Consider the following 144,179-nt stretch of genomic DNA (forward strand, 5'->3'; position numbering starts at 1 on the left):
TATAAATTAATAGAGTTAATAATTACTAATACTGTATTCGGGTAAAATCTTATTTATAATAATTACTGACGATAGTGATATGAATGACAAGTTACTACAAGTTAGTTACAGACAATAACAAAACATTTACTTTTTGTATACGTTATTTATTACTTGAATTAAATTATATCAATTAAATAATTGTTTTCGGTTTTTAAATAATATTCTTTTGCAAAATGTTTAGTAAAAAGTTTTTTCTGGAAGACATTTAATAAGTCTGTACAAACCTTATTAGTCTTCTAGTGTAAGCGTCATGTTTTACCAACATTGACATCCAATTTTCATTACATTGATCATGTTATAATCTATTAAAATATAAAAATCCGCAAAAGCGAGATTGGCTGTCTAAATATCGATGTTTATTTTAATTTAAGAAATAAGTTATATTATAATTATGTTAAATTATTGTTTTATCATTTATAAGATGTTAGTTTGTTTCAAACTTTAACATCCGCAATAAATTGCAAAGATAGGTGATTCCAAAATGGTGGACGTTTGTTGTGCTTTCGAGTGATCTATTATATTTTCTTTTACGTGAGTACGTTTGTATTTCAACAATAAACTATATTTGATTATTTTGAAATGTATATAAATTGCATTTAGTTCTCTGTTTAAATTGTCTCACATAGTAAACCGTTACTTTGGCTATTTACAAAGAAATTTGTTAGGTATTCAAAATGTAATATACTTAAAAATGTTTAAAATGATAAACATTATTAATTTGTGCAAGTTAGAATAATAAATATGAAGTAATGTTATCGTCCTTTGTATTTCTGACTATACGTTATAAGAATAAAAAAAAACATCTTTAAGCGCGGGATTGTGGCTAGATCTAGCATCTACGTTTACCGTCATTTGTAATTAACTGTAGCCAAATATATGGTATATTTGTATTTGCATATAGACAAAACCCTGAAGCATACATTTAATACTTAACAGTGCCATTACAGTACTTTACTTTTTTTTATAGAAAATGTTAGTAAATTCCTGGTAAAATATAACCTAAAAATAGTAGCCGGTGCTATCAGTTTGTTGTGATGCAGTATGTAAATAATTCCTTTTTATTTCAGATATATGTAGAACTCTAATGTTACTTATTCCAATAAGATTGGAAAAATGGATGAAAAAGACGTTTCGGACAATAGTACGACGTCGGAATGCCATACAAAAACAGACGTGGACTGCGTTCATGAAAGTGATATAGAAAAGGCAGAACAAACGGACACTTGCGAGGATGTAAATAAAACTAGTGAAAATGTTGATAATAAAGTAGAAGACCAGGAAAGTGAATTAAAAAGTGTAAATGATGTAGATAATTTGACTGTACTTCCAAACCATATAGATATCAGTGAAACTAAAAGTGCTATTGAGGATGAGGAATCCAGTAAAGAAAATTTAGCAGGCTTAGATAATGAAACGAATGACAGTGCTGCAATGCAAGGTAAACTGTGATATAGCTTATATATACATTTTTATACTTGATAAATATGAACCTGGGTGAAAGTAAAGTTTGTGACATGATTTTATTTTTTACAAAGTTATGGTAATCTTTTTGAATATTACTTGAGGGGTTTTTAACTAAAAAAAATAAGGACTCTTTTCTGAGGTAAAAATTTGCTGATAAGTGTATAAAATTAATTTTCAATCAGAAGTTTGCAATGGAGCTCTAGAAGGAAGATGGCATGAGTGCAATGATGGCACCCAAAGAGGTTGCTGTTGATGCATACCCATATGCTGCTTTACTTCAGAAATTAATGTTGATTTCCTTACATCTAGACTGTGCTATTTTGGGGGCAATAACACCAAAAAAGGGAATATGGTTTTTGGCCACTGTTTATTTTGTAAGTAGAATAATTGTTATTTAAATAACTGATTATCATAAATTACAAAAACATTACTATTTAAATTCTTAAATCTATTTGGTATTATTACCCCTGGATAACATGGTCTTACAAGTTTTAATGATCAAATATTAAATCAATGATATATTTATAATTGTGTCATTTTACACATTTGTTTATTATTTTATTATTAGACTATTAAGCACAAGTACTACAATTATTAATCAATAATAAAGACCATAAAATTATTGGAATTAAAGTTCAGAACATATGGCTGCTGGAGTTGTAATGTTTTGGAGTGCGGACTAAGGAAGCACAGCCTAAAATGTAAGCCCATAAGGACAGAGATATTTGTTAAAGCTGTTGGGAAAGGCTGGATGCAAGCCACTTTGATGATGAATTTAAGATCACAAATGTCAATTTAAATTCATCATCACATAACCCAACTTTAAGTTTTATAAGTATTCTAATCAAAATAATACCTATTTAATTAACCCTTGTATTCGGAATGCATGGCATGAAGTTTTATTCCAGCAATTCGGAATGCCAGCAGGCCAGCAGCCAGGCATGAAGTTATATTTCAGCAATTTGAAATGCAACTGTTTTTTATGAGTTGATAAGTGAAATTGTTGCTGAAACAAATTCTTAAATAGCAAATGTTATTCAATGTAGAAGAAAAATATCAAAATTTTCTATTTGGAGACATTGGAGAAATGTTATGGAATGTGAAATGAAAGCTTTCTTTGGTATTATAATGAACATGTGATTTATAGAAATGCCTAGCTTGCCTACCCTAGATATTAGGACAATTTTTTTTTCTCAAAAATTCCTACATGATCAATTTATGCAAATATTTTCGTCATTACATTTAGAAACACTTCCAAGTCAGTCACACAGATGAGGACTAGAAGAATAAGCAGCTATTTAGAGTTTCTCAATTAACTATTCACTATTTATTTTTAAAATAAAAAGTTATCCAACATTTTTCATGATAAAATGTATATTATCGAGTTTAGTCATTATTATTAGAAGGAATAACCAGCGAATTCTTTGATTTCAGATTATAAAGTAGAATCCGACACAGAATTAGTAAAAGGATTAAACCAATTAGAAGAAACTGTAGCTGATAAAGATGAACATGTAGATGAAGATGTCTCAGTAACAATAGCAGAAAGTACATCACAAGAAGACAATAAGGAAGTTATTGATAGTATAGACAATGAAGAAGGTGATGAAAAAAGGGATGAAGTAGGAAAACCGGAATTTGAAACTGCACCTAATGTTTCAATTGATGAGCCTCAAGAAGATCATACACAGGTACTGTAAGTTGATCTCTATACTAAAATAAAAATGGAATATGAAGGTGATGTCACATTAAGAGTGATATTTGGATATTTAGATGTACATATTTACTTACAGTTAATTTTTAGTTAAGAAATTATGGAGTTTGATTATGTATGGTGATTTGTTATGCCTTCATAAGCTTTAATGGTTGAGTGTATACTTCATTTGCTATCTAAAATTATATAGGCAATAAAGGTTTGAAACAAAACTCACTTTTTATTAAGTTAATCTACTCTAAGTACAATATACATAAATTTCTTACAAGTATGCATTAACCAATTATATTAATGAATGTCAATAAATACAAATATATAACACTACTTACAATTATAACAGAAAAATTAGCTGAAAAAGAAAATTCAATGTTAGCTATGTAATATCAGTAGTATTAATAATCTTAGATATTACAAAAATGTTTGAGTACACTGTGATTTTAATACAATTTCAAATAATCTTCTTATATTCAACTGACAGCATACAACATACAAACAACTAAGAACTGACTTTGTGCCATTTCATTGTACTTATACCCACCATCAAACAAACTAAAACAACTAACTTTTTTATCTACTGTAAATAACTACTTTTCAACAACCATATGTTATGTGTTTACTCTGCAAAAGACAGTTAACTATGTTTTTACTAAAAACCATAGTTATACTGTCTATATCAGCTGTTTTTGTACTGTTAAAAGTAATTTTCCTGTCACTTCTGACTCCTGACTTACTGTCCTCTATTTCAAAAGAAACAATAAATTACACTGATCACTTTACATAGGTTTATTGGAAATATAAAGAAAGCTTTAAAGCTTCTGATAAATGTGCTATATATTCACCCCTTTAAAGTTTTTATGTCTATAACCAATAACCTGGTATAAGTACACAACACAAATTATTTTTGTAGTCTCTACCAATACACAAGCAGGTGCAGTATCTTTCTCCATTCCAATGGCATCCTGGGATTCCTGAGATCTTTCTATAAAAAGTCCTTATGAACTTTTGTCATCTTAAATTTTCATGAACTGTAATCACAAGTTTTTCAACTAAGTCTTTCACTTTCTGGTATAAAAAAAGTGTAATAAAAATTGAATATAATTTTATTTGTGAATACTATTCCAGTTCCACTTTTGTGAAAGTTTAAAAAAAGTTTCTTTTATCATTATTTTTATGCACTAACATAATGTTATTACTAAAATCGTGTGGTGTAGCAGCCTTGTAAACTTTCTAACAAATCCCTGATCAACTGTGTATATTAACATTCATTTATAAATTCAAATCTAGACCAAAATATTACTTCAGCAGAAAATTTCCTTTAACAAATGCTTTACATTATTAATATTAGCTCTGAGGGCTTTTTTTGTATTTGGGTAAGGGAATAATACTTTACAAAAAACTTTAATAGGTCAACAAAATGTGCATGAGAAATTTTAATACATTTTTAATTTTAATAGCTTTCATTGCAGTAAGGAAAGATGTTTGCATAAACAATGCAAATTTTACATTTTAATTTGGCCAGAAAGAATTCATAATGTTTATTTGCTATTAAAGAAAAAAAAAAACTCAAACTTTTCCAGGCACTAGACCCATTTGATGCTCTTTTGAGAGAACGAAGCGATTCTACAACTGAAACCAATGAGACAGCTACTCAAGCAACTGTAAATGTAGTTGATGAAGAGGATGAGCATGATGCTGATGAGCCCGCTGATGATCTGGTGCGGGATGATGATGATGAACATCCAGCAGGTACTACTACATTCTCTTTTACAAGTAGCTCTGCCTGGTGTGCCTGCTCTGCCTTCACTACTGACAATCCTTATATTCATTTTGAAAAGTTTGTAGTGCTCTATGTACCTTATTTCTACCGATTTTTGGCGCTGTGTATGGCTTTGACTATTGTGGTAGAGCGGGGTTCGGACATGATCACACCAAAGCATGGGACTGTGGCCTCCTGGTTGTTCCTTTTCGAGTTCATCAGTCTTCATTTTTCTGGCTATATGACCACTAAGTCAAACATAATTGTAATAAAATTATAACATTAAAATGTATGAAACTTGTGTCTGCTGCAATTATGTACTATGTTCTGGTTAACAAACCACTGAAACTAGTGAGGCTCTTGTTATTTATTCTCTTGAGTCATGAATAATTACAAACTTAAAAGCATTTGGATGTGTTTAATTATATTAATGCATAATTCAATTTCATAAAATAATTAGTCTTTTCTTTTCTAATGTTGGTTATTCCTTGAAGATGTTTCTATTAAAATGTAAGAAAGAGCATATTCTCTTAACTTATAAGAACCTTATTCCATCTTAAACCTTTACAAGATGAAAATCTTTTGCAAAATAGTTAATTAAGCTTTTTTATGCCCCTTTATTATTTATCAATAATTACAATATAAAAATTTCCGTTTAATTCTGCTTATGCTGCCACACATGTTATTATTATTAATTAAACAAACAAAAATATGTTTATCTTTTTTAAACTGATCAAGATAAAATATTTCTTTATAAGAATAGTAATTTATTTATAGCAAATTGCCCATTTGCCTAGAGGGGATAGCATCAAATTCGGGAACTTTTGATTTAAATATTTAAAGCATTTACAACATTTGTAGCTAATTTGATAATTTTTCGTTCATAAGATGCTTCATTAGAAGATAATGCAGTTGTGGAACTAGGGGAAGAACCTGGCGCTGATGAGGAGGTGTGCCTTCTCCCGGACACTGAACGGGAGATCTCTGATGCTGACAAAGCGGAAGCAGAGAAAGCCTTGGCTGAAAAAAGAAAGCTAGCAGAAGGTTTTGAGGATTTTTACATACATTTTTCTTTATGCAGTAATTTGATGTTTATACTTTTAAATTGTATATTAAAATATATATTAGTATTAAAAAAAGAAAACTTTGTTATAAAATTGTATACCATACCTACAAATGATTGAGACAGTTTATAGAGCTTAATTGTGGGTTAACTAAGTTTATTTTTATTCTCAACATTATGTTAAAAGAGATCTCGATTTTTTTTATATTTACAATTTTTATGTACATACAGTAGGTAAATGACGTGTTGATGCCCAGGCTATGATAAGAACATATAATCTTTCAGACCAAATTTGTGTTAAAACTGACCAGTTCTCATAATTGATGTAAAAAAACTATCTGTATATTTAAAATATAACACTATTTGCTTGGATTTTGATTAAAATACATCAAGTTTTAATCTAAAGTAACAAGGCATTTGATTTGACACGTCGATTATATAAATCTCTATTACACACTTAACCGCCCAACTTAATAAACACTCCCTCAATGCCCCTAGTGGATGGCATTTCGTAAAATCCATTCTTAGCTAATCTCTTCTCTGAGAAAAGTTTATTCCAACCGAATTCTAGTCTTTGACTCTTATCAGCGTTTAGTAATTTTTCGCTTAGAATTTATGGAGGCGGCTTCAATGAGTAATTAATCATCTTATATGTTACCCAAGAGGCTGTGCCCATGTGTAGTGGAATGTGTACAAGTGCATACAAAGCAGGTGCATAGCTGCTCTCGTCCAGGATTTCTTTCATAGAAACTTCTTTCCATAATAATCCAATAGTTATAAGTAATTATGTATCAAAATATTCAGCCTCTAAGATAAATGATGAAAAAGCGTGCAATTTTTTTTATAAAAAAGAGATAAAAGTGGTCTAATATTTTCACAAATATATGTATTACAAAGGTTTTTAATGTTCCAGTACAGAAACATATTCTCAAGAAAGCATTAGCACTATGTCTAAAACTTTTACTATTAATTTTCAGTATCTGCATCAACAATAGAACTTCAAGACCAGCCCAAGGAAGAAAGTAAACCTTCTGAGGAGGAAGACAGGCGAGATAGTACCGAAGACCCCACACATAGTGAGGGAGAAGAACATATAGCTGAAGGCGACACAGAAGATGCTTCGCAAGAAAATGGCGGTGAGCATATTTCAATATAACATTTACTTATCTAAAAAATTATTACTGTCATGACGTTTTAATTAATAGTAAATAAATCAAAGTAAAGCGAAATTTTATAAAGAATTATCAACTCCTTGTCCGAAAAATTAGGCTTATTAGATATATACAAATTTTTCTTAAAAGGCTAATTTAGTCATCCTTACTTTAAAGAAATCAAAAACTTAATTATAGCTATATATATGTACACATATATAAATTATATATATATATACATATATAGTTTATTTTTATATATATACTATAACCAAACTGTTCAATAGGCCTGCACATCATCACTATTATATCAAGTCAACCGATTAACACCCTCAGCAGGGCATATAGGCCCCTCCTAAAGATCGCCACAATGTCCCATTCAGCAACTTCCAGCGACTGATGTGTTACTTAAAAGTTGTTAAAAGTAAATTTTTCTATATTTTGACAAAACCCTGATAAGAATTTTTAAGTTAATTAATTATCTATTTCACACACAATATCTAAATTGTCTCTATTAACATTGGACTAAAATACATAATTGTCAATTTATATTATTAACAGAAAACCTTTGTCCTGTAGTAATTATGGTTGTGTTTAGTAATCATGGTTAAGAATTAACATAGTTCATATAGACAAACTATTTGACATTAATCAATTCAGTATTTTTTAACCTTTCATGTGCCATGGCCTTAGCTTTTTTAGAATTATTACGCCTCCTGTGTAACATATTTATTTTTTATATTAGAGCGAAATGGTTAAACTTGTGTTGAATCCACCTAAGAATTGCCCCCCTGTAGGGTGTAGGTCCCATATTGGAAAAACAGTAATTTAATAGCTCTGTATAATTTTTTTCAACTATGTTGAACATTTTCCTTTTAAAGTTCATTGTTTATCATAGAAAATAATAAAACTGCAATAAACTTCATGTAGTATAATTTTTTTTTATAAAATGTTAAATGATTAATTGCTTCTTTACAGACAAAGAAAACGAACATGATGAGTCAGGAGGAACTGAAGAGAGTTTTGTTTGTAACACAATACAAGAAATCAGTCCCTGCACTGCAACCTGTGCTCAGTGTAAGACAGAAACTTCTTGTTCTTACCGTTTTAATGTTAAAGAAGGCGGCGAGAATTACATTTGCGGCGAAACTTGTGTCAAGAATTACCAATCAGAACATCCAAATCAATACACAGTAGCTCACAAGAAATATCTTATAGAGGAAATTGTACCGCGGATATTTATATGTTCAGAGTGTGAAGAAAAAAAGATCTGCTATTTTTACTACAATTTTGATGGAGAACATACTACTTACTGTTCATTAGAGTGCTTACATAGCATGATGGCTGACGAAAGAGATAAATATGTTTTTAAAAGAAGAAGGATAATAATGGTTGAAGAGATAACAAGGAAAACTGCTGAATGTATGGTGTGTAATGTAACAAAAAAATGTCAGTACAATATGTTTAGGTATGGAAAGTTACACTCAATATGTGACCACAATTGTATAAAAACACTAAACGATTCCGAAAATGGAAGGTATTCGGTAAGGAGGCGACAGACGCCCAGGAGGCAGGCACAGACTAACACAACGCAAACTAACCCTCCATTGCTAAAACTAAAAGTTATAAGTAATGCCACAGACAAGTATTTAGATGAAGCTTATAAAATACAAGCAAAAACTCCACAAATGATCCAGGCTGCGAGAGAGGAAAGAGATCGCACATTTATTCGATCATGTTCACAGTGCCACTTGCTATTAAATTCTGAAGAGAAGATGTTGACCTGGGAAACAATGGACTTTTGTAACGAATATTGTTTGGGAAGGTATCAGAACAAAATTGGCGCCCAGTGCGCTAATTGCTCCATTAATGTGCAGCATACTAGTTTAGGGAAGTACTGTGTAAGATTTGGCTATGACATTCGACAATTTTGTAATTCAGGTTGTTTAGAAGAGTTTAAGAAAGGTTTAAAAATATGTTGTTATTGTCAAAGAGATATCTCAACTGGCCATCAAGGATTCTTAGCACCTGTGGGTGACAAAGGACAGTTTAAGGACTTCTGTTCGCAAGTTTGTGTTGAAAAATTTGACCAGATGAGTAAAAATCCAATTCCTCAACCGATTTGGGCCAAATGTGCTGTATGTTCTTTACAAAAGCCCACAACAATAGAAGTGGCAGTCAGTGATAATGTTTCACAAAGGTTGTGTTCAGATCCTTGTTTTGCCGCTTTCAAGTTTGTAAATAATATTTTTCCAGGTTAGTATCATTTATTTGTAAAATGTAGTAAATAAAATATTTATTTAAAACAATATATTAAAATCAAAAATATTTATTTTAAAACCTTTGAAATTAATATGTAGTATTGTTTTACAGATCAATGTCGTTGGTGTAAAAAATACTTTGAAAGAAAACTAACAAAATGCTTTACAATATATGAAAATTCAAATCCTTTATGTTTTTGCACCAAATCATGTATGAATGTATACATCAGTAATTCCCGGCACATAGTGCCGTGTAACTGGTGTAAAGTGAAAAAGTACAATTTCGACATGATCAGACGCTCCCAAAGTAACGGCCAAGTGGTTTTGATGTGCTCACTCAATTGTTTGAATCTATATCAAGTGTCTGTTAATGCTGTTTCATCTAGAAGGTAGGCAATAGTGATTAAATTTATTTTAGAAAATATTCATTGTCTTCAGAGATTAGAGCTTCCTTGGTTTCGGTTGGAGTTGATGCTGTTAGCCCAGGGGCCTTTACAGTGTCCTCAGAACCGAGTATACGATGTAGTAAAAAGCTTGTAGATTGGGATGGTAGCGTATTCGCGGTAATGGACCGGGCGGCCGCCCATGCAAGATCGGGTGTTGTGATATAGAGAGTAGTGTTTTGTTCTATTGTGAATGACACAATGTTTTGTGAGGAGTGTCGCAGGTGCTAGATAGAGGAGCTTTAAAGAGACTATAAATTTAGATTTTCTAGTTGAGTCCATTAAGTGTAGTTTGTTGCACTCATAACAGGAGGTATCTGTTTCATACATTCACAATTCAGTTTTTCCTTTACTGCTTTCCATAAAATCATTTTTGAGTAGGTATAACATACATATTAGACATCAACTTTGTCTTATACTTGTCAGGAGGATCTACTGAGATCATCAACTACTGTACCCATATATTCCTTGGTTCAGCTATTTAACTATAGCATCAGCAAACTGAAGGTGAGTTATATATTTGCCATTTATGTTGATGTTGAGGTCACTCCATCCTCCAGGTCCATGGATTTGAAAATATCTTCCAATATGGCGGTTAAAAATTTTGAAAAGACAAAATCTACCTAACTGACACTTCTCTGCAAATGGCTTGGTTACTCTGATCTTGAAGCCATACTAACATGATGGTTTATTTAAACAAGCACTTCAACATTTGAAGGTACCAATATGGCACCTTTGGAAAGACTGCAGCACAACTCAAGTCTCCACTGAATCGAAGGCTGCGTTATAGTCCACAAACGCCAAACATGACCTTTATACTCTTCAGTCTTCTGTATGCCGCAGCGTCCGTGTATGCTCTCTAATATAATATTTTCCGAAACTGGTGCGTTCGGATGGCTGGGAGTCATTAAACCTACGTGCAAGTCGCTTTTTATCACCTTTTTTGAAGAATTGCACCACGACACTCCTATGCTACGCCTGTGACGTGTTGCCTTCGTGAAGAACAATATGAAGACATTGAAAGTCGTTTCAAGACTGGTCGTCCATCTGTCTCCAGAAGCTTACCAATAGTTCCATCCTTCCTTGGCGCCTTGTTGTTCTTGATCTTTTTGAAGGTCATACTAATCCGAACAGGCATTTGTCTCGAAGATCATCGGTACATTGTCAAGTGTAGTGAATGTAGCTTGTGGGTTTAAGCCAGATTGGTAAGAGAAGAGGTTCACGTGTCCAAGAGTATAACTGCTCTTAGAACTTCTCGACCTGTCCTGTTCAATCGCCCTGTCGCCCCTTAGCGCGAACATATTTTATGAACATCCTATTGATAATTTGCTACAAAACTACAATAATTATTTTAAGTTTATTATTTATCTAAAAACTTCTCATTATTTCAGAACGAAATGTGACATGTGCAAACGTACATCACTGGCCCAGTATCACTTAACAATGTCTGATGCAACTGTGAGGAACTTCTGTACCTACCAATGTGTCATGTCTTTTCAGGTATTCACTTACACATACAATATTTCTTTCTATACCATAATAGCTTATCAGTAATATCTCTATGAGAAGCTGTATATTGTTAGAACGGAATGGTTGTTAACTTTTATTAAACTGGTCGCCCTGTTATAGGTAGATGTAGTTTTGTTTTACCTCAGTAATAATACAAACATGGTCTCACAAGCAGTTCTGCTCCTCTTTTTTGGTATGGACCACTTGTAATAGTGCAGTTGTATGTAGTTTTCTAATGTAATATACTTGTTAGCGCTCATTACTTTTGAAAATGAAATAGATCTCAGTCGCTGAATTGGAATGTAGTAATAGTAGAAGCTGGATACTGTCTACTTAACCTGTAGCCGAAGAGGCCCATCTATAGATCCTAGGTTTATATACTTAACTAAAAATAAACAAAATCAAACAAATGTCTAACTTGAAATATTCTTGTGATTGTTATTTTATATATCATTATAATAAAATAGTTGTATATGGAATAATGAAACTTACTCATTATTTATGTTAGTGAACCATATGTTTTGCAGGGTCAATATTCGAAACACGCTCCTATAATGTCAGGAGACTCTGTGGAACAAACAAAAGCAGTGCCAACTGGTGCACCTAGACGAACTTATACAACAGCTGCTAAGAATAATGGTAAGATTTATTGTTGCTACCCAGAAAGCATTGATTTGCATGTGGGTTGTTTACAAATTATACCAATACAAATAAGTCTTGTTGTAACGTTTTGCAAACTGAATTACAGACTTAATAAATATTTTTTCAGCAACATCAAAATCACAACAAAGGGGTTCTTCTGGTCTTCCAGTTATATCAAATGTAAAATCATTAGCACCCGCTCCTTCAACACCATCAGTAACACGTGGGAAATCAAAACGCATTGCGGCGCAAACCGCCGCTTCCGAACCTGAGCCCCCTCAAGCTCCTAAAACTCCGCCTCCTCCGCCAAAACCTGTTACACCACCACCGCCACCACCACCGAAAGTTTACAACCACGTAATCGTAAAAACCTTACCCCCTCATGAAGTTGCAAACAAAGCTACAATGTCCAAACCAATGATGGTATCAAAAGGTGTGTCCTGTCGTCCTCACCCTTGTACAAAAGAATGTCAAACAGATCCTAGTTTAGAAAGAAGAGTTTTAATACCAGTCCCAGTTCCAATTTATGTTCCTGTACCGTGTGCGATGTGGTCACTTCCATTTCCGGTACCCGTACCAATTCCGATTCCTATTCCAACTCCAGTGTTTATTCCCACCACGAGAAATTCGGCCAAGGGCATCATGAAGGAAATTAACAAAATCCACGACAAAATGCCAACCGATCCCTTTGAAGCAGAGTTACTTATGATGGCGGAGATGGTGGCCGGCGATAAGAAAAAAGATCAAAGCGATTCTGACACAGAGGACGAAAACGGTATTTTTTTTTATTCTTATTAAGTTTATTTCATTGGTTATATTACATTTCCTAGTGGATTTTATTTTCATTTATTGTAGATCACCTACAAAGTTTATAATATTACATGCAAATACAAATCACAAAAAATACACAACAGTTACTACTTCAGTGACAGGCGACCACGACATGCCATTGAGGCCGGAAAGGTTTCAAGTGGCGACCACGCGCAAGTAGGGTAGACAATAATCGTCGACAGTCAAGGTCGCGGAAAGTCGCTTAATGTGGGCAACGCAAAACCAGTCTTCGTGGCAATTTTTGAGAGCGGTCTTTTTCTTAAGTTAAGGGGACAAATATTGTAAAACAGGTTTGAACGTAATAAGTGTTTTATAATTAACTTATTATCTTAACAGAGGAAAGCTTCAGTCCAGTTGCTGGAATAGATGGAAACAATGCGTTTGGCGAAGACATGCTCCAGATGGCGTTGAAAATGGCGACGGAGTATGAAGATCAACCAGTTGATCTGGAATCAGCCATGACTGCTAATACTATCACGCCGAGTTCACATCCGGGTATGCCAGGTAAGGTGATGAAATTTAAGTAAATAAGATGATAATAGGGTATTGGTTTAAGTATTGCTAAGGTCGGACGCTGGACACAGGCCACTTTCAAACCAGTCCTTTTGGAAATCAATGTTTAGCGGTGGACGATTTGCGACTGAAAAGGATAATGATTATGATTGTGTAATAACCAAGTTTAGTTTTATTGTATTCTACTTGTTTAAGACTTGTTCACGATCACAGAACGCCAGTAAGAACCCCTATTTGAATTCTATGACATCATCACTGCTTATAAATGTTTAAATAAAACATTGTCTGGAACCTACTGTAACATTGATTTAAAGAATTGGAAGAATAAAGCGCTTATTTGCCGATAATTTTTTTTATTCGAATAGTTATGAAACAGCCTTTGTATAAGCTACTGCTTGTTTCTTGGCCGGCTCTTCTCTACAAATCAGCATTCTAAGCCAGTGGCAGCTTACTACTCATAATGTTAAAATAATGGACGATTTAAAAGGTCACGTAAATGTCTACTTGATAAAGATGTTTTGAATATTTTTTGAATATTAATTCTGTTTAAAAGGTTTGGAGGGTGAGGGTATGCACGCGCACCAAATGATGGTTTTGGAACAGCAGCGCGCGGTGGCAGCGCTGCGGGCGGCGGCGCCGAGAAAGCGTGCGCCCGCACCCGCTCCCGATGCCGCGCCGCCCCGCCCAGCGCGCTCTAAGCGGCGCCGTGCCGAGCCCGCGCCACCACCGCCCGAGCCGCCGCGCGAGCCGCAGGAGAAGCCCGACGCCAACATGTGCCTCAAGGTACTCTCACATTCCAGCACATAGTATCTCATCACTATGCCACTTCAATAAATTAGTCCTACCGCTAGCCACGGGTGCCGCATAGTGCGATAAACAACAAAACTAAACCGTAGCGTAATCGTTATAAAACTGATTTTTTTTTCATAACTAATATTCTCCTTAATTTAACAAATCATCAAAAATAGATTTCTTAGCATTTTATATGACTTAATCTCTAAGACTAGTCTGAGAGAATCTGTGACTGCTGTCTGTTTCTGTGTTCAGCTGCATAGTTGACTCCATGTACTTAACTTTTTAGTGTAGTTAGAATTTTGTCTATGCAGCATAAGATACTTCTCTCTTGTAGTAATTTTCCCTTGATCTTCTTAGTAACAGGTAGCTACTTTACCATAGCTAAACCTGGATGCAAAAGAAGATTGTTCAGAGAATGATTATATCTGTAAGTCTTTCCACAGCAACCATCAAAAAGGAATCAAGCATTACATAAAATTACAGTTAACAATTAATACCATACTTAATGAAATTGCAGTACACGTTTGGTGTGAACGCGTGGAAGCAGTGGGTAATGACAAAGAATGCGGAGATAGAGAAGAGCTCTGTGCGCCGGAAGCCGTTCAAATCGGAGATCCTCCAGCTGACGGCCGACGAACTCAACTACTCCCTTTGCCTCTTTGTCAAGGAGGTGCGGAAGCCCAACGGCAGCGAGTATGCACCGGATACTATTTACTATTTGGTGTTAGGTTAGTTCAACGTCATTTTATTTCCGAATATTTATTTAGATCCTTAGTTCCCAAAACAGTCTAAGTGGGCTCCCAGGGTGAGATTCAACGTAGACATGATAAATAGAAAATGTGGATTCACAACTTGTAAGTTTCCAATATTGAAGAATGTTGGCTTTACTTCAATAGACAGAGAATAGTTATAAAAGTACAGACAGATAAAATCATCTTTTTGTTTGACCGGTTTTACTCTTTTGTCATCCATCCAAGGTACAATAAATTTTCACTTTTTTTCTAAAAAATATTAATTCTTGTTTGGAATTTAGTCTCCACACAAATATTCCATAGTCAGATCTAATGTTCACATTTTGTCTAAATTTGGGCATATGATAGAAATGTAGTAGCCTCAGTCATGGCCAATAAGTCTGAGAACCTCCAATTTTCGAATTTGAAAAGAAATCGTTCAGGTTTATTTTAATATACATTCATTTTTTACAGGAATCCAACAATATCTCTTCGAAAATGGCAGGATAGACAATATATTCACGGATCCATATTACGAGAAATTTACAGATTGCTTGGATGAAGTTGCGAGAAAGTTCTCAGTTTTGTATAATGACTCACGTGAGTATTTATTTGAGCAGTTATAAAACTTATCATTATTTATACTTTGCAAGATATATATAAGATTAAATCTTAGAATACTCTGGACATAATGGCTGTAGGCAGCAACTACCGCCTTTAACAAAATATTTAATTATACCTATTTTACGTGTTTTCCTATTTGAGATACTTTTTTGGTTGAGGTTTATGTCCAGCAGTGGGCATTCTATAGCTGAAATTAATAAATGGTAATAATGATGATATATTTTCCACAGAATATATAGTAACAAGAGTGGAAGAAGAACATTTATGGGAAAGCAAGCAATTAGGTGCACATTCTCCTCACGTCCTTTTATCTACACTAATGTTTTTCAACACGAAACATTTTAATTTAGTGGTAAGTAGTAAGTCTTGTTTAAGTAATGGTTGGTATTAATTAAGATCTGTATTTAGAGCCAAAATATATATGTTGATTTAATAACTTAAGATGGGATATTTAGTTGAAAATTTCCCAAAAAGAAAATTTTGGCATAGACATTATAGGGGCTATTTTAATTAGCCATTAATAGATAATTTAACAAAAGTAATAATTCTCTGTGTCTATTGCTGCACAGCAGGTCTTGTTTGATGGCACACTCGCACAAGCCTGTATAGTTAGCCGTCTCTCATTAGTTCTCATCCCTGGATAATATTTAATTATTTAATTAATTGAAAGTATTTTAACTTTATGTAAATGTGTATCTGACTATTCAATCTCTGATTATTTTATTAGATACATTAATCCCACATACATAGGTATTCTAATCTGTTGTTGTATTACAAAAAGAATGAACTAACTATTGTAGACTGTTGAAGAACATATGCAGCTGTCTTTTTCGCACATAATGAAACATTGGAAACGAAATCCGAACCAGCCAGGTCAGGCCAAGATGCCTGGCTCGAGGAATGTGTTACTGCGCTTCTACCCGCCGCAATCGGCACTAGGTGTGTTGCTTGTACTTTATATTTTTCTAATTTAACAATATTTACTATTCATGACAAATAAGGAGACGATAATGCAGCAGAGTGTCACATTTACACCTTCAAGAAATATTCATTTCTTCATTCATGTCACCCACTGCAAGACATAAACCACCTTGAAAGACGATCACAATAATCGGTCTTTTGTTGTCGGCCCACCAACACCACGTTTACCGGCTCGTGGTTGGTTGAGAATTTTTGGACCCATATGGCCGTTTGACTGCCACTTCAAACAAGTAATTTTTTCAGCTACATTGGTGACTTTGTCGTGGTCGTAGATCTCCGAGCATAGCTCACTTCATTGCTATATGGATGGCCTTAAGCCCTCTTATAAGGCCCATTGTCAGCGACATGAAGCATACTAGGATATATTCTCTACTTAAAATATAACCATTCTCGTATTTAATTGGTCTTATTTTGGTATTATTTTTGACTCAAAGCTTAAAAAAAATAGCTCTGTATAGTTTTTGAAACCAAACATACATATTTGCTACCCAAATTTAAAATGCAATTCGTCGTACTTACAGAAGCAAATTCAAGAAAGAAAAAAGTTTATGAACAGCAAGAAAATGAAGAAAATCCACTACGCTGTCCGGTTAAATTATATGAATTCTACATTTCAAAATGGTAAGACACATACTCCTGTTTAAAAGTAAATACCGAAATTATATATTACCTTTTTAATGTTATCAATGCAAAACCGACCAGAACAAATAAGGCATAATTAATTGCAAGTTCTTTTAAATGCGACGGTTATTTGTTCTTAAGTTATGGTTTTTTATTTTTGGAAATTAAATTTCTTCTATAAACAAATTTAACATAAAAGTTTATATATTTGGGTAAAGAATATAATTTAAGGAATTACTTTTGTAATTATATAGATTTACATGTTACGAAAAACCAATATTATTCTACTTTATTGCAATTATTTTGTACTAATGATTTTAAGTAAATTGACTAGAGTGGTAATCTCGTAATATATAGAAGATAGTTTTTGTATTTTAAAAAAAATTAATCAGTGGTCTTAGTTACTGGACTTATGACTACAAGTTTCACATTCGTTTCTCAGCATTTTGCATACATTGCATAATATTGCCACTATGTACAATAGGTACTGTTTGAAACACTATGTAAAATAGTTGTGATATTCATAAATCAGCATTGGACCAGTAATGTGTACCCTCTCCTTTGGAGAAAAGTTTTTTTCATATATTCACTCTTTATACTTGCAAAGGACTTAATGCCTTAAAGGAATTCTTTACCGTTCATTCTATAGTGGTATAGAAATATGTAGGTGTGTAAATGTGATAGAAAAATAATATGTAAAATAGTTTAAATAGGTACTTAACCAGAAGAATTTCATTGCGCAATATACAGCAATGTATACGATTCTATACCAAACTACCAAGTGATACAAAAATTAATGTGTTAGTAAATTTACGAAATTTATAAGCACAAACTCTGCAATAAGGCATGTCATCTATTTCACAACATGTTAACAAAAAAGATGTCTAGAAATGAACTGTTCTAATCTTAATTAAATATATATTTTTTGGTTTATACAGTAATCAAAAATAATTACAAAACTCACTGAGTTTACCACTTCATGAACTAACGTAATCTTAATTTTAAGCTGACTATTATAGATGTTTATAATCACGTTATACAATAAAGCCATTTTGCTTTGTCATTGAAATGTCTATGAAATCCACCAGTCCAGAATCGGTGCGCACCCGTAACGACGTGTTCTACTTGCAACCGGAGAGGTCGTGCGTGCCCGACTCTCCTGTCTGGTACTCCACACAGCCACTTAGTCGAGCCGCATTGGCCAAAATGCTGCACCGCGTCAAAATGGTTAAGGAGATTAACATTGCACTCCTCACCAGCTAAGGTAAAAAATATAAAGAATATTTTGTTCTCTATAAACTTCTATACTAGTTGAACAGAATATTAATATATATATATATATATATATATATATATATATATATATATATACATAACAAAACATTAAAAAAGAAGGCTTCATACCACGTTTGTGAGCAACTGCACTATATTACACACCTGTAGTGTCTAAATTATCTTGTAGTAAACCTTTGGCAGTTAATGCAATAAAAACTAATTTTAAATATTTGCGTGCTTCTTTAAATCTTTAAAATTTTGTAAATAGTAATATTGGACTCTTGCAACTCAAAAGATTGCCGACCTCTGTACTAAACTATATAATTAGCAAAAGGTATTGTATGTCCAAATTGTTGGCAAAGCATTAATAGTGTTCAAATAAGAACGCTCTGTATTACTGGCCACTACAGTCATAAATACTTTTTTGTGTTGATTTACTATACTTCCTTCGATTTAAAATTTGAACATCGATTTGAATTCGGATTATAACAGATAGTCCTGCCTTCAAGTGTAGGCCGATCTCGATCGTAATCTCTATATATGTATATGTGATGGTTATAGGTGTAAAACTTTAAATAGGATGAATATATAGCTTACTTACTAGCAATTAATCTATATACTCTCCTCCAAAAATGAATGGTTTCAGATATAATAAATAAACCAATGATAATATAGAAAGAGTGTTTTAAAATTTCAAATACTACATATTAAATATTTATTATTGTTTACCATCTGTATAATGTCTTGTCAAAGCATATTAACGAATTATAAATTTAAAAATCAAGTGAAAGCTTTTGTTTAATCATCATCATAATCATCATGTAAACGAATAGACATCCACTGCACGGTATACGCCTCCTCCAAACATCGCCACGAAATTAGGTACACAAAATTATTAATGTTTTGTTTTAAATTTTGTTCATTTTTCAGATTTCACCATAAAGTCCTTTGCTGACTTAGAATACACGTCGGCTGTAACCAAGATCCTAACAAGTCTTCAGTCGCACCACTTTTTTTATAGAAACCTGCGGTTTCTAACTTGAAGGCGTCTTATATAATAGCATTGTATATTTTTTTACTTGTATATCGGTCTGTGAGAAGGACTTTCAATTGTTACTTTATTACATGTAGATAATAACAATTGTTTAATTTTTGTGCCGTTGCTATAAAAATAGTTGTAAGCGCTCTGTGGGACTGTTTTTGTATGTACAGATAATAAATATAATGGTTATAACTATCAATTTTATATCACATGTCGAATTTCTTATTTATGATTTTTGTAAGGAATGGTGAGGCAATGGAATTAGACCGTATTTAACTTAAAGGTATCATGTGATTATGTGAGAAACACTACTTTGTATATACTAATGCCAAGTAACATGAAACTCAGTACTTCTTGGCTTTAAAAATGTTTTTTCTAACAAGCGATGGAAATTATTATATGTGAAAGTAATATTACATTTACGTAATACAATATTGCATATTAGTGGCTAAGTAACTGAATTCCAGGTGACTGTTTTGCGATAAAACGCACTTTTGTTTTCATATTTTTTTATTATAAATTAGATGTACTATTGTATTATTCTCACAAATAGAAAGTTTTATTAATATAGCTTAGTTAAAGAGTCAGAATCGTATTATATTTTAAGTATAACGGCATCAGTTGTAAGGTATAGGTAAGGATACTGCTGTATAAAAAACCGATTCCCATAACATTGATTTTTATTTTTCCTTCTTACATCTTCTTTTCGACCGATGGACGCTCACTGCAACGTTAAGGCCTCATTGGTCAAAGACCTTCGTTTTTAGACAATGCGGTATTTCTAATAACTTCTACAAACCCTGTATTTCTAATAATTATCACAAAACTAATACTGTTTATCTCCTCTAGTTGGTTTTAAATATCTTGCGGACTGACAGTTCATACAGTCTAATAAAACTCAAATTTTTCATGCAATTATCAAGTTTTGTTTTGGCCTTATTTTAGAAAATAACGGACAATTCGACTACTATGTGACTTGTGAATGGAACTGATAGAAAATCACTCTCAGACTGATTAAAAATATGCCGGCATTTGATTTAACACTGGAAATTTAATATTTGTTAGCACAATCTGTTGTGAATATCATCATCGCTTCAATCCATAGTCTACACTCCAGAAAAAGTAATATAGTATTAGGTATTATACTTTAGTTTTATATTTGTCTCTTTGATGGTATGAAATATTTCTGTAAAATCTTGTCAATGTTATGTAATATCTAGAAGTACAATTATTTGCTTTGATGGAAGAAAATCTCTTACAACGGCGATTGACGGTTATATATTACGCTGTTTTAAAAGTAACTAATGTTGATAAGTTATTGCCTCTAATAGACACTTGTCTTAAATGTCTATTAACAGACACTGCTAATATATGCTTTGTTAATTTTTTTTTCTGTTAAATTTTTGGTATCTCTTTATGATAAGCTTTTGTAACACAAATAGTCTACTGGTTTCTTGCTTTAGACGCTGGATTTGACATTGATGATCATATAGTAAAGTAACTATTGTTGATGTATGGGCGTAGCCACTAGTGAGTGGCTACGCTCAGACATCAGTAATAGTAGTTGACTAACTGGTCGATTAGTCGTCAACAAATCAATATGCATTTTATATTTTCATTTCTTTCAATTCACAAGTTTCATTGCTTCTAAGGGTGAACATAGATGATTTAGTTATAGCAAATATATATTCTAGTTAATGTCCCAGTGGTATAAAAAATCGAATGTTTATAAATTTCGAAAATTCTCTTTTAATAACTCTCCTCAACAGGCTAATACAATAAAAGGCATAAAACTAGCCTTTTATTACGTGTTGAAGAAAAAATACACGATTATCATTTTTGAATTTTCCTTAGAAAGTGTGTTCTATAAGTTGATCATACCACAGTTCGAAACTATTTGAAGCTATTAAACACCTCAAATCGGAGTATTAAAATAGTAATTAAATTAATAAGAATGTATGCGGAGGACAGTGTGTCTCAATGTCATCTTTTTAAATAATTGATGGTACGCACCAAGTCAATTAGAATAAGTATAAATGAAAAAATAGTGGAAAAGTAAAATAAGTAAAGTAGACAGTAGCTGGGAAAATTGAAAGATTCTATGATAGGATTAGACTAAAAATATAAATAGGAAATATATTACTGCTTACATAGAAAATAAAATTGGGGACATAGTAATTTAGATATAAATATATATACCGACATTTATATATAAGCTCTACTGATTAACTCATGAAACCATATACAAATGGTCCAAGCCATTTGGCGGCACAAATAGTGGAATGGCGGAAAAAATATCGGAATGCTAAACACGTATTGAGTCACCTTCCAAGCCGAGGATCTCTTTCTGGGACATTTCACCTGGTCAGCCATCACCCAATCCAGTGAAATATTTATGTCACAGATCGAGAGATCCTATAAGTTTAGTTTCTAAATAAAAGGTTTAAGCTAAACCCCCTTGGCACTCTCCAGCCTGTAGAAAATGTTAATTTCACTGATGCAAAACGTAATCAATCACGAACAAAAAATATCAGATGAATGTAGTATCAAGAACACATAGTCGCTTGAAAATTGATAAAGAATATTTGAATTAAATGTTACATTCTCTAATATTTATAGTAATAAGTTAAAGTTTTGCAACGAAAGTTATTGGTACTGGCTCAAGGATAACAATTTTAATCCTTACCCAATTATAACTTAAGCTCAACATATGTAATATGTACAAACTTGTACAACTTTTAGCTTTTATATTTGAAACAAAGTTTGGTACTAATCATATTTAAAAAAAAAACGGTCTACTTGATTCATTTAAATTGGTCAAATAAAATGAATAATAAAAAGTCGTTCATTAATACTTGGCGGACATATTTTATAACACATAAGTTGGAAATAAATTTTACAATTTAGCACAGAACGATGGCACTTTCTTATCTATTTTTGATAGCACACATTCTTTTGTAGCGATAAAAGCGAGTTAAGAAAATTGCCTATAATCAGAAACTTAAACCAACTTGAATCGTGCTGCCTTGTGAAAAAATCAGTTCTAAGAAGTGGCCGCTGTAAATCTTTGTAACGGAAATATAGTTCGTTTTCATTTGATATATCGGATTAATAACAACAATAAAATGTTATAAATTTAGATCTTTAATTCATAAGACAATTCATTACAATTTATATATTAACTCTACTTTGAACAACTATTTAATCGTGCTTATTTACACATAATTGTAAATATATGAACATACTAAATATGATACTTTTATATTTTATTTCATTATATCTCATATTTTCCACATAAAATGTTTCAATGCAGAATAATAATATAATAATAATTAACGTACAGACACACAAAACACAGTCATAGCGGAATGTATAATCAAACATCCAAAGAATTTCAATCTTGAGTCGATTCATCACAAATAGTTGGTACTCAAAAAAGCGGGCCGTAAATATTTCTGTATGTCCGTTAAGATATACATGAACAATAAACTTTTCGATAGCAATAAATAAATAAAACTTCTAGTTAAAATATATATTTTTTAATTTGGAAAGATATTTAATAAGTAATTTTTTAAATCAAAATATCTTCGCTACTTTGGTACAACTTGTCAGCGCTTATCGCTGAACTCTCAACTTGGTATAAGAACCGGTGCTGCCCTCGGATATAAACGTAATAAAAATAGACAAATGGTAATGTCATTGTAAATTGGTTCTCTTCTCTCACAACTCACAATACATTTTTACAGCCTAACCGAAATGAAATAGAATCAGTAACAAGTCATTTTAATATAAATATTTTTTTCTAGAACGTACTCTTAAATATTGATTTACTTGTATAAAATAATAATTTAATTATTATAAAATCAATAATTTATTTATAGTCGATCGACTATGTACAAAAATGTTTACAAAATCACAGTTCTGATCGCCATTGCTATGAACTGTATCGATGCATCAGTGGTGCAACAGTGTGATCAAAAGCGTATACACGTTTAGTTTCTATTTGTGAAACTAATCTTAGTATTTATTTGTAAAAAGAACGTATTTTTCTTTCAATTTTGGCGGGAGAACTGGCATGTTGCTTCATAAGCGTTGAATGGTGTTCTGTCAGCTGTCGTCCCCTGGCCTCGACGCCGTTTGGAGCTTCATCGCTTGTGAGCAATAAAATTACTAGTGCAACAGTGAATTTTACGGTGCGTTTGATGATCAATGTGGACATTGGATCATGTGTCGTGGGTAGGCGCGTCAGATATGGATAACAGACGGGCGTCTCCTAGTTACGAGGCAGGTTTTGACGCGTGTGATCCCCTCGGATCTGTTTTAGAGTGGTCAGGCCGGGGGCCGGCCCGCGTGCTGAGGCGTCGCTGTCGGAGCGAGGGAATAGACAGGTCGCCATATGAGGATGTGACACGCGACGTTCACCGGTCAGCGGACTATCATAATCGTTATCAACGCACCGTACCAAACAAGAGCCATTTCACGCTTAACGCAGCACAAGAGGCGCGTTACGATCGCTTCCACTACGAGTGTTCTTTTGCAGCCGCCGAAAACGGCGACTACGCTATGTCGCATGAGCAGAGGCACCATGGGTAAGCGACATAAGTTATAAGTTACTATTATAACCTAGAATTTTAAATGTCAAACTACTATCAATTCATTAATAACAATGTGGTTGCATGGTGATGTCACATTGTTTTGGTTCCATTTTAGGACATCTATTCATCTAACATCAAATGCATTTAGTGTTAACTTTATTGTATTGTCAAAGATGATGACCATTATTTATATTTGTATAATTTTTGTTTTTGTAGTTATCAGGCATCAAGATCCAAATTATCCCGATCAAGTCCTACTAGACCACTCCAAATGAGTCCTAAACTAAATTCAAAAATAGATGACAGTCGTTTACCAAAAGTTGAAGAGTTGTTAGAAAGAGTTGACCATGAAATGATGGAAGTCTCTGTAGTGAAGCAACCGTTGAAGCCAATACTTAATAATCCTTTATTAAAATCACCACCACAAGGTATACTTAAAAAACCTAAAGGAAGACCATATCAAGATCAAAGGTGCAATATAGAGGGACGACGACGGCAGAGGGCTTCTAGCGAATCAGATAATTTACATTGTAGCTTTCACATAGGTTCACCCATACCTGGTTATGAAAGGTGAGAATTCATTAACAACTCTTAAGTGTTATTTGTATGTTATTTAATTTTCAAAACTACTTTCGTAGTTTCCTCAAGTATAAACCTGCTCATTAATATTAAACAATAAACTTTCTAAATATTGAATTATCTAAGAAAATACCTCAATACTATCTCCACCACAAAACTCTTCAAGATCTGGACATGTATTGTAGTTGAGTTTTGTATGATAAACAAATTGTTTATCTTACTATTATAGCATAAACATACATTATTACATCTGTAGAGTGCTCCAGATTTGTGTATTGCTTTGTATTTGTTAAAGCTGGTAAAAATAACTTGATTAACAGCACCTATGATCTAATATCTTAAGGTGATAAATGTAGATGTGTTTTTGTCTCCATACAAATAGTTTAGTCCATATAGTGTAGTCCATATACCTTATATGGACAGGCTATATCATGTCTGAATGACAAAAAGTTCTCAAAACACATCTGCTTATACTTCCCTTTTTGAGTAATAATGTATATGTTTTTAATAAATAATCTTAAATGATTTTTAATGAACAGGAAAAAAATTTGCTTCCAAATTATGAAAATGTCAGAATTAAAATGACATGTACAGGATTTCAGTTTCCTTAATTTTATAATTCCACACTCTAATTCTTCTACAAATATGATTCTCAATTTTTTTTATTGTTTGCATGGATGAATATCAGAAATTTAAAAAGTTTATTGTTTATAAATTATTCATATTTTTATTAAATAGAAATTATAATTGTGCCATATTTTAGATTAAAATCTTTATTATTTAGAAGTTCTTTTTATCAGTGAGTTTGTTAATTTCTCTAGTTTAACAATTTAACAACTATCTGAATAATTAGCATTTATTTTATAACTTTAAAACCTTAAAAATTGTTTCAAGGCAAAACGTTGAGAAATTAATATCTTAAACCCAACCATTGACTTTCAACATAATTTTCATAAATACATTTGTACTGTTACTGTTAATTATTGTCTTCTACATTAGTTGCTTTGAAATTGGCTCATCATGTATACTATAATATTTAAACAAAGCATTTAAAGAAAAACCTTTGACTTGTTTCATTTTACTTTCAGCCATCTGAACTACCTTTCAAGCAATATGAAGCGTGCAAAGGATAATTCGGGAACAGGGTATTCATATGGTACTGCGGTTGCTGTTTTATCTGGACCAAAAAGTCCAACATCCTATCAGCGTAGTCTTCGTTGCTCCTGCAAAGATCCATTAAAACCAAAAGATGACATGTATGGCATGCACATTCTTAGAACTACAGCAATCAATAGTGATACTGTTGATCATCCCAGGGTTGAAATGGTAAGTGGAGTTTTTTACTTATCTTGTATTAAATATTAATTCTGAGTGCAGTTGGAGCCTAAAGGGATAATGTTCTGTATAAGAAGCTTATGGCTTCATTCTCCCTTGGTGCATTGTGTAATACCTAAAGAATAAGTGCTGACTTATAACAGAAAACACTTCTGAAATATATTTTAGGGATGGGGTGAGTAGGTTGAATTATTCTACTTGCTTTTAAATGGGTAGAGACTGCAAAAACAATCCTTTTTGTCAACTTATAAGTAAATGATTATTCCACTGTCTTAATCTAAATAAAAAAATAGATAAATATGTATCTGGACATCATAATCCTTGTCAGCAATAGTACAGAATACAGAAGAAACCTGTGGGTCATATTGTAAACATGTAAGGTGTAGTTTTGGATATTATTTAAATAATTACTATATTAGAAACAAAATGTTATCCATCAAAAAATATGTTAAGTATAAAATTTCAATTATAGTAGATAATTGTTAAGTAAAATAATACCTATTAGGTCAGTTTGATTTTCAAATTTATCTATGAATATCATACAATCATTACTAGTTGGATGATGTCTATGCATTAGTTTCAGTTAAATACTTTGGGAAATTTATAGCTACACTTACTGCTCTTACAGATTTTTTACTGATATAATTTAGCTCATCAGAGTCTAAATAAAATATGTTTCTGGCGGATATAATTTTACTTATTATCGTTATGATTATGATTAATTATTAGGAACATTCACATTTGTGTTTGACATCTATGAATGCTTATTATAAATTTAAATTTTATTATAAATTAAATTTACTTTGAGGTGTGTATGGGAAGTGTTGTTTTGAACTATTTATCTTACAAATTTTGGATTTTTTTCACAATCTTCCTTGTGACTTAACAAGAATAAAAGAAAAAAAATTTTGAATTAGTCGGACTATCCTCCAGCAAATCTTTAAGGACAAACATAGATTACTTACCATTAAGAAAGTCGGAGGGAACCTATAGTTCCTGTTATTTTTTTTTTAATAATCTCTAATTTTTGGTTGAAGTTTTATTCATGTTTTGACATGCCAACCCCATTGTGACCACCAAATATATTGGCCTATTGTTGAATATTGTAATATTCAAAAATCATTATGGAGGCAAAACGCCAATCTGCAAAATTGTTTAGCCCCTTTAGACTAAGGATTTCATTACATTCTTTTTAAAATAAAAAAAATGGTTGCCATTGGTATTCTCAATGATATTAAAATTGATCAAGTCAAGCACTCTTTTGTAGTGTTTTGCGTTCCCATTAGCAAAAGAAGTTTTTATTTTACAATAATCAGAACATAAACATTTAAATTAATACACAGGATGACAGCTAACTTACAGGCATATACATCATGTCTTTAGAAACTAAGTTACTCCGAGACGATAGGTCGATAGGTTTTTGGGTGGCTGGCGACCGCAAGCCGGTTCCCACTAGGTGTTAAACCAATAACATAGTTAAAGTCACCGGAGGTCGCTGGATGTGTGGGTAGCGCAAGCTTGATCATCGTGGCGATCTTTGGGGGAGGCTTATGTCTAGTAGTGGGCTCTTATCGGCTGTTATGTTAATGATCGACGCAATGATATTAAAATTGTTATTAAAATTAATTTGGCAACATACAATCTCATAGCTTAAAATTCCCAAAATTTTACATAGTGATTTTTTTAATGACTGATTGATGGAGGTGTGTCCTTCTCCTCTTTTATATTAGAACAGTAATACTTACATACTTTTTGATAGGAGATTTGCAGATTTTTGATCAGTCGGTTGAGCATTGGAAGTTTTCTTAGTTTGATAATTGCTACTGATCGCGCCGGGCTTTGGGTTCCTTGAATTAATACGTCAGCCCAAAATGAGGTCTCTGAGGAGCCTTTGCGCTTAATAATTCCAAAGTGTCCGCTTAAGCTATGACTCGAACCAAAGCCCTTATGCGTTCCCCCTAGCTTAGTTATCATAGAAAGATCACAGCTAAGCTCCTTCTACACTTTGCCACCTCAAACACGTTGTGAATACCCAAGAGCAAACAGTATTGGTGATCAAACAAACAAGTTAAAGGAACTGATATCTAGAAGGCGTTTATCATAGGAGACGAAGCATCAGCACTTCTATCTACAGCTTTTTATTGCGTTGATACTTAAATTTCTGGACCATTATTAGTACCATTCATGTCCTAAGGAGTAGTACTTAGTGACGTAAGTAAAGAGATGAGATCTTTAAACAAACAAAGGTAACGGTTCTAGCCCAGTGGATTGGCAAAAATAAAAAGCAGTAGGCAGGCCATGTAGCGCGTAGAGCAGATGGCCGCTAGAACCTTAAGGTTCTGTAGTGAAGATCTTGAATGAGCAAGTGCAGCTTAAGACGTCCGCTTACAAAGTCGACACACGGATAAAGCTATACGAGGAGGTCTATGTGGCGGCTTATGGCTGAGATGATGATGAAGTGACGTAATATTATGATTGGTTCTGCTCATCGTCTAATAATAAAAAAGGTAGCCTTCACTATGAAAGTACTAACTACAGCTATAGTTAATATTATAGAAACAATTCATAAAGGGTTATTTAATCAATAAATATGAACAGAATGTTACAACTGTAAAAGTGCACTAGCGCTTATGCAATTACATTATCATAGTGTGTTGAATAGTTTGGTACATGAATTGTGTTAGCAGTCTATATTAGATCTTATCTAAATTGTACGAAAAACTAATTTAGCGTAAGTGATGTCGCGATTCGCGTCGGGATCTATTTCACCGTTCAAACGTATTCGCGCAAAGCAAATTGTTTGCATAATCGTGTGGGTGTTCAGCCGCATCTCGCGGAAGGTTTTTAAAACTATTTTCGATCTTTTGTATGGGGCGCCGCGCCGACAGGTGTATACTCGTTGTATCTGAGGAAAGTCAACTATTATTCCGGTTGTGCGGTTGTGTTAACATTACTCGTGTTTGATTATTTCACTGATGAAATCTTTTAAAAAGTTCTTACGGAAATTCTGTCACTGTGTAAGTGTTAACGAGTATTATTTTTATCATTCACTTTAGAGTGAAATATGACTGAAATTATCCTCCAAAATTAAAGGTGATTTGTCAATTCATTCCCGCGTCAACAGATGTCTCTTTTTACTAGTTACATCTCGTTAAATCTTGTATTATTGTCTGTTAAATTCGGTTGCACTGGGATGAGGATACACCGAGTGGAAATCTACGGTGGTATTCTTTTAAAAAAAAATTTTTTGTATGTTGGGTTTTACAAAAGTCGTTTTCACAGTATGGCTTTACGAAAATAAATTGTAATTTTCTTTATATGTAGCTTTACGATAAATCGTTACATTAATAAAATAATATAAATAACTTTACTATATTTTATTTTTTTCTATTATTTTGTTTTTTTTTTAGTCTACTTTGAGCTCATTTGCATCATCTATGTGCATAAGAAAATTAAGAAAAAAAAATAGCGATATACATATTAGCTCTAGAAATAAACACTTAACTAGGTTCATTAAAATTAGTGACTATTTTGGGCAACCATGTATGGTATTATAGCATACTCCCGCGTAGGGTCGCTGAATTATCAAGAAGTTTACTAAACAAACATTTGTAATTAAATCCAAAGGATGGGTTAAATAGTAATAAAGTTTGGAATTAATTGTACTACTAATAAAAAGTACTGTTAAAGTGATCACAAAAAAACCTCTCTGTGTTTGTTGTGATCTCTCAGATCGTGTGCGTTTGAAATCCTCGTAATCTTAAGCTGAAAGATGTCATAATTGAGGAGCTCGATATGATATCAGTTTTTATTTGGTGAGGCTGTTGTGGCATTCTCTTTATGGCGTATAAAAGTAGTCACATTAAATTATCATAAATTAATATGAGTGTATAGATAAATAAATAAATGTCTTAAAAAAAATTTCCCTCTTTTCTGCCACCATTTGGAATCAAAGATGGCATGTAAAGGGATATTGGTGTAAAACTTTTAAAGGAGTGAAAAATAGCTCATTTCACAGCAAAACATCTTGTATAAAGTGATCGTTCTGAAATATGTTAGATAATTTTTTTTAGAGTGGAATGCGACAGGCTTGTAACTTCTGGCAGTAATATATCTCCGGAAAGAGATGGTAACCAATAATTAATTTTAATATCTACATTCTAAAAAAAACACTTCTAATGTTATCATTATTGATTTTTGGAAAGTTGCACATATTATTGAAAGGAAATGAGCTATACCTTCACCTCTGTAATACTTTTGCACCTATCAACCTGTTTATTATACGTACAAAATGTAGATTCTGACAGGAAGAGAATCCATAATATAGGATCGTAATTGCAATCCTTGAAGTTTATCGCCTACCACTGTACAAAAGCTGTCAATTTATTATTTAACACGTTCCGTGCCACAATTTTTGAAGATTTTCCATTCAGGCCGCCTGGGGCGTATACGATCCACACTTTAAAGATTAGAAAATGTCCTTTAAGACATGCTTTACACTCTTTCAATAATGTAAATTTTAAAATGCGTTATATACGCACTTACGTGAAGTTGTCTTTATTCAATACTACAATTATTTTTTTTAAGAATCTTTTGATTTTTAATGAGAATTGCGAATGGCCTGAACAGAAAGTGCAACGGGGGTCGTATACGCCGCACATGGCATGTAATATGTTAAATTCATGTGACAATAACGAAATAGAACCTTCTCGTTTTATCTATAATCGTGTTTAACAAAGATATACTTATGCTTGGTTTGTTTGCAATCGTTTATAATACTCCCTATATAAAATAAAAATGTCGGCTCATTATCTTTGTAAGTTTGTTTATAATTATGTAACATTCGCTTTACGGATGCGGTTCGCCGGACAGCTGTTTCTTACAATGCCGAATATATTTAAAATTTATTTGAACATAGTACATTGTGAATATAAGGAACACGATATAAATCTAACCTCTATGATACCTTGTGTAGTATTTATGTGCTTGCTTCCTCAAATTTAAGTACGTTAAACATCGATGGTTTCTTTCTTCAGTTTTATTGAAATCGTTTTGGTAATTTTAAATCTATATATGTATATACAGGTGTGTCATAAATCAACGTACAACCGAAAACCGGTAGAGACGACACGGGCAACCGCGAAAAAATAATTAAAATATGGCGTGTTAAATAAATAAATCAATTTATAAGTAGGAAAAATTGATTTTAATAATTTTCAAGTATACTAGCCTATTGTACAGGGTTTGGTAGCTCTATATAATTAATTAGGATTATATAGGGTTGTAACTCGGTAATCGCACCCGCAACTTACGATCACAAGTATCAGTCCTGTACCGCTGGGCTAACACTGATGCATTGTAGATATGTATGTGTAATATATGTATATATTATATATACCTATTTATATGTAATTATCTCTGAACCACTTTAAGTTGACTGGCAGAGAAAGCCAAAAAATATTAGTTCGTCATTACGCAAATTGTTTTATATATATATACACACACACATATATATATATATATACACATATATATATATATATATGTTTATTTTAGAATGACTGATGTTTTTTTTTTAAAACTTGATTACAAATTTTCATTCACACGTGAATAACCTTTCTGAACACGAGAGACAATTCCCATTGCAATCTTCTGACATGAAAGTAAAAAAAAAAAACACTTTTAAACAATGCACTCTAAGATAATGCTACGTCAGCCTTTTTTAAAACACGTCATAGATTTCTTTCAATTAATTTTCTTTGCACTATAATAAAACATGTTTTACTTATACAGGGTGATAGTTGTAAAGTATTGATTGCTCATTTCTCAGCAAAAAGTTTTAAAGCCTTATTCTAACGTCTATTTCAAATTAACCGATAATTTTATTACTCTGAATATTTTAAATTAATTAATTTTTTATTCAAAAATACGACAGGTCAATTGCTTTTGCAGTACCAAGTTTACAGAGATAGATAGTTAACAATAAATAATATGTTCTTACCCCAATTTTGAAATCGATTTTCCGTATTATACTGTCATTACGTTGGTATTTCTGAAATAATTGATTTTTGAAAGCAAATGATCTATGTATTTATTTCTTTTGCCTTTAACACTTCTAACCAAACATCTTGTGTTAATGTGTATGCTAATGGAAGATTTAGTTTCCGTAATCGAATATTGAATGGTTTGCTTTACAAAGAATTTAAAAGTAGACTTGACGCGTTATGAACTATGCTGTACACAATATTGTAAAAATAACTTCTAAAGCCATTATTAAATATTGATTCATTTTATAGTATTAAAAATAGCTTGATAATTTTTAAGTATGGGCGTACGCGCTCGTTGTATGCGGACCTTAATACGTAACATTGCTTCATTAAATCAGGCGTGGCATAAAGCCAAACACGCGAAATGTCAATACGATGCATTAATACCGGCACTACAGCGCGGTTTCGTCTGTATCACTGAACGGAGAACACTTCTTCTTTTTTTTTTAAATTCTTATGTGTAAAAGGTGAAGTTGTACGATAAAAATTTTCTAAATTTAAAAAGTGGGTTACTGATTTATTTTCATTAATCCAAAATTTGTGCTGGTGAATTTTCATATTTTTAATCTGGATTTTACGAAATGATTCTATATTCTTTACTGTAAGTAATTTTTTTTATTGACAACATATCATAATTTCGTTTTTTTTTTTAATTATAGTGATTGTTTAATTTATTATTTTATATATCACATGAAAATTTAAAGTTATTTAAATATTTAATATTATTTTTAGAAAATAGAAAGACTAGATATTTTTTAAATAATTGTCCGGAGTTTGTTTTACGTGTAAAATTTATTTGATTTCAATAATTACTGCGTGTTTGGTAGAATATTAAAGCTATGGAAAACTGAAAAAACTTTTTCGTTCTTTAAATATAAAGTTTAAATGGTCTGTCTGTACTTTTTCATAGGATTATGAAGGTAAATAAATTTACAATGTTGTTTTTAACATAGGTCTATTCAAATTATTAATTTATAACCTGTACAAGCCGACTTGAAGGCGACATATTCAGATCTGAATACGTCGCTTTCAAGTCGTCATTTATGGGTACAATGAGATGGAACATAAAATATATAAATATAGGTCAGTAAATATTATCTGTGATGTTTTCAGAATTAGTTTTTTAATCGATTTTATTTTAAAAATTTTTGATAGTTCATTTTCGAAGTTTTAAAATCACTACAATGCCAAATTTTACAGCCGCTGTAAAGAACACTTCTCTGTCTTCTCATAGATTTGTTACTGTGAAAAAATACTCGGTGATCACGTGCAATATTAAATGTGAACAAGAAAATGACACACTAAACTGACACCGATTGTACTGTGAATAATCGATTCCGCGTTTATTTATTTTTTGTTCGTGAAACCCATCCGCAATTAGTGGTGCGTCGCGCCGGTAAACTTTCCGAATTCCTCACACTTACGCTCTATTCTTGTCTGTCCTAATTTCGGACGGTTGTTTTGTTAGGAGTGTCTTATGTGTTTTCTATTACAAATGTCTTTTAAACATTTATCGTTATTTACCATGTTTATTTAAACATGTCTCGTACCATTCAATTTGATCATTATCATCATAATAGGTAATAGACGTTGACTGCAAGACGTAGGCTTCACCCAAAAATTGTCAAGTAGACCGATAATCCTTGTGACCTTGTGACCTATCCTGGCCATCGTATAGACATAGACCTCTTCATAGATTTGCAATAGGACCTGTTGTAAGCGGTCTGCGGCCTGCGTCCAGCTTCTTTCTATTCGAAGGTCGTCTGTTCGTCCATCTTGTAGATGGATGTCCCACGTTGTGCTTGGAAATCCATGGCTACAACGCCAAAACCTTTGGGCCTCAGCAGACTTAATATCTTTTTAATTTGATTTATTTTTACATCAATTAATATTAGAATATCTGTATATTTATCCATCGAATGAAATTTGCACAAATTTAAGAATAGTCAATGAAACTCCAATGTCGGTCATTGTATAATTCGTATTGTCTAGATGTCGTCCGGACATGTGATTGTTAAACAGTAAATACTGTAAGGGGAGTAATCAGTTTTCTGCTTGTTATGTAACCTGAACTTAACTCTAAATGCGTTCATCATTAATGTAGCGGTACTAATATTAAGTTAGAATGCTGGGTCATTGGTAATAGGTGAAAAATTTAAAAGATGTATAAGTCACTTGTCAACGAAAAGCTTTAAAGTTTCTTAACCTTTGATATAAGTTACATTTATTTATTTTCTAATGCGACAGATCAGTAACTCTTTACAGTACAGCCTCTAAGGACTGATAGTAAACTATAATTAATTTCAAAATGTTCTAGTCCGTATTTTTAAAATAATTGTGTTATAAATTATTTCTGATACTATTGATTTTTTGAAAGGGGAGTACCTTACATAATTTGACAGTGAATGAACTATACATTCCCCCCTATAACGCTTTAAAACATATTACCAATCAACCTGTATATGTTTTTAAAAGAATATATGTGTTTTATAATATGACTAAGAATGCCTTATGACTAAGAATGATTACATATTTTATTCATGTTTTTAACGCTCTGTAGTCAGTTTTGATGAAAAAAGAGTATTGAAACATTGCGTCTTTGACAGTTCGCTATGAACTATGGCGGACAGTATATGAAGATGAAAAATTTAATAAATTCATTCCACATTTAATTGATAAATAATGTAATTACTCTGAAATAGTTTACAATCTTTTATTTTTTCTATTTGAATGTAAGTTAGGTACTGAGTCTATCGGGACAGCTCGTGTAATACAAAAATGTTATATCAATTTAGATTATGGTATATAGTTCCCGTGAAAAATAACCATAATACGAAAATATTTTGCTTAGGTTGATAATACAAGAAATAACATTGTCAATTAAATATTTTAAGTACGACATTCTTTAAATTCACTAGTAAATATTTATAGCTGTGTAATAATCATGGTATTAGATTTCTGCCTACCTAAGATCGTGCTGCTCCATTCATCTGCCAGTGAATCGATGAGTTTATTTATAGTAACACTTAGTAATTAAGATGATCCAGAAATCTCCGTAATTGTGATATATTTAGTTGACACGTAAACATTCTTAGTTTTAGATGACTAATCTATATACGTAAGAAATTTCCACCTATGTACTGACTGGCTCATCACGATGTCTGTAAACATATTAGGCTTTTGTAAGAATTCAGCAAAAAGGTTCAATGCCTTAACACCTATTTCCAATTATCATTTATAAGGTGATCTCTCTGAAATATAATACATTGATTAATTTTTTGTATTGGAATGTGATTTGGATGGAAAAAATAATTGTTTTTTTGTAATCTGAATTGTGAAAACGCTTTTTAACTAAATATACCATAGTTGATACGTAAAGTTTTTTTATGTGGCTAATTGATAACTACGGAGGAGCGATGTGTCACGACACGAAACGGCTTTGCTATTTAAATGCGCTATTTCTGTTAACTCATAAAAGCTATTTTAAAATCACCCCGATACTATTGTTAACCTTCGTGATATTTTCATCATTTTCTGTGTTACTAGGTGAATAATTTTATATGAAACACTTTAAGAGAGCAAAAGATAATACAATGTTTTTGTACGTTATTTTTTGTGCGGTGTATGTAAAAAATCATTGAAAATTTCTATGAAAATTTGGAACATAATTGACGAATTTTTAAATCAGTTTACTACAAATAACGTTGGCGTATTGACGTTGTTACCAGAGGGAACAACGAGATAATCCAAGCATAAGACATATTCATTAGTTAAAGCATGATTAGTTGAAGCATCATTATATATGTTTGTAGTTTCGTTCTTTTACTGGTGAATGAAGACTGTAATTACTCGTTTATTATTATCTCGTTTTGTATAAGTCGTTGTATTTTAAAGTCTACGTCTTCTTATAAGATGTCAAGGTTAAAATTTACTTCGGGGGGCCAAATACCTTGTTACGTCACTGGTAATGAAATATGTACCGTGTTCGAATATTATGATTTTAAATAATACTAGCTGATCCCGCAAACTTTGTTATGCAAAAAAAAAATTGAAATTTTAATTTACAATTAAAAAATAAGGGTTGATCGTAGAGGGGTGAAACTTTATGGTTGTATGTATTCTTGTATGCTGTATCATAAAAAAATAAAAACAAAAAATTTCGTTAAAAAAATATTTTTTTTTTTTAGTGTGAACAACCTTTATCACTTAGGGGTATAGAAAATAGATAGTAGCCGATTCTCAGACTTACTGAATACGCATATTAAATTTGGTAAAAATCAGTCAAGCCGTTTCAGAGGAGTTCAAGTTCGAACACTGTGACACGAGAATTTTATATATTAGATTTTCGAAGTGCGATAGATATACATAGTACATTTTATGTTAGCTCAAATGATAGTTTATTACTTATAATTTGCTTAGTAATTCGTTATGACCAAAACCGGTGTACCGCGCACCTTAGGTATGCGAGCGGTGAGACGCGGAGGCGCTCATGCTTCTTTCATCAGCCCTCGCCTTTCCGAGCTTTCTTAAGAAATCGTACAGCTTTCGGTAGCATTATAGAACTCTTACGAAGTAAAGTTTTACATACATGCTTTACGGTGGTGTATATATAATTTATTAATAGCAACCGAACAAGTTGTTCGACCCTTTCAAGCATCGATACAGAATCTCAAGTATTGAATGAGTCATTTTTAACTTCTCTCGAGGGGCTTGCGGCTAGTCATGCATTTGAACGTCTCCCTAAGTGACTTGACAGCCTCCCGATCTGTGTAACATGTTATGTAACGGCCCTAGTTGTGGTCCTTTGGGGATCCCTGAAACTTAGTCACCGTACAGAGGGTTTAGGCTAGAGGCGATTTCGAAACTCTAACATACGATGTTAAAAATGGATGTGGTGAATTAAACGGCCTAAGAGCATTTAAGTTTTTTTTTTTTATGAAAAACATTTTGTTCACATGTATATTTTATCTCATCAGTGGGCTTAGCGTACCACTCCATTCAGGCCGAACCAAAATTGGGAAGTGATTTATTGACATTTATTTATTTACATTTCAATGCGATTATTTAAATACAAAAATAGTGACTTATACAGTCTTAGTTTATTGATAATAGACCTAAAACCTAAGAGTTTTTTTATTACATTCGTAAACAACGATGTTCAGTTGGCCAACAGGGCTACGCGGCTCACATCTACCATCTATTTAGAAAAACGCACTTTTGTTTAATAGTTTTAATACGTGGCTTGTGGAAAGTTTCCGATGAACCGACACGATTTACAGGTAACCCCCACAGTTTAAATGGTTTAGTAAAAAAAAGCCGCGTGGTCTTCATGCAAAAACTCGTCATTTCGGCTTCATACTAACCACAAAATCACTCGTTTTACCTGTCTAACTAATCGTCGTACCCTTTCGTGTTCTACAGCGCAGTTCATACCCTATTAAGTCAATTAACCCGCTTCTAATATTAGAAGAATGATATCGATTTTAGAAGCTTGTTCAATTTTCTTAAGGTTTCTTGTAAGTTTGCTAGAAATGTACTCTGGTCTGTCGCTCAGATATAATATTAGGGGGACCGGAAAGTAATGTCGCTCTCTTAAGTTAAATTCACACTACATTTTTAACAAGGTTTTATTTCTAATCAACATTATATTCACCTTATGAACAAACTTTAGCCTAGTATATAAATTTTCAATGCCAGAGCGGTAGAAATCAATCGGTTTTTCTGTAAAATATGCCCCTATAACGTTTTTGAATTATAAATATATATTGAGTATATAAGTTGCGGGATATCGTTCGGCACAGACAGCGTAAGACCGATTATTGTGGAGATCTCTGGGGGTGGCTTATGCCTTGCAATGGACGTCTCATAAGATGATGATGATATTGTAAAGAAACTGAGTACATCAATCATACTTTAAATTCATTAGTAATTATTGAACTGCGTAATAACTTTGTTGTTAAACTAATGACTAACTATGATCACGTCGCTCCGTTCACCGATCTGTGAATAGACGAGGTTATTTTTAGTAACACTAAGTAATGGTGATCCAGAAATTGCGGAAATATGATATATTTAGTTGATACGTAAACACTCTTACTTGGATGACTAATCTATATACGTAAGAAATTTCCACGTATGTGCGTAGTGGCACATCACGGAATCTGTGGAACCATACTAGTCTTCGATATTTGAAATTTGGTGATTCAGAAAAGAGGTTTAAAGCTTTAATATATATTTTCAATTACCCTGTATAAGTGTTTACTGTGAAATATGTTACACGTTACGAGAGGCCTTAACTTCGAACAGTACGGACGGATAGTAAACTATAATTAATTTTAATATGTAATTATCCGAATTTCGATTTAATTTTTACATTACTTTTTTCTGCAATCATTGATTTTGGATGAACCGTACATTAGTTTACTGCAAATAAACTACAAAAACTTACATCTATAACCAAACACGCTGTAGTTATGTATTTTTCGGCCGTTCTCAATCTAAGCCTTTTTAGTAGAAAAGTGTTTTCCATAGTAAGCCAACTATTTAACTTTAAATAAATAAGCATCCTAATATCAGATTATGATATGTTATCAATTTTTTAATTTTGAGTATTGTTCGTACGTAATGACGTTTTGTCGCGTGATATATATCTCCTCATGCGACTGATTTTTATCGCATTTATATTCTCATTAATATTGTAGTGTCGTTGTTATCTGTGAAGTAACCGACTATTTTTCATGTCAATGATTTTTTTTTTAATTTTAATCAATAATTTTTATTACGCGATCGTATCTTTAATTGATTTTCTGACAATTTTTTTTATTTAATGGAATATATCTCAATACATTAAAAGTATCTATAACATTGCCCTTCTTACATATGTTGAAATATTTTTTGTAAGTAAAGTATAACATAAATAAGTAAGGTTTCCTCCTTCCCTTGTGCGAGCGTCATCGTGGAATTGGAACTGCGATCACTTAAGTTAAATTTAACACGTCACGAACTCTTCTGTTCCGTTATCTCATGTCAGATGAAGCTGTAAAAGCCTTAAGGCTAACAACCATTAACTTCATCAGAAACAATAGAAAAGCATAGTGCTCTTAAAATAATAAACGTAATGTAAAACGCCGAGTTAATTTCTAACTGCACTTTCTTTCAATTATAACATTATCTCAGGGGAATACGTTTAAATAATGTCCCTCAGTGCTTTAAGACGAAGGTGTTCAACCAGTGTCCAACCTATGTCGGCTAAGGTAGCAGTCGTCCAACAAGTCAAACAGATGGTGTATGCTCGGGGTTTCTCTATTAGATAGGAATTAGTAATGAGGAGATCCGTGGGCGAACGAAAGAAACCGACATGGCAAGTTGAAGTCGCAAAGAGAAGTCCACATTCGCGTAGAACAGATGGCCACTGTGGCCTTGATATTCTGGAGTGAACGTCCACCCATAAAATGAATAGTGGATCTGGTTAAGTTTGTCGGATGACGCAGGATGCAGGTCACTTCCAGCCAGTCATTTGAAATGACCACGGATGCCTATGTCAAGTAGTGGACATCCTACGGTTGAAATGATGATGATCATAAAAGGTATCCCGTATAAAACAAAAATTTTCTTTCTGATTTAATTTCTTGGCTTTACGCTACGTTTCTCCTGTGTAAATAACATAAATGGTAATCACAGGACACAAAGTTACTTTAAGGGTACATTTTGTAGTTGGAGTAGAAGTTTTTTATTAACTATTATATTGCGGTTACAGTCTCGACAAGGGAGTCCAGCGCCTGCTTGCCCAGTGGTGAGTCCCTCACTTCCAGTGAGTTCGGTCACTGCTATACCGGTCGTTAAGAAAGCACCCAAAGCAGTGAAAAAGAAAGCCAAAGCCAAACCTAAAGCATCTAAGATGAAGTCCAACTCTAAAGTCGACTGCGCTATCGGGGACGACGTTGAACAGTAAGTACATTTGAATCTTTCTATTATTGAATGATGAGACGTGTTTAAGTATCATTATTGAATGTATCTGAATGTCAAGTGAGTACGACCAATTTATTGTTACTCACTGACGACTTGAAGTCGACTTACTCAAACGACGGAGACTTGATCATCCGCCACGTACGGTTTAATACGTAGCATTGGACTCCATGTGTCATTGTCACTGCTTTGTGCTACTCCATAGGTTTGCTATAGTTTTTTTTAGCTTTGACAAATATTTTTCTGTATCGTAGTGATGATCCACGTTAGATGTTACAGAGAGCGCTTAGTCTATATCTCTTTACGGAAACTAAGGTCTAAGGATTTTTAAACAACTCCAATAATGAAGCTATAAAAAAATAAAAACGGTGCTCTTTCATTTTTAAGGGCCTTAATATCAAGATTTATTTACCCTACGCTTTAACATACGCTTCTTTAATACTTCTCAATTTGTACCATTCTCTTGCTTCTTTCGACCTTCTCATATGAGAAGAGATTGTGAGAGAACATTCTCTTATTATATGATATTCATATACTTTCCATGCACCGTCTTTAATACTGCATTACTATATTACATATGTATTCATCTTTTTTTACATTTAATTTACATTTTTATTATCGTTGGAGAATTTCGTAATGTCCAATGGGAAATCCCTACTCTGTTCTTTTCATTATTACGACTAGTAAAGAAAACGTAGCATTACTTTTAATAAGATTATAGATAGTTATTACCTAATTATTATATTATTTATATCAGTATATAATTGAGAGTAAATAATAATATATGTAAGATAAACTAGTATTTTTTTTATTACAAAGGATTTCTTAAGGTACAACATAGCTTAGGAATGAAATATCTTAAGCATATTTATGATTATTTATATTTGTTATCACCTGTAGGATGCAGTTTTAGGGATTCTAATAAGATATTATTTTTTACCAAACGGAGCACCACTGGCATTCTGCTCATGATGTAGGAAAGTTATCATTATAAATAAATAAATAATGAATGTTTACTAAAAATAAATATTCCACGCATTGCGACATTAGCGAAGTTCTAATAGTAGCGTGGTTAAAGATAATAAATTAAAAATACATCAGTTAGCGAATACAAATAACCGTAATTTTATTCAATCAACAAAGCCCATTAACGAACTTTTCTATTTATTGTAATAGGGCATCATTTAAAGTTGTACAAGTTGTACTGAAGTTATTACATTACTGATATAACTTTATACTCGGCATATAAAGCCTTTATTGTGTAGTTCGTTCCTGATACCATTAAATAAGTAATGATGGTTTACCTGAGGTTTTCATCGGAAGCCTTAGAGCGCCTTTAGGGTCTTATCACAAGACTATTATCGGATTGTTTTACTTAAACTTGTTTTTACGGCCATGGCATAGATAGGCAACTTTGACTGTGTCATTTTTTTGTTCAAAAATCTTTAATTATTTCAGGGCGATCAGCAGATCACCATCACCAGAAATATTAACAGACCCCGAATGGCCAATGGAGACGGATACGGTGGTAGCTGACGTTCAGAAGTTAGAGAAGCCGCCGCCGCAACCGCAGAACACTAAAAAAGAAGAAAATCTAGAGAAGAACTCTGTTTCAAAGTTATCCAGTAAACTGAATGGAACTGTTGTATCACCAAAAAAGAAAGGTAAGCTTATTCCCCTGCACCATATGTACGAAAACAATTAAATATTCAAAAGTCTTGTTTATCTAAATGTCATTTTGAATACTATAAATATAAGAATAAAGTGTTCGCTTATTATGGAAACGGATTTTGAAAATAGTCGTATGTGGCAACTGGCGTAAAACCACTGGTATGTGAAGTGAATTGTTCAACACGGAGTGTTTGTTGTCAAAATTTCGTGGCTGTTTATGTATCCGCGAAAATAATGAGCAGTAATAGCTCAGCGGTTGAGGATTGTGACTTGCGATCTTAGTTTGCGGTTTCGATTCTCGGGGTAAAGTCTTATATAATTCACACTTTGTACATTATTTATATAGGACTGCTGCTCCCAGATAAATTTCAACATGGACTGCAGCATCCTCTGCATACTATAAAATCACATAGTCTTCGCGAACTCTTGCCAAAGGAGGCGATTATGGTGTATTACCCCTCCATAGATATTGTTAGGAGACGCTTATAAGGCATAGGAGTGAGCGTTTATAGTCTGAGACGACGAGCGTTCTAACAGCCGCACGGCATTCCACGCTTCTAAAATGTATATCACGTGATGTCATACGTTCCTTCTCTCTTGCTTTTTCGTAAACAATATATCGTCTCTACCTAGCATTTAGGTTTAAAGTTCATGGTTAACAACGAAAGATAGCGCCAAAAGTAAAAGTTTTCAGCTATGGACATAAAATTTTAAATTTCTCGTTTTCCCATTCAACGCAACAGTAACTAATAGTGTTTTAAACTATTAGAATAAGAGCTAAAACGTTTTTAATAAGCAATCTTCAATTACTTTGCAGAGAAAAATAACACGGAACACCAGCAGTTCTTGACTGCGTTACACACTATTAATCCGTTCAAAGCTCAATCTTCGCGCAAAGGTCAAATTTATAAAATGCTATTGTTTATTAACAATTATTACTTTATGTAGTTTAAGCTTATGTTGTGCCATAAGATATGTTTGTCAATATTCTATGTACGTAGACTTGTGTATTGTAAATATATTTATTTTTTCTCTTTTAATTCTTCAATATTTGTGGAAATATACTTTAATATAATTTTTAATTATTATTTGTAACTGCATTTTGCTGTCAAGTTATAAGTTGTACCTCATTAGATGGAACTTCCTGAGCTTATCTTGTCTGTATGTTTCAATGCCTGTACCTGCTCATAAGTTCATATTCTAACTATATTCTTTACTTTAATTTACACCATTTAAAGTTTTCTTATAACTGTTAACTATAAACTTGATGCTTTTTGCAGAAAATAAAACTATGTTGCATTTTTATAATTTCATAATATATATCTATTATGTATCACACTAATCAGAATGTATATAAAAGGCTAACTCTGTGGCTGTGTTTGGTTAGTAAAAATCTTGAAACTGTACTTAAAAAACGCTAGCGTTGAATACATTTTTTTATAAATACCAAATACATTTTAAAGATTATACAGTATATAACATATACCAGGGATTGCCAACTTGCGGCTCGCGTGCAATATGCGGCTCTTGGAAGAATTTGTAGCTTTCGATAAATGTATCCCTGTTTCTTTTTCATTTTTGTTATATTAAAAAAAATTACTCTGATATTAAAACACCATTCAGTATTACTGAAAGAATTATTGAGAGTGCTGTCACCAATAATTCACAAAATTTTAAGGAATTATCAAGAAATGTGAAATAAACGTGCTTAACTTGTAGCTTGGCCGGCCACCCCTGGCATATGTAATCAAGTAATAAGCGATTTGCTTGATGAAGAATAATTCATCAAGCAAATCGCTTCATCGTTCATTTGTATTATCGCCAAAAATATTCTTTGTCTCATATGCACTCGCTATTTTGAGACATCAGATTAGCTCTGTAAGCTACCATGATATTTTTATATTGTAAATTCTTGCTGATAGTATTAAATGTTAAAAACTTGTGTATATTGAAATATCTCCAGTGCCCAATACAAGCAGTTAGCCTGTACATGTGGGGTTATTATTTATTTTCTGTCGACGGTTATACCGCAATGCAGCCCATGTAGTGCATAAATTTATTTACAACTTTCTTTTATTGTTTTGTGAAAAAAATAATTTGATTGAATAAAAAAACTTGTTTATATAAACCAAAAGAAACCGTCTTCTATATTTATCATCTCTAAGAAATATTTTAATGATTACAGACTCGCCAGCGTCCTTGCCTGAATCTATAACAAGTTGTCTTCGACAATCTCTCTTTCCGAGAGTGCCTCCATACTTAAAGTTTGTTGGTCACGAAGAAATGAATCCAGTGAAAATACCAGCACCAATACAGAAGCACCTTAAATGGAAACTAACAACAATAACACCGATAGTAGTTAAGAAAACCCTCACTAACTCCGGTTTTAGATTGGTCAAGAGTGAATGTGATACTTCGGAATGTCCACAAGAAGGTGAGAAAACATGTAGTAATAACACAGTATTGTCAATGTATCAAACTTTGTTACCTAGATATCTAATATTTAGATGCACATTTAACTAAAATTGAAAGGTTGGCATTCTTTGGAAAAGACTTTGGTATAAAAAAAAATCAGAATGCAAACCGGCTAGTGAGATAGACAACTATACTAATCCGAGAGAGATGATAGAACCTTCTGTGTACAAGTAGAGCAACTCAAAAAAAGGTTCTTTAATTTTTTAGTGATTAGATAGCTTTAGTTAAAGATGCACCCAATTATCCAATCTTTGCTAATGAAATAGTTACAGGTGCATCGTTACACCATCATAAATGACTCACTATATCTCTCTCTCATGACTACCGTTATTCCTTGATACATAGCAGAATACAACTAGCAGACCAAAGTTCTGTTCCTGGTTGATCTAATTCAATCAAATCTGTTACTTACACACAGTATAGTTCTTTTTTGTCAAGTATGTAAAATGATTGTATGTTTGTTAAATATTAATTATTATATTGTAATTTGCTCAGATTGTCTCATATTTTAAAAATTGCTATTACAGAAACTGTCGATTGGATCGGTATATGGGGAAAGCATATGAAGTCTCTAATGTTTAGAGCGATAAAGGATGGTCAGAAAATGAATCATTTCCCTGGCACATTTCATATAGGAAGAAAAGATAGATTATGGAGGAACCTTCAGAAGCTAGTTTCTAAATATGGTACACATGAATTTGGTATTATGCCCAAAACTTATGTTCTGCCGCATGACATGAAGTTACTTAAGCATGATTGGGAAAAACATGCAGCTAATAATGAAAGATGGATCATAAAGCCAGTAAGTGTTTTCTTAAATATTATTATATTATTTTCTTAAATATTATTGATATAAATATTATTAGAACTGTTTTGTGTATTATATGATATATATAGTATATAGACCTATGAACTGCTAAGTGCAGCAAAGAATGTCTAACCTTCAAGGTGGACACATGCAGCTTCCAACCAATCCTATAGGAAATTTTTTAACAAGGCCTTTGTCAAGCTAAATATATACACTAGCTCTCTCTCTCTCTCTTTCTTTCTATATATAGCTATATCTCTCTATCTATATATGTGTGTGTGTGTGTCCTTTATAACTGCAAACTAAAATTGGCTCGATGAGGAAGGTTATTATTGCTCACCTAAATCTTTTTGGTACTAGATATTGTTTCTTTATGCATTCAGTGGCTATGATAAAAATAATATTTTGTAATGTTATAAAAACTTCATATCTTTTAAAATCTAACCATATAAGTGAATTATATATTTAAAGTACTTTTGCAGAAAATCGTATGTAGTTGATTATGCATGAAGGAATGTTTATTATTATTTTGTATATTATATATATCCATGTAGCGGTTACAGTAATACACAATTTATTTAACGTCTTTATGGAAATGTTCCAGCCGGCGTCGGCGCGCGGCACGGGGATTAAAGTAGTGTCTCGATGGACGCAAATACCAAAAAAACGGCCCGTGGTGGTGCAGCGGTACGTCACAAAGCCGTACTTGATCAATGGAAACAAGTTCGATATGCGTTTGTACGTGCTAGTCACTTCTATACACCCATTGAGAATATACTTATACAAGGACGGATTGGCAAGGTTCGCTTCTGGTGAGTGTCATAACTATAATTCCATATACAGCCTTAGTTTCCAAAAAGGTCCTGGTGGAATTTGGCCTAACAGAAAATAGAGATTTACAATTTGTCATATACAAATCACGAAGATTTATCTGCTATCGTTGGTGAAGAAATAATGTCTTGGCCTGACTTCATCTAGCAATCTAGATAGATAATATTTTAAGAAACTCAGTAACTGTCGTAATTTACATTTACCTTATTCAGTACAACATGTTGAGACTTTCAAAGCCAATTTCTTGTAGTGTTTGGGAATCTGGTAGAAATATGATTTTTTAATTATAAGAACATTAATTATACCTAAACGTAATAAAAAGTGGTAAAGTGATATGTGAAGAAAATTAAATATTTGCACAGAACATGTAATACAAAAATCATTCTTAAAAAAGGGTGTTGTAAGATAATATTTTTACAAGATGTTTCGGTATAATCTACAATGTTATAAGGGGGATTTCTTAAATCATTATAATTATTATTTAGTAATAAGGTACAATGAGATTAGTATATATATTGTAATTAAAATTAAAAGGTATAAAATGAGTATTAAGATAAAGACAAAGAACAAAGTTCCTAAAGCATTGCATTGCTAATTCAGCAGGCAAACTAATTAACAAACACTGACCTGTTCAAAATAATACTGACAGTTTCAAGGGAGTAGCCACAGGAAATAGTTTGTAGAAACTTATTAGAGGCAATGCATTTGGTCATTGATATAAAAGTAAAACCAATTATTATAATGATAATAAGAGGCAAAATCTAGCAGATAGATAAGTAATTTAAATGTATATACAATTATTGTTATTGAAATCAAAAATTATTGGCAATTACGAGTTTAATAAAATCAGAAGAAAGACACAAATTCAGGTAAATTTTTACTATTGATTTATGTAATTTATCTTTGTTGATTACGGTCACTTTCGGCAGGTTAGAAAACAAATTCTTAGTGAAAAATATGTAGACAATTAAGTTACATAATTTAATTTGTCAATATGATTATTTCCAGTTAAGTACAATGAAGAGCTGGCATTCCTAAATGATAGGTACATGCATTTAACAAATTACTCTATCAATAGATTGTCGAAAAACTACACGCCAAATGAAGACTTCGCGGCTTGTGAAGGCCACAAATGGTACGGGTTTCTTAACTTTTTTAAACATTAACATTTTCGGTAAACATGGTGCAAACAAAGTGTAAAAATTTTGACATTAATGTAATGTTAATGTGATATTCCCGCTATTTATTGCTGGCCAGAACAAAATCGTAGTTCGAATTAAAATTCGAATGACGATTTAATTCGGAAGGTCTTGTTAGTTGTATATGTGTGAATACACCTTTGATAGTGATCAAAGGTACGTTGGCGAGGAAGATGATAGCCAAAAGTGTTTGGCTATCGTCTTCCTCGTCAACGTGCTCGGATGGTAAAGCACTTCCACTCGCTAGACTCGTATATTTCATCAAATGAAGATCAGATATATGCTCTGGCTGTAATTCACCTCCACCCATTTATCATATGTGTTATTTATGTGTTGTGGCTTGTTAATACCCTCTAAATTCACAGTTATTTGTATTGGCAATCAGAAAGTCGCTAAGACACTAATTTTAAAACTATTCATTTATCATTTTGCTATCGCCTTTGTTATCTCTCCAAATCAAGAGTATCTAATCACATGCCAAGAGATGTGCATTTAAAATTCATGCTATATTCATAACTGTTGATATATGTAATTTTTTTTTATAAAAAAATAACCATTAAAATTTCCAGGACTCTCCAAACATTATTCCACTACCTGAAGACTGAAAGGAATGTTGACACAGACAATCTTTGGGAGTCTCTTAAAGATTTAGTTATAAAGACTATTATATCCGGAGAGGCTAGCATCAGCTCCTTAACAAAAGCCAATATAACTTCTCGATACAATTGCTATGAGCTCTTTGGAATTGATGTGTTGTTGGATGAAGAACTAAAACCTTGGCTTTTAGAGGCGAGTGCATTTAGAAATTGAATATCTGATATATATGTTATATATTCTATATTAACAATTATATTATAATTTGACCATTTCTGTGATCTTTGGGTAGGTAGGCCTGTGCTATATACCTTGCAGTGGATGTCTTATCAGCTGGCATGATGATAATAATGACTCATAAATTCTTAGCAATACGGCGAGTACGTCCATCATCTTGTAGGGAGAGGAGCATAGTATGGTGCTTGGGGCTGACTAGATTTAAGGAGACCTGCTTGCATTGGAGTTCAACTTCACCTTCCAGAACCCTTTCTCTACCTAACCTAATGCTGCTTGGAAGCCCTTACTAGAATTCGAGCTGATGTTCGCTCTTGACACCCTTCATCAGGTTATACAGAGGTTTTTGCTGTTAAACCGGTTGGTCTTACCTCCACTGCACACAAATTGACTGAATATATTATATATTCTTATTTATTTTGTTAACTTCGTTGTAGTACTTGTACTATAAGAAAGGGAAAACATTGAGGAATAATGGCGTTCAAGATAAGTTTTTTTTGTTGTTTCCCAAAACATAACAGCAAGAAATATGTATACAAAAAAACAATGATTTTAATATCACTTTTTTGTGTGACTTTTCACATTTTGAATTCTCAATGTTTATCTTTGTAATATGTATTTTTTAATGTAATATAATTAAACTTCAGGTCAACATATCGCCCAGCTTGCACAGCGCGTCGCCGCTTGATATCCATGTGAAAGGCCCTCTGGTGACAACTGTGCTCAACATTGCACAGTTCCAAGTACCACCCAAGACCAATCTAGATGTCTTGTCTAATAATAAACCAAGTAAATTGGTATGTAAATTATTATGTATAGCTTATACTAATATCATAACACGAAGAATTATTTAAGTAATAAAAAACTCGAAGAATTGCCTTTGGCAGTAGAGGAGCATTGCTTGTGCAGCTGATGGACGTTGAGACCCAAAGGTTCTTGATTAGTGACAAGGAGCCACTAGATGCTTCATGGTCAATATCATTTTACTCATAGAAATAACAAATTAATTGTGGCAAATATATTATGGCAAGTGGTCACTAAGGGATCATATGTCAATTATAATAAGAATAAATAAATAACTTCTATTTGAATTTAAATTAATCGAATAATGTCCTTTTGTCTGACAACTGTATACATGATAATTTGAATGTAAAATAATTATAATAGTATAATATAGAATTAAAATTTACAGTAACTTTAATTATAATTATTATACAAGTGATGTTTGCTATTATGTTACAGGCAGGTTTGCCCTACGACAGTAGATTATATACAATATACCTATCGAAAGAAGAAAGAGACAAGCATATTATTTATACCAATATGGAAGACAGAGACTTGGTGAGAATCATGTTTTTATAGAAATCTTAATAAATGAAATTTTACTTGTAAATTATGATTCAGTTTTATATACGGGTCAAGGGAAAAATGACTTTTAACGGACGGTAAGTGATGAAAAACCATCAATCAAAAAGACTTAAACATTCACATTCCTTACTAGAATAAGCCAGTGGTAGCTTTACTTTGCTAAATAATGTTAAATGTCAATTTAAAGATATTTGTTCGTGAGTGGTTACTCTTCGTTTCTTGACCTGACAGTGACAGCCCAAGCCGTGGTCCCCTCGCTGAGGTCCTTGAGCTTAATCACTTAATAAAGCATCCACTTAAGTGAACTAAGATCTAACAGGTTTCCAAATCCAGAGAAACTGTGTTATATGGCGACCCAGCAGAGGGTCATCAAGAAGCACACGAGTTACACGAATGTAATAAACATTAGAGATTTCAAGCTAAGTAACCTTAGCGCCGTGGCCTTTCGAACTCGCGGAATCTGCAAATGCTTAGTAAAAGCTGCAGTAAAAGTTAGGCAAAAAAAGTGGTTTTTAATAAGTTTATTTAAGAAAACTAAATAAGTGATACCTTTATATAATAAGCTGTATTGCTTTAAACAACCATATTTAATTCTTATTTTACACTTGGGTTGACTGGTAGAGGACGCCCATAAAGCATTAAATCCACCATTTCACAAATTGTAAAAAGGGTAAATGTAATATAATAATAACAATTACTATTTTTATTACAGTATCTCCGTGATATTCTGTCGACACTGACACCGGACGACGTACGGCACCTGATCCAGGCGGAAGACGAGCTGACCCAGGCCGGAGAGATGGAGCGAGTGTTCCCGACAAACGAGACCTACAAGTACCTAGAGTATTTGGCTGGCCCGCGGTATTACAACCGTTTATTCGATGCCTGGGAAGTGCGTTACGCAGGGCACAGAGAACCAGGTAACTTGATTTTTTTTTTAATTTTTAGCACACTCGTACAATTTTAAGAACACTTTTTTTTACGCGGTAGGTACATGCCTTAGAAAAGTCTGCCAAGAAATCGTGTAAAAAGCACATGAGACATACGGCATCGGAGACATCTTCTGCAACTTTATAAAATCGTGTTTGATGACAAAAAAAAAAAATATATTTTTCAGTCAAAACTAAGTAATAATAAAATCCTGACAAGTATTTATAATAATAAAACAACTACAGTAAATGTGAAAGTGTACAGTGAAAATTCGATCCATAACTACAAAAATAGATAAAAAATAGAAAATAATTCCTGATAAGTTTACAAAAGCACTGTCAAAATTAGATTAAAAGGAAAAATTATATTAAAGTTTTAAAGAAAACTTAACGTAGGAATAGTAGCTACGACCTCATCTTTGAAAAAAAAAGACTCAAGGAAGAGCAATATGCAATCATACTACATAGCTTAAGATTTAAGAAAAATTGTAAAATTGGCATCAGAGTAATTAGCTCTTACCTAGAATCAACGTTCGGAACCATGCAGTATATTGACAAAATTGCCAGTAGTACTATGTAGAAATACATAGATTTAATCAATATCTTGACTTTTCAAAGGTGTTTAGTAAAGACTTGTAGAAAGAATAAATATTTGTTTTATTGTTTTAAAATATTGATTTGTTTTTAGGACAGAATTCCGAAATATTTATTATCCCAGTACACAATCATCACCATCTGTCAATTACTATGTGATTTTTCTTTTCTTTTGTTGAATATAAATAAGCTAGATTGTTAAAATATTACAGGAATCGAGTTGCTACGTAAGCTGTGCGGCATTGGGTACCATTTGGAGGCGCCGGCAGTGCCACTGCAGGTAACTGTCATAGGACGCTGCAAACTGTGGCTGCAACAACTTTCATTAATGCTGCAATTGCATAGGCTGCCACATTTGCATCCACTACAAATGTTGCAGCTTCTGTTCGCACTGTTGTCCTTCTGCCTCGCTACCCTCTGGTGACGTCATTCCCGCCTAATACATATCAGACTTATTTGCAATTACATGTAAACAATTTATTTATACACAACATACACCTAAATTCTGAAAGGTTAATTAATTTTAATTTAAGTAAATCTCTTGTTAGCCATTGTTTAATAAGTTGGGTTGCTAGAATACTTATGCAACTTTGATCGTGATTTGAAATTGATCACCTATTAGAAGACAAAAGAAAACTTCGTTTCCAAAAGTGTTTTTTTTTAATCAAAAACATGTCCAAATTTTAATTATCTTATCAATATTTTGTTCCTTGAATTTTTATTTATTTTAACTCATAACTCAAGTTTTTATTTGAAAAAAAAATATTGATATATTTTTATTTCAGTAAGAAAAGGACTAATATGTAGCTACTTCCGCTATGTAGCAGTAGTCATGCTACAAAGAGGAAGTAGCTATACATTAGTCCTTTTCTTACTTAGGATGGACTCTCGCAAAGTAACGCCTAAATCCATTGAATATATTTTTATTTGTATACATTAATTATAAACAAGTTCAGTATTTTCAAGCTTTTGTGGGTACAATTTTTATGTTGGCATTGACATTGCTGTGACATTGATTTAATTTTTTTAAGAGACAAAGTTATTTAGTAGATGGAGACATTCGTTGACATAAAATTAGGAAAAAATGATTTATCATAGATTATATAGTGATTAGCTATTTTTTAAACAAAAATTATAAAGCCGAGTAAAGGTTAACAAGAGTAACAAGAAACTATTTTTTTCTCAATTTGACAAATGTAACATTGACTTTTCAGAAACTGGCCGGAAATATATCAATATAAAATAAAAAATAAAAAAGTATCTGTTTATATATATTTATTTAAGTGTATATACTAACGTGAGTAAATATATCGAAATATTTATTTATATTATGTATGTGTTAATATGTATATACTATTTAAAATCTAGTGAACATTTTTTCTATTTCATTTTTCCTACTTGGTTTCAAATAATGTCACAACTTGTGGCATGTATTTACTGTTAAATTTTACTGCATTTTTATTATTATTTATGTTCAATAATACTACGTTGTTATTTGTTTTAGTGTTATTTATATTTTGTATGTGTCAATTTTAATATGTCCTTAAATACAAATGAACACATCTACGAAGTGTAAATCACCAATTCATATGTTCTAATTTATTTTATTTCCAGTCATTAAAATTATTACCTCCTCATTGCAATACCTTTCCGTTATTTCATCAATGGTATGAAAATTTACTTTAGCAGTTAATTGTCACAGTTGTAATTAACATTGAATAATTGTTCTATTTGTAAATTATACAAACTTCAGTGACCACTTATGACGCATTCTAAATAATCCGTCTGGGATACCAATATTTTTTTAAAATAATAATTATCGATTTTTTTGACATTTGTGGTAATTGCTTAAGGTCATATACAATATATCATGTATATATGCTCAAAGGAATTTTTTATTATCTTAATTTGTCTGTGGAAGATTTGCCTTCATCAATTAAAATCAGATTAAAGTCAACAGTAAAATGCAATCGCTCCCAACGATTACAGATTTTAAAGGTTTGTAATATGTATTTCAAGTCAAAGTATTACAAATTACAGGGCAAGTCGGGAGTAAGTGTGGTGAGATTTTCTTTATAATAGCATGGATTTTTCTATTTTCAACACAACAGTTATACAAACATTTTTCTTGTGACATCACTTATTTTTTTACTCATTGTCAAGAATAATTAAAAAAATAAAGCGCGAGGCTTATCAAAAGCTTCTGATACACTGTAAATAATTAAAGACAAAAAAAAATCGAAACAAGCACAGTCTAAAATATCCGTTCACAAAGTGCAGAGACGACTTTGTTAAGGTTGTCTAATTGATGCTAAATCCTTTTCAACCCTTCTGAAATTATGTGGTGGCCTATTTCCGGCAGTGTACATTTTACAATTGAAATGATGAGGATAACAGATAATTTTTATTTACACTATACACATGCAACATTAACTGTCATTTTCTTTTTTACATCACTAAAAGAAAAATGTTTGCATGTCAGTTGGTTAGTCATTTACAAATATTTTATAAAAATCAATATTTAATTGTAAATATGTATATAACACAGTTTCTGTATTTTTTTACAACAGATGAATATTAAATCTCATTGCATCCCCAATTAGATGATCTTGTCTTTATTTTTTTTTAACAAAAAGTCTACTGTTTATGAATAATAATTTGTATATAAAAGGATTTTGTTTGAATAAACGTGAGAAGGTTTATATAGATGGAATATGTATGTAATGTATTAAATGTATTTCTTGTGACTGATTCATCAGGGCAAAGTGACAGGTGCCCTCAGGCGGGTGTACTTTGGTTGTAAGCACATAGCTCACAGTAAGTGCGTAGATGTGACCAAACTGACGAATGGGCCAACACAGATTTTAATGAGAAAAATAGCTTTCTGTACACAGCTCGGTGCCTCTTGGACTTTAGACTGTCGATATTTTGATATAGTGTGGTTTTTAGAACGTGTTGATACGGAGGCTAGAAGGTTTAATATGCTAGTACTAGATAATTTGAATTATTAGCTAAAGATATGTTCATGTATTTTATTATACGAATCTGTTTTAGAACAGGTGTTTTTAATTTTTACACTTTGAACATGCTTTGGAAAAAAATTTAGCTGATATTCCTAGGAGTTGACAAGTTAAACATTTGATTCAACATTATTTTACATTGTATAAGTTATTACTGAAAAAGAATTCTATTTACTAAAAAATAATTTATATTCACGATTGCTTTTAACGTTGTTTATTATTTTCTATTACCACCATGTAAAGAGCAATGAAGGTTGCAATTGTTCATATTTGAAGATAGTACAGTAATTTGTTCGATTCAAAATACATAATATTATCTGAGCAATTGTCTGAGCATGTTCATTGTGCAGTAATACATAATTAGGTATTTTGATGAATTTGAAAATTTTCAATATCTTATAGACAGTTTGTATGAAGTTTATCTTGAGGTAGACCGTTAACCGAACTAAGTTCGCATGTGTCCAAAATTATTTTATTGTATAAAAAATTATTGCGTAGATATTAAAGCAGATTTTTGAATACAAAGTATATGTATTTTGAAATATAATAACATGTAGCTATTTTTGTATGTTTATGTATTGTTTCTAGTCTGCGTCGTATTGGGAGCTAGAAAATGATTATGAAATAACAATTTTATTATCCGCGTCCACATTATAACAGGTAAAATGTCAAATTGTATGTATGTATGTATGTGTATGTGATTTGTATTTGCGGTATGAATCGTATACGTAGATGTTTTAAATTTATACCTATCTTTATGACTTCATAAATATTTTAATAAATTTTAGGTGTATAGTTAATTACTTACGATTAAGACAAATATTTTTGGTATTATCATGTTTAATAGTTGTGGTTTAATAACATTTCATATTTTATTATTACAATTTATTTATATTTTTTTATTATAATTCTACGCCATTTATATTGTTCTGGTTTAATATTGGAGAATGATTTGGTAAAGGAATAACATTTTGTGTAAATAAGTGTTGTTCACACATATATTTATAAATAGGTTTTTGCATCAATAGCTGTAGTAAATTTGCTGGATAGAATTAATATCAGACAACGCAGAACGTATTGGTTAGTAAAGATTTTTTTAAATTTTGGCAAAAAAGTCACATTTTTTGGGAAAAAAATTACAATTTGTAATGTTTAAAAAAATTAGTTTTTTTTCTTTTCTTAAAATTTAATAGTTATCTTTTAAAAAGTAGCCACATGTAAACCCCCCATTATATATCTTAACTATCGTCATCGCTTACTATAATCTTCTATCCCTTTCACTTATAACAGTACAGTTAAATGAGCATTATATTAACTCTGTCTGGCGAATAAACTCACTAACAAAATAATTTAACTAAATCCTTCTCATATATTTTGCTTGGCTATTTAACACTCGCTTAATAGAAGCTTAATATTTTAAGGTTTTTTATAACCTAAAAGTATTTCGTCTTCACGTCACTCACCCTCATTTTTATAATGGTACATATAGTCGTTAATTATACAATTCACATAAATAAAAAAGTATTTTCAACGCAAATTCACAAAACCTTGCCACTCTTTCGATACAAAAAGTCAATATATGTAGAGTTATTCAGTAATACATATTAATTTTCACGTATTTATGTACCCAACACTAATAGGACTGAACATATTACAGAAGTACGTTACGCCTTTATTTTATGTAGGTGTGTCTATTTGTGGTTTATTTTACGTTAAATATACCTTCACAAACTAGCTGTGCTTTATTCCATGCACCTCCTGTCCGTTCACCTATGCTTTCGCACCTATTCTCTAATTTTAAGTAACTTAGTATAAAAAAACCAGCACTGCTTAGATGTCAATTACATTGAAGTTTTCGATAATATATTTGTTTGAAAAAACATTCTTTCTTTATTTTAAAATAATTATGGAAACTTAATTTTAGTAGGGAAATGTGTCGCTTTACTTAATTTCAGTTTGCAGTCCTACAATTTAAAACAGAAAATGTTTGTTATAATGTATACAATCAAACATTGTAAAATTTCATCCAATTAGAGCATCTGTTGAGTTTCTGACCGACTCTTCTCAGCAGATTAGCGAGAGCCCTGGTGATAGATAGCTTCTAACTAATTACAATCTTAAAATTATTGAAGCGTCGGAAGTATGTGTAAATTCTCACTTGATTAGTCAACAGTAACTTTAGTAATTGAAGTCCATGTACATTTTTTATTTTTTCATATATTATGTAGTATAAGTGTATAATTTACTAGATTATTAGTAATTAAAGTTAGAGTCAATAGAATCTTGTTAATTTTGAAAAAAAGTAAAGCAACACAAGGAGTGAGTGAGTAACGGTGCCCCTCCCCCTCCCCCCGTCCCTGTCCGGTTCCCGCCCGTGGCCCGGTGTTATAGCGGCCTGCGCCTCAGCTGAGCGCGTTGGATCGTTGCAGAATGATGTGGATGCGCCGACGCCGCCAGTCGAGGAGACCGCCTCACTTCACTCCGGTAGCTTCGCGCTCCTCACGGCCTGCGACTGCCGCACGCCCCGGGACATCTCACCCAAGAACAGCGGCAACACCTCGCCCAAGAACCCCGGGAACTTCAGCACCCTCCCGACGACCTGCGCCAACTTCGCGGCCAACGGCATCCCGTGCTCGGACTTCCCTAGGAGACTCGCCCAGCTCGAGCCTCGGGCGTAGCCCCCGCCTCGACCTCAATAGCAACAAATGCACCCCAAACTCATCGTGCTGATGGTCGACTACCGTCGCGCCATTCCGTCGGACGTAATAGTGAATTGTGAAATTTTCAGTGTTGAAACTCTGTTTAGGTTTAAGGTTATGCAAGCAAAACGTTTGATCCTGAAAGTTAAGAGTTACAAAATTACCGTGGAACTTAAATCGTGAGCTTATATTGTATGGGATATTTAGGACGATAAATTTGCTGCCTTGTCTTGAAGTATCAACATTCCTGTGCTATCAGTTCTAGAATCCTGATCGGTCAAAACATAAACTAGCTAAAACCTCAAAAGAAAATTTGTGAAATTAATTTTTTTCAGGAAATTGTAATTTCAAATTTAGAATGGAGTTGATATTTCCAAATTAAAATGTGTTCATTGTACATTTAGTGTTGCTAGAGTAGTGTACTCTTTGTAAGGTCGTGATCTTTATGGATAGTGTTCAAAGCCTGTTAAGAATTGAATATTTATGTGAAGAAATTACACATGTGTCTGTTGAAATTATGTAATAATTACTCTAATTTTAATTTAATATTTATGATATTTTCATTCCTGTATTGCTAAATCTTATGTTCTGAGTTTTGACCTGTAATATAAAATTATCGCGTAAAACATTAAAAAAAATGTATGTTGAACCAATGTTGTGAAGAGTTTGATCTATTTTTAATTATTGAAAGTAAATGTTATATAAGGTCCTGTAAAATTGACAAAGCTCATCATGGTATAAAATATATTTTGTCTGTAACTAAATTTTACGAAATAAATTACCTTCTGTGAAACCTAATATTCTTGAATGTTAGTAGTTTATTGGCTTTACCTTGGAGTGTACAAAAAAAAATGTATTTAACTAATTGCCCACAAAAATTGTAATTGTTAAGGAGGTTTTTTTAAGTCAGTTATTTCATCTGAACCTCATGGATTCATGTACGTAATATAATTTTAGTGTTATTGTAAACCTCTTGTTGACAGAATTATCTGAATCGAACTTAAATCTTTTTATTAAAAAAAAAGAAAAAGTATCTGTTATTTTTATTTTCTATTAAGTTTAAAGCTAAGAATTTTTTTGCAACAAAATCTTTATTTAAATTAAATAAAATTTGTTATACAAATATAAATCCACTTAAATAATTCAGTCTCACAATTCTCTCCAAGCCCATGATAATGGTTCATTTGATTAAACATAGAAAATAATATTTATATTTAACTGAATCGTATTGAAAAGAAAAAAAATTGGAGATGCCGGGGATCGAACCCGGGGCCTTTCACATGCAAAGCGAACGCTCTACCACTGAGCTACATCCCCTGTGTTAAACATTGTAAACGTTTTCATAGGTTTCAGACATGTAGTGTTTTGATAAAATTATAAAAAATTTAACCTGTATAATAAATCCTGACTTTGTGCATACATTTCTACAAAAAAGGGTGTCTGGGTAACATTTTATGAATTCACTTTATAAGTTTGTTGGGTAATTGATAAGCGACCTAATCTGGTCAATATTTTACAATTCGTTTCATACTTACAAGATCATAAAATTAATCCGAATACAGTGACGTTTTCTTGTTAAAATATGTTCACTTTTTAAGTCGTTCTAAACTACAAGTATAAACTAATAATATTTTTGTTGATCGTTTTGCTTGGCTAGGTGAAATGAGGATAAATCATATAATATAGAATAGATTTTCTCTTATTTTCTGTTCAGGTTATTTACTGTAGTTTCATTAAGAACAATTTTAAATTATAAAATTATTTTCCTGAGTTCTTGGAAAACCTTCATTTCTAACATTTTAAATTAAAATTTTGGTATGTAATTTTGCATATTGCAATTAAGCATAATGTTTAGTTTTCTTCAAAAACAACAGAAAATATGTTACCGATTGTTGGATGATTTGTAAAACAATACTCGAGTGACGTGCAGGTAGATGGGGCGATCTTTGGCCTGGGCCTTGCAGTGGGCGTCTGTCGGCAGATATTACAATGATGATGATGATGGTGTAAAAAATCCTAGGGTTTTCAAGCCCTGTATGCTTCAGCAAGAAGACAATATAAAAGCGCTGTATTAAACTTTAGCAGAGCAACATCGAGATAATCACATGGCTTTTTATTAAGGGAAAAAATCTATTTGGTGTGGAGGATCGAATAAAATGATTGTTTACAACAGGACGCGAGGGTCATTAGCTTTCACGTCTTATTTTGAGTATAACTGGCAATTAATTTCACTGATTTCTCACTACCAACTACTGTCTTTAAAAAATAGAAAAAATAATGAACAAATCTCTGTCCTGATGAGTAGGTAGAGCACTAATTTCTTCGGAAATAATTGTAGTATTTCTACCCTAATATATATATGTATGTAGAGTAATAGTATATATATGTAGGCATATAGTATCCTTTTCCCTCGTATAACAAACTACCAGTTTTTTTTTTAGTAAAACAGGGCCACTATCTTTAATCTATATTTACGCCGGGCTTCAAGGTAACAGCACGTGCCGCTGTAGTCTACGGACTTAATCTCAGCTCGAGATCATATTGACGAGAAAATCATACTGGTTATGCGACTTGCTGAATATTGCATGGGTTTCCGCAAAAAGCATTCGAGATCCTCGATGTAGATATTGCCATTTTAAGTGTTGCTCTCATTAAAAATTCAAAGAGTTTTTTGAACTTGTATATTATTCTTCGTATTACAATTTTTAATTTATATCATGCCAACACCAGTTACGACCACTTGAGTTATTTATTCTGTAACCATACCATCTGTTCTGCTTATCTTTGACTGGCTCGCACGAGTTTTTCTACATTTGCTGGTTCGCACTACGAGTATATTAAAGATATAGAAGTAATATTTAATTTTTATTCTCGCCATGTTTGACACGATCGTGATAACATTTCTTTGTCAAATGATGTAAGAGAATTTAAGTGATTTACAAAAACAAGTTGATTTCAGATTCCATTAAGGTATTTTTTATTTACAACATACAGTAATTTAATAAATAATAATTTAAAAAAATAATATTTATCTCTTCGATCTCTTAACAATCACAAGCGGTTAGTACATACGAATGCGGTTAGTATACATGACTAGGAGAATACAATTTGATATAATTCTAAAATTAAAAATCTTCACTTTCTCAATTTAAATTACGAATTCAGAAGTCGCCCTGCGTCGATAGTGTAGTTAGAGCCGGTAATACTTTTTGCTTTATCGCTCGCTAAAAATGCAATTAATACTGCGACTTCTTCCCCTTCTATGACCTTCTTCATTGGATTTTTTCCCATCATGTTTTGGGCTAGTAAGCTTAACTGATCCTCTGTAAGTCCAACATTCTTAAACAGATTTGTTTTAACGAAGCCTGGGTTGACCGAATTTACTCTGACACCATCGGGCGCTAATTCCAATGCTGCACACTTTGTGAAGTGATCAAGAGCAGCTTTGGATATGTGGTATGCAGTCGCAACGGAACTAGGTATAGTGCTGGCCACACTAGATACGTTTACTATACAACCTTTACTTTCCACTAAATGTGGAGTTGCGACCATTGTTAAATGGTAAACGGCCCTCATGTTGGTGGACATAACTTTGTCATAGGCTTCCATATTCGAATTTTTTAATCCTCCCATTACAATTATGCCAGCATTGTTTATCAAAACATCAAGTCTGCCAAAATGATCGATGGTTTCTTTGACGATTCTTTCCACATCGGAATCTTCCGTGACGTCAGCTTCAATAATCAATGGTTGAATTCCTTTATACTTTTGACAGTATAAGCTAATTGCTTTTAAATTATTCGCCTTACGGCCTACAAGAGCCAGTTTTGCAGATTGTTTCGACAAGTAGATTGCAGTAGCAGCGCCTATTCCCGAGCTGGCGCCGGTTATTATGATCACTTTATCTTGAAATTCCATTATAAGGCCTATTATTTATTTAAGTAAAGGTCAAGGTTAAACCGTGCTTAATATATGTGTATTAACTGACGTAACTCACGCAATTATGAACTGGTGAGATAAACATGTTTGGTATACGTCAAAAGACAGTGTTGCCAAGCGCGAAAAAAATATCGTACTATTCTAAGTAGTAGTTTTGTATAACAATTGTAGTATAAAAGTAATAAATTATTCTGCTTATCCTAAAAAAACAACAGGGAACAAATTGATTGCTTAATAGGGTTTATATGATAATATATAATAATACGAAAACGTCATGTCCTATTTCAATTTAATTAATTTTCACCTATTCAAGGTTACTAAATCGAAATTATAATATTGATTTATCGCTTAAAAGAGATATACGGGAAGATTTATTTTTATAAAATTAACTATATCATTTAATTTAAAATTAACAAATAGTTAAAAATGTTGAATTATGGTAGCATTGCATTTTTTAAGAGAGCTAAGTCACGTGATGTATATAAATAAGTAAAGAAATACTAATGATATATGATTTTTCTTTAATCCGCGTATGAACGGTGAAAATTCGTTATAGTACAAATATTCCGATGCAGAGATTATCTGTGTGGTTGTTATTATTTATAATAAACTATTTGTATTGGCTTTATATTGACTGTAGAGTTACCGATATCGTAGTACGGCGTGCATACCGCACGTGGAGAAACGGGTATAGAGAGGGTGGCCATTCCATTCCGGCAACGCTTGGAGCGTTGACGGTTTTTTGCGCCTCCATCCCATCTCTTCTTTTTTAAGGAACGGTACAGCGGTTTCGGTTGCACTACAGTTGCCTAGTTCCAAGCATTGACTTCTTGTGTAGGTTCCTGTAGAGACCATCACGGTAGATATAATAGCAATTTCATTTTTAAGAAACAAAAGTCCTAAAGTAGTATCAAAAACTGCCACTTTTGTAAGCTGTTATGAGACCTATATGTTAATATAAGCAAATCTGTGTTTGACACATGCAAGCGACATACAAAAATCCAGGTTATATAAAAACAGGTTCATGCGTGGACCACGGCCGCACTTTGGTTCTTACGCAATTACCGATACCCTAGTTCACAAAACAGACAAATACATACTCCTATGATTTTGCCGTAATAAATCCAAAAGTTTTAATTGTAGGTGCCGTACAACAGCAAACATCTACGAGATAACGACAGGACATGCATAATTTAAAATAATTTGCAACCAGTGAAAATAAGTACTTCACTGGAGAACACTCAATTATTTTAGATAGAAACGTTGCAGTACAAGTTTCATCCGCTAGTTCTCCCAGCGCTAACGTTTTCTACAGTGGTAGTAATTTTATTGATGCAATAGCAACCGACAGAATTATTCGGCCCTCCCGGTCGCCAGGAGTCATGATGCTAAACGCGTTCTGTGTGAGCGCCGTCAAGGTCACCTGCCCAGGAGCGTCTGCTCAAGTGGTTTAAGAGCTCGGCGGTACCCAATCGGGTAATAAAGTAGTATGTAGTGACCAGGACCAAAGCCCTTGTGGGAGCTCTTGACTTTTGCTACCAAAATAGCGCTATTTGTACCTAGCCTTTTCAATCCCGCGGAAAAAAGGTAATGCCATGTAATAGCGCAACATTATTATCTGTCACAATAAAAAAACCGGACCAGAGAATATTATATTGTATGTGACCTCATTGTCACCTTTCATTCACTTTTCTGGTGATCAAAAGTTTTTTCAAGTTGACAAAAAGTTGATAAAAAATGACACGCAAAAACAAAATGTTGTATATGGGTTGCGATCTTAGAAGAGGCCTGTGGTTTGCAGTGGGCGTCTACCGGCTGATATAATGTTGATGATGATTAACCAAATTGACACGAAAGATGATATTTCTATTATTTTGGCAAGTTTAAATCTTAAACTTTGCACAGATAATACTAAAATATAATTGAAACAATAAACTGCCATTGACAGTCACGTTCGAAATATAAATCATATGGATTTCAATAAATCATCGGCTTTTACGCCGGCTCTCGGCAGTCGCGGGTCGACTCGCGGTCTCCGACACGAATCTCCGTTATTCACGACATTTCAAGTAAACTATTTCATAATATTATTATTTTCACAGCATTGCCATAGACTGTTTAGTTTTATTTTTTGTTTCAGACATAAATCTCAAAGCCATAACAACTATATTTAAGTTCAGTAAAAGAAAATGATATTAAATTCTGTATGACATTTTATTTTTGTTGTTTTTATTTTATATTTAAAAATATAAAGCATACTTTTAGAATAAACGTTTATCAATTATTAGCTGCCACGTACAGCCAAAAGTTTGTTGGAGACAAAGTGAAAAATAAATAAAACTTTTTTCACTATGATTACTGTTTGTATACAGGATGATTGATTTTAGATGCTGCTATCGATTAGTGTGTTGTTTACCCTTTCCGAAAATAATTTTTAGATAATAAATAAGTTAATGATAATATTGTACGAAAAATCATTTTCAAAGACTGTGCAGGCTTTGCACAGCCAGCGGTTATTGGCGTGTTGCATTCCGATAGCGGTGGTTCAAAGTAATCAATTTATACATACAGATTGGAAATAAGTGTATACTCTTTAAAGGTAGAAGCTAAGTGTGTTCATGAGTGCAGTTCCAACTTATTGCAATTACCTTTTTGAAATTATATTAAAACGTAAGTATCGAATCTAAATTATCCGACATCCGTTTCTGGGCCAAAACATTCATACTAAATTCACATTTACATATAAAACATGCCAATATATCAATTCGACCACGAATGCAATTTGTGAATGGTGCCCATAAATAACTATTTCCCGTTTGACACAAGGCGACCCTTCCAATAAGGGCATCGACACACTTGGACCATACCTATATTTGTTACTATAACATTTTATAAATACTGTTTTGGTTTGGATTATTCTTTGAATAAAAAATACAGTATTTTTGTAGAATCTTTTACAATGATCACATGTGTAGGTCTGCCAAGTATGCCACCAGAGCCCAATTTAATAGAAACTAGAATCAGATTGAATTCAACTATGATGGTATCCTTCAACTTATGTAGCTATAAAGGTTACAAATGGGCCCGGATCTAAGAGAGTCCAGAACAAAGTTAGACAGATTTTTGTGGTCATTTTTAGAATATTATTGTAACCGTAATAAAGCAACGCATTTTCAAGCAAAGTATAGTTAGTATAGTTTTTATATGATAATTCATAGATGTTACACGGGTGTGTATTGTGATACCATATATAATTGCCGACAAAAGAGTTATTATTTTTTTCGAGGAATTTCTTAACTGTTTATTACATGTTTCTAGAACAGTATAAAATTTCATAAACCGCTATAAATATAAAAGAATGTGAATATTTTGTAAATGTTGCTAGCGATACCTCGCTATGACATTACCTTTAACGGGTAACACCGCTCTATGTTTTCCCGCTATCGTTTGACAGATGTGTTCGGAATTTGAAAATCGGAAGGATTTTTCAAGCGTCCGCTCAAATCAAGTGTGAAATTCAATTGAGCGGCAATAAATTTTGTCACCTTGAAAAATGGCCTCCATTCCTTTTCAGTTGCAAAAGGAAGAATAAATAACCCGTCATTTGAATATTTTGGATGAAGTATTATTCTTATATGTGTGCTTTACACAACTTGCTATATGACACAGTAGATTATATGGTTGATTTTTTTATTTTTAGCTCACGCTAGTGACGTTCTCATATACGCTTTGACTTCTTTATAGTAAAGTATGAAGTCTAAAAAACATATAAAAAACCCTTTAAATATGAGTTGTATTATTGTAGTATGTGTGTGTGATATTAATTAATTTGTAATAATTTTTAGATATTGATATAACAGGGGATGTAGCTCAGTGGTAGAGCGTTCGCTTTGCATGTGAAAGGCCCCGGGTTCGATCCCCGGCATCTCCAATTTTGATACTGTGATTACTTAGTTTATATGTAAGTGACATACGATCTTATTTTACTTCGTACATAAACTGCAGGGTGGGGCTAGTAAGTTTACATTTTCACAGCAAAAGAAAAAGAAGCTTTCGCTTTCTTTCTTTCTCATTATCTTCGTCATTATTTAAGCTGTGTTGGAAACTTCTGGAAACTGACCTCTCGTAACTTTCTAACAAGACTGGTTGTAAGCGTTCAGCGTTATACGATGTCTTTCACAAGATCATCTGTCCACTATTACTTTGTTTGCATATAACTAGTTTTTTAGATGTAGTTCATATGTATTAAGTGGCAAAGATCAATGGTAAGTTAAAAATAATAGAAAAAACATATCTCTACCTAGTTTCTCTACCTCACAAACAACTTTTCTGTCACATTACTTACCTGATAAACAACATAAATGTGCAATCGCCAGATTACACGATAGATCAGCTCGAACGCACCATCCATCGCCGTAATAGTACCATACCTCGCGGGCGACCATTAAACTGAATGTTTAATGTACACGCTACATACGAATCCTTCCAGCAGCCGCTATTGCGTAATCTAGACAGTGTGTTGGTTCTTATCTAAATTTTTATCTCCACTGCTGGCACAACTAAAACTTTGACGGATTTCATTGGGATTCTAGGAGTAGACAACCTTAAGCGTCAAGCGAGGTTCGGTATCTTAAATTAAATTAAAGACTGGCATGTGAAATGAACGATACATACGAATGACTGATACATACGAAACACTATAAGAGAAAGTTTGTATTGGTAATTACATGACTATTTATTCACCTGCGGGAATAATATCATGTAAGGCTTCCGACTTGTTTGTGCTTGAGGCTCATTGTGGCGAGGTTTGACAACGCGCTGCACTTTAGGCGTTACTCGAAGTACCTTTTCCTTTAACGAGATAACTATTCTCTTTATACTTAAAGTATGTCGTCGGTTGCGCAGGTTAATAATTTGGGCGATAACATATGTAGCTTTAGTTACAGATTTTTTAATAGAAGTTAGGTCAGTAATACTATTGATGAATTTACTATTTTTAAAAGCCACAGTGTAAGCTAAACATCAATCGCACAATTGTTAACCCGCGGATCCCGATCGCCATCACACTTTGAGCGAAGTCGTCTCCCTTTGAGAAACCATCATGTTTGACACTTGATTTACAGATGTCGCCGCAACAGACGACACATAGGATTTGTAAGGATACCAATGCCTCGCTGGTGGATAGCGAAGATAGTCGCCGGACTTTCTTAGAGTACTACAGGAGTGTTATAGAAATATGAATAAAGAGAAACAAATAGGCTGAGTTAACAAAAAAATACATATTGGTAGGACCGGAAAGTACCCTTCCCTCAACATATTTTACAAAAAAAAAAAAACGATTGTATTTTACCGCTCCAGCATTGAAAATTTGTATACTAGACTAACAAAAGGTTGTTGATAATGAAGGTGAATATATTGTTGATTAGAAATAAACACGTGTATAAAATGTACTAGTGTAAATTTAACTTAAGAAAGCGACATTACTTTCCGGTCCACCTAACAGGAACGAATTATGATACATTATAATACATGTGATAGAACTGTGATATTGTGTTAAGAAAAAAAAAAGTAAGAAGTAAATAAGCACATTTTAAAATGTATAAATTCTATAACAAAGCTAATGAAATAAAAATGAACCAAATAAACAAAATGTACTACCTATAGTTATTCCTTGACGAAGGTGATGTAAGAGAAGCGAGGTATGAAAGGAATACAAAGAATGAAATGGTATGCAAGAAATTGTGACGAACAAAAAAGGAATGAATGGATGACATTAAGACGGTAAGAAAGAAGAGTATAGAAATAGGAAAAAATTGTGAATTAATTATTATTCTAACTGTTACCTCTTTGTTACCAGGACATGGGAAGTACGAAAGGCTATATAAAAAAAAACGATACATTTCAAGTAACGCCATCGGAACAAGACACCGCGTCGACAAACTTCGCCCCTTTGTATCATTCATACGCCGCGCGACTGTCCTTTTAATATGTTATTCCCGCTGGTGTATTGATAACTAAGTAATCTTGTCAAAACAAGCATTTCGTATGACAACAGCCACGCGTGTTACTTGACATAACATTGTCTGATTGTAGTTAAGTTAGAGATACAAGACCATCTTTACTCCAAAATTTGCTTGGTATACTTTTGCGTTTAAAAAAAAGGTTAAGAAAAAATCATTATTATCAATAGCACCGCCTATTTCTAATTATTCAATTTTATTTTTCTAACAATACATGTGTATTTTACTTGCCTGTAATAAGTGCATAATTAATTCACTTTACTACATAATAGGTACAAATAATAATAGAAACTAATCTTAAGTTACAGATATTTAATAAAATACACATACATTTTATTTAGTAAAAGCATCACCAAGCAACGTTTTTATCATCTTTCTGGAGAGAAGACCACGAAACGACAAGCACAGCGTTGGACGCCCGCTTATATGGAGAATAGACAATCTTGTTAAAGTCGTTGAAAGATCCTAAATGCCGCTTCCAACCGGTTCCATAGGTAATCCGTGGCGAAGGCCTATGTCCAGCAGTGAACGTCTTATTATCGTAACGATGATGAAAATAACTTCATTGTGAATAAGTAAGCTTTAATGAGCTATAGCCTTTAATAATGTTATTTAAAATTGTCATTCTACTGTACTGTTATTAACCCCATTTTATTATTTCTTATTTCCTCTACTCGCTTCTGCTCTATTAAGCTCTATTCAGATATATTTTCTCTTATCTTCTTTATACACTCCTGTTCTATTACGCTCTTTTCTGATATATTCTCTCTTATCTTCTTTACTCACTTTTGCTCTATTCTGATATATTATTTCTTTTACTCTAATCTAATATATTCTACTATTAACAACTCTCTTAGAATAACACTTTAGATCTGTGTCCCGGAATAAACTTAGTGAATTTATTACGTTAATAATTAATTTAAAAAATTGCTTGTCTGCTGCCAGGTTGCCATGATTTTGTATGTCAAAACGACACAGTTTTAGTTATTAGTTAGGAAAACAAAATATTAAATAGTCAAATAGTTAAATCATCGTCAACATTTCTGCCTTACGAAGTCCAATACTGGAAGTCTCTGGCATGAATTTCCAACAACACCGGTTGAAAGCGTTCTGCAACCACTGTGTACCAACGACCTTAATAAGGTCATCTGTTTACCTTGTGAAAAAGTTGAATTGAAAATCTTAACCGAAAGAATACATTATCGCTCGCATATATGTTAATGTAATACAATGATTATTAAATGAATTCATTGATTACTATATTCATTGAAGAACAATACATCATAATCACATTATTGTTTTTGTTTGTACAGTTGTAATTTCACAACAACATCGCTTACGGAATTGATAAATGTGTTAATAGAAGCCAAATTCGAAATCTATTCTTTATCTTTACATGTTGAAGGTTCTTATGGTAGGACAGTATTATTATCGAAAGAAACCAGATTTAAAAATTTTACGATAATCAACTTTAAAAAAATTCTCCTTAATATGTGATCAAAAAAAAATATCGTATACCATTAAGCTTTACCTTACGTTAAGTTATTATAATATTATTACCAAAGCCTTGCAGTTTACAAAAGACACGTCCTATTTTGGCAAATAATCATTGTTTATTATAAAGATATAAAATCAGTAAACAGAGTGGTGACTTTGTTATGTTATATTTTTTTTTCTCGTTCATCACTTTGAAAGTACTAAGTCTGTAGGAGCAGTTTTATTGTCACATGAAGTGGAAATTGTGCATTTTTCTTCCTATAATGCCCTTTAAAAGCCTCTTATGGTCCACTTATACTTCTTTCGTTGATCATTGTTATTTCCTTTCTGTCAATGACAATTGATATTTGCCTGTTGGCATTTAGCTTTACTATAGAAGTGATAGAGCGCTGAAAGCGCTAAGCATGGCTAAGTTCCTTACCCATGCTAGACTTCTATGCAGTAACTATATTTAAAGGCTTTTTTGGAAATCTCTGCATAGACCGTTACGTTAGACATTGCAAAGGAATGAAAGACAGATAAGCTTTTATGTACTATGATACCAAACCCGCTCTAGTAGAGCAAGGGCATCGCCGCTGCAAGCGTTCATGGCAGACTAACGGAATGGAGCGAAAGATACTTCCTCTCGCCTCGCCGTAAACCTAAGGCACGGTACACCGGTTTCGGTAGCACTATAGCTTAAAAGAATTTTCCATTTGTGACATGGATTGCCGACAGAGACTGGTTCAGTTAGGGATTGTTATTCGATACAAATTTAGAGTCAGAGTTCGAGAGGGCTTGATATTGTTATCATTACTATGATAAACTAGAAAAAAATAGTATTATGCGATCATTTGTATTTAACTTATTTCGCGATTAAGATTTAATAATAAAAAAAGTAATGGTAAAAATTTTAGATAGAGAATATTTTCTTTATATTTTCAACGGGGATGTAGCTCAGTGGTAGAGCGTTCGCTTTGCATGTGAAAGGCCCCGGGTTCGATCCCCGGCATCTCCAAGTAGAATCATTTTTTTTTCTATGAAAGTTAAAGATAAGTCGGATGGATCGCTTTAGAAAAATGCCCACCATGTTTATTAATTGAAGAAAAACCCCCCATGAAAATTGAGCTTGTTGGAAGATTAATCCATATAACATCCAAGAGGCCTACGAGAACGAGCAGAAAGTAAGAAAAATGTAAAGTTTTAGCTTGTGGATCTCCGACCAGCGAACCGATGAACCTGTAACAGCTCTACAAGGCTAAGAGTGCAGACGTTTAACAGAAACCAGGCGTGTAATTGGACTTCTGAGGTGTGGACTGTGACGTCATGTCAAGTTTTAGCTACCTGAAACGCTACCGCCAGAGTTCATTATTGGATTTTGGCCACTTGATGACTTAAACCTCGGACAACTAAAGGTGACTGAAAAAGTGTAACCCAAATCTCCAAGAGGTTGAGTGCCGGTCTGGCGTTAAAATCAGGGAGGAGTCAATAGCCTCCCTGATAGGCGGAAAGGATACTATGGAAGAATTCCTCTCATACTGCAAGGAAATAATTAAAAAAGTGATACAAAAAAAAATTAAAGAAAATAAAATTTTTTTTAAATAGACAATAAGAAAAAATGTGATAATGTAACTCAAAATGTGATATAAAATGTGATAAAAATGTAAAGGAAAGAAATAAAGATAAAATGTAACATGTAATGAGGGAGGAATGAAAGGTCACAGAGTAAAAGGGAAAGATAGCAGAAATGTGGCATTAAAGAATAGATTGAAAGAATATGTGAAGAACGAAAGGAGAGAATGGAAATAATAAATAACTATGTGAAAAAATAAATTGTCCATAAAGTCTCTGTCCCTCCAAAGATAGGGGTACGAGAGGCCCCCAATAGCGGGGCCATTAAAAAAAAAAAACCTCCAAGAGGTCGCAGTCGAGTCAGTAGGACAGTCCAGAACTGCTCGTCTTTTGACGCATTCCACTGTATTCCACGAAGATGACAATATATAATAGGTCACGCTGCATAATTAAGTTAATTAATAAAATAACAACACAACGGGGCCAACGACGCGAGTATTCCCATACAACTCGGTAGACCGGCGAAGGTTTGAATATGCTTGTAAAATAAGTTATTTAAAATGTAGTCCTTAATTATAAAATTATGTTAGAAAAATAGATTTTGCTAAATATTTTTGTGTTAATAATCTCGTTATAAACTTTTAGTTTAAATTGCGTGTGATTAAAACAATACTCTAGTCAAGGTCAAAAAGATTTTTTTTGCTCCAGTAATATTTTTCAATAACAATTAACTTATTATATCATTTGGTTTCGAACTTGACTTAAAACTTTCACTATGAATTGTCAATATCGATTTAATTGAAATTGTATGTTTCGCTAAAGTAGATTGTCAGGGGATGTAGCTCAGTGGTAGAGCGTTCGCTTTGCATGTGAAAGGCCCCGGGTTCGATCCCCGGCATCTCCAAATTTTGCTGTCAAGTTTACATGGCACCACAAGACATTATTTTGCTTTTGAAGTAAAAATGAATTTTTACTTCAAATGTAAAAAAAAGTCTTTGAAGTAACAAGAGACTAATGGAACTCGAACACACGCACATGCACTTAATTTTATTTTTCAGCTTTATAAATAATTATTTTTGTTAAAATTTATATAACGATACCTTTCAACTACGGAGCCCATCTCCGTTTAGATATAGTTCTAAATTAATGTATATCTCAGCAAATATTTGTATTCCAATAACAAATGTATATTAAAATAATTGCGTTGTTTTGTAATATTTGTAATGAATGCTTAAACTTCTAAAGAAGATGAAGCTCAGTGGTTCTTACAGCTATGAGAATTTTTTGGCTAGCCTACGGAGGGTTTTTCTTTTGTGGTCGAATAAACAAATTGTGTTTTCAATTTAAGTGTTAGGCCGTTCGCTTAAATTTTTTACATATTTGTGTTTTACTTAAAAACATCTACAATCCTTAAAAATAGTTATAAATATTTATTTGAAATTGATTAAAATTTTTGAGAACAACTCACTTTTTGAATTAAAAAAGTAAGGATATATTTATAATTTTTATAATAAATTCAAAGACATCTAAGTTATTTTGTTTTTTGATTAATTATAAAATAAAAGTGGGCGCATGTTTTACTTTGTAAAACACTACAAATTTTTTGTATAATATTCCAATGTTAAATAAACTTTTCCGTTTCTTTATTATCGCTTCAAGTTACTATTTACTTTTATAAATATAAGCGCATTAGGAAGAGTTCCTTATTATTTTGAGAAATGTTTACTTATGATTCTATAATTTTTATATATATTATATATTTCAAATTGTGTATTTAATATAAAACCATTTTATAATATAATGTATATAAAAATATTAGATATTTTATATGTGCGAGAGCTTGTGTCGCGTACACGGCACCCTTCAGATATCTTGAAGTAATTGAGAAAATCGTATTAAGTTCAAGGATCTAACGAGATACCGCGGGATCAAATGCCTAATTGTAATGCAAATAATAAACAACTTGTAATTAAAACAGAGCGCGTGAATTTTTCTCAATTTCCCCGCGATCCAATAAAGAAATGCAAATGAGGTGCGGCCAAGAATTATTGCTTCGTATATTAGAGATGGGTCAAAAGTAAATATCGATATTAAAAATTCTTACATTTTATTGTTATTTTAAAATTTATAACGGTTAGAGAAATTCCTAAAGGATATTATAAAAGGGGTTCAGATATATAAAATTTTAAACTAAAAACATTATTATTCAATCTACATTTGTATTTAAATATGGGTCACAATTTTCTTTCGTCGAGTCATAATTTTAGAGCAATTTCATTTTGTTTTTTTTTTTTTAAATTACACTTATAATATAGACAAACATTAGAACTTGAAAAAAATTGGCAAATAAGAAAAAACAAACAAGGGTATTAAATGGTATTAATAGCTTCTACGGCTATCATTTGATTAAATTCTGTCGTTGTAACTTAATTGGAAAGATATGTTCCAAAACATACTTACATAATTTCTTGTAACCTAGTTTTTGATCCCATTGTAACATTGTACTCTTTAAGGTATCTGCGGAAAGAAGTCAAATACGTTTCGGATTTTGATCCTACAAATTCAAGTAACCTCTCGATATTTTATCATTTTTTGGCAGACGTGATACTTCATATTCATACAGTATGTATGAATAAAGCGTGTCTATAAGGAACTAAATACTAACCGATCAGTAGTTACAACCAAAAGTTAGTTTATCGATAGATTACCTGATTGCCATGCGTACAACACTATAATGCAGGGTCCCCTCGAGTTGTCGATTGTAAAAAGTTTTTATAGCTAATTCTCTAGGTCCTCGCTCTTATTCTTGCGTTTACAGCCCCATCCTCAATCTGCTGCCAAATGAACTTCGGCATTTGTTTTACTGACAATAGCCTGTTTACGTCCTCGTGGTTGTGTTTTGATTGCTGTTTCTCATTCATTACTATGTGAGTTATTTCTATGTTAAATTAGTTTTTATTTGCTTTATTCTTTTTTATAGTACTTGACTAAGTACTGTCTACGAATGATTTTCTATTAACATACAGGAAGTAAAGTTTTCATTCACATAGGCTTCATCTAAAGATATCTATGGGGGGATATACGAGAGTCGGCGATCGCAGTGTGATACTATGATGCGCAGAGGATATTGCTGCCCGTCCCCTGGAAACTTGTTTGTCTGCACAAAGTGTGAATTATATAAAATTGAACCTGCGACCTGCGATTCCATGTCTCAGTCCTGTACCGCTGGGTTATTACAGCTCAGAAACTTTAGATTCTTTATATGTTATTCTTATTGCTCCATATTTTAAGAATATCATATATCTAGTACAAAGTTTTTAAGCTTTTAAGGAAATGACCATCGTTACTTAAAAAAAATTCATGATTGCTTAACTATTGTGGAGATGCCGGGGATCGAACCCGGGGCCTTTCACATGCAAAGCGAACGCTCTACCACTGAGCTACATCCCCTGACAATATTACATACATGATTTAAAAGGTGATTATGGATTACTATTCCAATGGCATGAGCGAACACGTATGTATATTTCACATGCGGTCGAAGTTAAAAAGAGGGCAATGGATGATGGAAATAATAAGGGTATTAAGCAGTTCTTAGTTTCGTTCAATACATGAAGCAATTCGATTTCAAGAAAAAAGGCTTTTTTCGATTTCATTACCATCATCATTTTGTGTTTCACATGTCATCGTTAGCGACGCATCTAAAAGGGGAATTCTATAAAAAGAAAATTGTTCATTTATATAGATAATAAATACAGACAAAGCTTGAATATACACACTTCTACTTCGGACTTCATGTTGTTACTACCTCCTCGACCTACCGGCCCTTGGATAAATCCCACGATCTAAGCCGAAGGACGTACTATAGGCGCGCTGTGATATGTGCATAATGTAAACCTGCCAACAATCGCCTGCTTTTCAAAACTGGCATCGATCCATTAATTCTACTCTGCGGTTTGATTAACATACAATCTCCTTGATTGTACCTTACCGTCCTAAGATCGAGAAATGTGGTCAAGTCTCCGGACGCGACGACCGTAAGACAACCATTCCATGGAATTGAGGCCGACTCTTGTAACAAAACGGTCGCCAAACCCTGATCATTCCAGATATTAATTGTTGCTGGAGTTTCTTTCACTGCTTTTTCTTCCAGCGTTATGCTTTCCGAAGTGATTGTAATGTTAATCAGGTAATATGGTAGCAACCAAACTCTTGAGTCCGAATGCTAGAAGGAAATTATCGACGAGCGTCAGTCCAAGCTGAGTTCCCCTCGTGGGAGCATTTGAGACTAGTTACTCTATGGAGCGTCCGCAGTAGTTTTGTAAGAGCTTGTCGGTTTTATGCAGAGTCCGCTAACTTCGCTATTTTAAAAGAATATTTAAGCTAACTCTACGTCCCACTTCGATAAGTCCACGGATTATGCATACACCACTCAGGCAGCAGTATAATTCACGTCAAAAAAAGCAAACGGTGTAATAAAATTTGGAGATGCCGGGGATCGAACCCGGGGCCTTTCACATGCAAAGCGAACGCTCTACCACTGAGCTACATCCCCGTATTATACATAAATAAATAAATTAATGCAATGAGTTGTATTAAATATGCTTAAATATAATATTTTGGGTCTATTGTAATAAAATTCAGAAAATTGCCTGTTGTTTTATATATATAGGTGGAATAAAAATGAAGACCTTTGTGATAGATTGATAGATTATACTTATTCAATACGGCAATAAAAATTGGAGATGCCGGGGATCGAACCCGGGGCCTTTCACATGCAAAGCGAACGCTCTACCACTGAGCTACATCCCCGTTGACAAGTAAACTTAAAATGCAGTACTTGTACAATGATTCATTACGCAATGAGCAAGGAGAAAGTACGGTTTGCGCCGCAACTATTGAAGGTGAATACGAAATTGCTCCGATTTTCATACAGGTTTTAGTTTATTGAGGTCACTTTTATATTACCAATGATAATTTATTAGTCTCTTGATATGCGGTTATTTAATAATATTAAAACTAACTTTATAAAGATTTGTAACTGTTTACAATCAAAAGGTCTCCTCTTTTAATCTCAGGCTCGCAAAAAATCAACGCATTATTTCGGTCTTTATAACAGAAAAATCTCCTATTGAAATGTCCAGGAAAACCTTACCGGAACCTAACGCTTCTATATAAGCTTTCCACCAGTAAAATCTCTTCCAAGCCCTTTACCTAAAAACCAAGGGAACCAAGAGAACGACAGGTGACAAGTACAGGCCTTTCTCAGTCACCTTACGGCGGATCTGGTCTATGACTCCGTCGTCAATCATGATTCGGCTGTGGGGAATAAAAAGAAGCTGTCACAGCCCGTAAGGCTATCAGCATCGACTTCAACAAAAAGAAGAATACTAACAGATCTGCACTTCTGTATCTTCACATAGAAGCACATAGAGTTCCAAGCTTATTCTCAAAAGGGTATGTGGCCAGTCCTATACCTAGGGCATGGACTTGGGCTAAGAGGAAGTAGCATTTGGTTTCTCTTTGTCATGGATGGTAATAATGGAACTGAGCCGCCTCCACTAGTTTGAGCTGGAAACCGGTATACCTTAGTACGGAATATCAAGGAACTTGTACAGCACTCTTGGCAATTTGGGTCCTTCTATCAGAGAATATCTTTTTCCTAGTAGTGCGAATGTTATAAACTTAAATTGGCTATGAAAAGAGTGCTCGAGTTTGAAAGAAAGTGAAGAAGAATGCAGAACAGAAGTCTTTGTGATATTATTATCATAACGTTATTTATTATTTCTGAAATTATTGATTTTACGATAGGTTGTACTGCAATTTAATTGGCAGCAAATGATCTCTACATTCACCCTTTAAAGTTTTTAAACCTATTTCCATCTTCTATCACGTTCTATTACGCTAATACCAGGAACTGTTTTCTACCGTATATTATTTAAGAAATGATATTTTGATCGAAACACAACAGAATTGTGGTCGTAATTATAGCTACAAAGTAGGTTTAAGCATTTAAGTTTTTCTCACAGAAGTTAACGCAGAATTAAAATGCATTAATAATTGCGACCATAAAATATTAATATACAATATTACAATTTTTAGCGACAGTTTCTGGTAATAGATTTATATAAAGTACTCCGAGTATATTAATAAGTACAGAGAAGCGCGCAGATATATTGCAGGGTCTAGTTTTATCGCCCTCTTTTTGTCGCTGAACGTTGTGGTGCTCGGCGAGCTTCAATCCCTTTGTCGTGGACATTCCCCGCATGCGCAAAACCGTTTCGCTTCGTTGTAGTCAATGCGTACAGCAAAACATTGGAATAATTAACGTGTGTTTGTTTCATTTTTTCCATGTAGATCTCTAAGAATAATAACTATATTTTAGTACAAGCATACCTTCACGTCTAAGGTAAAACCTAGGAATATTGTTACTGTCTGTAATTTTGATAGTCAAATAAAAGAATTTGGAGATGCCGGGGATCGAACCCGGGGCCTTTCACATGCAAAGCGAACGCTCTACCACTGAGCTACATCCCCGATACTTAAATAATATCAAAACATTGTCATTGTGCAACTGTATTATAATTAAAACAATCTTCTTCATGACCTTATTCCATGACGTAGAACAATACAAAATAATCACAAGTACAGTTATGTAGTGATAGAAGTTTTAAAATGAAATAGTTTGGAGACAAATAAAGCTTTTTAAAATCTAAAGGTAACAAAAATGTATTATTAAAAAGAGAACAGTGTAACAAATTTGAATTATTTTTACACTATACATACAGGATGACATTGTGTCACAATCATCTTTTTATATATAAGAGATTTCACCTGTGAATTAACTCATCGCGATGTCATTGGAACCATAAAGCTTAGAGACATCAAATTTTGTAGGAATATTTCTTTTGCCACGTAAAAGTCAGCTAAGTATGGATTTTATAAAATGTTACTAACACAACAAATTTGAGAGGCATTTATTAAGCTCGCAAAGCCGATGACGGACAGGTTATAACCTATTAAGGAGGTTTAGTGCCTATTTTGGTGAATTAGAATTAATTTTAAACTCAAATTTTGCCTTTATACAGGTAATAAAAGTAGATGGCATACAAAAAATAATGCAAGTAGCATTATGTTTAAGGAGAGTTAAAAATACAACTCAACCTTGGGCAATGATCGCTTTGCTTTGAAACAATACGTTGCAATTTCAGACAGTTATTATTATTACTGATCAACAATCGATTGGTATCTGTCCGCAGCACATAGAGACCCATATAAATGTACATAAGGCAAGCACTAAATCATAAAGTTGTCGGGGGCGAGCTGCATTTCGCAGACATTCGTCTGATGACATTCCCGGACACCCATAAAAATACTTTCACGCTTCTAAGAGGGAGTTGGGCCCATTAAAAGCGGCTCCTATTGATAATAACCGCGATATTTAAAGTTGCAGAAATAAATGCATCCCAAAGTTATTTACGTTCACTCTTATTATTAAAATTTATTTATAAATAACGCTGTAAATATTATTTAAAATATAACACATATCCGTTTAAGTAAGTTATTTTCATCCGTGAACAGGATAATTAATAGAATTAAAATAATATGTATGAGTTAGAAATGTATGAGTGAAAATATGTACTTGAGTTAGAGAACGGTTTCGGTTGAAACTATTGTAGACTATAACATAATATATGGCTAATAATTATAACTGAATTAACTATAAGTTATTGATTTACATTTAAGTCTATTTATTATATTCATAGCTTATTGGATCTATGGTTATTTATAAGTAATTATTTTTAAAAAATCGGTAACCATGGTAGAATTTATTTTCTAGATTTGCGATCATTCACACTTTGTGCATTTATTGTATAGGATTGCCAGTGCTCACAAACAAGTTTCTAAGGCGTTAGTAGCGAACTTTGCCTACCATAGAACCACACTGTTATAGCCAACCTGATTGCTTCGCGACGCAGTTATAGTAAATCTTCCCATAGATATCTTTAACTAAAATAAATTACAACTTGACACATATTGTTCGTATTAATTTCTACCCAAAATTGAATCGTGAATAAGTTACCCTGTGAAGCGCCATCTGTTGTTAAATAGCCGAAACAACAATATGAGTAGGAGTTTATAAATACTTTAACTTCTGTGGTAGATTAATACATTTCAATGTTAGCTTAATTTTGGTAGTTAGGCTCATCCTCTATAATTATTTAAACGTTGACTTGATTGAATATGGCCTTTTTGTGCAAAGAAAGTAATTTGCTAATGTCTTCTATAGTGATATGAATGTAAGAAAGATAAAGTTTACTTTTGGGACCTATAATTTACGAGTTCGAGTCTAGATGGATAGCCGGGGAAGATATTCGGAAGCTGAACATAACTGTGGTCCATAACATCTTATGTCTCGGAGTCATAAGATTGAGTGCTATGTATGTTTTAATTTTTCAAATACTTAAGCAAAATCGCTTTTTTAAAACGAAATGTTATATATAATTATATTATAGCTCTTAAAAGTTTCAGCGAATATTATTATCATCATTTCAGCCGCAGTAAGTCCACAGCTGAACATAAGACTTCGTCATAGGTTTTGAATATGATCGGTTAGAAACAGCCTGCATCCAGCGTTTTCAGACGATTTTAACAAAGTCATCTGCCCGTCTTATTGATATACGTCAGGCCCTATCGGCCACCCTAGCCTTATCACTGCCACTTCAGCTTGCTAACTCTCCGGGCTATGTCGATTATTTTCATTCATCTATAAATCACCTCATTATTAACTCAATCTCGTACAGAAATCCTAGGTATAGTTCTCCTCATGGCTTGTTGAGTGAGTGTTAGTATGCCAATTGCATATTTATTACGTTTTTTTTCTAAAATAGTTAAATATGTGTTAGTGTATTATTTAAAACTCTTTATTCCTGAAATTCAAAGTCTAAATTGTGTATTAAAATAAAATTAGAACGTACTCGAAGCGCGGACGAGGAAGCAAAGCGCTCGTCGCTGTATACATACATATAGATTTCGTAATTCGGAGAGAGGCACGTACAACTACGTGATCCGAATCGGCTTATCCGAAGCAGGGACACCTATAGCCGAGCCGAGATGAAAATTTAGATAGATTGCACGAGAAATACAAAGTCGTACCTCCTTCTCAAATCTATTTTAACACGCCTGTAAACCTTTCAACATCAGCCTACAAAGATTTTTAGATAAATATAACGTTTAATAAGTTAATTAAATACATATCCATGTAAAAAACTTAAGAAAAGATTTATTTATAAAGTTTCAGACTTATATTAATAAACTTATTGCTTAATAAAACACTACATTAGGCACAGCTTGTCTCGTAAATTTAATTATATTGAAGTAATATTATGGACAATCTAACCTTGCGCTCCGGGGTTAGATGACCGTGTGATTCTTTTATGGTGGTGTTTTTAGACTCGACATAGTTAAGGTTCTAAATTTAAAAAAAATGTTTACAATTTTCGCTTCTACTTATACAATGTAGTAACTGTTAAGGTTTTTAAATTTTTTTGGCCTTGAGATGGAATATGTTAACAGACAAGATGTTGTATGAAAATATATAAAAATAAATATTAATCTCCAAATGTAATTATTGTTTTTGTTATCATATCTTCAATAAGGCAAGGGGAACGTTAGCAAAAAACATTTTTGCTCACGTCACATTTCATGTCAATCAAAACCAAAATATCGTATTAGAATGTAACGAAATAAATAATATCGATTAAATTATTAACCATTCTTACTATAATTATACAGGGTATGACACAGAATACTTGTTATTAAACGTATTGGTTATTTATTACTAAGAATATTCATAAAATTGTAACTTTATAATACGTTGTTGTTTCTATATTTTCAATTGCTATTGAACAAGTAATTTAATATTTTTCAGTTTTCACATCACAAGAATTTTATCTTTTAATTACTTACAACAACCTAGGAAGTTCAGAAAAGCAGATCATAGAGACCTGTGGAGACAACTCGTCTAGTCCTTGATCATGGCTTCCCAGGAAGAGTGCAACCTATTGAATAAGAAGAACCAAGAATAAGAAGTTCATCAAATCATAATGTGAATAGATGTCCACTATAAAGTGGTCGGAAGACGCTCAATGAAAGATTCTAATCGCTTCTATTGGAAATCTACAGGGTAGGTCTATATCCGGTAGTGGACGCCATATTGCTTAAATAATGAGAAATAATGATTAGCTAAAATAATGATAAATAGTTTTTAAAACTTTTGGATACTTCGTCACGGTTAAGTAGGTAATATATAAGGGTTTACGTACTGGATATTTAAAGAAACTGCCTTATATACTACACAAGCAAATCTCACTCATATTTTTAAAGTTAAAAAAATTGGAGATGCCGGGGATCGAACCCGGGGCCTTTCACATGCAAAGCGAACGCTCTACCACTGAGCTACATCCCCTGATGAAATATTTGAAATAAAACATTTTTGCGTAATAGATATTTTATTTGTTTATTCATTATATCACATCAAATGAACTATTTGGTAGGATATAAGATATTTTAACGCGGCGTTAAACCACATAACTATACGCGACAAGTATGACTGTGTGTAAGTTGACGTTCTATTGGATTGGTCACTTTCTAGTGTCTTTTCTTTTGTTTTATAGCTATAAAAAACTCAATATTATTGTAATAACCACAAATAAAACACTAGTCATCAATTCATTTAAAATTATGTCTGATACAAAAGGCTTCAAATTGATAAAATGTTGGCAGTATAGGCAGCGGTCGGTCTTTAGTTGGATTCTTTGATAGTAGGGGATATGGATTGGAAAACAACGGAATAATTTCAGCTCAACACTTTAAATTTCTTAGAGGGCGGTAAATCGTACATTCTGTGTATTTATTGTTTCTTGCAGACATCTGATCAGTGACCCCGTGGCAGAGGACTGAAGCTTGCAACCGTAGTTCGCGGATTCAATTCCCGAGACAATCCAATGTAATTCACACTTTGTGCATTAAATACATAGGATTGCTGCCCAAAAGTTTAGGAGAGGATGGGCAGCAGCATCCTGTGCGTACCATTATATTACACTGCTATCGCCAACTCGCCTGTTAAGCGTGGCGATTATGGTATATTCTCCCATGGATATCTTTGGACAAGCCTTACGGTGGGAGTCTATAGGTTTAAACAACAATATATCTAGAACTAAGAAGTATAAGTTGGACAGTAATAATACGTATTACATAATAAATTATATAATATTACAAACAAAAATTTAAAGTATTTAATTTTTAAAATTTTTTAATGATATCTAATTTTAGTATATAGTATAAAATTTTTGTAATAAAACAAAACAATGAAATTAATGAGAAAAGGTATTACGTTATATAGGTTACCGCCTACTTGTAACGATTATCAATTGTAAAAGTGTTTTATCTTTACGTAATGTATTTAATTACACGTTTTGATTGTGTAACATAAATTTTTCGAACAATTTACTTGGCCACGGTACAAGCAGTATTTATGTCATTGACATTTAAGTACGCATTTGACAAATTTTTCTAATGTTTTTAATTTGAACAAGGTTATAAAGTGTCATTGTTCTATTTCATATGTATAAATAATACAGTATTGTGAAATATCATATTGATTACTTATTCGAAGGTTTTGTAATAGAATTACAAGTTATCGTTCTAGCTTTTATACATGGGGAATGAGATTGATCACAAAATCATTTTAATGATTAAATTTTTTTTATCACTTGTTACCAGAGTTTGTCTCGCGCCTAAGTCCTCTATAACCATAAAATCATGTCTGGCGACTTTTTCTCATTCATATATCTATATATTCATAGGTCTCTCCAAAAGATGTCTATGGGGATATACCATAATCGCTACGTTTTGCAGGGTGGTTAGCGATAGCAGTGTGGTGTTATGGTATGCACAGGACCCTGCTACCCAGTCTCTGAAAACTTATGAGCAGAAACAATCGTATATTATTAATGCTCTGTATGTGTTGTTCAATTTTACATCTCGGGAGTCAAACCCGTGATTTATGATAGGAAGTCTCAGTTCTCTAGCGCTGGGCAACCATTGCAGGACTAATGCGCCCGAAATAATATGATACCTTATATTATTTGTTCACTTCATAATTTATTCTTAAAACTATTTCGAACTTTGTACCAAACATAATTTTTAAAGAATTGTGTATCTTTTGTTTTGATTGTGTTTATTAAGAATAATATTGAGTTTGTTATCGCCATAGAACAAAGCTATGGACACTAGAAACTGACTAATCCAATAGAACGTCAACTTATATACAGTCATACAGCTCGCGTATTGTAGTATATTTTTAAACCGCTTTAAAATTTCTAGTATCCTCCCAAATAGATCATTTAATGTGATATAATGAATGAATAAATAAAATATTAATTATGTAAAAATGTTTTATTTCAAGAATTTCATCAGGGGATGTAGCTCAGTGGTAGAGCGTTCGCTTTGCATGTGAAAGGCCCCGGGTTCGATCCCCGGCATCTCCAGTTTTTGCTTAATTCTTACACTTATTTTTTTTCCTTTTTATTATTCATTTACACAGCAGCGTAATATTAATTATGTGTACGATTTTCACAGCTAAAAGTAGCAAAGAAACTAATGTCATTTAAATAGTAATTTTCTAAAATATGTTTGGCAATTTACAGCATATATGTAGATATTTAATCCTTTTAGGTTATAGCGGGGATGTAGCTCAGTGGTAGAGCGTTCGCTTTGCATGTGAAAGGCCCCGGGTTCGATCCCCGGCATCTCCAAACTTTTTGCATATAAAACATGAATAATATTTACTTGTGCTTATTTACAAGGCTACTTACTAATATGTAGAAAATACTCGGATCCATGCTTGGGAGTCCGAACTTTGGTCGTTTGGGCGGAGGATTTATATATTGATTAGGCCTAAGAGCCCTTAAGAGGGGGCTTAAGCGTGTTAAGCAAATATCATCATCAACATCATATGAGCCGAGAGACCACTGCAAGGCGTAGCTCTCTACCTTGTCTGATGGTCTTACACTGCCCGCATTTAGCAACCTCCTGCGACCTTAACTATGTTGTTGGTACACGCCCTCTACCTTGTCTGATGGTCTTACACTGCCCGCATTTAGCAACCTCCTGCGACCTTAACTATGTTGTTGGTACACGCCCTCTACCTTGTCTGATGGTCTTACACTGCCCGCATTTAGCAACCTCCTGCGACCTTAACTATGTTGTTGGTACACGCCCTCGTTCCATGTTGTTCCTCGAGAACCTTTTGGCTCCAACGGTCGTCGCTTGCACGAGCAATGTGCCTCGCACATCGCCAATTCAGACGAGTAATTCTTCGAGCTTCGTCGGTGACCTGGTTTCGTCTGCGAATCTCCTTATTTCTGATTCGCTCTCGCACCGAGCCTAGCGCTGTCCATTGCTCTCTGGGTGACTTATTTATTATCCTTATGAGGTCAACGTTTACCAGCTACACATGCTGGTCAAAACCTAAAAAACAATGTAAAAACCTACGTCTTTACATTGCGATATTTCTGGCTACTTTAAAGTGATATGTTAAATCTTTTACATATTAATTATTATTCATTTACTAATTATTAATCAACGACGAATTGGCACGTGTTCAAATCGTTTAGTATTAAAAGAAATTAATTCATATGTAAATAGTAAATAAGTAATTATAAAAGTATTGTTCTATTTAATACTTAATAATGTACTAAACATTCGAATATATTTGAATGAATAACTATTATAAAAGCTTACTCTAAGAAGTCAGAGTAAGGGTTATATTTCGTATCTAATTTATTAAAGATCAGGGTAACTGTTTTGTCCACTTAAAAATGTCTTAAGGAATGAATGATATTCCTTACCCTCCTATTGCAACCTTTTACGTAGTTGTCTACCTTCCGGAAGTACGTATAGTACCGTACACCCCGTAGTATTTCTTCGGGCACCCACGTAGCGGCTACGTGACGCGAATGAGCTATCACCCCGTGGAGGCTGCGTTACGACGCTTTGCTGGAAAGAGGGTGATTAGTGTTAAAAAAAGTTGAACGGAGAATGTTTTTCTTCGGTACCATGAAACAATATACATCTTAATCTGTTTAACATTGATATTAAATCTGTAGGTTATTTCAGATTTATTGGTTAGAGGGACCGGAAAGTAATGTCGTTTCTGTCGACATATTTTACAGAAAAACCGATTGATTTTTACTGCTCCGGCATTGAAAAATTGTATACGCAAATTGTATGGCAAAAGGTCGTTGACAACGAAGGCGAATATATTGTAGATTAGAAATAAAACTTGTTAAAAATGTAGTCGTGTGAATTTAACTTAAGAAAGCTATATTTAATAATTACTTATACATACCTACATTTAAAAGACTGCCGGGCAGAGTGAATAATATAAATAATACAACTTTCATTTGTATAGCAAAGTAAGCACGTGTTTACATGGGCAAAGAGAGTCAGTTCACACCTCTTGTCTCCATGTTACGAATACATTGTCTTGCTCACATATTGTCACTGCTTATTTATATATATAATTAAATAACACTCTTTATTGGGTATGTATACATACCAGAAGAAAAAAACAGAATAATAATCACTAAGTAGAATTGGGGGTTTCATCAATCGATGCTGTTTCTTACAAATAGGTAGAGTTTGGGTACAGATGAAAGTCTATTTTTAGCGCTTTTTTGTTGCGAACAAGAGCGCCACTTTGCCTGATAGAAAATGACGATGTGTTCGAAGATGAAGCACGCAGACTTAGTAGGTAAAGTAAATAACTTTGACTCAGAAAACACCTCTTTTAATGGGTAGTTGACGTGTAAACGGTTTACAGTAATGTGTCTTGTGTGATTGAAACAAAAAATGACATAACATGGAAATAATGGTGGAAAACCTCTTGTTAATAATACAAAAATAGTAACTGACGGCTAATCAGTTAGCATCCGCTAAATTCATCTCTCTTTTATATGTATCAATACATCACAAAAGTGTAACTGAAAGTTATCTTGACTCTGGCAAATATAGTAAACACGTTATACTTTCCAATCACGTAGTCAAACTACAAAAGATTTCATATTCACATGATTTCTGTAAGCATTTCGAATGTTGTGTTCCATATACAGTAAGAGTAGCGTAGATATTTTTTACGTATATTTTGTCGAAGGAACATTATTTCTGTATATCTTCAAGCTTTGTACAAATGATAAATGTCATCATCATCATCATTTCGGCCATGGGACGTCCACTGCTGAACATTAGGCTGCCCCATAGATTTCCAATAGGACCAGTTGGAAGCGTTGGATAGAAGCCTGAGTTTTCCATTGACCTTACCAAAGTTTCTCCATCTGTCCACTTTGTGGGCGGACTTAATACGCTGTGCTTGTCGGTCTGTGGTCTCTATCCAGAATCTTTAAGCTCCAGCGGCCATCTGTTCTGCGCTATGTGGCTGCAAACGTAGAGTTAAGTGAATAAAAATGTAACAGATCTATCGTATTCATTCATCAAGAATTAAAAAAAAAATCTTCAAGAAAATCAAACACAGTGTTCCTCAATTACTACACTAGCATTTTTAAAATAATGAAATTTTAATGACGGTCAAAGAAAAATTAAAGTTGATAATTTAAAAAGTTACATTTTTATCTCCTGTACTTAGAGAATAATTTCTCATAAAACTAGTGTGAAAATGATCTCGAAGCGAACTGTTTTCTGACTAGTTCTGAGAATTATAAAGTTTCGCTATAAAGCATTACGGGCGGCGTTTCGTCTTCGTGTAGCTCGGGTTTATGGACCTGATGCGATATTTAGGCGCTCGTAAAGCGTACTCGAGGTGGTATAGATAGGGTTGTTACTTTCACAAAGCAATATCCTCTATCGTTAAGTGATATTCTACTGAATTTAATGTTTAAAGTTGTCAAATCTTGTGATTTATTATTGGGAAATCCCAACAATCCAAAGACCAAAATACACTGTAATTGTCCATCCAAGAACGTCAATTAAATTCAAAAATGAACAAAATTTTGTTGAAAGGTAAGCTCGTGAGAAAATCTTCGTTTCATTGCATTTTTATCAATAAAATTTAAATTGACAACCCTGCAAAGGATCACGTGCGGGCATCGATCCGGTAACGTAAGGACTCCGCTGCGACTTGACTACAGTTTCACAACACAGAGTTTCTTTACGCGGATAAAATATAACGTATTTATGTTTTTAAAAAAATGAATTCCTATTGGATTTTAAATTTTAACAAGCGTGTAAGGTTAACTGTATTACTGGCCAGTACGTAGAAAAAATAAAACTTTATTAAGTTAAATTATCAATGCGCGTTCGAATTCAAATTCGAACGTCGATTTTAATTTGTATCCGATGTAATTTGTAATCTCAGTACATATATAATATACATCATCTGAATTATGCTTGTCTATAATTTTCCTCTTCATTGAAGAAGAAACAAATAATTGCGCGGGTGGTAACTTATCGTCACCACCATACCGCATACGTTTAAACGTACCAACAACTCGATGACAGCTGGTTTAGCGTGTAGATTGTATAAACGAATTAAATTAATGTAAAGGATGGCAGTAATTTGATTATAATTTTACAAAATCAGGCAAAAGTAAAAAAATACGTAACAATACACAGATTGTCAAATTATAAAGTATAAAAAACAAATAAAAATTTAAAGTTTTGAATACCCAGTCAGTTGCCAACAATGAACTTTTCCATTATTATTTATATTAAAGGATTGCGATTGCGTGAGTTGTCCAAGAATAGTATAATTCAAATTCTGGGTCGCAACTGCAAGTAAAACTAATTTCAGTACGAATTATTGATTCCTTATTTTTTTCGGAAATTGGCAAATAGTTAGTGGTACTATTTTTTTTAAAAGGTTATTTATGTAATTAAAAACAGTGGCAGTAGTAGCCCAGCGATAGAGGACTGAGCGTTGCGATCGGGTTCAAATCCCGCGATTCAATCTTATATAATTCACACTATGTGCATAAATAATATACTGCCATAGCACATAAATATGCTTCCAGAAGACGGGCAGCAGCGTCCTCTGCGTACCAAAATACCACACTACAAGTGCCGACCGGCCTGCCTAGCGTGGCGATTATGGATAAATGCCCCTTAGATCTTTGTGGAAGTTCTGTACCTTACAGTGAGCGTCTGTACGCTGAAACAATGAAATATTAAACACAGCACTTTTTATTCATACAAACCACAGAGTAAATTAAAACGGCTACCCTACATTTATCAATTAAAATAAAAAGGTTGTGTTAGGATGTATACAAACCAAAAATATAATGTAGTATAATCCATTACACTAAAAATATAAATACGTTGTTATTAATCTTTTGTGGTATAAAAAGAAAACGTATTTATTTAAGTAATCGTTGTCTATTGTTAAGAGATAAAATCAATAAATAAAGTGATAACTTTGAAACATGTATTTTTTTATTTCCTCTGAACTGCGATAAGCCAATATCTTATGATAGTACTAAGTTTGACGAGGCAGACTGTAATAAAATATCATCACATGTTTACAGAGTACGCTTCTTAATAAAAAGTAGGTACCAAAATAAACAAAATTAAAGACTCTTCAATTTATGCCTGACTATCTAGGTTCAAAGGGGGTCGCCAGAATTCTTTTTCAGAAAAGGAATAGACAGACGTCCTTGTTAAAATGCTGGAAGCAGGCTGCTTTCAACTGATCCTTTTGGAAATCTTTGGAGGAGAATTATGTCCAGCAGAGGGGTCTTACGATTGTAATGACAATGATGATGATCAATTGTTGTGTTGAGGTTTCCCAAAAAACCCATTAGCTTCGCTATTTTGAAATATGCTTTAGACTTATTTTGGATAGGGTGTACTATACTTAAAACGTCAGAAAGAGTGCTATATATTCACTTCTTTGAGGCTTTTACTCGTATAACCAACAAACCAACTAATCGCACTGTATTTTAGAGCTTATTGTATTGAATTTACTTATCATTCGTTTAGGTTATTCAATCAATTCTTTATTCAATTAATTTTAGTTCACAATATTAATTGTAATAAATAAATTGAACAAAGCAAATATTTTCTTTGAGTTTCTCATTTAACCGTCGTGTACCTGTAATTACTTTTATAACGAAGGTTCAACCGAGCCGGGTTAAAAGCTTCTTGAACGGGCTGTTAGTATGCAGTCAGCGTACAGGTGGGCAGGGAGGGGTGAATTTTTTTTCATCTCTCACCCCTGGGATTTTAAAGTGGGTGATAGTAACACATAATCGAATAGGCACATACACTTAGTTATACTGTTTAGTTTATTAAAATTCAATGAATGTATTTAATTAATTGTGTGTATAACGTGGACAACTTTGTAAAGATTAAAACCTTTTTAAAAATAAATTACGATAATATGGATATACTAGACGATTATTTATTGGTATTAAAGAATTATAGAGGTTAACGTATATCTAATTTATCAGTAATATGCTTTATAGTTTTACACGTATTTACAATAATACTGTATAACGTGATCACTCTTAATTATATCTTAATAATTTGTTTTTTTTTTGCCAGTACACATTCCGCAGAGACGAATTGTATGCAATAATTAATGTTATTTTTTATTCTCGCACACACCTATCTAGTTTTAGATACAGCATTACATTTTTAATATGCAGTTTATTTCCTTATTTTATAATCGTATTTACATTTTTCCACAGCAAGATTATAAAGCTGTTACATTATTTCTGATTTTTTATATATTTGATTATAATCTTCATGTTTTGTGATTTTTCGGTACTGTTTCATATAATGTTGTAATCTGAATTTTGAAAATGTCTGAAATCATTCATTTTTGAGAAGAGTTTACTATACATTAATTGACAGCATACATACGGGTTATACATTTGTTTATTTAAAGGTTTTTACCTCTGAACCAACCTTCCTAAATTAAAAATAACTGCATGAATACATCGGCAATACAACACTTGTCGTGGTCAGGCTGTAGTGGTTGAGTGTGATAAAAAAGACTTAGAAATCTAATATCTCCGATAACTACGTGCAATATTAATCGAAATAGGAGTAAACAGGCAAGAAAAGTTTGGACTAAGAAGACCTTTGTATAGAATTTTTCAACCTTTTATGTGCCATGCGCCACCATATATATATATATATATATATATATATATATATATATATATATGTATATCTTTTTGTAAATGATCAATTTATGTGATATATTTCTAGTATGTAGTGTCATAATATTTTATTTTGAAGAAAAGATGAGTTAATAGTAATAATTGAGATCTGATTCCTTCTCTTCTTTGAGATATTACTTCTTTTAAGACCTGCAACACCTCCTTCAGACGATAATATATATGTGTTTACTTTTCATCCTGAGAAGATCCTCGATGGGACCATTGTAACGTTAACACTAACATGAACGAGAGCCAATTTCACTTTGTTTTATACAGGGGCGAATGATGTCTTTGAACGATTCTCTCGAATAATGTCCTCGATGCACAGTAAGTCTTTAAATTGTTTAAAATGTAGATCTTGATGGTCAGAGCGCTACGATTTCTGAAGACGTTGATACGTTAGTGGAATATAAGAAGATTTTCTAAAAGTATGTTGCATTAAAAGTTTGTTTTAATTACCGATATAATATTACTTTACTGCTTAGTTTCACGCCGGCTTTTCTCAACAGATCAATGTTCCAAGCTGGTGGTAGCTTACTAATTATAATGTTAAAATAATCGACTATTCAAAACAGCATCTAAATGCCTAGTTGAATAAGTAAATGTAAACATTTTTTATTTAATTTTTTTGTCAAGGGATGAACGCTTAAGAGACTATTGCTCCCACGGAAAACTATGAGCTAAATTTTTTAAATCAATCATATAATCATAGTCATATAGTCATATAATCATAGTCATATAATTTTAAATCAAAGTTCCAATATTATGTTTAATGTTATAATTTAAAAGTCAAATTTAAAACATTTTATTTGGGCTTACATTTATGAATGTGAAAAGTATATGTAAAAAAAATTAACTGCCTTGTACGTAAGAGTACGCTTGCAATATATGTGATATTAATCTATAAAAAAAGTTCGATAACATAAAAAACCGTTTTCTCGCAGAAAGTGATTCATACAAATTGTTTTTGACCACGCGGGGCCGGAGCTTTTTGTGCGATTTATTAAAAAAGCGCTGTATAAGTGCGATACGATTGCAACCGAGTGACATGTGTATGGACAGAGCCGTGGGCCGCGAAACAAGCGGTATTTATATTTAACGTTTCAGTATGCTTGATTTTTTTTAATTTTTTTTTATTCTTTGATTTTTCTTATTTTTTTTGTATGAATGAAACATAATTCAGTAGTTTTATTTTGAAAAATAAGAATGATTACACAATTATTAGGCAATAACATTATTACTTTTTCTAAACGGTCTAATTTCTTAGTAATAAATTTGGCGCCTGAGTGTTAACGAATTATAAAATCATACATACACGTATGACTGAGGCGCCTGGCAAAATATAAAACTCTATATTATCTGTATTTCACACAGATCGCATAAATCCAGTATGTCGGACTCTCTTGGAAATACTATCTAACATATATTTTGTTCAAAATTATTACGAATTTCAACATTTCAGCTGTGAACATCCACAGCTGAACATTGGCTTTTTCAAAAGATTTCCAAAAGGATCGGCTGGAAGCGACCTGCATTCGGCTTCCTTTCAAGTCCTAAGCAAATAATACATCATACATTTTTAAACATTAAATATTTAATTTTAAATCAATATCGGAGAGTTCATAGCAATGATTTCCTAATTTGGGCTTAAAATGTCTTTTTTAGTAAATATATTGGAAGTCACTTTTGTCTTGTTATATATTGTAAACGTATTGTTTAATTTTGTTTATTCAATAACCGCTAGATTATTTCTCAAAATAAGTTTTCATGGCCCTCACTAATGGCCAGCCAGCGGATAGGGAAGTAATGGTATAAAGACATTCGCCGACACCGGCTCGCCTTACCTCCGCAATCCGTGTCGTAAATCATAACTAATCCGGCAGCAGTGGGGCTGACGACTGCCCCGTATTGATGCCTGCATTGTGCCCGATGCATCTCCCCAAACGGTCTCCTCGCTCATAATAAATCATTTATATTTCTCGAGTATAAGCGGGAGTTATAAATGAGAATTTAAGTTTCGTTAATCTATTCGATTACTGACATTTTAATTAATGAAATTATTCAGAATATGTTATAATTAATAAATATAATTAATGAAAAATAATATACATATATAATTAATAAAATTTTCCAGTGTATCATCTTATTTCGACTAGATTAAAGCAAACTCTGACGCAAAACGAGAGCGGCATTCGCTTGCTTGCGAAAACCAGCCCATTAATACAAGACGAGACAGTATATCATCATCATTGCAGCCATAGGACATCCACAGCTGGACATAAAGGCTTATCGGGTTGGAAGCAGTCTGTAACCAGCATGTTCCGACAACCTTAACAAGGTTGTGTGTCCGTCTTATCGGTGACCTGGTCTCCACTCCAAGACCTTGGAAGTGTGGTTGAAGTGTAGTATTATAGTACGCAGAAGGCGCTGCTACCCATCCTTTTGAAAATTATCAGCAGTGGTAATCCTATATAATTAATGCAAAAAGTGTGACTCATTTGACATTATATTCCGGGAATCGAACCCGCGACCTACTATTGTAAGTCTCAGTTCTCTATCGCTTGGCTAACACTGATCATGTGTGGACTAACCCTTAGCTTAAAGGAGGAGTAGCTGGTAACAAGCCATTCTAATGTTAATTAAATAATAATTTATTTTGCTTGAAGTCAATGAAAGATCATAATCATAGAAACTAATCCCTCCTACAATATATCGAATAGGGAATATCTGAATATCATGATTTTACGATCTTAATAATTACGGTCGCCGTGCGAAAAAAAAATTGGACGAAATTTGGGTAATTTTTATATAATTTTGTTATTTTTTATTTTATAATTATATAAAGGCAATAGGATTGAAAAGTTTATATCTTTAACGCGAAATAGAGACGAAAATAATCGAAATAACCAAGACGTTCACGTAATTGTAATATTAAGTGCGATGACCTGTCTTTACAATACGATGTTACGTACGAATTTTAAAATACAAAATCACAAGTAGTTTTTCAAGCGGTTTTGTTTTATTGACATAAATCGAAACAGAACATGTTACTTACTTATTTATGACGGCGATTCCATATTGTTCGAAACAGAAGACTTCCAGACACAATTTAAAGAATGATTTTTTATAACAAAAAACTTTTTTTTTTACAATTAATTTTAGAACAATTTTTAAAACCATTATAGAACAATTTTTATTTTATTTTTAAAGTATTATTTTGGTTTATTGTCCCTGATTCTCGGTTCTATCACTAGCTCTGTTAATGTGTAGTATTTTCGGAGTCCAAAAACATCTCAAATTCAGCATGACAGGTCGGAACAATAATTTAAATTCGTCTTTTTAAAAAACACTTTTTTTTTGAAAAACACAATATCGGTTGACAGTAAATAAAATATTTTTTTTTATCATTGATTTGATTAAATCTTTGCTTTTATCTATGCGCAGGCGTTGTAAAAAAATAATCTCACTATAGCAAATACATAACATGAATGAATGTGTATACTCTTATGTATTTCTATAATTTATCATCGGAAGTTTTAATTACAAAAAATATAACATCAACCAGATTCCTCAAACAGTATAAATCCAAAATCCGAACAAAAATCTTGCAGCGAAAGAGCACACGCTATAAGAAAAGTATCAACTTGGCATCTCCGTCAAAGTTCCTTAATAAGTTTCTGTTCATTTTTCCTTCGTTTTTCACGTTTTATATACTTTATTACTTATACTGTTACAATGTGAAACATACCTTATTTTTTTGGAATATGGTTTACAATTCTTTGTAGCGTATAATATTGGTAGTCGAATGGTTTGCAGGATTGAGATCTTTATATTGCAGCTCGTACGTTTAATTTTAGATCGCTAAGGTTACAGTTCTGTAGCTTAAAAGACAAGTGGAAAGGAACTGCTTCTTACCTGTAGTTCCAACTCACTTATTTTGTCCAAACTAAGACAATGTATGCGGTGAATTCGCGAGCCAAAAACTGTCGCCTACCTGAACAGGGTCGTCCGTTTTGAGATTTATTTGATATGTATTTACTTAGAGGTTTCACCAATAATTATAGCAGATAAAAATATTAGGTAGTGACCACGTTGAGAAAAATTCACTACCTTTTTGTAGCAGTGTCTTTAAAATAATTAAACTAGCGTTTGTTTTTCGTTGTTAAATTTCATTTATTATTAGGTATTCTGATTATTTACACTCTTTTTCCTTTGATTTATCATTTTTATGACTATCTATATTTTCACGCAAATATGTAATAAAAATAAAACATAAAGTTATGTACTATTTAATTAAACATTTGTCTGAGAGTAATTGTAATTCAGGGCATAGAATTAATCATTAAAATAATAATTGTGTATCTGTAAAGATCTAATCAAGAACTAACCTTTTAATTGAACGCGTTAAAATAGTTTCAATTTTTCTCCGTTCCAGACAGAAACGCAACTGTAAGATTTTTTTTTAAATTAAATAAATTCAAAAATGTAATAGTACGTACATTCAAGTAATAATAAAGTTCGTATATTCAAGCACTTTTTATACATGATTGTCATCAATTCAGTCGTCCACTGTTGGACATAGGAGGTCTTCTACATAGATTTCCAATGAGACCGGTTGGAAGCGGTCAGCGATGACCTTGATTGGCTGTGTCAATTAATTTTCGGTCTGTTAATTTCGGAAATTCCGAGCATAGCCTCTTCCATGCTCATGGAGCCATTGAAAGCTTGCCATTTTGCCCGAAGTAGTTTCCATAATTAATTAAACAAATGAAAATTACAGTAGGCCTTCGCGAAAATTATAAATGCTATCTTTTACTTCAAACGTCTTATATTTCGGATGCAGAGAAAGTAATTATAATTACGTTGTCGTGACGGACTACTATTTATTATCAACATAATAGTTTTTTTTAAGAGCAATCTTTAAAAAATGACAATTTTATTCGCGTAAAGAACTTTACTGTTATTGCCATTGGTATATGCGTATGCGATATGATATTTACAAGGTTGGAAATTATGGGAATGCGACAGGCCAATAACTTTGTGCGAGATAAAGCCTGCAGGGGTAAATAATAATTACATTTATACGTGAAAAATCGTATTTAAAAACGTTTTTTTTTACTTTATTATTATTATTTTATTTATTATTTCTGAAACCATTTATTTGTAGACAGGTTGTACCATCCATTACTTGTTAGCTAATGAACTATATACACATACACTTAAATCTTTTATATTTATAACTTATAAACATGTACATCATATTACTTACACATTGCGCTAAGCTTAGACGTCTCAAGTGATTATTTCGTACAGTAGTCATGTCCTTTTTTGTAGCCGTATAAGGGGCCTATTCATTATGTATTTGAAGTTGTCAACTATGATAATTATCTATTGACATCTGCGTCAGATGTATTGATATCCTTTATCTTTAAAAAGTACACATTGAAGTAATAAATTGTAAAAGTAAATTGAAGTGAGTAGCAGTAATAGTATAATAGAGCCATCTGTTCTATTATATTCACTGGTCTCTAAAGGTTCTGGAATGAAAGCCACGTATAGTCGTGCGCAGCGTATGATCACTTTTACAAAGTTATTATTGATTGTTTTTTACATTCACTGTCACATAAAAGATTTTATATTATAGTACTATTATTTAACTAAATTTTTCTGATAGTTTGAATGTCAACTAGTCTTTATTATTTTATGATGCATTAACACATCGGGTTGGAAGGTTGAAGTGACAGTGACAGATGATCTTGTTAAAGTCGTTGGAAGATGCTCGAAGCAAGCCTTTGCTATCAGTGTTATTGAAAAACATAGGCTATGCCTATGTTCAGCCATGCATGTCCCATGTTTGAACTGATTATGAAAGCATAGCTTTACTGCAATATATATATGTATATAGAAAATTTGTTAAAAAGCGTCTTCATGCGCCGAAAATAAAAAAGTTATAATTTAATACACGTCATCTTCTCGTCGGATAATACTTGTGCGGTGTCGCTCGCCCGAGCCGAATTCCTGAACCGCGCCTCTTTACAGATTCCGACGAATTCTTCACACCTATTCGTCATAATGGCCCACCGCATTGTTAGATAATATTTCGTTAACATTTTCACTTCATTGTTCTACTTTTTACACGAACCGAGCGACAGTTGCCTGCTGCTTACGGATGCGTTCCTCTTTCGACTTAGTTTTTTTTACTATTTCGTTTAACAATTAAAATATTTTTAATTAAATGTATGAGATGAAATTTTGATAATAATTGGATTAGTAAATATATTTTTTTTACAGATTATTAATTTGTTTTAAACAAACCGTATTTTTTAAATAAGTTATGTTAGTAAGTGGTACGTCGTAAAGAGGGATCTTTTAAAGGAAACGTAATTGTATAAATAAAACTTGTAAATTTAAAAAAGAAAAATAAATTATTGTATAAAATTTATAATATTGATTAATCAACAGGATACGAAAATGTTTTCTTTTCAGCCAATAGAAGCACGGAAAGTTTCAAATTATAAAAGAAGTATTTTTAAACCTATTTGTGTAATAGTGACATCATATTTTCTTTCTTCATTTTATGCATATTAAAACGTAGTAGTGGTATGTAATGTACCTCTGCGTCATACCCATTTTCGGTTCTAGTTTTCTAATTCTTCCTTCTTTCACAGATTCACTAAATAAAACAACCCCTAGCCTACACAACAAGTCCTAATAAATAAGCTGAAGGTGGTTCACTGCTGGAGGCAGGCCCCACACATAGATTTCCAAAAAGACCGGTTGGCGACCAGCATCCAGTGGCATCCGACGATCCTAATAACTTCCTCCAAAACCTTAACAAGTTCTTTAAGTCGTTTTGTGCGTGCTTATCGGTCCGTCGTCATTCCAGAACTTAAAAGACCCAGTGGTTCTTCATTCCACGCGCTTACTAATCCGCTGAGATATGTCAGTAACCTTTTCGTCTACGGATCTCGTATTGTCGCTTCTGAAACTTTTTAAAATGATCGTCTTAAAAGCTCAGGTTGTATTAACTGGACCGATACGGATGAGAGACCGCGGCGCGCGGCGTATGCGAGCCATCCTCTACATCGGTTCACTATCGATACAGAAGAATGATACGACACAATGTCATATACAAGTAATTGTATATAATTGCTGTTTCTCGAGAACAATGACACGAAATTACCCCGCCCGTGCAATAATTGCTGTATTTTTTTGCACTTGCCTTATTCGCTTTGACAAAAGCCGTACCTCTCTGAATCGATTCAAGACTCGATTGTCGATTCAATTGCATGTTATCGGTTTAAAGAAAGGCCTAAATTTAACTATATGAATTTTTAAATAGAGTCTATGCAACGGGATCATTGTAGGATTTAATTTAAAAGGATATAAAATAAAAGTGCATTTACTTTAAAAATCATTGCGCAGAAAACATCGAAAAAATACATTAAAAAAAATGTTATTATAAATATTAAATTAAATTTAAATTTCCACATTTAAATAGTGTAATCAATCAATGAAGCTAAATATTTATTCTTTCGAATAGCTTTTGTAAAAAACCTTCCGAACGTCACGACATCGGTATATATTTATACATTGTGTTATAGGTCCCATTTTCAGAAAAATCTGATAAGAAACTCGATAGTGACTCTTTAAAGCAATATTTAAATTTTTTTCGTAACAAATCTATTAATTTTCATGTGAAAATTAGTATAATGCTACTAATCCTTGGCACAATTGTTTCCTCCGCAATTTTTTAATGCAATGGTCAAATTTTCCTTAACATAAGCTTGTGGATTTTTTTTGCGGAAAAATGTAACATTGTTTATGAATTTACACTTATTTTAAGTAATAAAATACGTCTCTTACTAGAAGACATATAGTTAAATAAAAAAAGCTAAATTTAATAATTACCCCTGTTAGATATCGATGCTTTAAATAATTTTTAATTAGATTAAAAGTCTGTTGGAGATCCCGGGAATTGAACGCGGGTCCTTACACATGCAAAGCGAACGCTCGACTACTAAGGTGCGTTATTGTTTACCCTGAGTTTATTCGGATAGTTTTTGATCTTTTTTATTTTTTGAAACGATTTCTCACTGCTGTCAAAACGACATATGCAGATTCCACGGGAGTTGGTAGGGCTCAAAGGGCTTCTAGCCAAGACCTCTTTTAAAACACTTTTATTTTCACATACAACATACTATTGTTTTAACCGATTGGGAAGCAGCCGAGCTCTTAGATCAGTTCGGCAGAAGTAGTGATTTTTGAGGCTCCTAGAATTTCCAGCGGATTTACGGTTTCATAATTTTGGCCCCGAGAACTTGTGTATACAATACGATCTTATTTTATGTACATAAAATAGTTTTAAATTTTACTGTAGTTTCACATCTGTCAGACGAAGAACGTTCGTTGACAAGTTGGGCGCGGACAAAGGACGCAGGCCGCTTCCCACCGGTCCTATTACAAATTTATGGGTGAGGCCTTTGTACAGCAGTGGTCGTCCTATCGTTGAAATAATGAATGAAACTATGCGTAATTTTAGCAGCTCGCATAAATTAATTTAAGTATCTGTTTCTTTTTGTCTGTTATTGTCTCTAAGATGGTGCCTATAATGGAACAGCGATATTATTAAAAGGACCAAAATTAACAATATTATTAGATCATGCAGTGATGACTTTAACTTGACAATCTTCTGTCGGTTACTATTGTTCTTCTACGGTTCTTCTAATTGCTCTCTCCGTGGCTCATTAAGCAATTGTGAGCCTGCAAGAGAGGTCTAGTTTCATTACATTGGTTTTATAAATAATAAGAACGTAGCTCGACAAGGGATGTGCCCACGAACTTAGTTATTGTAAAAAGATATATGCATCTTTCACTTATACTTAATATTATATAGCTTTTAACTTTTTACTTTACACTTATGTATCTCAAACTTTGTGAAGCTGTAAATGCCGTTGGATAAATTGTCGTTAATGTAAATAAATAAGCATGGCATCTTAAGTAGATTTAATAGATTTTTATTTAGATAATTATATGTGGAGTACTAGCTGTACCAGTACGAAGTAAAGTGGAAAAGTTGGAGGGTTTAGAGTACCTTTCCTTTCTTGACTACTACCTGTGTAAGAGATGACCTTAATAATCTATTAACAGAATTTAAATTAGTAAAAGAAATAACTTTTTTTAAAATAAAAAATATAATTTATTGTCAAGGGTCAATGTCTCGTACATTTGTAACTATAAAGGGCTTGAGATGATGAGGCAGGGCATTGAAAGCCTTACATTATTGTTTGTGGTATCCCATAGAGGCAATACCTTTCCTGTTACAACGTATTTTTGAGTGGTCGCCAAACTCTTAGCCGATGCTTTATATACTGCATACAAGGGGAGGTAGATCCGCGTCTGGAAAGGACTACGCCATTGTTTGTACTAAAACCCTCTTCTAAAAAGGATTCTGGGGCGGGAGAATAAAATTAAAACATTCGCCGTTTTCATGTCTGTTGTGTTGTTTTTGTTTTGTTTTCATGACGTCTACTACTAGACACGTACGGCGCGCCACGCCTCCATAACTATCCAATGTGACCGATTGAAAGCGGCCTTCATCGAACGTGTTCTGACGACCTCCACAAGCTCGTCGGTTCATCTTCGGGGTGGACGACTTACGCTGTACTTGTTAGTTCTTGGTCTCTAATCAAAAACCTCAGGGAGCATTGTTGATGTAGGAATGTGCTGGATTTTTTGACTTTAAGTCATTAAATGTTCTTAGTGAGATAATTATAAGGCAATAATTGTAACTAATTTTATATTTCTAAGCTTCTATGTTTGTAATTTCTTACTGCCTTTTGTTACTGTTTATCTCCAATAAAGTAAATAATTAAAATAAAATCTCTTACGATCTTTTTAATCGACCTTTGTGAGTCCACTACTCTTATTAACTACACTACACTTCTCTTCACTTCACTACACTTCTCTTATTAAAGTTTAAATTGTACAAAGTGTGTTTAAATTGTAATAAGGAAAACTTCTTATTTATAGGCCCGAGAATCAACCAAGCAATTTAATATCAACACGTACATGCCTTTCAATATATTCATAATATATAAAGAAGGCAAAGTAAAAGAACAAAAAGGATATACAAATTTCCCTTGAATAAAGCCTGAATTTCTTAAGCGTAAGGCGACATCATTTCCGCGACAATGTCGTTTTACGTTTAAGCTTAAAGCGCTGCGTCGTAACGCTATATCGCGCTGAAAATCTCTACTCAATTCCGTTTTTATTCGCTTATGCTAAAGCGAGGAATTCAACTTTTTACTTTCCAACGGTTTATGTCAGACCCCCACTTGCAAGAGCTTTTTCCAATTTATTTAAAGTATTAATGAATAAGAATAGAGTTTGAAAAAGCGGCGTCCTTTGATTTAATACACCCCTTATCTTGATGCCGCGAATAAAATGCCCATACGAGAGGACCTGCGCCAGTGTAGTGAACACCCGTTTTGTAATCCAGGGCTTCTTACACTGCAGGCTGTGAAGAATATCTATCTAAGGCGCAATTATAACATAATCAACTTGTACTAAATGTTACAATTTTGTACATTTGTATGAGTTTTTCTAAATAAACTGTGTAACAAATTAGTGATTAATTTTTTTTATTAAATCGTTTTACGGTTCGTGGGAGCACTAGAGTTTCTTTCAATTCAATTATTCTTTATGTGTTTCATCCACAACGCTTTGCGGTGTCTTCTTCTTCATCATCATAATTTTAGCCATAGGATGTTATCACACACAGTAGTCACAGACTTCATAGATTTTATAGGTTGAAAGCTACCTGCAACGTCTTCCGAAGACCATAACAGCATCTGCAATCTGTTACTGTATCTTATGCATGATAAATATAAAAATTTACAACAATCGACGAATTGGGTTTTCGTTCTAAGTCAAGTAATTTTTCATTTTTTATAGTTCTATTCCTTTGATCCAGTGAATGCATGTGTAATAATTTTATAAAAGGTAGTTTTTTATATTTTTGAAAATGGCAACACTACTCAATCCCGTTACTCTTTTGTGACAACTTCCAGTAGTAAAAAGATTGAGAGTGGTGGGGTTGAAACAGCGTTTTGATTATTGAGTCGGAAGCTCGGCCACTCGTTCGATAACTATCGAAGTGATAAGTTGTCTAGTAGAAACAATGCTAGTTGGCCATAAGAGTACTTAAAGTGCAATAAAAGGTTTTACTATGCTGTGAATTGGAGATTTTCTGATACATGTTATGCTTACGTGTTTCGTTTTAAGTTCACAAACGAAAGCTGTATGGTCTAAGCAGCCCTGATTTGAGAGCGGCTTATTATTTATGATTTACTTCGCAACGCGTTTGATCAATCTATGAAGCTGAGGAAGGTCCATAGTGAACATGTTTATAGTTGTTAAGGTTTAAAAGCGCAGACATCGAGTATGTTCTTAAAATTGTTATGATGCCGTAGAATAGAAGAACTGCTTACGTAGAAATCAATTTCTTGCGATTTTTAAAATTGTTTTTTTTTTTTATTGTATAAAAGGTCTTGCCGTGAATACATATTTGTCGTGGTACAAATTAGACTAGTAGACTATTAGATATCGGAATCAAATGTTCAATTTTAGTTTACATTGTTAGAGTTTATGTGGCGCTTTCATTTACTTATAATTCATTTTCGGGAGTTGAAATAGCGGCCCATATTTCAATCGCACTTTTGTAAGAAAGTGAAAGGGATAAATGATGTAAATAAATTTAGAGATGAGTTTACATACAGTAGCTTTTTTAAAGTACGATGAACTATTTACATTTGCATTTTTAACGTCTTTTCGGTTGATGAACACTTTTTGATGTACCTGCTATTATACAAATACTACTATATATTGTTGTTCAACACGTCAAGTTGGGGGGTATGCTGGATTAATCAACGTAACAGAAGAAGAATACAACTGCAGCATGCGTACTATAGAAGTGTATAAAAGCTTAGCTCATTATTACTAATCAATTAAATAAGTTGTTCCTAATAATTTTTTTTTAATATAACATGTTAAGTTCATTGGAAGACGCTCGATGCTAGACGATTCCCACCGATCTTATTGGATATCTATGGCTGAGGCATCCAGCAATGAACGGCTGTCTGTCTGTCTTTTAATACAAAATTATTATAAATCACATTATTTCACATTTTCTTCAACAAATTTTACTTTAAAATCAATTCTTCAATACAAGATTAAAGGACCCATTTCATGTCAAATTTTGTAGAGCCAATTATTGCGAGTATAACTATTTCGCTGGTCTTGTAAACAATGCGGTAATTATCTCGGTCGCATTTTCATATTTTTATTTCAAATAATAATGATCATGAAGCACAAAATGTTTAAATTGCTCTTACAAAACATGTAAATAAACAAAAAGAATGGTAAAGTTTTAGTTAGTAAAGAGTTCTAGAGGTATTTTCCATTATAGTAATTAATAATCTTAATAATATATAGCTGTTTAATACCAAAAAAAAAATGGGCGTACAGTACTTTGATTACAGTATCTGCTATGCGGTGATTGGTTATTGGTGTAGAAGCTCATGTATTAAATTACTTTTTATTAAAGCTTTAAAACTTTTTGCTGACAACTTCACAATTACATACATTTTTTTTCTGTTGGTAAAATACAGGCCAGTTACTTTGGTCGGTACAAATTCTATAGGGACAGATAGTTAATAACAATTTATTTTAATGTTTAGTAATCCGAATATTGAAAACACTTTTTCTTAATGTTTTTATTTCTGAAATCGTTTATTTTTGGACAGGGTATATCATACATTAATTGGCAGGAAATGCTATATATTTACACTTTTCAAGGTTTTATACATGTATTAAAGAAACCAATTACCCAGTATTAATGTTAAAATGAAATTTTCTTATATTATATATAATTACTATTGTAAGAACGATGAAGAAATTAGTAGTATTAGTAGTTCTTGTAGTAGTTTTCTTTAGCTTTCTCTAAGGCTGCTGTATATTAGTTTTTCTTTGTTTCAATAAAGGTTGTTGTAGTAAACATTGTGATGTTTCTGCTTGTCGTATTAAGTGTATCCCTAGAAACAGCCGACAAAGCTACAATCACGTGACATATTTGACACGCACATAATCCGAAGTCCGTAACGTCATTATAACTCCACGTATCAGGACATCGAGGCAGCAGCATTTAATTACGTTAATTGGTGCAACAATAAGTCGACATGGCATTATCTGTTGTCTCCCATTAAGCTCCACTTTAATTACATTATAATTACGGGTGGACAATGACGCCACCTGTCTTCGGCATGCCGAACTAACGATCGGAGTATCGATTGGTGATCGGACCAAATGAGCGGCAGAAAAGCACCACGTTACATCCGGTCAAATTCTCAATAAGAAATATGAGCAAAAAGTTTATTCAGTATCCGATGACATGCTTATAACAATGTTTCCGCAGAGAGTTTTTTTATTTCAACAAAAGCAAAACATTCGGATTAAATTAGCTCGATAATTTGACTGCATAGTTTAATAACGTTTATTGTATTTTCTTCAGAGAAATCATTAGGCATATTTTAGACTAACTGCTTTTGTACTTTGTTTTTCCGAAAGTAACAGACTTCCAATTAAAAAAATAGTGTTATCACTGTTTGTATTGGTTAAATAATATTAAAAGTTTTCAGTTTCGTCCACTGTTACATTAATAATGTAATTATTATTATGATTTATAACAGAAGACATTTTTGTTTTATAACACCCGAAGACGCCTTTTTTGTTTTCTTCTAATTTTAAATATCTGTCAACTATGACAGGTGTTTAAATTTACTCTGTGCTTTGTATGGAAAAAATAGTTTTTCTTTGTATACAATTTTATTTGTATTAGAACTTGACGATTCATTTTAATTTATACGTAATATATAATTGAACAAAGCATATTTATAGAGTTTTTTATTTTGTATTCTTGGTTTAACTTTTTTAATCTGCTTTGTTTATTTCCTTTGCTTTATTATATAAACTGTAGAAGTTTTTGGTAAGTAAAAATCCTAACCGCATCGATCTTCATTCGAGTTTAATCAAATTAAATTAAAAAAAATTAATAAGAAAAAATCTTGTCTACCGGACTTATACAACATTAATTCTGGAGAATATAACCAATATCATAAGTAAAATGTGATAAATGATAAATGTTTTACAATAAAGGCTCGCAAAATGAAAATAAATCATTTGATTGACAAGTTGCTTCAAATACATACATAATAATAACGTTCGATAAAACGTGGACATTTAGTATTGTGAAGAATTAAAATCGGTGGACATGTCGATCAAAATCAATTCTATGAGCAAAGGGCCGACGGGATCGCTTGATAGGAGATAAACTTCGATATCTTCTGATAGCTATTTATATCGAGATCCTTGTAAGGAATCGTTCACAACTACATCATTTTTAAATGCAGTTTCTTTTATTTTGATTTTCGAACGGAATTGAAACAGTATTAATTTAAAAAATAGAATCAATAAGGCATTGAATTTATAAATAATAGTGGAACAAATCATTAAAGTATCGGTCGTATTTTTAGTTCTGTATAAATTTTAACATTCCCATGTCGTTTTTAAGTATTTTTATTTATCGTCATTTTTGGAATTAACTTTCTAACATTAAACACAAGCCATTATACGTAAGATATTTTATTAACTTTATTTTAAGTTTACAACAATGGCGATCATGTGATAGTTTAGAAATTTTATACAAAATATTGCACACCACCATGTTAGCGCTTGTTATCACAAGATATGAAAAGATAGACCTCACTAGAACATTGAATAAACTACACCAATTCCAACGCTTTTTAAGCCATAATTGTCAGTATGTAGTTTTGTAAGAAGAACTTTGTATTATAATGCAAAATTAAACACATTTAGTATATGAAAATATATATATTACGCTATTTATATGTGTGTACAAGCCTGACCGGAATCGCTGTACTGATAAATAGTTACTCCATCTCTACACGTCGCCTGATCGGCTGAATTTTGTGAAATATAACGAACGTGAATTTTGGTTTGCATTTATTTGTCCCATTAGCTATGACATATGTGGCATTGTATTTTTGAAATTAAATGTCTGTGATATCTTTATTTCTTGTAAAACATATTTCTTGTTGAATATACATAAATAGGAAAAGTGATTAATAAAATGATTGATTTTCGACGCTAATAACACACTCATCGGTTTAAACATGTATTAATATTTTAATATAATGGTTCACTTTAGCAGTACTGCACTTTGATGTACACGTGGTTTTATTTGTATAGACTGGTCGGTTTAGCGCGCGCCATACAATGGCTAAGCCATCTTACGGCGTGCGTCTGTCACCAGAGCGCGACGAAAAAACTGCGTCGCCCGCTCTATTGATACGACATTGACGGATTCGGCCCACCGCAGGGCTGCCAACCCTACCTTACACGACCACTGCGTTTAAAACATTGCGTTAATTTATTGCCGACTCTAAAACAATGTTTAAGCTGTTTTTGTTCTCTGATGACAATGTTGTACGGTTGAAAATAAAACACAATAAAGTGAAATAGCGGCGAATTGTTGTTTATATTAAATTGTATTATTTATTAATTAATAAGATGCGTTGAATCGCTGTCAACATTTAACGAACGGTTAAAGTGTACTTCCATTGCCTCTAAAATAGGAATTGTGGAGCATTTGTTATTTATTCGTATTTATGTAACATCTTTTTCACGTAAATATATACACATGTATATGTATATTTAAGTGTTTTTCTGGATACGTATGTGTGTTTAGTGATGTATGTATTGTTTTGTATTTAAACCCCAAACTGCCCTCTCTTACATGTCTCTCAATCCAAGGGTTGCCTGGTAAAGATCACCTTGAGCGATAAGACTGCGTCTTGTACCTCTATATGAATGTGTTTTTATTTATAATCTATGGTGTACAAAAATGTATAAATAAATTATACATATTACATTGCATTATCGAAACAGAATGAGGAGAAACTTAGATGAACAAAAGTTTACATGGCGATTTAAAAAGTCGAAGTTGTAGTAGACAGGTAACGAAGCACGCAGAACAGATGACTATTGAAGCCTTAAGGTTCTGTAGTGAAACCAAGAACCGGCAAGTGCAGCGTATCATGCCCAGTCTTTGAAATACATTATGACACATAATGTCCAGCTGTGGCCGTTTTACGGATGAAATGATGATGATGTTGATGATTAAATATATTTTTCTCCTTATCTTTGCGTAGTAATATTCATGGCAAAGAGTTGTGAGATTCTCTACAGATTACCTTTTTTATACTTTTTAGAGTTCCATGGAGTTTGTTGCCTTATATTGTAGTGATTATTTGGTCAATTTAACGTGATTCTGGCTTTTAATATTAATATAATATAATACATAAGGTTATGAAAAAAACTTGACTTAACTTGTAATATTTTGGTAAGTTCCTTAAAAACATTTTAAATAAATATTACTTGAGTTTTCAAAGGGTTTTGAACTTCTTTTGATCAACGTTCGATTATGTTACAAGAGACTTTTAAATAAAACGTGTTTGCTAAACTAGTGCCAAATATTTTACGACGTCATAAAAACATAGGAATATATAACTCGGCAGCGCTAACCCTACTGAAATATACATGGTAGAGACGCCGCTCTGACATGTTTACGGGCCAATTATTTGTATGGATTCCGCCGCAATAATGATTTCTTGTGTCCATCCGTCGGTCGGTCCGTTCCTTGCACCGCTTCATATATTCAGGCCTTTTTTGATTGAATTTGTGAATTCTGTTATTACGCGATCGGGAGTGCGAGATTTATTGATTATTTAAGTAAATGCGCATAATAAGAGGCAGGCCTTTAGCATTGTTGATCCGCGTGGAGCCTGCCTCATCGGTCTCGTATAATTGTTGCTGGATTAATAATGTAAACTGCACAAAAAATGTTTGCAAGTTAATTTAGCTTTATAAAGTCACGATGGCGTTTACTACGCGCCAAGATGGCCGCTGGGCTCGGGGTCAGTGACCTTACATTCCGAGCATAAGATTAAAGTTTTCGCGGTGATAAAATTTCTTTTATTTGTTTTGAAATATCGTTAATTTTCTAAAAATAATTTGAAAACTTTAGTTTAATTATAATAGACGATATAATTGTTACTAAAAAGCTGCATTTGATTGTATGATTTCTTAAACACAATGTTACTTATTTAATCTGTTAAATCATAATCTAGGAGCCTATTAATAATTATAGAGGCTATATAAAATAATTTCAAAATTTTTACAATTGCATATTAAATATTTAGTTTCGCTTATTTAGTTTCAATTCCCGTATTTAATTTCGTTAAATCCCTGGTGGTCGTTGTTTACGTTATTTTTTTTTATATTTTTAATCTTGATTGATATTTATGTATGTATTACGTAGTGGGTTATTGTTTATGATTTTAAACTAGGTAATTAAAAAAAACAATGTACTTATTTTTGTAGGTGTCTATTTACACATCCTTAGATCCTTTCGTCTGAAAAGAGTGACGATAATTGGACAATGGTAGCTCAGTGATAGAGGATTGAGACTTGCCATCGTAGGTTGAGGGTTCCATTTCCGATATACCAACTTGTATATAATTCACAATTTGTGTATTAATTATGTACACAGGCAGCAGCGTCCTCTGCGTACTAAAATACCACACTGTGATTTTTAACCCGCGTGTCAAACTGGTGATTTCGGCATATACCTTTGTAGATATCTTCCGGGGAAGCCTGTTCCAGGCAGTAGGCGTCTATCGGCTGAAACGAAGATCATAATATTATCGACGATAAACTAATATACTATGTACATACTTCACTTCATAGTTTTTTGATCATTTTTACACAGCTAAAAGTGACTACCGTATTTTTTTAAAATTAGTTTTAAATAGGATCCCTTATTGAACTATAATAAGTATTAAAGCTACGGAAGGTTAATTATTTAAAAGTATTAAATATGTAGCTACGGATGTTTTTGTCCTCGCTTCGTTTTCTTCACCAGCACTCTGCACGGCCTATTGCCATCTTCAGTATTGCAAAATAAATTTTCACGAGCTTATTTTCTTAGGTTACTACATTTGATAGCCAGCTAATCTTTTTTGCGGTGGAATTTAAGCCTTCATAGCTATGGAGCTGATACAAGCTGTGTACATGAAGGTGAAGGGGTTCTTCCGCCGCCCGATATCCGATAACGAACTTTTATAACTAGCAACGAACTCATATAATCATTTTGTCAACATTATCATATCTGGTGATAGAAGCCCACTGTAAGACATATTCCTGTATGTTAGATAAATGAGACTTCGTATTTTGCTTTCTGTGATTTAATTTTCACGAATGTGGAAATTCAGTTTCTTTTAATAATTATTTTTTTTATTTTTTTTAAACACATTAAAATAGTTATGCATATTTAAGCCATGGACGTTTACCGAGCAGGTCTTCCCCTCGACCTGATCGTCACCGTAAACAGTCTAGCGCTGCCCGTATCCAGCGATTTCCTGCAACATTGACTATTTTTTTAGGCCTCTAGTCCAGATTTTAGTGGAGAAATATATTCTTCCGTTATAGTGTATAGTGTTACGTAAATATGTTTTTACCGGATAAAAAGGTCGCCTAGCACGCACGTGCTAGCATCGATGGAGTGACTAGGTTTAAGGTCCTCGGAGAAAGAATTTTTGCTTGGTGTTTAGGTCGTCTTGCCAATTGCATTTACTTCAAAAGACTGAAATAATTGTATAATATCTTTATTACAGTACATTTACGTGTTTTTAAAGCAAAAACAAAATCTATGTCATGGCTGTCGAGGTGAAAGGTTATATTTAAAATGTTAAAATTTTAATATTCAAAAAAAATATTAATTATCTCATGCAATTCCTCTGTCCAATAGTGATCGTCGTACGGTTGAAATGATCATGATAAAGAAATAAAAATATGACGAGAAAAAAATATATCTATTTCTTCTGTCGTTAAAAAAAAACAACAAAATAACTTACGAAGTATTAGTGAAAATTGGTTGATTTTTATAAATTATAACTAAGATTATAGTCAAGGAGTTTTAATTGAACGGCCATTTGTCCAAATTTACTGATAACTTAATTAAAACTTTATCGACCGTCTGTCTGTCAAAATGGTAAATCAAAATGAGAGCTATGTTCAGAAATTTTAATACCCTTAAATATTAAACAACTATTAACAAAGATATTTATCGTAAATAAATGTTAATTTGTCTTTCGCAAACTTGTCACGCTATACTAAGTATGCGAGCCATTACCCAATGTATTCTTTCACATAAAAGTACAATGGTTAGAGTAAAGTAGTAGTTGATACGTCTAAAAACTACTTTAAGAATGATTTAAGTACTGCGGTTCAGACTAAGGCTAACTACAAAAAGGTTTTTTCTCTGGAAGCGGCGAGCTTTAGCGGGGCACGGCGGGCGTTTGTACGCGCGTCACGTCCCACTATCGATCCACGCAGACGCCTCAAAGCCTTCGCGCTTCAGGGCCACGGGTATTCGCGGAATATGAAAAGTTGGTATGTTAAATTTTGTAGCCTTAGAAGTAATAGAATGCATGTTTATCCTATCCGAGCAGCCCAGATTGTTGAGACCGTTTAAAAATAGTTCGAATGTTTCTTATTATTTTTAATGGAACAACTATAAGAAGGTAATGAGAAATCGTAACTTTATGATGATTATTACATACATATGTATCTACTATATTCTGTATCCACAATTTTGTGTTAAATTATTCAGTATATCTATATATGTATGACTATATCGTATATAAGTAAGAAAAGGAACAATATTTAGCCACTTCCGCATATGCAGTGGTAGTCGTGCAACAAAGTACACCGCCAGCCAGCCCGCTGATAAATGCGCATGCGGCAAACAATGCGAATTACACAACTACCACCGTTAAATTACTCAACTCGTGTTTCACTCCTTAACGAGGCATCTTCAGGGGTTATGTTACACCGATTAGTGCCAAACACAGAGTCAAAAAAAATAAGAGTTTGTTGTACGACTACCACTGCATGTGCGGAAGTGGCTAAATATTGGTGTTTTTCTTACTTAGGATGGACTTCCGCAAAATAACGCCTGAGTCCATTAAATACATCGTATATAGTTAAGGTCGGGAAAGTCGCTAAGTGCGGGCAGCTTAGCATCGAGGAGGTCTTTGCCTTCCAGTGGTCATTTATCGACTAATATGATGATGTTGTGTATGCTAATATTGTATATCCTTAATAGAGTCCGAAAGTAAATTTATTATTATTTAGTAATATTTTGTCAGATATGTGCATTCATGAGAAATTTATACAAATGAATATCGTTAAATATTATGGGAACCGAAAAGTACTATCGTTTCTGTCTACATATATTATAAAAAAACGGATTGATTTTTACCGCTTTGGCATTGAAAATTTATATATTAGGCAAAAGGTTGTTGATAATAAAGGTAAATATATATAGTTGATTGTAAATAAAAACTTGTTAAAAAGTAGGCGTGTGAATTTAACATTACTTTCTGGTCCACTTAATATATAACGCGGCCAATTAAGCCTGTAGTATTGATTTCAAATCAAATTAAAATGAAAATTTGACCATCATGTCGTTCCCACATACATATATTTACATTTTAATTTTCAGAGAAAGTGTGTTTTGAAATGAAAATTACTGTAAATGAATGAAGGCAGACTTCCATCAGTTCAGGTCGATCTCGTCTCGACGGCAGGCTTTATCGATTGCTGCGTACGCCTCTTGAATATCTAATACAAGATTTTGCAAGCCCACAGCCGGCAAGTGCGGGGCCTTACGATACCGTGATACAGATGTTTTTCCTTTGCTGTTATACCAAGATAAATTTGTTTTAATCATGAACTACGGCTTACTTCAGTAGTCTGAAATAATGGAACCTGTTTTGAAATACCTTCTTGTAAATTTGTTTTAGATTTTGTGGCCGTAACAATTTTACTACGATATTTCATTTTATGGATACAATTTTTTCTTACCCAAAAATTATGAAATTAATATATGTAAATATATATATTTAATTATAAATTATTAGAGCCTTCAACTAATTCTCTAAATCCAGTTGAAGTTTTATTTATGATTTGAAGTGTGTGTGAGTACATATGCTATTTTCAAAAACGTACATTTTATAATAAATATGTTATTTTAAATAAGCACCATAGTGTTTCAATTGTGTTTGCTTTGTAAATAAATATATATTCATTGATCAACGAGATTTTTAGGATTAAAAATTTAAACTTAATAAAAATATTTTGTTGAGCTTCAGGAAACCGTGAGATTTATTAAGCTCTGAACTTATACGAACTGCCCTAGACACCGTAGCGCACTACGTCGTAGCACCGTAGAGCTACGTTTACACCGCAGGCATGCTCTGTAACATTTAAGCTAATTTATTACAATCACTAGAAGAGAATTCACACTTGCTCCCTTCCACGCCCATACGTTGGCGCTACTCGCCCAACGCCTTCCAAGCCGACGCGCCAGCCAATCAGAAGACGAGTTCGAAATTTGAATCGCAGCTACTCGCATATCGTTGTTTCTGTCCTACCAACGACATAATGTGTATATATAGATTTTAAGATATATATTTTTTTATTTTACACATTAATAAATGTTATTATTGATATAGTATTATTAATATCGTAAATATATATTTGTTTTAATTTTAAATATTTAATTAAAATGTAAAATTACAAAAAGAAATCCCCATATTTTTTTCTATTTATAATTTCTTTAAGTGTACTAGGGAGGTATCATGCAGTCCCTCAGAGTCGAGCGAAATATCTTAAGTCGTTAAATGTATGCGAGCCAGCGGACGAAAGGGTGTTAAGTTGATTTATAGTTTTGATTTTCTGAGACATTTTTATTAAAGTTTACTCCGTGTGGAAACAACCCTTTTACTACTTGATATATACGATCAAATGTTAAGTACAATTTATTGCTCGGTAACATTAGTAAAAGTAATATATATATATATTCATATGTTATATTAATAGAGAATATAATTAATTAAAGTAGATTTTGTTTATTTTACACAGGGTTGAATATTCATTTGTGTCACCGTAACTATATTACCTTTATCTGTAGATAAACTATCGTTGTCATTTTAAATGTTAATATTTTAAAACATAGTGGTTCTGTTATTTAACTTCTTTGGTATGAGTGATGTTTTAATTTTTTTAAAGATAGTTTTAATGAACAATACGCAACTTTATATGATATTAACAGATCTTCCTAAAATAAATATAGTTTGAAAAAAAAAAAAACAAATAAATAAATTCCTTTATTCATTGCTATTCATTACAACACTGTGATAATGTCACCTGTTTATCAAATCCTTAATAAAGTCGTCTGTTCGCCACGTAGGTGAACATTCCACGCTGCAGTTGCCTGTTTGTGGTCTCCACTCCTATACCTTAAGGTTCCAATGACCATCTGGTGGTCGCCCTATGTGATCTGTTACTTGAACTTGCCAATTTGCTAGTCCATTTTGGTTAATTTTAATCGTCTATTGATCTTCTCATTCCAGTGTACATGTTTAAATATACACAACTGTTATAACCAGGGATCAGACATTCAAAAGTGTTGACCAATTACAGAAACTAATTTTTTATCTAAATATTTTCGAAACGACGATGGGAAAGTGAGACGAATAACTTTACTTGTTTGTGTAAGTGAGACGACAAGGTAAGACTACTTGTGTGCAGGTAGAGACTCCGAAAAAAGTTACTTTTATTTGTTTATTTATTAGTTTTGATGGTTTGATGTCACTGCTATGGTTTCTTTTCTAAAACAACTTTACTTAAATATTCATCCAAATATCATATGTATGCTTTAGGCATCAAAAGTATAAATATATATACGGAAGGGATATTACGTAACTATGTAATTACAATATATGTTCAATTTTTACAGAAGATATATAACTATATATTTAATATAAAATTTCAGCAATTAAAATTAAATTATAAATGAAAAATCAGGATGCTGTTCATATTCTTAGATTTTATCTCGGCATCACTAATTGATTATATCTCAACGTGCCAAACACTGTGTTACATAATTTATATATTAATTATAAAAGAAACTTGTTTTAAGTTAGGTTTTATACGAATATATTATTTATACGACATATTTCTCCTTTTTATTTACTTAGAGATTTGAGATATTGTATTTATATAAAAAGTCTAAAGAATATGAAATACGTGATGCTTATAAAAATTTCCTGCAGTTTTCATCGCAGTAATTAATTGGATATTTTAGCGCAACACGTTTATTTTTAATGATATAAATACTATAAAAAGAGTAGCACAAAATAAATAACGCATTTATTAGTTTATTGAAACAAGATTCAAACAAACAAAATATGTACCTTATCAAGTATTTTCTTTTATTGTTTTAAATCTCTTTTAATAAAGTCATCTACGGAATGGTATTTTCATTTGATGAATATAAAGAAAATATTTTTTAAATATACGTAAATTATATATTTAAAGTAATTTTTTATTAATCGTTTTCTCTGATCGACGCCCACTGCAAAATATAGGCCGAAGATAGCTACGACGGATCGCACTGCCTGCATCCGGCGACTTTACACCACTATGACATCGGTACTAATAGGGGGCCTATTCACGCCACGTCTACGGGCCCGTTGTCGCCACTCGAAAATCTTTCGATCCCAACGGCTATCACTTGGTTTCTTCGAGCTACGTCGATGATTTATCTCTGTAACTAAATCTCTTAAGAGAAATCAAGTTATTAAGTTATAAAAATAATTTCTTTAACAATTAATTGATTATCTATTCGTTTCTTTTATATTTTAAATGCATAAACATATTTGAAATCTATACAAATAAGCAAAAATTGAAGAAGATAACTTAGGATCTTAATTCATAGAATATAAGAAACATGACTGTTTTTAATAATAATATTCTTTGTGGTCATTAAAATGCTTATAGTTAAAAAAGGTCTAATTTCATCAAAGCGTTTCTTTCGCACGTAACTTGATGTTATACATTAAATATATATCACCGTTAGTCATAGCTATGGTTTCTGAGGCAATTATAAACATAACCAGCTGAGAAAGGTCCTCAACAGTCGTAACTTAATTGTCACTTACTACAGACGTTAGAGGTCCAGTTACGGTGAACGCTTGAGGGATTGCGCGACAATTACTGCGACACTAAGAGACCACAAAATATTCAAGGTCAGGTCAAATGTTTGAACTGCGTACGTGGGAAAAGTTGCGATCATATTAAGACGGTTGTTTGTATACATTCAGTTTTTTGTTTGCAACGGTATATCTTTAGTACAAAGACATGAACTGTTTTCACTAACATAAAAATACAGAAATTTCCATATAATGTACACTAATTTAAAAATATACATATAAAATGTTTCAAAGTGTTATTTAAAGGGTGATTGGTTATAGATACAAAAGCTTTTATAGGGTAAATATATAGGTCATTTGCCAGCAATCAATGTATGGCACACCCTGTGCAATAATCAATAGTTTCAAAAATAATGAATAACGTTATGATAATATATGAAAAAGTGTTTTCTAAAGTCGGATTACTACTTCGGTTTACTGTCTGTAACTGCGGACTTTGTACTGCAGAAGTTATTGGCCTTTCAGTGGAAAAAATAAATTAATGAAACATATTTCACAGTGATCATCTGATACAGGGTGATTTGTTTTGTTAAAGTGTTTAAGCAAAAGATATGTACAATTCCTTTAAACTCTTTATAGCTATAACAAATCACTCTGTAGATAAATAAAATATTATACTCCGAAAAAATGTTGGTGCCTACATGAAATAAATTTACAAACTGTTATGTGATAAAATGGAAATGGAATTCCCATGTAAAATTTGTTTTATGAAATGAAGGCAAAAATTTCGTTCATGTTTTGTGCGCAAAAAAATATTTTAGCGAAAGTTATAATTAGGGCGCGTCCTAAAGCGTGTCGGTACGAGACGTGACGTCAGCTCGCGTCACGTAAAGGTAACCCAATTACAGGCGACGTGACGCTCTGAAATTCGACAGCACGCCCCGCATAGGACCACCATTTTTACATCTCGCATATAGAACTTTGCGAAAGTTATCTGAGAAAAATAATATTTTAAGTAATTAACAAACAGTTACATATAAAGAATTATATAAAGTAAGCATAGGAAATTTAAAGAAAAGACATAAATGCTTAACACAAATGACATATTAGTTAAATACAAAAAAGATATTAATGTGTAATTCTCTAGAGGTCTATGTGCAACAGTGTACATCTTCCGGTTGAAATCGTGATGAATGTCAAATGTAATAATCCTGAAAGTAATGTATTTGTACTTATATTAAAAAATTACTTTGATCTTTAATTATTCATAGTAATTTAATAAAAAAAGTATTTCAAAATTTTTAAAATAAAAATAAAACCCCGTAATACACGTCAGTAACCCAAAGAGTACTTGTCCGAAAGTGTTCCATGAACATGGTCACTCTACCGAGTCGAGTCGCACCGTATAGTTCGAAGCTTGTTTTGTATGCCCGGCATACGCCCCGGCCGGTTCGGCGCACACATCCAAGCACGCCGTATAGTTTTGATAGCAGATCCTCAATGACCGCTGGACCGACAGACTGCGCACACGTGTTCTCACCGTTCCGCGTGTAACTAAAATGCATGTAAATACATACCCCGCGCGTTTCAGTACGCACCGGCGCGTGGGCGGGAAAAGTTTGACAGTTGACGTTTTTATTTTTCTAAAGCAGTGATAGCGGACAGAAGCCTGTGTTGTGTTGATACTGAAATGTGATTTTTTTTTTGCGAATCCTGTAATGAGTGCCAGTGTTATGTCGTGATATTGACCCTAAAATCTAACAATATAAGAGGTTTTATCCTGGATATAATATTTATGCTTATACATAATTTTCGAAAATTAACTATTTCGACGTAAAGAGATGAAGTACACTTTACTAAATTAAATAACTATATGTAAAATCATCCATATGCCTGAACAGTCCAAACAGCTTTTTGTTCATACTTAATGACAGTGAAAAATCGGATTTGGATTTGTTTTTGTGAGTGAATACTCTATAGCTTCTTTAGTATAAAGCTTACTTAGTAATTTTTCAATAAGCTGTGAAAAATAATGAGAAACCATTTGATTCTATTGTGAGAGAAAAGCAAAGAAAACATAATATTTCTATAAAGAAATAACGAAGCACTCCCTTGCATCTCACCAACAGGTGTTATTGCTCGGCAAACACCGAAAACCCGTAATCCCATGAGGTTAACAAAACACCATCTCAATAAATACTTTAGCTTTGAGCAAATAGCGTGTCGCCTTCACTAATAGTCGAGGGTATAGCCGTCGAAAACAATCGGCACCGCGACGCACTGTGTCAATATATCAAATGTTCGAACCTTCACGTGTACACAAATTAAAGTCGGTACGGTTATATTGGGTGCTTAGCGAACGCACTTAACGCTAAATTACTGACTCGACAAATCCCTTATAGTGCTTTTATCTTCGCAAATACATTATTCTGCGAAACCTACGAATTCATAATTATACGGTTGTTGAATCATGGCGTGGATGTTTGCGATCGTAGTGTATTATATACTATATAGTTATTCCCAACATAACAGAAACCTTCAAGCTTCATTACATATATTCTTATAAAATTGATCAAAGTAAATCTTGACAAATATTATCTGGTCAGGTTCCCACATTAATTTTATTCCTCTTAAATTTTGTTAATATCTTCGAGTAAGTCGGGCATGTTTTGTTAGCTAAATTTTTATTGGACGAAGTATTCGATGTGTGAACATTTGCTGTTTTATTATTTACATACATGTTTTTTTTTATTATTATACAAGTTCAATACGTTAGTATTAAAAACTCCCTAGTAGTAATCCTATATATGTAATATAGGATTAATGCAGAATGAAAATTTTAAGTTAAGAAACATTTACGTTGTTTTTGATGACTTCATACCCAGTATTTGGATTAGTAACGGCAATGACATATTATTTTATTTATAAGAGAAACTGTTACACAAAGAGTGTTTAAAAATGAAACGTAGATTGAAAAATCGGCAACAATACGGAACAGTGATCAAAAGTGAAAACAAAATTTAGATAATTAAAATGGAACATTAAGTGTCGAGTGGGAATGGAGCACCCCGGAGGATTCGCTTCCTCGCCCTGGGCCGCCATGCTGGGACATGGAATGCATGGGATGATGCAGCATGACTACACGCATGCCCATGCACATGCGTCCATGCCGATGGACTTGCACGTGCCGCAAGCGTTTCCTTACTACCGGTAAGTACTCAAATTATTTATTCAAAATTATTAACCAAAATTTTCCAAAGACAGTGTTTGGACTGATTAACAATCAGCCCAAACACTGTCTTTGGGAATAAACTCCTTATGTTTCTGTCAAAATTTAAGATAACGTCAATGTAAAAAAGAATCTTTCTTTAGCTTTGTTAAAAAAAGGTTTTTTTAATTAATCAATTATTAACAAATATTAGAATTGCTTCATTTTTTGTTGCTTCCAAATTATCGTAAATTAAATTTGGAATTAATAAAAATTAATGTAACTATTGCATTTTAGATATAACAAGCGAGGTGGTCTTGTCTTGTCTCCTATTTTCGCTTTCTAATATTTTCGTTTTAATACGACTCGGTCTCAACAAAATTTTTAACTAACTTAATAAAGATTCAGATATGTTTGAAAAACAAATTCACTTTACTAAATATGACACGATTATCTGTTTTCATTGTTATATCTTTTGTAATACATAAAAATAGGCCGAGGATTCTACGGCTGATTTATTTAGATCTAGTAATATTAAGGAGCAAAGATATCAAGTTTAGTATATTTTCAAATACTTATTCAGAGATCTATAGAAAATATAAAAATGCACACAATACTAAAAATTGCATAAACAAAATATATTATGAAAAAAGACTATGTGAGTCGGTTGTCAGCTCTTCTTAGATCAGGACACAACTGGAACTCTCCTAGCGTTATATTCGAATGTTGATGCGCGCTGTTAGCCGTTTTGGCTTTAACAGCTTCATCTTCGTAGCTTTAAGTTGAAGCAATCCATTATAGAGGATCTTAATCAGCCTCTAGTTTTTAGTAAATTGTGCTCTCTTGCGTTCTTCTTATGACGTAAGCAAGTGATCACTTTAAATGATTCTATTTAGAAAGAATATGTAACAGGTTCGACTTGACGACGACCAAGTAACGGTATTAGCAAACTTTAATAATAAGCTTTTCTGTGTTATTTGAAAACGTTCATATCGGAAACAAATTCGTTTGACCAAGACAACATGAGTAATTGTGTTTAAATACTTACAAAATAAGGTTAATATAATTCTAGTTAAAGTTTTCAGTGTCCATAATAAATCTCATTGGTCATGCATGGGATTATATTCAGTGGGAATTGTAAATAAAACTAGTAATTTTAAAATTAAACTCAGAACTAAGTAGAAAGATTGAAATAATCGATTCATATTACCCTATTAGTTCTATTTTGTGGTTTAACGTCTACTATTGGACACAGGCTTCCCTCATAGGTTTTCAAAAGTGTTAGTTGAATTCAGCGTCTGACTTCTTAAGGTCGTTGGAGTATCAGTGTCAATAGTTCGTGGTTGGGATTAAATACCTATTTTCGACTAGACTCATTTTTTATCACGATTTCGTTTTTTTGGTCGTACCAGCTTTATAGCATGTATAGGTATGTAACAAAGTGTATATATATATATATATATATATATATATATATATATATGTGTGTATATATATATATATATATATATATATATATATATATATATCTAGGATATTATAGTAAATAGTCCCTGCTCATCATGTTGTGAAGATGAAACGAAATAACTGATTCATGAAAGAAGACTCTTAGAGGGGGTTTTGAGTCGCTTCATTGGTAAATTGGTTGCGGAGTAAACTATAGCGGTTTTATAATCAAATTCCTCTCCGCAGCGAAGGTGCAGTAAGAGGGAATGAGTTTCGGTGTCACGAAACAATAAACTGATGCCTTTCCATCAGACAGCCACAAAGCGAGAGGGATGTTAAAAGAACATCATTCATAGACAGACATATATAGCGGAGGAGTCAAAGACAAATACTGGCCGTTGCGACATTGAGGTTAATAGGGTTATGAGTCCCAGTAGTAAGGTGCACTATACGTTCTTGCACATGAATCTTAAGAAGAAAGAATAATAATTATGAATTCAAACAAATTTTCATAAACTCCTTCAAAATAAATATATTTTATATATTAAAAACAGCATAATAAGTTTCTGTTACATGTCGGCATTGTTAGCCTTGTGGAGTTACAAATTCGCCGGTCATAGGGATTTTCAGGGTGATGCGCGTGCTAAAATTTAAATTTCTTCAATCACTAGTTCTGTCATTCTCGCGCGCCACTCGGATTTTATGTTTCGCGTCTAGGATTCAGGTACCCTGTTTTTTCGTCACTCCAGGTAGTGTTGGGAGGTACAGTCCTTGTTCCATGGTTTATGTCGCCATTATGGCTGTGCTTGCACTATTCATTTTAGGGATTGCAGGTTACGATAAAATCAGTGTTAGTAGGTAGAGAAATAAGCCTTGAGATCATAGGCCGCGGGTTCGATTCCTGGTTTGTACTCTTATATAAATCATACACATTATTCATTTATTATATAGGATTGCGCTGCACACAAACAAGTTTCCAGAGTGTTTGCAGCAGCGTAGAGCCGAAGAACGACGACGTTACTATACGTTGGAAGTTCATAGGAATGCAATCTTTGCGAAATACCTATATAAAGTAATTCGCGTTAAAATACACAATCCCAATCTCTTAAGAGCTGCAGCGTTGTGTGTACCTAATGAGTGCGTGGAGTGATGGCGGCTACCGCTATTTCTCTGGGTGCCTCGAGGTTGTACCAACTTGATTAGTTTTAACCAACAAAATTGTATTGTTTTCTTGTTTATTGACGGTGTTAACATAGGCCACTTGAAACTTAGTTAATGGAATGTAGTAAAATACCAGTTAGAACATGTTCTTTCTTCTGCCTCCATCGAAAGCGATTATGTGAAGATACAAATGATTCCTTCACATAAAACATACAAAATATGTCATGTACCATATAACTATAAAATTTTTGCTTTAGAAGGCGGACCAACTAGGCAAGCACGCGGTCCTGAAGAGAAAATTGTGATAATTTCCTAAATCCGTGATATTTGTGTAACGAGGTGAAGACAGAGAGACGATGCATAAAAGGAAATTAGTATATAGAGGAATGCAAGAGAATTAAAGAATGAAAGAAGAGGAAAGTTAGATCATATGACGAATAAAAGAAGAGTAAAGAAATAAAAAATTATGTGAAAAGAATTATAAAAATAAAATATAAATAGTCGTTCCCAAAATCAGAAAAGGGAGTAACAGAGGCCATAAAAATGTTTTCTTTATTTTCCGGCTATACTCAGAATCTGGGGAGAAACCGCGTATCTATAATATGTGTATATATAAGACTTGATTTCTTTCTACTACATTATCTCAATGGTAGACAAGAAAATATGCTTATGCAATCGAATCCCATATAACGTTCGGAAAGCTTTCTGTTTCCAGATTTAAAAAAAAATGTCAGAGAGCGTTTGTTTGCTAAGGGTTCATTATCACCATGACAGTCGATAGACGTCCCCTGCAGGGCAAAAGCCTCCCCCAAAGATAGCTTTGAAAAACTTAACTAGGTTGTTGGTTCACTTTGAGAGGACCCTACCCACGCCGCGTCTACTGGCTCATGTTTGCCACTCGAAAGGTATTATAAATGACTTCATAGAAGATAGCTTGGAAGGGATATGTCAGGGCTATTTCAATGTTTATTAAAAATTATTAATATTACATTTAAATTGTGTACAAAATATGTATTCTCGCTGATTTTCTTTCGCTAGCTATTTTTAGTTATGAGGCATTTATCATATCATATCATTATATAAACGATAGACTAATTTTGACCTCAATAAGAGACGTAAACCATTTTGTATTGAAAATATAAATAAGTTCAGTACCTTGTACACAGATTTTACTTAATAGTTCTACAATGTTTCTAGAGAGAAATCAAGAAAAGATTATATAGTAGTAAATAACATGGCCTGTCATGTACTATGTAAGATAAGTAATAATAAAAACAATGCATATGATCTGGAAGGAAATTCTAGTAAAGATTAATTATGTACTTAATGATCGCGCTTGTTTAGCGATTGCTGGAGTACGAAATAAAAGCGTCGGCAAAAAGTGGGCGCATCGGATATGGTCAGTTATTAGGATGGGATGCCTCAGTGTAGTCGGTGCGGTGTTTTTGCAGCGGGCATAACGCACGCCCGGGTTGTCGACGATGGCCGTGGAACGGAGAAAAATACGATGCCCTGTGGAAATTTATATGAGGGAACACAGCGCGCCTCGTAATCTGATGTCGAGTTGTTTTTCTCGTCGAGATATGTCGTCGATACGTGCTAATTGTAGAATTAAAAAGATTGTTTTCGCATGAGCTATATATATTTTAATATTAAAGTTCTACTTGAACTATAATGTAAACAACCATATATATGTCTCTAAATTAACACGTAAAAAATTAAGAAAAATCCTATTAAAGAGAAAGTTTTTTCAAGTGATAATAAAGGTTGGCAAGTCTTTGGATTTTTTTCTCTCGTACTTCCTCTGTCTTGGGTTCAAAGGGACTGTTTTAATAAAATATATATTTTTTGTCATATTATTTGCGTTCTTATCTTTTTTTCTTTCTTAATGTCATTTATTCATCTTTCATTCTTTACAAATTCTTTTATTTCTTTAATTTCATTCATCACCTCATTTTCGTTGCCTTCCCACCTGAATACTACAGGTTTAAGTTTTTTTTCTGTTTTGCTTTATTTTTCTTTTTCTTTGCTTTTTTCTTACATTTACATTCCTTTAAAATTTAATTTTTAGTTTCCTATTTTCAGACTACAATTATCACAGATTTAAGTATTTATTTTGACTAGTCTTGTACACTTTTGTTCTTTTTTTTGCCTACTTGTTACTTTTTATGGTCTCTTCTATGACCTTTCTATAGTATTCTAGAAAGGTCCCGCAACTCTCTTCTTTTTCCATAAGTGATGCGATGTTCCTATCTTCGACCTTTTGCTACAAACGAAACTAGCAATCTGTTGTAGTGCACCGAATACGGGACAGCCGGTAATCAGGTGCGCTACAGTCACTATACTGCAGGGTCACAAGTCGCTGAATGCAGGTAACGCAAGACACCAGTACCGGTCATCGTAGCCATATTTGGGGGAGGCCTTTGCCTTGCAGTGAGCGACCATTGGCTGACATGTTGATGATGAATTCTTGAAAATGAACTCCTCTAGCAACCACAAAAAACCGTCTAAGTTTGTTGTTGGCTCTTTTCAGACCAGGCCTCGTTTGGAACCCTTGAAAAACCCTTTAAATTAAAGGATGCCATTACAGGTAAGTTTAATAAGTTTTTGACTCGGTCATAATGAGCTCTTCTGGAATTCTCCTCATGGCCTACACAAATGGTCATTGGAAATGATCATATGTGAATAACAATATGCATAAAAGAATAAAAAAAAAATAATCAATTATAAAAACCCAACTAAGTTTGTTGTGGCTGCTTCTGAGATTCGTGGTACAAACCGTCAAGCATATAATTTAAAGGATATCATTATAGGGAATCTAAATTTAATTCTATATTCTATCAATCTTATGTAATTCTGTTGTTGACTGACATACGCAAGAAACCACTACTAATGATTCGAGGGGAAATATGATCATGATTTGATAAAGCAATAACGAGTTATATAAAATGTAAAATGAAATGTCATTTATCTTAATGTATTTAAATTGTACAATTTTTTTTTTAATTATTTGTAACCTTAAAAACGTTCATGCAATTAAATGTGTTTCTATTACATTAAACAAGTTGATTTTACATTGTTTAAAAACGGTAATCCTTGTAATAATATGGGTTAGTTTATTATTGAAAAAGTAATTTACAATACATGTTTAAATAAATATTATGAATAATTATAAAATGAGCAATAATAATATTGAAAACAAAAATGTACATAAAATACTGTCTTGTAAATATTATCAAATATAAAATAACTTGTCAATGTTAAACTAGACATTTTATCGGTAGATAACTTTTTTCATCGATGTTTTCGTAAATTCCCTTTTGGCAATAAAAAAACATTTCGATCATTTGTATGTCGCCGAATCGGATCAGCACTATAATCTGCGCGTACACAAAACCCCGAATTAAAACGTAAAGTGCGGCAACCTTATCATTTCCTTCACAGGGTCGTATGGTCACCGTCCATTCCGACGGAACTTAATTATACAGTGACTACAGCAGAAGTCCGGTTTCCGATTTATCCATCTTTCGGTATATTGATTTCACTGCAATCTAATACCCGTTTTGTGGTCTCCTAGATATAATTGATATGATATGAGTCAGGTTGGATCTTTTGTTCAGTTTCTATGGTAGGATAATTGCTTAGGAGATAACTTGAATATCATTCGCTTGTATTACAATTTACAATTCATATTGGTTATTGTCCTTTTATTATTTCTACTGTGTATGTATTGGTATACGTATTTGTATCTTTCGAAGGAAGATACGGATATTCTATCTGTGTTATGATATGTAAAAGATTTTTGTTAATGTTTTTACTTTTATTTCTTGTATAATACTATAGTTAAGTTATATATTTTGTTAGCAAAACTTTATTAAAACCAGTGTTCGGCTTGCCTTATAATTAAGAATTTTCAAATCTAACAAGACAGTCTTACTATATGAGTGCGACATTTTCTCGTCAAAAACAACATTACTAGAAGCCTACATTTGTACGTGTGTATACGTTACCTGATGCGACGGGAGTTCCCTGGCCATGTCGGCCTGTCTTTAACTTGAGACTTGTTAGTCGACTGACCAGAATCAAATGACAAGGAGTTCCGTTTCACTAAATGATGAATAGAGATGTGCTGTGAAATTCCAGCACCCACTTTGAAGACACTAGGGGAGACAAATTGAGAATGCGGCTGACTTGGTTGATCTCAGAATGAACTGGACAATGTCGCATAAGACTACACCAAGAGAAAAAATCTTGTTCTCCTCTATCATTATATAAAATATATATAAAGATTGATTATTGTTTAACATCTGTCCCTGCAGAGTTTGTCCTCTCAACAGTTAGTGGCCTGTCGCATATTATAGGAAAAGTACATTAATGTAATATATTTCAGAGCGATCACTTTATACAGGCTGATTGGAAATAGGTGTAAAAGCTAACTTTTTGTTAACAAATGATCTATACATGCACCTGTTTAAAACTTTTGCACTTATAATAGTTATAATATCACTGCACTAATTGTGTGCCAAATTCTTATGTTTTGCTACCGTATCGGGTGAAAGGCATGGTCAATACTCTGTGGCACAAAAATATTTATTTTACATCATCGACGACGAATCCCCAGATATCAATCTCAAATTCGAGTCCTCAAAAAGAAGCACAGAACCTGTCGGTGTACGTTTTTGGAGTGTGCTCAAGAATTATGACGTGTCCTCTATTTTGGCAGGATTTCGATATTTGGCGTTGTCTCTTACGAGACTGTTCGCTATAGAATAATACTGTTACAAAATATAAATGATGACAGTATGTTTCTATTTCATTCCAGAAGTGATTTCAACTTAGATTTGCCTTTTAACATTAATAAAAAAGGTGAAAATAATAGTGACTGAGACTTTCGATTGTAGGTCGTGGGTTCGTTTCCCGGATTTCAATCTTATATAACACACTTTGAACGTTAATTATATGGGTTTGCCACCGGTCACTAGTTTGGATGGGTGGTAGCAGCATTATTAATGGTAAATATATAATGTGTTCAAAATGACACATACATTGTCTTATATATATTTATTTTTATATATAACTTACTAAATCTCTGGTATTTACTCTTTAAAACATGTTGTGATAACGTCTTAACCTATATTTAAATTATTTATCTATTTGGTTCAACAAGTCGTAGATAAAATACAAATACAAAAATAAGACTTATTAATTTTCCAGTTTTTAGTCGATTCAATTAAAAAATTAATATTGATATTTAAATATTTGTTTTATATATTACATTTATATATATGTCATAAAGCAATTTTGACATTGATTCTGACTATCAGCCAATGCTTCTGAGGTAGCCCTCGAACTTTACAGAAACTACGTTTGAGCTACGTGCCATCAGCACCCTGTCTCCTCAACTCGCGAAATCTATTGTAACTTTAGACTTCTCTGTGAGGCAAGGATACGTGTTATAAACCACCACACGGGAAAAGAGTGGAAGTATTTGTTTCTTTACCCTATTTATTAGTAGTATTAATTCAACCAAATTGTGACTGGATGAAAACTTTGACTGCTTTAAAACCTACTTTTGTCTTCAAATCAGTAGTCTACTACAGCTCTAACTACAAAAAACCCTACACTCTGTAGTATCTTTGTGTAGAGTTTTTAGCCGCATCTACAAAAATTTGCAACTACTGTAAATAGCGATGAGTTTTATACAGGTGGAATTGTAAATAGGTGTAAAAAATTTAAAGGGGTGAATGTATAGCTCATTTATTTTCAATTAATATATGGCATATTCTATTAAAATTTTGATGTTATCTAAAATAAAATATAAAGTAAGATTTAAAAAAAAACGATATAGTAAGAAAAAGCTCACTACATATTAAAATTGTTTATTATCGATCTTTGCAGACTTTGTACGGCCAATAGTTATTTGCTGATTTTCAATCTAACAGAAAAAATAAATTAATGTTACATATTACACAGAGTAAAAGTTTTGAATGTTTTTGCGGACAACTGAGTTATTTATTCACCCTTTTGAAGCATTTATAATCTCCCTGAATGTAATTTATAAATGAGCACGAAAATGTTGCAATAGAAGTTTTAATTTTTTTAACGTTACCTTAGTTTGGATGTGCTCTCTTTTTTCTTTTTCAAGTTCACGTGTCGTGCGTCAAATGAGTGTTTATACGCTATGAGAGCGCCTCCGCGGAACCTGTTGCGACGACGAGGCCTTCTTAAGAAAGACATGCGTTGAATATTTTTTGACACCTGCGTATGTCCAATACAGTTTCTGCAGAATTTTTATATCTTGTTTTTCACTTTATAAAATATGTATTAAAATGTACAGACATGTAATTTATGAGCATCACTTGTCAAGATATATCACAGGTTGAAACGTTTATGAATTTAATGTAACGGTGTTAACGGTGTCCGCAGTTTTTGTATAGCTATTGTTATAGTAATATGGTAATGCGGTTTTTAATCCAAATTAGGTAACCGCACAACAATTAAAGGAAGAATTACCGATAAATGTCACGTTAGAAATTACGCTATTTATAAATATGGTAATTCGAAATGTTGTTGGAATTTTATAATTAATATTAATTTTGTGATCATGTTGATTGAGATATTATCATAGTTTAAGTAAGGAGTTAGATAATGCTTTGTATGGTACCGCTCGCATATATAAATGTTGATTTTGTTATAATATTTTTTTTTACTTCGAAATTTATTTACACAAAGACCTTTTATACAAGAGTGTAATGAGGATAAACATTTTTTAATTACAACGTAGTAATAACGTATGTATACAATGTTAATAATCGATAAAATATTCGAGAAAATTGTAATTTTTTAATTGAAAAAGTGTTTATAGCATGCATAAAGTGACGTAAATAATAAAAATATGGTATGTTCTTCTTAGCCGATAGACGTTCACTGCAAGATATAGGCATTTCGGTCCCAACGGCTGTTGGTTGCACGAGCGATGCATGTTTAGTATGTAATGTGATAATTACGAGATAACATGCTCGGAGTTATATTATTAGTGATATATATATATATATGTACATTTATATAAGTAATTGATATATTTACATTTCTGTTAAAAGTGTGCAGTATTATTCCCCTGTGCAAGTGTGTAGTTTTATTCTCCTGTATAAGTGTGTAGTGTTGTTATGTATCTTTGTATTCCTTCTACGTTCATCGTTGCTAAAATACGATGCTGGCAAGCTCTCGTAAGTTTTGATGCTACTCTTAACAATCGCTTTTTAGCCTTTTTAATGCGTTTATGACATTATTTAAATAATTAAAAAAAAAAACAAAAGTATGGAGCAGTGGTAGCTCAGCGGTAGATGGCGGAAACTTCAGATGAAAGGTCGCGTTCGATTCTCAGGACACAATGTCATATAACTCATCCTTTGTGCATTTATTTAAACAGGGTTACCACTGTTCATAAACAAGTTTCTAGAGGATGGGCAACAGCTTCCTCTGCATACCATAATACTACATTGCGATCGCCAACCCGCCTGCCAAACTTGGCGATTATGGTACATCAACCCATCGATATCTTAGGGGGGGGCCTGTGCCTTGTAGTGGGCGTCTATGGACTGAAACGACATAAACAACTGTATGTTTTACAAGAGACCATCTTAAATAATTAAAATATATTATTATGATAATCTTTGCTCATCTTTGTGACGCTACTGAGTTAATTATAGTAAAACAGTGATGTTTTAATGTTAGGCGTGTGATGATTCAGAGGTTTTTGAATGAGATTCGGAAATAGAAAATAGTTTAGCTTGAAGAAAAAACTGTTTTCACACGTTTCAGTGGAGAGAACAGAAGTGACGGTCTTTTCTTGTATTTTATAATAATCCTTTAGGAATCGAAAGATATTAATATTCACATTGAGGAAATCAAAACATGTCTGTTAAAATTATCACTTCCCATGGCGGAGAAATTTTCTCATTAGTTTAAGACAAACAATTAAAATGTATTAAATATTTTTACAAATGTAAAGATAAATTGGGGTAATCAGAACCTTTTAGTCTTTTTATATTGGTTTTATGTCCAATTCTGGCATGTAATAAGACATTTTCTCAGTCGTAAGTTATCGCCGTTCGTCCGATCCCTTTTAATTGGACCTTTGGAGGCATAGGTAGTAAAAAAAACCTCAACTAAAACGAGTAAGTAATCAATTCGGAAATTACGATTCCGTATACATTCGAAAAAAAGGTGACATTCCACGCGAAAATCTACCGAACGAATTAATTGAAATCAAAATGGCGCGAATTTGAATTTCAAAACTGGTTCTTGCTGTTGCAAGCGAGTGTATTTGGTGTGCTGCATTTGGGACCACTTCATTAGGGCCTGGTGTCGATTGCACGAAGTTCGAATTGCGTTTGTCAGCCGCTTTTCTCTTTATCATCAATAATTAATGATGGACGCCATCGGAATATACCTCGTGGTATAATTAAAGAGCATACTTTGTGTTGTCATTGCGGGAATAGTTTTTTCAATTTTTTTTTATGGGAAACCTTTCTTGAAAGATCTTGCGTATCGTACGTGTCAAAATTAGATTACTATATGGTAGTTCCATCGGATTTACGATTCAATTGACTCAAAACATATGTTCTATGACTCAAAACATATGTTCTATGATCTCTTTTCACCTAGCTTCTTGCTTCATTCTTTATAGTATTTTTTAACTTTGAATATATGGCCATATATTTATGATTATAATCATAATTTCCTGATATAAGAAACGCTCTACTATAGCAACGCTCTACTAGCCAAGAAAATAACTTTTCACTCTTTAACTCCTGGCCTAATCTTTTGTGAAAATATTTAAACCGAGATTTGTTTTGTAAAATTATAAAAGTAGCTTAAAATATATCAAATGCTTTTGTATCAGGGCTTTATATAATAAACAAACGAAAAACTGAAAGTTAAATTAATTCAAACGTAAATAATTTGCAAAATCGTGGCCATCTGAGTTATTACTTGTGAAATTATATAAAAGTTAAAAAATTGTTTTAATTATGTAGGCGTTTAATTACATTGTCATAATATCATTCCAATAGTTTGGATTAGTTACTAAGTATGATTTTAGTAGATTAGTTCGGAATAAGATTATGCATGTATTTTATATCGTCATTATCATTTCAGTAATAAAATGTCCACTGCTGGATGGTTTATCTTCTTGTTTTGTATTTAACAAATGATAGATGCTTTCTCTCTAGACGACATTAATTTGTAATATTCTTATAAAAAAGGACATTTTTCTTTAATGCAGCCTTTACAATAAAGTGTATAGTTATTTTAACAACAATAATGGAGTGTCTTATGTGTGTTAAAAAGTGCCTGTACATATTTAAAACATCAACGAATAATAATTTTAATGAAACCCGATGTTATCGATTTTTTTTAAAAACTTTATCGCAGTCGAATACCAAGCACTATGTCTCTGTTTTTTTTTTAATATGTATGGCGCCTTACCGGATAGAAATATTTCCAATCTCTTATGTCACATCCATTAGCGCAATTTCGTTTTCAAAACACTTAGTAGCCAGAGCACAGCTTCAACTTATCCGTACCTTTATATAGTAAAAACTCCTAGTTTCATATTTAATGTTAAAAAATTAGGACACGAAATGATTGACTAAAATTTCAATTAACATTTCGAGTTATGTAACAGTATAAGTATTTACCATATAATTTATATTGATGTCCACACGCAAGTAAAGAAATTAAAACTCCCAAAGATTTGTCTCGCGAACGCATTCTGAATTGCAATTACAATGGTAATGCTTAATCGATAAATGAAGTTTGCGGTGAGTTGGCAACACTGACAAATAGAGAAAATGAGACGCATGTTTATAAGCAGATAAAAAATAAGTGAAATTACTCGAAAGGTTGCCATTAGTATTCCCAGCACGGCAACTTGGACAAATACTTCAGATAATTGTTATTCTATAAGACAATGTTTGATAATTAAATATCAAAGGTTTTTATAGTATGGTATTCGAAGTTGTCACTTTATAGTTTCCTTTAAGTCCGCCGTTTTCAAATGCTAAAGAAGCTTAGTATGGTTCAACGTGGTCCATAAAAGGCTTCTGTGATGACACGAACGTCATAAATCGGAGGCGGAGTTGAAAAACTGCACTATCCTCAATTGCCCTTTAATTCCTGCAGCCGTCTGTTGCTCGTAAATACTCCTCAATTAGTCAGCTAAAGGTTTCTTTTATCTGTATAAAAAATATCATTCGCTTTTAAATGTGGACTGATTTTGTTTCCAAATGAGGGTTTATCTCGGTACACTGAAGTGGAGCTGTTCTGTTTTTACTTCGCGATCACTTGCAGGAGCGAAGTTTATTATACAAACGCCGTATAACACGTACAGTGTCTAATTAGCTTGTCATACAATTTACCAATAATTAGAGCTCGTGAACAAAATCAATTTTTGACAGTTTAAAATTTTAACGATAAGTGAAAAGTCAAAAAAAATATATCATTTTCTTGAAGGTTTCTCAATTGTCGGTAAACAATTTTAACAACTTTTTGGAATTATTTATTCAACAATACTTTAGTTTTAGCGAGAGTGCTTAAGTGCAAAATTTAAAAAGGTTGCGGAAGAATTTTCTAGTAAAAAATCTAGTACAAAAACTTTATGTACATCACATCATCGACCATAGAAAATTCGGGATATTATTGTTGTTTTAAAAATATTAAAAGTTAATATTAATCCTTATCTATATGTATAAGGCTTTCATATATGATCAGACTTATTACGATATCTCAAACCATTGTAATAATATATTTGTCATTTGGAATATTTCTTTTTTCTATATATATATAGGTCAGAAAGAATTTATTGCATTTTCCGAAATTACACCTGCATAAGGCGATGGGGATATTCATGAAGTTGTTGATGCATATGCAAGGCAGTATTTAATTGTAAGGAACGCTTATATTTTTACGAATAACACTTTCGTCGCTTATTTATAAGCAGTGAGTTTTGTTACTATGTAACAAACAAAAATTTTTATAACAAAATAGCATTTCGATTACTAAAACCCATTAGCTGCCAAGTCATTAAAATTAACGACTTAAAGAATTGATGAGATTACTGAAAGAGACTCAGTCGATGACGTAAATGCAACGGCAATCAGGCAATACCCAAGCACGACAAAAAGGGAGTCTATACTTTATTGTCACTCATCCTGTACTTAATTTATAGCGATGCCCTGACTCAGGAGTCGTACGGCTTGACGGACTTATCACTCTATTGTTAATGCTATTTACTGATCGGTTCTGCTATTTTTTACCTTCCATACTCGGGAGTGCAATTTGTGACTGCCGCTCCATAAAATTATCGATGTTTTGGTTTTCGAATGTTAACATTATATAGACGACAACTTAAGATATATCAGTAACTCGCAGCGTCTATCAATATTACTGTATTTGGAAATGTCGTGTATGTACAGCAGTGGTCATTATGGTGTTGACATTAAAACTCTGCGTTTTTAAAACAAAAGGCAATTGCCTCGTTTTTTGCTTTTAGAAAAGTTTTTATAATTATGTTTATACCATCTATTATTAGTATGCCATTAAAAATCAAACATGATATTAAAAGTTTTATTTCTTTATTATATAAACACTCCTTATACAATGAATATATATATAAAGGCGGAGTTACCATAGGTTTAAGCTATAATGCAAGAGTTATAATATCACTTTCCCGTCATATTTACCCGATAAAATAAGTATACTAATAATTCTTACACAACATAGTAAATCTATGGTGGAGGCCTATTTCAGCAATAGACGCCCTTTGCCTGAAATATATTTTTTTTTATGTTTATAGCGTTATTTTGTAAATGTGTAACACTAGTATAAGTAAAACAAATAATACAGCGTTTTGTCGTCGTAATCGTTAAAGTCTTTAGACGCCTGCAAGGCCTGGGCTACCCCCAAAGATATCTACATGGAGGTATACGCTTGGCAGGCGGGTTGGCGATCGCAGTGTTGTATTATGGTATGCAGAGGAAGCTGCTACCCATCCACCGGTAACTTGTTTATGAGTAGTGGCAATCCAATATAATTAATGCACAAAGTGTGAATTATATACGATTGTATCACGGAAATCAAATCTGCGATTTACAATTACTTACTCAGTCCTCTGCTTGTGGGTTACCACTGCTCTACTTTTAATGTATTATTATTTAAATTGGCTATCAAATATGTAGTTCCTCTGGTATTCCAATCTTATACTGGAATACCAGGGGAACTATTTAAGAACAACGGTGGTAAGTGATTAAAATTAATATCATTATCATAAATGGCTAACTACACTAGAGCACTTATCTTAGCTAATGTAAGCCTTCTTTAATGCCTTCCTCCATATTTGTTCGTCTACTATTTACGTCCACCTGCTCTGAAAGTTGTTCCAAAATCAAAAAATAAATTTTAACAGAATGTATCGTTGCGAGACGCGGACATTCAAATTAGAAAAATCCATCGCGTAAGATTACATTAGCCAAATAAGAAAAAATAAGACATTGACATAATGTATGTACAATGATATGTATATAAAAATTTCACACGCATTTCATAATTTGCTTTTTTTAAAGTTTTAAAAAATATAACAGTATATGAACATTCCGGATAATAAATCAGTAATAATATAAATGAATAAAATTAAATAAACATTGTGTAGCGCTCAAATGACAACGAACCTTATAGAAGTAATTATATATAACCTTACACTAGACGGGACAACTCTTGTTATACATTGAGACTGTTGTTTTATTACTTCAAGTAGTAAAGAGAATTATGAACTCAGGTGTGTTTCCACGAACGTCTTGAGACGCATAATTAATTATATAAGTTGAGAATATACTTATATACCTGAAATATAAATCTATATAAATAAGAGAAAATTTTCGTGTGTCGCTAAGCGTACACTAAAATGACTTAGCATTTTATTACATTTGTAAGTAATTATTGTTTATCGTTACCATAATAACTAGTCATCATTCTGAAATGCGTTTTATTAATAACTCATTTTAAATGTTAATGCTTTTTATTCCGTTACTATTCATATTCCATTACTATTGCCCTGAGGAAAGCATAGGATTAGAGCAGAGCAGAGGATTAGAAAAAAGCTTGTCGTTATTTTATGCAAGACGTATCAAGACAGGCATGCCCTTAAGAATAATTTTTTTTAAATTGATTATAACAGGTTCTTAACTTTTTAAGTCTGATCCGATAGTCAATAATAAATGTAAATTAAACGTGGAATAAACTGGATAAAAAATGTATAAATCGAGAAACAAAACGAATTACAAATACATAAATTGAGGAATAAAACGGTCATTTCCCGCGATTTATGCAACTCAGTGTCAACGCGTATACCTAATTGCCTATAGAAATTAATTTCAGCCGGCGCGCCTTGTCTGCTTGCGGATTGCCATGTGAATCGCGTGGCTTGCGTTCAGTGTCGATAATAAGGTTCCAATCGGTCGCCATTCGATGGCCTTTCTCACTGGAAGTTAAATTGGGAGTAATTTATCTTTGCTGGCTTCGGACCTACTGCAAGGACTACTTTTATGTATATTATAATGTATAAATATTTGGAGCCACTGTCTAAATTTGTTTTTGTCACTAAATACGTAATGGTAATTATAAATAGAAACAAGTATTAAATTAAATTTTCTGTGAGGATATGTCACAACTCAAAATAAAGCTTCGAGGACTGAAAAGAAACTCAGTATGGTTTTCACTTTTATATGTGTCCTTAGAAGAGAGAATGGGCAGGCCACATGGCACACAGAACAAATGGTCCCTGTGACCTTAAGCTGCTGCAGTTGATGCTGCCTACATAGTGGATAGACGCTGGATGCAGGTTGCTTTCAATCAGGGTTCTTGTAAATCTATGGAGAAAAATTATGTCCAGCAGTAGAGGTCTTATGGTGAAACGATGGTGACGATGAAATTACCTTAACAATCTAGTTTAAGTGATTTATGGTATGATAATAGATGGCTTGTGAAAGAATATATGGTTGCCTACAAAAAGTTACTAATTTTTTAGAGTAATTCAACACTATTAAATTTTTATTTTCATTTAAAAAATTTTTTATGTAAATGAATTTTAAAAAATTAAGTTCACACTTACGTCGCACTTTAGCCGTTATATGAGTAGTACTTTGTTTCCTTTGTTAAAATATCTTAGGAACGACGATTCTTTGATGTCTTTAAAGGCAATTTCCTCTGTCTCATCGGTATTGAATGACAGTTTCAGTTAAAAGTTGTATTGAGAATATTTAATATTGAGAAGAACTTAGTTTATCGAAAAAAGTTGGAGTGCTTAGAATTTTTTTTATCGAAATTGCCAGATGCCAGATTTACATTTTACATTACACAATTTTTTTTTTATTTTGGCAGAAAGTTTATTTAAAGTTTACGTAACTTTCCATACAAATAAAATCTAAGCTCATTTTTATTTTCAGCTGTGTAATGGCAGTTTTAATATGAAATCATTTTGCCTCTTGCATCAGTATAGTTACATAAACAGTAGTACCTTATTAAATACTAAAAAGTTTTCATCCTTTTTTAATTTTTCTTTATGTTTACGCAATTGTCAATAGTTATTTGCTTATTATTATCAGTAATACTTGTTTTATTAGGGGGATACATTTATAACATTTCTCGATTTTGATTAACCGTATCTTGAGTTCAATTCCAAGTAGTGATTATACGTACATAGATATCTATAAAACTAGAAGCACTCGACGTTAAGAGCGGTTCTGTGGTTAAGTTAATATTTGCAAATTATGCGCTTCGATGCGAACCTAATGTTTATTCTGGTTAAAATATAAGAGAGCTTCAATTCCTTTCTTTAAAAAGAACTATATATAAAACTAAACGATTATTTGGGACAAACAAATCTTTATTTATTTCTGTGTTACGAAAAAATTATCCAATTAATTATATACCAATTTTTCTTTTTAATAACGTGTTTAAATCAGAGAAACAGCCTTTAAATCACGAATACGAAGGTGGCTGTTTATTTAAATTCGAAATATCTTGATTCAAGTAGCATATACAAACACTGTTTTGAATAGTTAATTGTTTTAACATTTTAAATATTATGCCAACAATATAAGAAGTAACCACTTGATCAATGCTGATCTGGGAAAAAGAGCCAATCGAAAACACAACAGTTGCTCACTAAACATCCGCGACACAGATTTCTAATAATAAAGACATAAGCGAACCTTTTTAATTGTTTGGTATAGTATATATAGTATATATAATATTTATTCTAATGTATTAAATCAATAACTCGCAGAAAGAAATATCTAACTTAGTTTCAATAGAGTATATCCATCGTAAATAAATTCTTTAATAATTTTTTAATTTCTACGTTTCATTCAGAATCGGTGAAATTGTTCCAATTTAATTAATGATGACCTCCTACGCCAAAAATCCAAAGTTGTAACTTGCGATTACATTTTTTCAATATTTATTCAGTCTAACCAGGTGTCCGGGCGCACAGAGCGTTTTGTATGTATTTTATTGCTGGATACCATATGACACAATCATATGGACTAAATTACTTTTATCGTAATAGTTTTCGACTGTTTTTTTCTTTTATTGTATTACGATTTTTTTTGGGTTCACCGAGTGTAATAAGATCGCTAAAGATGCCGAATTTAATCTTAAGTTTTATTTATCAATCTGTGCCCAGGATTGTTCAATAGATTTTTTATCGAATTGAGGGGCCATTACGGTTATGTTCTTATATTTTATTTATTACGCACGTTTCATGGTGTGTCCTGACTTAAAGTCTCATAAGGAGAGACCTCGGCTTCAAAAAAACACATTATAAATTATTTGCAAATATCTACGTTCGTGGTTAATTAAAGTAATATAATTTAAAACAGATCTTGATATTCTGAGCGTTTTACGTTAAAAAATATTTGAGTTAGTCAATTTAATTACGGATTGTACCGATGAGACAAAAAAATGTTGCATAGACGACAACTGCCGCGTCGCTGCCACAATATTCGATACAGACGTTCACACAATGTAGAATACATACATACATACACATACAAAATTGCTCGCCTGAAGTGGCAATGAGAGTGGCATATGGCTTGTGCAACCGATGGCCGTCGCCGCTCAAAGATTGTCGAATGGCGACCACGAGCAGGTAGACGCGGCCTGGGTCTGATCCGCGCTGGATGCAGGCAGCGCAGAACCGGTCATGGTGGCGATCTTTGGTGGAGGCCTATGCCTTGCAGTAGACGTCTGTTGTCTGATAAAAAGAAGATGAAGACATACAAAGAGACAGGCACACGGAGCCGCGCGACAAGCTGAGCTATGATATGTTTATCACCCATTATTGGTAAAAATTCATTTATTCAACATTGGAACGTTTAACAAGACTCTTATTGATCGTCAACGTTTTTGTAAATCTCTTTTATTTTAACTCTACAACTTTTATAATTCTAAAGGAGAAACAGGAAGAAAATAGATAATAACACATAAAAAAAAACTTTACTTGGCCGATGTAGATATCTTTGGTTTAGATAACTTGGTATAGAACGATAGTGTAAAAAATTGTATAGATAGGTATCTATTCACCTCTTTTCGTTTAGTTAGTGTAATAAAAAAAAAAACAAATTATATCAGCACCCCGCGCATCGTTCGTTTTTATCGATGGAAAAAATTCACATTCATAATTACTTGACGGCAGTACGTAATCACCGTCGCGACATTCCTTGAAAGGGGAAATAAAAAGTGCGAATAAAAGAAATGTGCTAAAGGGATGCAGGGCAATTGAGCACAAATGAAAGGGCGCCGGACTGAGGACAGAATTAGGAAAACATTCCGCGCAATGTTATCGTGGAGTTGATGTTGTATTTATATATTTATTTTTTAATTTATTATTTATTTTGCTATCAATAGCTTCATTGAGTCATCACAGTGTGTTTGTGACGTTAAAAACAATAATGAAAATTGGTTTAGCTCACTTAAGTCATTACAAAGCAGGTTCTAATTATAAAAGAGAACAAACACTATAATAAAAGAACAATTATTAAGGATATGTTTTGGACCATACCATAATAATGCCATAAAGTATTATGGCATTATATTTTTACCAATGAATGTATCTATATAATGAATATATAGTAAATATGTAGAAATAATGATGATGGTTGGATGTTAAACACTCATTACAAAATACATTTAAACTCTAGTGGACAAAACTTGCTTTTGCAGTCTACCTTATGTGCCCTTCATATCATCATAATTTTACCCTTAGCACGTCCTCGACTGTGCACGCGCTTATTGCATACTTCTTCCAATAAGACCGGTAGAAAGTGGTCTTCGTCCAGGGCTTTTTGGCAAACTTAACAAGCTCACCTTTTGGGAGAAAACATAGTTGATATCTTCAGTAATTTCTCAGCGATTTTAAAACACGTTAGTGATATCTCGTTCTGTCGGTTAATTTTCTTATTATACCTTAAATTTAAAATTGTAGTTGTATACATATATCATTCTTTTGTTAGAGGGTGATAGAACTAAACATTTTTTTATTAATTTTATTTTTAATTTTAGGTCTGACTCACAACGAGCTGGTAGCTCGATTTGTTTGTACGTATGTAAAAATTAATACAATGTGTTTATTAAGTGTCCCATCTTGTTTGTAAATCTAAAAAAAGATGAAAGGAAAAAAAATACATTCGACCTTTTATTTTTGTTGTATGGCGACTCCATGCCTTTCGTTAGCCGTTATTGCGCGGACTGCAGTACTCCTCAGCAAATGGGGTGTGAGAATTAAAAGGCGCTCAGCCAACGCCCTACCGGCCCAGCGTCTGTTATCGCCTTTATTAGCTGCTCGCAGTTTCCATTATTAGCTTACATTTTAAAACGGAATTAGGGACGCCTTATAAAAGCAACTTTTCCTTCCTTTTTAAAGTATATTATTTTCGTGGTTGTCTTTTACCAAAAAAAAAACCTCTTCAGATAATATCCTGTATAATCTTTATGAGCATTTTTACTTACGGAGAATTTAAATACATTGGTGTAGAAGACATGACCATCATATAAATCTATATGATGGTCATGTCTTCTACACCGGACTTACTCCTGTGGATAGTACAGACTTTTCAACACATAACTATATGACCCTTTGCGACAACCTTGACTCCGTTCATCTTACCAGATCTCCTCTACAAAGAATGTACAGTAAAATATTTTAATGAGTAGGCCCGGCACATTATTTTAATCCTCATGGCATTAACGGTGTGAAGCGCTTGGTTAGCGACTTTAATTATAAGACATACAATGTAGATGTCTGTCTCTGACTATGTTCATCTGACCCATCCGCCTTTTGGGTTAAGTAATAATATTTTTTCCGCACCAAGGCAAACAGTTCAATCTAATGGTTTAGATATCCTCAACATTCTTGTAAAGAGGTATATATCGCAATCGTTGAGATCATGGATTGGAGACCATAAACCCACTGGCACCACGAAAAACGTCCAACCAAAATGTGGATAGATCATGTAAACGCTACCTTATTCCATTGGAAATGTATGCAGTAGCAGTAAACGTCTTACTACTGAAATAATGACGATGATGATCCCAACCTAGAAAATTAACCAATTATAAATATGTGGCAATAAAGTTTCCTATATTTTAGGTGTTTTATTTCAAGTATTATTAATGCGATGTCCAAGGCGAATGTCCGCTCCCGATATATTATATTACGAATACATACGCTGGCACCAGTGTTTGCTCTTTATTTATAAACGCCATTAGCTCGTACAAGCAACAGTGACAAAAGTAACACTTTATAATCTATTTGTATTATTGTATAAATAATTTTATTATCTATACTCGCGCGAGGCTCGCGAGCCGGAGACAAATCGCTGGACCGTAGGGGTTCTGTATACATTTGCTATGACGTATGGCTGAACGGTTGAAACGTTGAGTTTTAAAGGCTCGTCTGTGTGATGTTTTTATTTAAATGTAAACAATATTTTGGGTCATAGTCATTGCCTTATTGTTAGGGGATACAGATTAAAAAAACTAAACTATTATATCATAGAATTGTCTACAATGTTTGAAACTATTCATGATGTTTTTTTTCACTAAGCGAAGGAAATAAGATTTTCCCACAGTCAACTATTATAACCAAAAAATATTATTTTCATTGAAAGTATTTATGTTCTACCTTCTTTAAATTGTTAGACATCATCTGATGTACGTTATCGGCAGGCCGGAGGGATATATGACAAGCCGTCTGTCTTCAAATATCTCGTGTGCATCTTGTCAATCATGCCCGCTCCGTCTCACCTTTCAAATCTCAGGCACTGATTAGCTTCCGCGCATACTTAGAAACTTTAGAATATTATTTTAAAAAAAAAATGCTTGCATTATGAACAAAACATTGTAAAGTTCGATCCACAAAACGTTCGAACTATATATATTAAAAAAATTAAAATAAAAATTAAAAATTAAAAAAAAATTATACATATACGATTATAAGTGTTAAAAGTTTTAAAGGGGTGAATGCACTATAGACTAGACATCAAAAGTATTAAAAAATCTATTTCCAATCATCTTGTATGAAGTAATTATTTTGGAATATGCTACATTAATTAATTTTTTCTAATGAATTGCGACGGGCCAATAACTTCTGGCAGTACAAACTTTGCATTGACAGATAATTAACAATAGTTAATTTTGATGTGTAATCTGAATTATCAAGATAATATTTCTTACTATATACATTATTCATTATTTTTGAATCTTTTAAGTTTTTGATAGTGTGTATACATTAATTTACAGAAAATTTTCTATATATTCACCCATTCAAATCTTTTATACCTGTAATCAATCAATAATTCTGTGTTATCTTTGCTTCTAAACATAGTTTTTTCGTTGTGCATTCATGATAATTTTCTGATTTAGAAGATGTTTGTGACAGTTTTGAAGGATTACATTTACGGTGTCAAAATTAAATTGATAAAACCGAGAACAATAATTTCATTACTTTAAGAAAAAAGGGTCCTATTTCATAAAAATTACTACGTCCGAATGTTGAATTATACACTGGACACGCGTTCGAAGTTTGGTCTCCGTATTCTGCGCCACAGAAGTAGTGACGTCGGGTACGAATCTATAAAAAAGGTTTAAATTCCTTTAACGCTCAAGCTTGTTTGTCCACTCCAAGCTTTATTATTCCATGTTACGCATGCTTCGCTTTATTTTCTACGAATGAAAAGTGTACGCATATTAATATCGACAGGTTCCCTTAATAAAGATCCCTTAAAAGACTGCAACGGTTAAATTATCATTAAAATAACATAAAACACTCGGTGTACGCCGCGAACCCAGTCTTTATCTGCCGTGTGGGATACACTTCCATTAAATTCAATAAAATCCTTAACACGATAAGAGCAAAACAATTCCCGCCATTAATTAACCGTACACACCAGTTATAAATTACAAATGCCTGGTATCGATACCGGCCATTCACAAATTATTCAAAATTACTCGAAAAAACAAAACGCATCGCTTGATAAATCGACGCCATTGCGATGCGTGTAGGTTGTCTACTTTTATGCAATATTCGCAATATTCCAGACGGTTGGGAATTATATTTTTAATGTTAACTATTAATTACTTCTCGATTTATTGTGTACAAATAAAGGCATCTCCTATATAAGTTTTAATTAATCATTTTATAATAATAATTCTATTAAAAAAATTCATCATCATCATCATCATCATCACCACCACCACTACCACCACCACCATCATCATAATCATCATCATCCGTTAGACACCCACTGCAAGGCATAGGTGTCCCCCGAACTTCGGCACGTTGACCGGTCTTGCGTTGCCCGCAATCAGTTCCTTCCCACGACCTTGGCTATGTCGTCATATCGTATAAGTCATCCAAAGAAATACTATCGTATTTGCCCCTGGACATACACTAATAAACCTAGGCCTCCGCCACAGATTTCCAATAAAACCGGTTGAAGGAGTCTACATACAGCATCTTTGGAGGTCTAATCTAAGGTCGTCTTTCTATATTGTGGGTGGCGTTGTGTGCTGTGCTTGCCATTCCGTGGTCTCCACTCCAGAACCTCAAATAATATAATGATATAGAATCAAGAAATAAGTTATTTAATTTTTATTTATTACACCTTCATACAAAATTATTAATTTAAATAGTATGAGAAAGGATAATAAAGAAGAGACAACTGCCTCTTTAGTTAGAATAAAAATTTTATTTACAAATAAATTATTGACTTAACTCCGGTTACAGTCCAAATAATTATAAGATAGATTATTAGAGTCGAGCCAGTAGTTGGTAACCTTTTAGAGTTGAAACTATACGTGAGATATTCCCAGTGTATTTGCGTTTAACAAATAATTTGTTATCATACTCGAAAGAAATGTATTATTTGTCGAACTGATATATTAGCAATTTAACTTTTTATCTGTATCTCTGCTTTATAGTCATAGTAATGCATTTATTGACAGCGTTATTTACATTTTAATATGCCATAAGTTCTACAAGCATGTATCGCATAGAGTGATATTAACTTTTATTCTCCAGTCGTGTAAGAATGACTTATATTTATTTAAATCTGTAATAAATTAAATAAATTGATTCATATAAATTTAAAAGTACGTCATCACGTCTGAGACACATGCTTTCTTTTCGATGGTTCAGAACATTATCAGCCTCTTGGAATAACTAATAGATGGTTCGTTTTTTCTTGGTCTAAGGATATGCTGGTTTGTTTGTAATGTTTTCCCTTACTACTTTTGTAGTGGTGATGTCGAATAAATAACACATAATGGTAAATCCTAAAGAATATATCCTATATCTAGCTTCACAACTCATAACTACAACTTCTTCTTCTTATAGTTTCTTCTTCCTCATACAGTTGCTTCTTCTTTTAATGTTTCTTTTTCTAGCTGTACCATTTTCTTCTTACGATGCTTTACAGTAGCATTTTCTTTGTCTAAAACTTTTCTTCTTATTGTATGTTTCACTTCTTATAAAGTCTTTTTACTCTTTTTATAGAGCCTTATTCTTTTTACACTGTCTTTCTTATTGTAGTATATTTTTTTTATATAGTACCATCTTCTCCTTATGGTACCCTCTTCTTCTTATTTTATTTTTGATTATTATACTTGCTATAGTGGTTTTTCCTTTTTATTATGTTTCCTTCTTGTTCTTCTTCTTAAGGAGCTGTCTCCTGCCGGAGGTTCATTCCTGGTTCATTTCCTTTACTATTACCTAGTATCGATCTACTGGCTATGTCCAGCTATGAACTTCCTAAGGCTAAAATGATGAATATAAAGTTTATACAATTACCCATGGCTATTATTGTTCGTGACAAAAATTATCCATTATTTAGTTATCTTCGTTACCTCTTCCACCTGGATTTTAGTTTCGTAGTAATTATTTAAATATCAAGTTCAGAATAAATCATATTGCTGTTATAGTTTAAAACATAATCATTGTGTTTATTTATTAAATTGATAATTAATTAAGTTTATAAATAAATAATTAATGATGTGATAAATTAAATATTCACGATCGCATTGTAACCCTAATCACGTGTCAAAACGTGTGAGATATCGCGCTCGGTTGGGTCGTTCGTGAAAGAGAGAAAATAAGTTGTCGGGAACCACGCTGCGAGTGTCGCCGCGGGTCGTTCCCTTTATTTGTTTAAATTGTCCTTCCCGTATGAGGCATTTGTTTGTTAATATCACTTTTGACATCTTCCTCGAGACGCTGGCAGCGTTCGGTTCGTTTATTGTTCAAACATCGGTATGTACCCACTCATTGACCTCGATATTTGTTTACCTCTTTTGATATTTCTCGAGGAAAAGTGAGTGTGTGTGAGTTATAAATATATTTTATTGTTATAACATTCATCTTAAACCCAGCGGTAGAGGATTGAGACCTGCGATAGAAGATCGCGGATTCGATTCCCGGGATATAATCTAGCATAATTCACACTTGTATTAATGATATAGGATCGCCAATGCTCACAAATAAGTTTCTAGAGGATGAGCAGCAGCGTCCTTTGCGTACCATAATACCACACTGCAATCGCCAACTTACCTTATATTTTAATCCAGTAAAAAAGTAGTAAGGAACGAACTGGGCCGAGGCTCTTCGGGTTCAGCTTCGTTACCGTAAACAGGTCTTAGGATAAGCGTCCTCTGCACCCTTTTCCTTCAAACCCGCGGAATTTGCTAACACCGCTTGAGAAGCGGTATATGCCAGCCAAAAAACATTATCACATGATGTTTGCGTTGGAAAGCGTTAATGGGCGCGGCGTCTCTAAATAGGGGAGCTTTTGGTCAATTGGGTAGAATGTAAAGGTGGGAGGTAGGTTATCAATGATGCAGTGTTATCACCTTAAAAGTATGTAATCAGTTACTTGCGACTACACTTTTTTCAAGGACGATGCACTATGCTGCGGGCTGTGCTACAAGATCGAATCAGAAATAATGAGATATGAAGAACCAAGGTCACACACTTACCGCACAGAATTGATAATCTGAAGTGGCAGGTGGCGGAGAACATTTTGCGTGCTTCGACCACTCGAGAACCTTTTGACTGCCGTTGCAGCCGAAGGCTTTTGGGGAGTGGCGACCGACATTGAGCGGCGACGTAGCAAGAAGAAGGAAGACGCCGGACAACGGCAGTTCAAAAACGGTGATCATGGCGAGCTTTCGGAGACCCTAGCAGAGAAGCCTGGCAGTGAACAGTGCGAAATTTTTTTAAAATATGCAAATCTATTATGACGTACTTAAAACAAATAAATAACAGTCACTCGTAAAAACAAATATTAAAAAGAGAGAAAAAAAAACAAATTTCCACATTCATGCAAATTAAATTGTAGAAAGCGAAATACGAACAGTCTCACTTATAAAACGTACAGGCACGTATTTAAATGGATTTTTAATATAAATTTTGATTAATCTTATCTCAGACAAATCGACAAAAACGCCACTTAAGTGGCGAGTGAAGAGAAGAACCGATCCTAATTACCATAACAATCTGAACGCATAAAGTTAAGATTGTACTAATTAACTGTACAGAGCCTGTTGGCTTATCCGAGCCAGATAGAGGACATGATAAATAAGGCGAAATCTGATAACTATGGAAATTTGTTTTAATTCCTCGCTTATACAATTGATTCCCTATTGTCCGTACATTGGTAAGATATAAATATTAACCGATCTTAGGATAGCTCCTGATTGTAGTATATGTGCAGACATTACGGCAACGAGGCGGATATTCAGAATCGGGTCGTAAAATTCATGAAGTAAAGCTTAAATTACAACAGACCATTTAAATGTTAAGAGCATGACCACACATAATTTAGGGTCTCCGTGTTCCTAATGAAGATAAGATTTGTATGATAAGATAGGATATATAAACATTGTAGAGATAAATAAATATTTAAGTGGATATGTGAAAGTTGTTAGATGATAGTAATAGAAAATGAGAATATTATTCATTTAATTGTTATTTATTGTTCGTAAACAGACATAAGTTTATACGTAACATTCTGCTATTAACATTTAACAATTTAGCGTTTTGCGTGTTTCTAGAATGACAACGTTGTTATAATTTTTTTACTCTCATAGTTAACGAGACAAGTTGATTGTCAACTGTCACTATACGTGTTTTATAGGTATGCTTAGGCACGCTATTTCATACTTTTTGTAATTATGCAATGAGTCTAGGTGAACGACCTTCAAGAGTCATTATAACTCTAGAAGGTCGTTCACCTTAGCATTAACGTGATATGCCCTACTAATAGGGGCTAAAGAGAAATAGCTGTAACGATTATTATAAATATGAACTTGGATGACAGCTTCCTTGAGAGTTCACAGTTGGTTGGTAATTTATTTTAAATTTTATAAGTAAAATTATTTACTTATTTGATTTAATATGATATAATACAATATACTTAATAAATAATACTTTACAAAACAAAATTTTCTTTACTATCAGTGTTACTATAAAACTGTGTCTTGGATATTAACTTCTACCTTCGTAGTTAAAAGTTGACAGTGTTGATTCTTTAATATAAACAGGTTAACAAAATGACATATTGCAGAACTTAATACAAAAGTAAAGATATGTCCAATTGTTACTTAAGTAAATAGTTCAGTATCTTCATAAGAAAGTTTTAACATCCATTTTATTAATTTATGTGAAGTAAGGGAATAAAATAAAGGGTGCGGCACATTAAAGTTCAAACTTGAAAATTATATGAAAAAGATTAAAAAAAAACACCTGCAAGTTATTGCAGCCACCACTATTTCTTATTGAAGTTTTGATTTAATTCAGCTATGGTTTTCGGAGGATTACTTCTGAAGCCGACAGATCTGGACTTCGTGTGGTTATTCTTTTACACCACTCTTCGATATTACTTATTTAAGATAATTTTAACAAATATA

At 32.8% G+C, this 144,179-nt stretch overlaps 3 protein-coding genes and 11 non-coding genes across 17 annotated transcripts; 7 read left to right on the forward strand and 7 right to left on the reverse strand.

Moving 5' to 3' along the window:
- Positions 1-500: 500 nt before the first annotated feature.
- Positions 501-20,224, forward strand: woc (without children). Of its 2 annotated transcripts, none has more exons than XM_068763424.1 (20): positions 501-573; positions 1,110-1,480; positions 2,941-3,197; positions 4,798-4,966; positions 5,865-6,020; positions 7,017-7,175; positions 8,169-9,446; positions 9,564-9,840; positions 11,286-11,394; positions 11,931-12,042; positions 12,173-12,820; positions 13,213-13,380; positions 13,943-14,172; positions 14,702-14,912; positions 15,390-15,515; positions 15,770-15,891; positions 16,340-16,478; positions 17,042-17,141; positions 18,230-18,405; positions 19,347-20,224. In XM_068763424.1, the coding sequence occupies exons 2-19, from the start codon at positions 1,156-1,158 to the stop codon at positions 18,402-18,404; spliced, it is 4,761 nt and encodes a 1,586-aa protein (XP_068619525.1). In that variant the 5' UTR covers positions 501-573; positions 1,110-1,155; the 3' UTR covers position 18,405; positions 19,347-20,224. The 2 variants fall into 2 exon arrangements, with proteins under 2 accessions (XP_068619525.1, XP_068619526.1); XM_068763425.1 differs by having other exon boundaries at positions 520-577.
- A 2,991-nt stretch (positions 20,225-23,215) lies between these two features.
- Positions 23,216-57,395, forward strand: LOC137920170 (tubulin monoglutamylase TTLL4-like). 3 transcript variants are annotated; one of them, XM_068763426.1, is made up of 16 exons: positions 23,216-24,047; positions 24,270-24,623; positions 25,721-25,958; positions 39,771-39,961; positions 41,438-41,643; positions 42,468-42,548; positions 43,836-44,084; positions 44,653-44,927; positions 45,538-45,745; positions 46,773-46,899; positions 47,533-47,752; positions 48,439-48,588; positions 49,034-49,132; positions 49,872-50,079; positions 50,895-50,962; positions 56,094-57,395. In XM_068763426.1, the coding sequence occupies exons 1-16, from the start codon at positions 23,668-23,670 to the stop codon at positions 56,430-56,432; spliced, it is 3,393 nt and encodes a 1,130-aa protein (XP_068619527.1). In that variant the 5' UTR covers positions 23,216-23,667; the 3' UTR covers positions 56,433-57,395. The 3 variants fall into 3 exon arrangements, with proteins under 3 accessions (XP_068619527.1, XP_068619529.1, XP_068619528.1); XM_068763428.1 differs by having other exon boundaries at positions 56,132-57,395; XM_068763427.1 differs by lacking the exon at positions 42,468-42,548.
- Positions 57,396-57,646: 251 nt separating this feature from the next.
- On the reverse strand, positions 57,647-57,718 carry TRNAA-UGC (transfer RNA alanine (anticodon UGC)). Its single transcript has one exon. It is a non-coding gene; the product is annotated as a tRNA-Ala (tRNA).
- Positions 57,719-59,344: 1,626 nt separating this feature from the next.
- Positions 59,345-60,413, reverse strand: LOC137920312 (uncharacterized oxidoreductase TM_0325-like). The gene has a single exon (XM_068763607.1). It carries the CDS (start codon positions 60,317-60,319, stop codon positions 59,555-59,557), a length of 765 nt encoding a protein of 254 aa, XP_068619708.1. The 5' UTR covers positions 60,320-60,413; the 3' UTR covers positions 59,345-59,554.
- Positions 60,414-64,199: 3,786 nt separating this feature from the next.
- On the forward strand, positions 64,200-64,271 carry TRNAA-UGC (transfer RNA alanine (anticodon UGC)). Its single transcript has one exon. It is a non-coding gene; the product is annotated as a tRNA-Ala (tRNA).
- A 4,511-nt stretch (positions 64,272-68,782) lies between these two features.
- Positions 68,783-68,854, forward strand: TRNAA-UGC (transfer RNA alanine (anticodon UGC)). Its single transcript has one exon. It is a non-coding gene; the product is annotated as a tRNA-Ala (tRNA).
- A 1,386-nt stretch (positions 68,855-70,240) lies between these two features.
- TRNAA-UGC (transfer RNA alanine (anticodon UGC)) lies at positions 70,241-70,312 on the forward strand. The gene has a single exon. It is a non-coding gene; the product is annotated as a tRNA-Ala (tRNA).
- A 2,474-nt stretch (positions 70,313-72,786) lies between these two features.
- Positions 72,787-72,858, reverse strand: TRNAA-UGC (transfer RNA alanine (anticodon UGC)). The gene has a single exon. It is a non-coding gene; the product is annotated as a tRNA-Ala (tRNA).
- Positions 72,859-73,891: 1,033 nt separating this feature from the next.
- TRNAA-UGC (transfer RNA alanine (anticodon UGC)) lies at positions 73,892-73,963 on the reverse strand. Its single transcript has one exon. It is a non-coding gene; the product is annotated as a tRNA-Ala (tRNA).
- A 185-nt stretch (positions 73,964-74,148) lies between these two features.
- TRNAA-UGC (transfer RNA alanine (anticodon UGC)) lies at positions 74,149-74,220 on the reverse strand. Its single transcript has one exon. It is a non-coding gene; the product is annotated as a tRNA-Ala (tRNA).
- A 1,653-nt stretch (positions 74,221-75,873) lies between these two features.
- TRNAA-UGC (transfer RNA alanine (anticodon UGC)) lies at positions 75,874-75,945 on the reverse strand. Its single transcript has one exon. It is a non-coding gene; the product is annotated as a tRNA-Ala (tRNA).
- A 3,859-nt stretch (positions 75,946-79,804) lies between these two features.
- TRNAA-UGC (transfer RNA alanine (anticodon UGC)) lies at positions 79,805-79,876 on the reverse strand. Its single transcript has one exon. It is a non-coding gene; the product is annotated as a tRNA-Ala (tRNA).
- Positions 79,877-81,887: 2,011 nt separating this feature from the next.
- On the forward strand, positions 81,888-81,959 carry TRNAA-UGC (transfer RNA alanine (anticodon UGC)). The gene has a single exon. It is a non-coding gene; the product is annotated as a tRNA-Ala (tRNA).
- Positions 81,960-82,154: 195 nt separating this feature from the next.
- On the forward strand, positions 82,155-82,226 carry TRNAA-UGC (transfer RNA alanine (anticodon UGC)). Its single transcript has one exon. It is a non-coding gene; the product is annotated as a tRNA-Ala (tRNA).
- Positions 82,227-144,179: the final 61,953 nt, after the last annotated feature.

Source organism: Battus philenor, unplaced genomic scaffold (assembly GCF_028537555.1).
Source record: "Battus philenor isolate CCGP_79_NKW_IND1 unplaced genomic scaffold, ilBatPhil1.0.hap1 SCAF_18, whole genome shotgun sequence".
NCBI classification, from domain to species: domain Eukaryota; kingdom Metazoa; phylum Arthropoda; class Insecta; order Lepidoptera; family Papilionidae; genus Battus; species Battus philenor.

What these genes read in the sequence shown, in the direction of transcription:
- LOC137920170 (XM_068763426.1), top strand. Translation starts at nt 23,668, where the DNA reads ATGTGGACATTGGATCATGTGTCGTGGGTAGGCGCGTCAGATATGGAT. An exon ending in AGCTCAATCTTCGCGCAAAG is followed by an intron (nt 42,549 to 43,835) that starts GTCAAATTTATA and finishes TAATGATTACAG; the next exon opens with ACTCGCCAGCGTCCTTGCCT. An exon ending in AAAGATGGATCATAAAGCCA is followed by an intron (nt 44,928 to 45,537) that starts GTAAGTGTTTTC and finishes GAAATGTTCCAG; the next exon opens with CCGGCGTCGGCGCGCGGCAC.
- LOC137920312 (XM_068763607.1), bottom strand. Translation starts at nt 60,319, where the DNA reads ATGGAATTTCAAGATAAAGTGATCATAATAACCGGCGCCAGCTCGGGA.
- woc (XM_068763424.1), top strand. Translation starts at nt 1,156, where the DNA reads ATGGATGAAAAAGACGTTTCGGACAATAGTACGACGTCGGAATGCCAT. An exon ending in TGTAAATAATATTTTTCCAG is followed by an intron (nt 9,447 to 9,563) that starts GTTAGTATCATT and finishes ATTGTTTTACAG; the next exon opens with ATCAATGTCGTTGGTGTAAA. An exon ending in CGAAACATTTTAATTTAGTG is followed by an intron (nt 15,892 to 16,339) that starts GTAAGTAGTAAG and finishes TAACTATTGTAG; the next exon opens with ACTGTTGAAGAACATATGCA.